At 45.4% G+C, this 110,989-nt stretch overlaps 1 protein-coding gene across 1 annotated transcript; it reads left to right on the forward strand.

Moving 5' to 3' along the window:
* The first annotated feature begins 27,887 nt into the window (after positions 1–27,887).
* Positions 27,888–101,003, forward strand: PTGFRN (prostaglandin F2 receptor inhibitor). Its single transcript, XM_075174366.1, has 9 exons — positions 27,888–28,428; positions 59,960–60,325; positions 61,203–61,622; positions 65,096–65,479; positions 69,528–69,953; positions 76,961–77,380; positions 88,756–88,863; positions 95,796–96,101; positions 97,367–101,003. The coding sequence occupies exons 1-9, from the start codon at positions 27,888–27,890 to the stop codon at positions 97,531–97,533; spliced, it is 3,138 nt and encodes a 1,045-aa protein (XP_075030467.1). The 3' UTR covers positions 97,534–101,003.
* The last annotated feature ends 9,986 nt before the right edge of the window (positions 101,004–110,989 follow it).

The following is a 110,989-nucleotide window of genomic DNA, read 5'->3' on the forward strand; positions in this document are numbered from 1 at the left end:
GTGAGGATGTGTGGTTCGATAGATGATTAGGAAGAAAGTAGGGATGTTCTTAGCAGCCTTTTGGCCAAAACCCGGGAGAATGAAAGGCTGAAATTAGGCAGGGAAGTAACCTCTGCTGTGAAGAGCTCTCTCAGCTTATGCCTGCAAAGTTGGCTTTCTTTTGAGCACATTTTGATTGCTTTAAAGTCATGTACTGTGCATGCATGGTACTTTTTGGCGTGACTAAGCTCTCAAAGTGAGCAGCTGAACAAGGCTTTGCAGTCTGCGCGAGTGGCTGATTTCCCTGCACAGCAACAAGTCTGGTTAAATGCATCGTGGGCTGTGCAAAATGCGTGGCAGAGTCTGCCCCCCTGCAAAGCTTGGAGAGGGGCAGAAGACCCTGTTCCACAGCTCCTTAGTGCTTGTTAGAGGCAAAGAGCATGCTGCTGAAATGGCTGGCAGGACAGCCAGGGAAGGTGACCTCCCCTACGGCTTTAGGAGCTCTGCAGCTGCTAGTGGTCCTTGAGGACGACTTCTCCTAGACCTTTCAGGGAAAATGAGGTGGACGAGAGATATGAAAGCCGAAGCACTGGGAGATGGTAAAGCATGTGGGATATCCTGCTCTTTGGGCAAACAGACATGATGTCCACAGCTACTTCTGGTAGGCAGCAGCGCTTCAGAGACCTGCAGAACAAAAATGCTATTTTCCTTCTGTTATTCTTTAAAGAAAAAAAATAAAACAAGCCTTTCCTTCCTCACGAACGAGGGAAAACTGTAGAAACAGACACCGAGGGGGAATGGCTGCCTTCTCTGGGATGGGAGGCAGGATTTCCAGCCAGGGCGGGTGGGGAGGCAGCCGTAGGGTGCAAGCGACTCACCCGAGCCATGGCGTGCTGCTGGGCTGAGGCTGCACCCAGGCGCCTTGCTCTGACGCTGCCCATCTCGCCCACGCTGCCTCCCCTCACCCCGCAGGGCTGCAGCGCCTGAGCCGCCCCCGTCTCTCTCTGTGCAAGCGCTGGTGCGTCAGCGTCTGCCACAGGCATTAAATCCATCAGCCCTCGAGCACCCCACGGGCTGCCGGCTGCCGGCCCCCCGTAGACAGCAGTTTCGTGCACGTGGCCATCACCAGCCCCCCAGGCAAGGGGGGGAGGGACTCAAGCCCAACAAACGGGGGTTTCTGGGTGCGGCAAGGGGGGACAAGCAGAAACGGGGATGAGGCCAGAGGGGAGCAGCAAGAAACAAACCTGTCCTGCTCTTGGGCTGTACGCAGAGGCGTGCCGGTGTGTGGAGTGGAGGTGGGTGCCCTGCCGGTGCCCCCCCAAGAGCCAGGGTGGGCTGCTTCACCACTGTGGACCACTTGACCACTGTTTCCCTCCATAGCCCACTGCTTCCTCCCCCATGGGAAGGGGAGCAGCATCCTCAGAGGGTTGGGTAGCACCTCGAGACCTTCAGGAGCTCAGTTTGGAGGCCCCTGTCGCGCGCTGAAGTCCTGGTCTGGCTGGAGGACAGGACTGGTAACAGGAGCTGGCGGTGCCGTGTCTGGCATCCCGTGGGATGGGAAGCTTGGTCTGAACCAAAGGGGCCATTTAGCGTTGTGAATTATTGAGTGCTTTGCAACGTGGAAGAGCCGAGTGAGCCAGCTGAGGTTGGGCAAGCTGCGCTCCACTTTCAGAAACGCTGGCTGACTGGGGGCTAAAACACCCCTCCAGCCCAGCAAAGCCGCGGTGCGCAGGCTGGAGCCCCCCGCAGCGAGGTGGGGACGTGGGGGCCGACGGGAGGCGATGCCGCGGGTCTTGCTGGTGGCAGGCCGGGAGATGGGAGCGAGGGAGGTGGGGATGCACTCTCCCTCTGGGGATGGGGAGAGCAGGCTGGGCAGTGAGCTGTGAGCCCGCTGCTGGTGCTTAATATTTATTAGCGACTTGGAAAAGCAGGGGAAGCAGTGAAGCAGCAAGTTTTGCAGATGGCATGAAATTATTTAGGTTAGAGAAGACTGTGCAGGCACCAGAAGGACTTACCCAAGGTAGGCAAAGGGGCAGGCGAACCTCGCTGCTGACAAACACATTGGGGAAGGCTGCCTCTGCGCCGCCACCGCCTCGCTGGGTTCTCAATCGAATGCAGCCGCCTGGGTGACGGCGGGGGGAGGCTGGGTGCCACTGCACACAGTTCAGTGGGAACATCTGCTCAGTCTGCAGCAGCCGTCTCAGAAGAGAACAAAATGGCTGGCTATATAAAGAACAGGGTAAAAAAAAACCCATTCTGAAAATACCACCTTTCTGCTGTCTAAGCAGAGCAGGTGAATTATGGGCTGGAGTCATCCTCTTGTTGCACGAGTAACGTAGATGAAGAACGGAGAGCAAAAATGGGCAAAGAGAATGGGCAGTGAAACTGAAAATAGCGACTGTCTTGTTCCCACTTGTATGAGGAGGATTGTGGTGAGGTGTTTGAAACATAAAGACAAATCAGTTTATTCTCCTAAATAACCCACAAACAAAGAGACATCCATTGGCACTGACGGACAAAATGGCTAATGTGGGCAACGGGATGGACACTTTTAAGCAGTGCATCATCAGCCTGGGGGATGAGATGGCGCAAGATGCATTGTGCACGCCAAGAGTCCAGCGTGATTCAGGGTAGAACTGGGCATGCAGGTGAATCACAAAGACATTCACGTTTCGTGTCGGGGTTAGGAGTTGGCATGGCAGGTTCCGGGGTGCAGCTCCTAAGAGTTGCCCTCGAGGCTCCCTGCAGCTTTTCCCTGAGGCACGCTAGCGGCCACAGTGCGAAGGTGATGCTGCGCTGGGAGGGCAGGTGAGTGGCCCCCGCAGCGGCGCGAGGCCATCAGCCAGCGTGTGGGAGCCATGACCACCTCTGACTTCTTCACAAAAGAGGACTGAGGTGGTGGGCAGTGTCGCCAACATAGCTGGGGGAAAGAGGCAGAGAAGATTGGGGTTTACATCCAAACGCCTGCTAATCCTCGCCTCTCCACCTACCCATCGGCACCCAGGAGGTTCAGTCTTCTCCCTGCAGCAGGGTGGCAGCATTTCTTTGCGTGGGGCTTTCCCTGCCTGGTGCAGCCGACTGCAGGATAAACCAAAGGTTGGGCCTTGGCACTAATAGAGAAAAACATGAGTTTGAAATAGCTCGTCTCGGAGATGCATATATTCATAACACTGAAAAGGAGCTGTTTATCACCTAGGATCTTAAAGCAGTGGGGCTGTAAACAGCATCTGGTCCCTTGCACAGGTCTCTTTCGCTCCTCTAGAGCAAGGCAAGGGGAGTCATCGCTCATCACGGGCGCTCGCTGCCCGCTTTGTAAAATTCTTCTAGAGTGGTTAAATCACTCAAGCAAGACAAGCCTTCACCTCCGATACGGTTAGGAAATGTGACCTAGTTAAGCCCAGCCGTTTTTGAGTGCGATGAAATGGAAGCGACTTGCGCTTGCTGACATTTGACACCAGAAATAGGGCATTTGCTGCTCTCCCATCCAGCGGAGCCACTGAGCCTGCCATGTGTGTGCGGGTGGGTTGGTGGGTGCACGAGGCAGCACTGCCACAGCAACCCCGTCCCAACCCTCCTTATCTGCTGCCGCCCTGATGGGCGCCAGGGACCCCTACAGCCCCGGCCATCCCCGCTCTGTGCCTCACTCTCCTCCATGAAATCCAATTAAAGGGTGAAATGAATTTCGGAGTCACTGCTAGGGGCTGGGAAATGTCCGTGCACGGGGGAAAAAAGGCCTGTCTGCTGGTGCCGGAGCAGCAGAGAACTGGCTCTGGTCTCGTTTGAAACCCAGCCCCACTGAAAAGCTGCTGCCGCGGCTGCAAGGGAGCTATAAAGGTACCTTGCAATAACGTTATCACTTTGATGGATGCTGTAAAGGCTTTGAATGCCTTTTTTTTTTTTTTTCCTTTTACACTGTGGCCTTGTACCTTGCAGCCTCCCTTGCTGTAATGTGCCGGTTTCTTTTGTAACTCAAATCCTCCCCCCTCCTCTCTCCCTATCTCTTTTAATGGGCAGAGTACCTTCGTTCGCTGCCCCTTTCGTGGAGGAAAAAAGAAATGCTCTACCATTGGAGGACAAAAAGCCTTTCTCCTCTCCTCTTGCTGCTCCCGGGGCAGGTTTATGCCTCTCCAACACTGATTAGTGCAGAGGTGACCAGAAAGGAGCTCCAGTGCAGGCTGCTCAAGTGCCTGGAGCTCTTCTCTCAGAGCGTGACTGGCCTTGTGGGGACTGCGGGCTCTTCGTGCCTCTGGAGGAGAAAGAAACTTCTTGGTGCTGAAAGTCATTGGTTTTAGCATTTTGTTCCCCAGAAATAGTTTCCCTTTTGACAGTGTTACGCTTGGGGCAGTCCACTCGAATGCACTGCTGATGTCTTGGACCCTCCATGGGGCTGGCATGAGAGCTTGGGAGTGCACCACGGTGATGTGACCTCGATTTGCCATTTTAGGAGTGCTGTGCAAACAGCTGGACTGGCTGATGCAATGGTTCCTTTCCCAGAAGGATCCCCTCCATCCTCCCTCACTTCTCAGCAGCTTTCCTCCATCCCTCCCTCCCCGGTGCTTTCCCCCTGCGCGCCCTCAGGCTGTGGAGCTCACTGCTGCCAGTTAGGATGGAGGCCAAAAGCACAGACGGGTTCGCAAAGCAATTAGGTTCAGAGGAGAAAAGGTCCCTGAAGGCTATTAAAGTTGCAGGCGCAGCCCCTGGCTCAAGGAGTTGCTACGCCGTGGACTGCCAGAGGCTGGGAGGGTCCTCTGGGGAAAGTCACACTCTATGCCTGTCCTGGCCTTTCTGCACTTTTTCCTTAAACTTCTGCTCCTGGCCATTGCTGCAGACGGCGTACCAAGCTGGACGCCCACCAGTCTGGTGAAGCGTGGTCATTCTTGCGTCCTGCTCTCCTGCAGTTTTCTGATTTTGTTCACCCTCCTTCTGTCTCGCCAGTTGTTTCCCTGCTAGGATGACTTCTCTTTCCCACTCTGCTCTGGCCCTCTTTTCGCCTTATACGATTTGTTTCAACGTTCAGCCCTTGCTTGGCTTCGGCTGTGGGTGACTCATTCTCCGCGCTTTGCCTCCGTCCCACCTCTTGGCTGTCTCTTGGACATCTGCTCTGCGCTGCATCATTCAAATGTAGCCTGCCTGAAAACGAAGCCCTGCCGTGTCCCCTGACACAGCCCCTTTACAGCAAAAAACCTGCCTTCCCTGGAGAGCTGAGGCTTCTCCAAGGGCACAGTGGGCTCTCCAGTGGATAGCATCGACAACAAGGCATTGGTCCTCTCCTCCTATCCCCAGCCTAAAGGTAACTCTAACTATCCCCCAGTCAGCCTGGAGTCACAAGAGCAGTAGAGGGACGGAGCAGCACAAGCTCCCGCTGTGTTCATTGGGCTATCCCTGGGTACTCAGTTATGGAGATTTTCAAGGCTCGTTGGGTGCAAGGAGCCACGCACGGCCAGCTACCTGCTTGCACTGCTGCCCCATGGCTCCCTCCCTGCTCCTGCACCCACGTCCTGAACGAGCCTTGCTCAGCGCGCTCTGCCTGCCTCTCTCTTCATCGCCCGCCCTGCTGCGGGGCAGCACAGCTTCTCTGATGAATTCCCTTCTGATGGGAGGAGAGGGAGGGAGAGAGCTGCTTTGTGCTACCCGAGGCCCTGCTGAGAAGAAGGGCTGCCCCATCCCTGTTTTTTTCACAAACCAGGTCCCCTGGAGACCCCAGTTCCTCAGGGGCACCAAGCACAGGGAGCTCACTGCAGGAGGGTGCATTTGTTCCCGTAAGGATGGAGTAAGAGTATCATTTCTTTTAGTCTTACTTCCAAGTTTGCTTCCATGCAGGGCTTTGGAGTAAGATGTCAGCAAGAGTGTAAAATCTAACAAAAGTAGAAGGTTGAGTTTCAGGCCAGTATCATTAGACTAGACAAAACTTGATGAATGTGTTTTCTTTCTTCCCTCCTCTCCTTAAATGAATTCAGACCAGGCCAATGTTTCCTTCTTGCTGAGGGATTTCTGAGGTTCTGACTCCATGGAAAGTTTGACTGGCGTGGGTGCGTGGCCAATTTTTGAAGACAGCATTTGTTGAGGGTTTGCTCAGTGCTTGGAGTATAAAACTGAACTAAACATATACATTCTGTTGCTGTGCTAAGAGTAAGGGCTTTATTGTGTGTACTGTCCAAACACACAGGAAAGACTCTGCTGCTGCGAACCCAAACCAACCGGCCAAATTAAATACAAAGATATGCACTTAAGAAACTCCCGTGCAGATTTGCAGTTGAATAACATCTGTGCTGGGAAGAGGCAAAACCCAGGTGCATTTCCGAGTGAAGACTTCCACAGCTTCTTAATGTCAACAGTAAGAAGTCATTTTATAGGTGTTTTTCACTTTGAAGCGTCTCCAAATGCTTTGTAGATCTGTGTGTATGTATGATCATTTGCCCAGCAATGAAGGTGAGGCTCTGGGGTGGGATGCAGCAGCCATTCTGTGTTTATCTACAGTGCCCTTGGGCGCCTTCTCCTCCTTTCAGAGCCCTGCAGTGCAAACGCAGTGTTGTTAGTGCTCTCTGGCTTCCTTCTCTAACCTCCTTTCCCTGCATTTCTCTAGGCGTTCTTCATATCCCTCCTTGCACCCCTTGCTCCCACTTTTGCCCTTCTGTGCTGTGTTTCTTGTGCCTGGACAGCCCTCCCTGCTCTGGCCTGTGCATGCCTCTTCCTTGGCAGTTCTCCGCAAAACCGTCCTCCTGAAGCACTCCCCCCTTCCTTCCTCTCCTCCAGACTCCTCCGCGCTTGAACTCTTAACTTTCAGTTGAATTTGCATGCCATGCCTGTTTCAGCTTGCGTGCCGCCTGGGACAGCAAAGATGTTTTATCTGCAGTGACAAATTGCTGCATAAAGTTACAGTGCTACATGAAGAGAACAACCACCCTAACGGTATTACAACCTGATGGCCGTGATACGCCGGGGAGAAGAAGGTTAAAGAAAACAAAGGTCACTGCTGATATACTAAGGTCTGAAAGCAAAGAAACGTGCTTAAAAGTTTTCCTTATCTAATGCCTTGGATTTAGACACTTTGTGAGATCATCTGTTGATTCCCAGAGTCTCCTGTTATAGGCAGAGGAAGGACAAACTTCATTGCACCTCGGGGGGGGCCAGAGCGTACTGATCTTAAGAGCCATCTAGGAAATCTCCATGGGGCTGAGGATGAGGTTCCCAGCTTTCAGTTATAGCAATGGTACAATTGAAATTGTCTCAAGTGAGGACTCCAATGCCATGTGCCTAACCTCACCCAGCCCCTACCACCTGATCCTCTGCCACACCTGTTCACCTTAATTTTTGCTTCTGGACTGGGCTTCTTTGAGATTTCAGATGACTTTACGAGAGTGAGCGTTGCATGGAGTGCTGGGCAGTGGGCAGGCAAGCTGCCCTCGGCTGCTGCTCATCATCTACCTGGCACTTGCAAATCACAGTTTTCCACCCTTCTCCACGCCTTTGTCCCAAGCTTCATCTCTAGCTCTTCAACACAGAGAGTCATTTATGATGTGTAGCACCTTGCACTGCAGGAGTGAGGTTTCTACGTGCAACAGCAGTAACGGTCGGATAATAAGTGATCTCCCTCCACCCTGGGCAGGAGCAGAGCTGATCTCAGTGCAGCAATGGAGCCTTTGGCCCATTCCCCCATAGATGTGGCGGATAGTCTGACTCATGTGGCATGCGTCCATTAGAAACAGGCTTGGGATTGTCCTCACCAATTTCCACAACAAAATGGTCCGGAAAGTAGCCAGGGGACAGTACCAGGCCCTCGGCTGTGAGTTCTTCTAGTCAGCAAAACAAGGAAAAGTAGATAGCTTTGACAGCTCAAAGGTAACTGAATACCATTGGTGTGAAATCTTAGGTTGTTGAATGAGATAGACACGTGAGGACGGTGAAAATAGGACTGAAAGGGACCTTCTGCACCATATTGCCCAATGCCCTGCTGTTTGGGGTAGCTACGGTATCTGTAAAGAACAGTCCCACCTCTGCGTTAAAACAAGTTGGGATTTTTGCCCCGATAAAGCCTCCTGGAAGGCAATCCCAGAAATGCACATCTTGGACTTCTTATAATTTCCAACTGAAATGTATTCCTGGCAAATTTATAGGCACTTGTTCTTGTGCCAGTGCTGCCCTTTCACTCAAATAGCTCTTCTCTCTTCCTGGTACTTCCCTCCGGGGTATTTGAAAGCAACAAATATATCTCTTCCCAGCCTGCATTTTGCTAGACTCAAGAAACCAAGCTCATTTAGTCTCTTCTTGCAGAAGAAAGCTCTCTCGTCCCCTGGTCATCCTAAGAGAGAAAGGCGCAGAAAAGGCAATTTTAAATTAATTCATCTTTTATATGGACATACAATATTCTGTACTTCTGCGATGGCATTAAAATCTTGCTAGTTCTATTAAAAATCCCTCATTTGACATGTCTTAGGTTCACATTTGTCTTTCTCACATCTGCATGCTATTGCCAGCTTACAGTCATTTGATCGGCTAGTGCGCTCAGGTCTTCCTCCTCCTCTGTCACTTCCAACTGATGAGCTCCCAGCTGGTAGCAGAAATTCTCGTTATTACTCCCTCAGGGCACGACCTCACATTTTGTACTATTAAATTTGATTCCATCTCTATTGCTTCTGTCCCTTTTTCGTAGGAAAACTGCTCTGATTAGTCACCGTATAATGCCTTAGAGACCTAAAGACATATTCACTATATTTTTATTTTTAGAAACTGTTTGCTGTTTCAGTATTTTCATTCAGTGAATGATGCTGATGTCTCTCTGTATTACCACATCTTTCTAACAGAAACTCTAGGCTGATGTGGAGAAAGGCAGGGGAAAATTGCCTCCCAGATGAAATATATGGCAAGAACAGGTATATTTCCAAACTGTTTCAAGGAAATAATTTTTTAAGTTATTTGTCACTCTGCTGCACGAAATGATCAGACACCCTGTCCAATCAATGGCAAACCAGAAACGTACAGGTATGAAAATGTTCTGTTTTACCTAAATATTTTTTCCAAAGTGATCCACCGTTGCTGTGAGTGAATTTACTGTGTCTCACACAGTAAGCTGGGACGCAGCTCTCGTCTGCAGAGCTGTCACAGTGATGGCTCCCAGCGCTTTGGTTTTTAACAATTAAAAGTATTTTTATGATGTTCAAAGTACTTCAGAAACAACTGGCTGTATTGCTTAATTGTTGCGCTCAATTACTGTGGCAGTGGGCAGCTTATGAAGATCTGCGTTGGTGATGAGAATTCATTTATTCTAACCTCTCTTTCTCAGTTACGAATAATGCTATATGGAGATGCTTTTAACCAGGGAAGGTCTGATGTAATTCAAAACAACCCCCATGTCCTTAAGATGCTGTAGCAGCTCTGAAGAGTGTCTGACACTGCTGGTGCCTTGTAAGGAGACACCTTTGCGTGCTGAGGAAAATTGCCACCGCAAGAGCCATTTTGTCAGGAAACAGCTGGGGAGAAGTGCACACCACAGTACTGCAGAATTTTATTTCCCATGTCTCAATTGTCTGGTATACATTTGTGAGGTGTTTCATGGGGCTGTGAGCTCTTTACTGGCTTTGTAGGTGTTTGAGCAGCACCTAAAGCAATGGGACTTCCTGCCCTGAGGGGACCTCTGCGAAGTCCGTCTCTGCAAATGGGCAGCGGGGTTACTTTGCCTGCTTGTAAACCAGAAAAGGCCGATGCACGTAGGGAGCTGTAGTACTGACATGCTATTAAAATCAAAGGTGGTTTCAATTTCTTCTCACATATGCAATGGGGCACATCCCAGAGGCACATGACAATTTGCCATGGTGGTCTTCAGATGGACAAAATTCATCTCTCATGAAAGAACCAAATTTTCTTTCCACACTGTGTTCTGCATATGCTCTGAGGATCCCCTCTGTGTTGGGATGCCATGGGGATGGGGTGTCTGAGGGGAGGACGCTCGCTGTGTGCCCGTGACACGGGTGTTGGTGGCATCTCAATGCCCTGCTCAAAGCATCAGGGGGGCAGGATCTCTGTGCACCCTTTCAAGCTGTGCATCATGGGTTTTTGCTGGCAAAGACTGTATTTCCTGCCTCGTCCAGACATGCTAACGAGGCACCGGTGACATCTGACAGGGCCTACCTCCGGAGATGTGAAAAAAAACATAGCAGAGGGAGAGGGAAGGCGAAGCATCATTTTGAAAGCACGAGAACTTCTGAAACATTAATCTGGTGAATAACTCCCTGCCAACAGAATTTCACTAAACCATTGAATCATGTTGCAGATGGCATCGTCTTCCAAAGTGTTAGCAAAACACAGGGCTCAACCTTCAGTGGCCATGCATCGCTATTTCTGATCCAGCACAACACCAAGCCTGTAAAAGACAGAGCTTGTAATAACTGCAGCTCAGGAGAAAAAAAACCAAACCTGTTTGAGATCTGAATAGCTGGCTCGCAGAAGGAGAATTGCCCATTTTGCTCAGTGCAGCAGTGAAGATGGACTCACAGGATAAAGAGCACCACATGCTCTGATAGACTGTGAGATCCGCTTTGATGCCCTTTTATAAGTGTAAAATCCTGACTGGCATTTCTGAGTGGAAGGCGAAGGTGCTAGGCTTGATAAAGCAGGACCAGTCATGACACAAGCGGAAGGAGGAGGAAGAGATTGCATGTCAGCCGGGAGCCTCCATTTATGTTATTTCATGGCTGCAGGAAGAATTTAGGCTTGAAACATTGTTTTAAATACTAAAACCAGTGCGACCTGATGCCAGGATGGATAAATAGTAGTGCTCTTGGGCATGTCATCTCTGGTACCAGAAGCTACACCTGTATGATCTCAGTCTGAGGTCTTTTTGGCACCTGAATTTAGGTGCCCATCCTGGCCATGTCTCAGCTTTTCAGTAAGAAGAGATTAATGGTCCCCACCTCCCTACACCTGATTTCCATGCAGGAGGACACGCTGGCTCCAGGTGAGAGCTGTGGTTGCTCTGAGTGGGTGCTCATCCGCATGGCCAGGACCCAGAGGAGAGCCATGGCACACATCCGAGGCACTCTCCAGGCAGCTCTAAAATATGAGCACCTCTCCTGGGGGCCTGGTGTCTGGCAGCCTGATCTCAGCTGGAGTTTCACAGGAAGCAGAGCTGAGATTTCCATCACCCTGGTTTCCCAAGGAGTGACATGTCTCCCGAGGACACCAGTACCTGTCTCCTGGGCTTTACCCTGGCATCTGGCCCAGAGCTACCACTGGGAAGTCTTTACAAAAGATAGCCAGCTTCTGTTAGACATTTTTCGCACACACGCCCCGGCACAACGATGCTACAAGGACAATGCTAAAGATTGCGAAAGCAAGCCCTTCACAAGCAGGAAGGCAATGGAGGAGAGCCAGAATAATGGTTGCCTTGTGCAATCTTATTTTGGGCTCTATGAGCGTTTAACTCGCCTGCTATTTTAGCCCCTGGAGCCCTGCCTCTCTTAGTGCACAGACACAGCTGTGGATGGGCTGAACAGCAAAACATGAGGACGGAGGAGGCTATTGCCAGTTGACCTACACTCCTCTCGCTGGAGAAGCTGGAAGGCGTGTAGAGATTGAGGTGGAGGCTGAAGGAAGAGACTGTCTCATTGGCAAGACACCTGAGTGTCTTGGTTTCGGCTGGGACACTGAGTGCTGTCCCAGAGAGCTGGACTTTCCCCCTGCCTCCACTGCCACGTGCCTGTGGGATATCACGGACATCACTTCAACCAGGCGTTCGCAGGTATTCACTGCCTCTGTGTGCTCTTGTTTCCCAGTGCTCGACTTGAAATCCTGGGGGTGCTGATCTCCGCGGTGACGGAGATCAGTGAGAGCCCTGCTCTGAACCTTGAATGCTATGCTAACGTGCTGGTCTCTGGGTAGGCAGACCCTAGGCAGCTCAAAGAGGGTATCAGAAATGACCGCCTCTTCCCATCAGGTGGTGAGCTGGTGATAATAAATGCAGGAGTTGCCGTAAGCACTTCAGCATTATAATGGTGTTACAGAAGAACCTAAGAGGAAATTAATAGGGCCAGAGTTACCGGATTTGAATAGCATGTAGTACAAAAGGCTGAGGAATCCATCAGCCCGAGGCAAGACCTCTCACAGAAGATGTCAGCCCAGCCAGTTAAAGTCAGGCAGCGTTAGAAACTGAATATAATGCCAACCTGCATAACAGACACTGCTACCACCTATCACAGTCATGAGATTTCATAAAGAAAAGCCCATCTTGGTGGCTTCCAGAAGGATTTCCTTTAGCAGACAGCTGGGCACCTGGGCTGATTAAACACAGATACAAGTTTGAGCAACCAGAACAGCCTATCATGTTTTACTGTACCCAGGCAGTTCTAGCTAAAAAAGATGCAGCAAACACATCCAGTCCCTTTTTAGCTCATCTCTGAATGTATACACACTGTGAGATAACTAACCATTTAGTCCCTGCAATGAACATGGGGCAGCACAGGACCCATTAGCAGTCCTTCCATGGGAATGGGCGCCCTGCTCAGTCCCCAGGGGGGAATAGCATCTTGCAGCCTCTGCCACGAGACAGCAAGAGGCAGAATGCATAGATTTGCTGTCACCCCATCCCGCCGGCTGATGGAGAAAAGCAGAACAATGACACTTCCTCTTGGTTAGAAGACAGGAGCTGCCACGGTGCTTCCTCTTTTCAGGAGGACCTGAGAGCAGGACTCGGCCATGACTCTCTCCACGCTTGGCTCTGCACGCAGTACAGTTGTGATGCTTCATGGCTGGCCAGAGCCACAGGCACAGCCCCATCTCTCCCAGCAATACGTTCGTGAGGTTCTTATACCTTTTCCCTGGTTTGAAAATCAGCTGCTGCCAGTCTCAGTTAAGGCACTGCCAGCTAGAGCTGGGGCTACGCTTGTGATTTTGATCTGCGATTGCCTGGTGACTTGTTGAAAGCAGTAAGAGTCATCAGGGAAAGAGCTGGAGTGAAACCTTGCAGACACTGGGCTTGTAGGCAGGGAGCTCCTCAGACCTTGTTCCCCCCCACAGAAAGATTTTGTTTGACTCTCAGAGTGATCTGGGTCCCAGTTCCCTTCCTCAGGACCCCACTGCCTCCCTGACAAACGATGTCACGTCTCAGCAAGAGAGTGGCTTCTAGCACCAAGCTTTTTGAGATGTCCTACTTTACAGCCATGGCTCAAGCAACAGTGAGACAATCTAGTGAAAACAAGGGGACAGTGCAATTAAGTGAAGGAATGCCAAAGGCAGGGAAGGTTTAGATGTCTCTTCTTGTCAATCTTTGTAAAGCTGGGACTGAGGCAAGGCCATGATTCCTTAAATCACCCAGCACCTGGAAGCTACTGGCAGGCTCACAGCATGGGCAAAATGGGTATTTCTGTTACTGGTATTATTATCATCACCAGTCCTACTAACCAAGCAATGATAGAAAAATGCGTCATCCAAGGAACAGTGTCCACACTCCATTTCTACACAATATGGCTTTAATTACACTCAAAGGATCTAATGACAAATTAGGGCCTAGTCAGTGTGCTTTGAAGTCAACAAAAAGATCCCTGTTGACTTGAGTGGGCATCGGCTGAGCACCACAAGCTGCAGGAGGAAGACTGAATCACTGTGATCCCATACAAGACTCCTTTAAGGGATGGCTTTGCCTCTGTGAGAAGATCATTGGTGTCAGAGCCAGCAGAACTGAGAGCCCATGGCTGCCAAAATCAGGAGCACGGGTTTATCAAAAACCCCGTGCTGCGGTGTTCCTATTCGCTTCTGATCTGTGGAGGAGTTGCATGCCGGTCCATAACTCTCGCCACTTACCCACACACCATCCTGTCGCATTCCTAGGGAGTCACCCTTCTAAGACTACTATTTTCCTAGTTGTAAAATGGGACCAGGTCATCAGCTCAGGCAACAGCTCAGAATCTGGCCTCTTTTCTTTTTTTTTCCCCTTCATCTAGAAGAAATAGCAGTCCACACTAATTTTTAAAACTGGCAAAGCTATCAAATCAGATTCAATTAGGCTCTTTCCACCCCTTGCACAGGCCTGAAATAAAGCTTCTGTTATTGGAGCTTAGCTGACAATGCTTTTGTGCAAGAAAGGAAAGGCTCCAGTTAGTTTTTCTGTAACTGAAGCCATATGGCATTGAAACTTGTTGAACCAATAATGAAACATGTCTGTGTCACAGAGCAGTTTTGATTCCAAGACATACAACGGACTGTTTGCAAAGTCACGTTGCTGGTTAAAACTACATTTTTTCAAATCGACAAATAATTTAGGGACTCAGCTGCTTAGGAGGATATGGTCTAGCTGATTGCCTGAGAAAGTTTTAAAAAATCCCCAAACCGGCCTGAGGTTCTCTGTTGACTCGCTTTCATAATACATTTAACTACACTGTGGCAAATCTTGCCAGCCATTTAGGCAAGTTGCTTAAGACACGTCAAGAGACACGAAGAGTAAAAAGGGTTTCAACCTCCTAATTTCCCATCCAACCTTCCCAACACAGGCACAGTAGTTGCACTGAGAAGCAGGTGAGTTGCTAATGCAGATTAAGTTGTCCTTTGAGGAGCTACTGCAGTCAGTCCACCCAGTAACCCCTGAACAAAGAAATATTTCCGTGACACGTCAGTGTTTCCAGATTTGGAAAGGACATGACAACAAATGCCTAACTGAACTTGCACAGCAAGTGAACTGTGGTGGAGAAAAGAGTGTGCAGCCTCCAGAGGAGGGCATGGAATGTCGAAGGGGGTAAATAACCTACTTGCTCAATGGTAGCGTTTACTGTATTTTATTTAGGTGCTTGGCAGTGAAGGAGGAGGTTGGAGGACGTCAGAGGTGCTTCAGCAAAGCTTGCTGGTGACTAGAAGTTTCTTCACTTTCATGTAGCATGCTTGTAGCCACCTGAAGTCCATCTATATTACAACATGAGCTATTCCCCCTCATTTTGGTTCTTAGCCTCAGTGTCACATGGCTTTGTAATGCGAATGTAAAGTAGCATTTTGTGGGAACTCAAAAAGCTTTGGTAATTCTTTTCAAAAAGCTGAGCTTTTCTGAATTTCCTTTAGCGCTGGGCTAGGACTGCCCCGAGAATATCGCATTTCATAATCTCTTGGTTCCTACTGGCCCCAGGTATTAGACAAGCGTAAGACTCCCCCGCTTTCCGAGCGGGAGGAGCGCTGCGTGGTGGTGGGCTCCGGGCTGGCAGCTTGGGTTTCCTCCTCAGGGACTGTGGGAGCAGATGCCTGGAGCTCCGTTTTTCCTGGGTTTTCTTTCTTTCCTCTCTGATTCTGTGTTGGGTAATTAAGGCCTGAAAGGTTGCCTTAAGTGCAGCCTTGGGAATTATATTTTACTGCAGACAGTGTTCCCTGTTATCAGTTATTCTATTACAATAGGGCCTAAAAATCCAATGCACATATGATCCTTTCTCGGAAATGTTTAGTATCAAAACACATTAACCACGGAGGCAGACAAGAAGATGCCTATGATCACGGTGCACTGTGGCACTGTAAATGGAGGTAACTTGAGCCAGCGTGCACTGGAAAGAGGCAGTCACTGGTGGCAAATCGCTCAAATCCCAGTTTGGTGCCTCCAGCACAAAATTTGAGTCCTGAATCAAGGGAATGGAAACGCCACAGGGGACAAAATCGTTACTAACCAAAATAGCTGACATCATCCACGGTTGTATGGGAACCTGCCTGTCGGTAGGGGTATATATCAATTTCCTGGTGTGGATTTTCCATAGTAATTTATCACGCCGGCAAAAATAAAAACCCCAACAAAACCCAAACAAATGAAGTGAAAAAACAAAAGAGTGCAATGTCTCATAATAAGCACTCTCTGTTGTGGCAGCAGCTGCAGTTTCTCCTCTCAGATTTCTTTTCTGTTATTATTCAGAAAGAATCAGCAGCTGCTTAGGAAATATTCCAGAAAGATTCATTGAGAAGTTCCTGGTTGTTTTTCACATACTAATCTGACAGAAGTAACGTCTTCAAGGAAGGGACTCGTTCTCCTGTTTTTCGTCTGCTCCTCATAAATTAGTGGCTTCTGATAACGTGGTTATCTAAAAGGAAACAGCAGCAGGAAGAGTCCACAAATAACAGGTCCAGGTGATGGGAGACAAGTATGGTTTTTATGTCACAGAGGGGGTGTGGGAATTACTTAGGTTATTTTAACGGTCGCTTTCGCATCTCTTTAAAAACTTTTGCTCAACCAAACTGCTTTCCAAGTGGGTGTGTCTGGAGGGAACACCCATAAGAGGGATCATTTGGAAGAGACACAACAGAGGCTCCTCTAAAAGTAGCATACCTTCAGGACACGTTAACTCTGAAGTTATTTCGCTGCTGTCATTGTGCTCTGTGCTTTAGGGCTGGAGCGTGCCGCCATCAGAGTCCGGGCGGGGAAGGTGTTGGGGTGGAGCTCAGTGGGACGGTCCAGATCGGTGCCTCTGAACAGGCACTCCTATTGCTAAACTTTGCTGTTCTTTCTTGTGCGCCTTCTTTTAACTGGGATGCCTGCTCGACAAGAGCATTTCTCCCCATAATGAGGATGCCCAACGAGAGCTGATGCCTGATCAGAGTCAGGAAGCCGGCAACCGGCAGTTGTTAAACAGGTCAGAGGGGTAGAGGTGAGCAATCGTGTCAAGGCTCAGAGTTCCCCAAACCGTGGCTGGAAGCTCTCACCCTAAGCCTTTCTCCCGCCATTGGCCCCTGTGATTGTAAAATGAATCACATTCCCATTTCCAGGTCGCTGGTGCATGAGGGCACAATTCAAGCGTCATCTTTTGAACGATGTTTGCCCATCATTCAAAATCAAAGCCTGTTTGTCCTTCCCCTGTCCTTCTGTGTCACGGGCAGCCCTGCCTCTGAACGCACTCCGGGCAAATCCAAAGCTGCTGTTGGCATCCAGAAGTGAAGCTGTGGATCTTCACAGAGCCAATATGGAGCCTCCAAAGCTCTCAAGACCATGAATCTTGCTGCATGGGGAATTAAATGCAAAAGCTGCTTCCTCCTCTTTTGCTGTTACTAGCGGGTAGGGAGAAAAAAATTAAACCTGGGTAAAAGCAATTTGAATCTGTGATGGCCAGTGCTGTAAGACACTGTCCACTGAAGTATACAAGCTCTCAGGAATGTGGACGAGATAATTGGAGGTTAATAGAGCTTTTACTGCTGGCTGCCTGGCCAATTATTTTTATGGAAAAATCCTGACTCTTTCCCTTTACTGGAGTGAGTTCATGATCGTCTTTTAAGAAAGCTGTATTCTGAGAACACATACGCATTTGCATACGGATGGTGTTCTCTTGCAAAGTATTTGAATAAAAATAAAAGAAGAATGAAAACAGGAGTTTTCACTCAAGGGAAAAGTTAATGAACTCACTTCTCTTTCTTTCACTCTCTGATTAAATATTATGTTACCATTTTATCTTTGTGCATGAAGAGTAAAGCCCTATTCTGTATTTTGCCAGCTTCATTCATGAAGCTTTGTATTATTTTTGCTGCAATAAAAAATTAGAAATTACTCTCTCCACATGAGAAGCAGAATGGAGAAGAGAAGAGCAGTAATTCCCTGCAGTATGGAGGAAGGAGAAAGTGAAAGATGACACATTCTCTTTTGTTTGTTTGAATAGGCATGAGATGTGCTCCAACATGTGCTGACGGGAGCAGTCAGAGAAGACTGGCTACAGAAGCTCAACAAGAAATGCAAAAGGCATGACCTGCTATGTAAGATATCAGTGAGACCTTTCTTTCTGAAGAGTGTTTTTTTTCTTTAATGCTTATTATTTCTGAGAGCCCGTGGGCTCAGTAGCAGATTGTACTGATGTTTTAAAGTTGACTGCTTGATCACTCTAATTCAGATCCTGTGGATTGTCAGTGTTGGTAGCTAAGTGGATTTCAGTGGATTTTCAGATAGACCAGCTGAGCACCACTGGACTTCTCGTTCTGTAATGTTCAGGTAGCTCAGCTGAGCTGGTGTTTGTCACGTGTGGCACCACCTTCTTTTAGGTGGCGGCAGAAGCGTTGGCAGCATTCAGATAAATAAGTCCAGATTCGTACGCCAGAAGATGATTCCAGAATTGGCTTGGCATTTTATTAACACATCAGAAGGCTATTGCCATGAATTTGTCAGTCTCCGGATATACTAAATTTGCTAGGAGTCCCTGACTGAGACAGCACCAGAAAACTAGCTCTGTATGAAAGCAACTCCGTGGGGAGTGCCCATCACCTGCTAAATATGGCTGGTTTTCAAATGTTCTTGAGAATGAACATTGTTGCTTTTAATCCAGAAACGGATGCAGGGTTTTACAGAGGCTTAGTGCCTGAATGACTTGCAGTCTTGTTTGATCGGCTCTTGAGATGTAAGTAGAGGCAACAGAAGAGATATCCACATGCAAACCTTGTAAACCACACTGTTTTCTGGGGGAAAAAATGTAAATTCCAAATAAACAAGAATGAAAAGCAATCAAACGTGAGAATGGGGAAAGGAGATTTAACATTTAGAAGTGGACCCCTCCATCCAGGCATTTCATCTGTGCTGCTGTTACTGGCCCATTGCTCTAGGTAGTAGGAGCAAGGCTTCTAGCTGCCAGTCAACCATTTTCTTTTTGATAATTATTCACATTGCTGTAGAAACGGAAATTATCTCTATTTTCTCACTTCCCAATTGAAAACTGTAATTGCAGCTGCTCCCTCCTCCTTGTTTGGAAGTTTTGCATGCAGAGAGTCATCAGCCAGGCTTGCCTTAAATCAAATCTTCCCATGCAGCCTGGGTTATAATCTAGCGAGCACAGCAGCTGTCTAGTCTCAGCAAGGAGAAAAGCAACACATTTCTCCAGCCCCTGGCTAGGGAATTCCTGCTAAAAGAAAGGGGCTATGCCTTGTCTGGTGCCTTTACAAAAACGTAAAGGAGTCAGTTTCCTGAGGGCTTTCACAGATATTGCTAATCATCTTAAATTGAGACAGGGCTTCCAAAACCAGCATGTAAATCCCCGTAACACACCTTCGATTCTGTCTCCAAGGCTGTCCGGCTGCCCTGACCCTCCGTGACAAGCTCTGGAAATGCCGTGATACATCCTTTCGCACTAGTCCTTCCTCACTCTTCAAGCCCCCTCGCTCTTGGGTCATCTTGCTCACAGGAGATGCGGCTCCACAGCACTGCTGCCATGGTGGTGGGTGAAGAGCTGGTCTGAAAGCGCATGGGAAGTCTGAGTGGCAGGGAATGCACAGGCTTTCATCCCTTTCACCAACGGAGAATTTCCTCGGGGATACAAGAAAATAGACAGAGCCCCCTTGCAGACCTGCCCTGCCCAGTTTTGCTCACTCATCTGTGCAAAGGCTGGATTGGAGGTCTCTTTAAAACCATGCTAATAGTATTTATTCATGCTGTTTTTACCAAACCTTCTCATTCTGCTATAAGACATGCAATTCATGAATAATGGCAACTACTCCCCGTCACAGAAGTGTATTTTGAGGGACACAGTATATGCAGCCTTATTGGATATTTTCCAGTGACTTTATATGCAGACACTGCTTTCTCACAGAGAGCCAAAATCTGCCCTCTTCTGAAGTCTCTTGGGTCTAAATTAGTGAGACTTTTATATATTGTGATTTGAATCTGAATGTGTTTCCTTGCTTGCAGTCCCTGCGGTCACAGAATAGGCAAGGAGACTTTGTGCTGTAGTTTACCTTGGTTTTTTTCGGCTGTCCTGGTGAACCACATGGTCAGTGGACACATTCCCTGTGTTGCCAATACAGGAGCACCTTCTAAAAGTGAACATCCTCAAGGATGCAAGATTTGCAAAGGCACAGATGTGTGGAGCAGTGTCCTAGCAGACTGCAGGAGCCCCCAGCTGATGGTTCATCTGAAGGTCTGGGGTGAGATACAGCTTCTCTGAGAAGTTAGCATCTGAGTTGCTTCCCTGACCATTACCCAAGACTCAGAGAAGACATGCTGGATGAGCTGATGAGCCTTTTGTACTGCAGATACCCTCAAAACGCTGCAGGGTCAAGAGCAAAGTGCCAAACTAGAATCAATGAGGCCTTATGTAGACACTCAGGAATAACAAGGCAACCAGTGGATTTGCAGGCAGACTGTAACAGCTTGTTATCTGATGTCCCCTGGGCACAAACACTGAGACATCTGCAGTTTTTGACCCGTTTTTTTTTCTCTGCTGACTCAATAGCTAGTTAGCTTGTCATCTGATGTGAAAACAAAACAGAGGGAAGAAGACAGCAAATTGCAATAGGCAGGAGATGCTGGACTATTAGGGTGCCAAAAGGACCAGAAATAAAGTAAGTACACAGGTTGCTTTGCTCTCCTTTATTATTTGTGCATCAAGCTCTCCGAGTTTGTTTGTGGAACTCTGTTAAAAGCAGAGGTTTCAGTTTGCCAGTTGTCATTGAACTTTTATGTTGGTTTTATTTTGCATGTATTTTGCATCTCTAATCTCTTTGCTTGACACTGCAAGTTAGAAATGAACCTGAAAAACACACATTAAGACTTCACTGACTTTCCCCGATTTTCATCTGAGAACACAGAGCTCTCTTTGTATCATCTCCTCCAGTCCCATCAGATGGAGGGAAGATGCCCAGAAGACTTTCTGCATCGTCCTTTGGTCTGAGATCTCTGCTTCTTGGGATGCAGTGACTGCACTAGCTTGTATCATGCCTCTTTCCTCTTTCTAGGCTCTTGCTAATAAAGAGTGTGCCCAGATTGTCAGACGGGGTCATGATCAGCAGCCCCAGCCTAGTCTCTTAATTAACTCCTGTTAATGTAAATGCACTTGAAAAGATTCTTTTAGCCGCAGTGTTCAAGAAAATACAAGTCCTCTTGAAAAGATAGCGTGTGTCTTCTTTCATGGCTCGGTATAGTGACAACACTGTCTTGCTGTATGAGAAGGATTTGCCACATCCTATGGTGCTTGCTTTTTATCCCTGGATTATAGATTATTTTAAATCAACTCAGGATAATAGGTGACGGCTCAGTGTATATTATGTGTAGCATTTCAGTCTTGCATAGGCATAGACCTCCTGGCTTCTTGTTTTGGTAATTTCCATGTCTCAGACTAGCCTAAAGTTGAGGTTGGGTTATGCACCCTCATAGAAGTAGAAGGTAACAATATATGAGGTTCTGGGACCTTCCAGAGAAACGCACTGTTACTGCTTCTGATTTAATCTGATTTATCCTCATTGCGTGGATGTCCTACTCATTGCAATCAAGGAGAGAAAAAGACTTGAGCCTGTTTCTGATGTGGGAAGACAGCAGTCCGACAGGTAAAAAACACAAAGTAGAGCTAAGTTCAGATTGACCTTAGTGAAAAAAAGGCAAGCTCCCAAAATGGAGTGTATCTGGACTGTATCAAAAGTGAATTTGGAGCAGGGCGAGAGTTGTACCTGCTCATGTTATAAGCAGAGACTCTCCCCTCCCTTGTGACTTCAGTTTTGCCTAGGAGAATCCATATAAAAACAAAGGCCAACAGAAATGTTTCTATTGTTTTCCTTCTCTGTTTCTAATGAAAACTGTTCCTTTAAAACAGAGCAATATCCTCCCCTATGATTTTTGCAGTCACAATGCAGAAAGAGAAAAAACCTGAAAGCAAAATTGACTCCTTTTGATTTTTCCTAGTTCAAGAGATGAGACATGCCAGTGGGAAAGAGAACAAAAATCATGTCGAGTAAATCTGGATTTTAAACTGCCTCTAACGATCAACAGCAATCATACAAATATTTATTTCTGATTTTACAGTTTATTTGTGTTTAAGCTGACAGCAGATCTTTAATTTGGCATTCAGTCTTCATTTCATAAAAATATGTATTTTTTAGATTGGTTCTTTAATTATTACTTCTGTAGGAGTTCAGACAGCAAGTTGTTGGGGGATAATTTTGTCATATACTGCCTTAGCATGTACTTTCTGTTCACTAATTCCTTGGTTGCTGATGCTCAGTTTGGTACTAGAGATCAAATCCTATTTGCAGTGAAGTTGACAAGAAAATGTCCAATAGTTTGAATAGGGTGTTGATTTTATCCTTACTGTTCGTGCCATAGTGGAGGCTGCCATAACATCTAATGCCAAATCTTTAATACCTATCTAGTGCTTTGAAGTGCAGTCCCTCATATTGGATAGTAAGCGTTCACAATTTCAACCAAAAAGCAAGGGGGGGAACTGCAGCCCTGCTGCTGGAAGTGCAAAAGAGAGGCATGAAGTAGGAGGATGTCTCTCATTTACTGCATAACAGGTTAGATGATAACTTTTGCATGTGGTTTGCTCATGTGGCGTCAGTGACATGGATGCGCAACCCACAGCCACGGACAGGTCTCTGCAACCTGTTTTCTTTCCTAGTTATTATGGCTTTAACCTGTAGACCATCATGCAGGCAAGCATCTAGAGATATGCTGCTAAATCTATACGTATGCACGGAAATATCACGATGCATGGAGTTTTCTCCTCATGTGTTTAGTGCTCAAAAATTCCATCAAATTCAACAAGAACTCAGGATGTAATATAAAGCAGCTGTTTATGAGTGCTTAAGCAGTTAGGAACCAAACTTCAGGCAGCCAGATTTGAAAAATGTAGTCAGTCTTTAAATGATGTGCTCTATTGAAAGGAGTCTAGTCTAAAAAAGCTCATGAAGCATTTATGATGTAAAGAAACCTGTAGCACGCGGTGTGTGCTTCTTACTTTTCCTGGATTTCATTATGCCTTCCTGCCTCACAGAACAGCTGTAACATTAAACCCATTGAAATTTGTAAAGTGCTTAGAGATCCACTGAAGGGAGGCAGAAGAGGAGTAAAAGGTACTCAATTTTCATTGCTATTATATCAGGCAAGATAATTTCCAGAGTGTCTTCATAATAAATAAGAATAAATAACTGCAAATGTAGAATCTGTTCTGTGCTCATTAATAGGTATTTTTTGGGCTGTGGTTGAGGAAAATTTTAAGGAGAAGATGAGTGTAGATTTGAAGATTTGAATTCATATTTCAATACCTTTCTTGGGGCCATGGGTTGAAGCATTAGGGTGCGCTTTACTAGTGCATGAACACTATCCAGGTCTACTGGCATTTGAATAATAGTGGCAAATAGTTTGTTTGACCATTTTCTCCTGTCAAATTTCAACTCGATTTTCAAATAAATCATTCACCAATATTTTTTCCTCATGATTTGGTTAGCTCAATAGCCACCTGAACAATATGCATCAAATAAATTACTCACTTTTTCCCCATCAATCTGCAAATAATTTATTCACAAATACTTTTTACATGAGGCAGCCAGCTCTAGCCAGGACAAATCAAGGTAATTTCCTACTCTTTTGATCAAATGCCAGTAGGACTTTATCTTGGACAGCTCAATAGAGACAGGTTTTAATGCATAATACATAATGGGTAAGCTGAGTTTTTCACAGTTCTTTGTGAGCTTTCTGCTATGGCCCATATTTCTGTTCAACTACTGAGAAAGGAATGACAGGGGGGCATATATTTTCCATCCAGGTATGCTCAGAAGCATTTCACAAAACCGACCGTACAGCTTTGAGGGCATAGGGCTCACGTCAGCTACAGCCATGGTGGGGCAGCCCCTTGGCTGGAACATGCAAGCTGTTTAATAGAGCAAGGCGAAATTTAACAAGAGTTGAGGAGAGGAAGTGAAGACGAGTATTGTGCCCGCTCCGAAACACAAAGGGAACCTAGAGGCAGAATGAAATCAAGCAACGTGGAATTTGGCCAGCACACTGGGGATAACATCCCTAGCTCTTGAGAAAAGGGTCTTTAATGAGCAGCGAGGCCACGAGACGGCATATCCCCATGTAGATGTCTCCAGGACAACGTTCGCGCTGTGGTTCCCTTTCCCCAGGTTTCTCATGCAAGCAGTTTGGAAGCTGCTGACAGTCCCCTTCCAGCCATTAGTGGCTGTCGTATTGCTGACGGAGCAGTTGAGCATGGCCTTATCTTCCTGTCTGCCTATCCCTCTCTTTTCTTGTGGAGAGCTTATGGCTGCCACACACCATGTAGCTAAGGCAATGGGACCAAAAGATTTCTCCCCTGCTTAAGGTTTGCAGCCAGCAACCTGCATGGCACGTGAGCAGCACTTTTGCAGCCCCTGCCACTAAACAGGGTGCTGGGTCCTTGTCAGGGTGGGTCCTTCTGCTGTGGGTCGGAGGTGTATGGGACTTCTGAATGCTGTTTACCCTTGCACTCCACGCTGCATGCGGGCCTGCTACGCAGTTGAGTCGCCTTTGTCCTCTGCTGCTCAGGCAACATGGTGGGGAGAACAAGAGTTGTTTAGCCATGTTTGTCACAAGAGAAATTTTGCAAGAGCTAGCAAGTATATGTTGGAGGAGTGGCGCAAATAGGGAGTGGTTGCATGTGGGTTTCTTTAGGATAAGCATGTGTTCATGTTCATGCACATATGTGCATGCATATTATTTAATATAACCCTTCAATCTTGATCCTTCCCTGAGATTCTGTCGCCTAATCTAGTTACCCCAGAATGAGAGATGCCTTCAGCCTATGCATTATGCAGAAACCTAGGTATGAAGAAATACAGGCAAACATTTCTGCAGCATCATCAATAAATGAATTAGATGTGGTATCTACCAACAACAACAACATGCTAAACTCTGAAAGTCAAATGGGGTGCTTTCCTGAGAAACAAACAACTGACCACATATTTACTCTGCATCTCATAAATAAACATGGAGAAAGCACAAAAACAGAGGAAGATATTTGTCTCGACTTTATACTCGGAGAAAGCTTTTGACTCAGTCTGGCTCTCATAGCTGAACTATACAAAATGGAATTGGCAGTGGGGAAAAATGACATAATCACATACATGTAACAATCCACTGAAAGTAGGACACGCAAAAAAGAGAAGAAAACAGGCTTTGAAGGAGAAGGTAGACTAACACAGCGGTCAGCTTCAGGCCTGCTCTTTCTGTCATCTATGCTGGAGATTTATCAGCCTCAGAGAAACGGTTCTCAAATTGACTGAGGGATCTCAAACACCTTTAAATTGTCACAACATTACGAAACGTATTTTAACACACCCTGCTGCAAGGCCATGTAGTGAGGAAGGAAAAACATCAGTGATGAATGGCAGGATAAAGACGCTCTCTTGAAAAGCACAGATGCAGAAAGAGACTTGAGAATTCCACATGGGTAATGGACTCCACAAGCTTTTTGCGCGGTGTAGGCAGTTAATGGTCTAATTCCATTTTTAGATATGTGAGAAGGGGAAAACCAAACAACGACTGAGAAATGATTTTTACTCTGCGCACAGCATGTGTGTATAGACCACAATGACATTGTATCAAGGGTGGGTGCCTGCGAGTCAAAAAGCACTTGGAAACATTGGAGGGTCCGAAAAACGCTGCAATGGCTGAAACTGAATCTTACCATGTGAGGCTTCAAAGAAAACAATCTATTCAGTTTAGCAAGGAGAGGTGATAGGAGCACGATGTATAGTTACTTATCCATGAAAACGGGATGGGTGTGCAGTATTGTAGACAAAGACATAACAAGTTCTGATGTCTCAAAGTTGGACAAATTCAACCTTGAAAGAAGCAATTTCCTAGCAGCAAGGATAATTAAACATTGGAATAAATTAGTAGGTGGAGTAAGGCACTTGTCGTTACTTGGAGTCTTTTAAGACAAGATGTGTTGTCTTTCAAACTCACTTTGATCCAGTTGCTGGGAAAAAAATCTATGGCTTGTGTATATGGGTCAGATTAATGGGTTACAGTGGCCCCTTCTGTCTGGAAGTCTGACTATATGAGAGGGAAAGTGGTTCTTAGTAAATATGAAGTAGAAGAGTGAGATGACGCTTGTTGAGAATACCACGCACCACAGCTCAGGATAGCAGGGGTTTACCTGTTCTTCTCACCAGTGTAACTAACAGTGCGTAGTAGCGGTGAAGTAGGTGCTGGTATCTGGCAGTTACAGTAAGGGCAACAGGGAGTTCCAAACTGGACAGTCATAAGGAAAATCTTTCCAAGGACATAATGAAAATGAAGTCACTGCTGTAACTTTTCAGCACTCTCATTCAGGTCCCGAATCGGTGATCCTCAAGTAGCAACAGAGCACAGGAAATAGGAAGCACAGAGCAAATGGGGACTGGGGCTCCTGCAAAATCAGTGGCCTTTGCATCCATGGTGCTGCAAGGCTTAAGAGGCACAAGGGGATATATTTTTAGGACTAGAGTTTGATGAAGGATCAGCAGTTTAACCAGTGTGACGGAAGCTGACCAGTAGGGGTGAGAGATCTTCTAACCTGTTTCCTGAATTTGATGTAAAGAACATGTCTTGGTTTACAGAAGTGATGTTTTCCAAGTGAAGGAAAAATGTGTTTGAATGCTGGCCAAAGGAGATAGAGCAGAATGATCGGAAAAAGGCAGCGAGAACAGGCATATGAGGGCATGGTAACCATAGATGAAGACAGTCTTGTTTTGTTTGGGCAGCCCTTTCTCAGTCACGCTTGTGGATTCAGCCCCATTTGCAGTTTGGGAGCTCGGAGAACTTCAGTATGGACAGGACTAAGCGTCCCCCAGGCGTCTCGCTGCTGCAGCTCTGCAAAGAGATCTACTGTATACAGGAGCTCAGGTAATTGTGGTTGGAGGGTGAAAGTTCTCATCAGTTTTAGGAGAGTCTTGTTTCATTCTTATCAGGCAACACCCTCTCTCCTGTAAAGCATTACAGAATGAATAACAAAGTCAAACCTAAAATCCAGTCTGATAACCATGCTCGGTTACAAACACAGTGCGCACTTTCTGCTAGTGGGAACAAACAACCTCGCCCATGCCAAGGCATGCTCAAGACCAAGGTATGCTGGAGACGCTAGAATAAAGCCTAAACCAGCCATTTTGTGCGGGAGTAGCAGCCCAAAACCACGCATAGGCTCTGGAGATTCCCCACACAGAGAAACGCGTAACTCGGATCTGGCTCCACCACACAGCAGAAAATCAGGTAGCCTGAAGGGAGCCGGGGCAGCAAACAGCAAAATGCACACAAGGAGAGCACCAATTTTGCAGTTAATGTGGCAAGGGGATTGAAAGAGCAAGTTACTGTGCAAGTTACTAGAGAGCAGGCCAGCGCCTCAATTCTTTGTTTTTACAAACAAACAGGAAATTAAATCCCCGAGCAAACAAAAATCTCTGTGAGCAGGCTGGGAAGAAAGGCGGCGAGCGGTGGCATGAACGCCGTGCGGCAGGAGCCCCTCATTAAGCAGGAACGCAGGCAAGGGAAAAGAAACCCAGTCCCAAAACAGGGCAGCGCTGCTTGAGGGGCGGCTGCCTGGCACCCGTGGGGAGGAGCCGCCCTGCCACGCACCGCCTGGGGCAGAGGGCGGCCGTGCTCCCCGGCCGGGCGCTGCCCCTGCTTTCCCTCTCCTGACCCAGGCCGGGACTGCTCCGGGGAGCGGCCAGGAGCACAGACAGGCCCACTGCTGCCGTGTGTGCCCGTGGAAGGGCAGGGGACACGAGTGGGCCCAGCCGGCAGTGTTTTTTGAGACTATACCTGCATGGATGGGGACATGAGTGGACCCTGCAGCCAGGGCTGTGTGACCAGGTGCGAGGGAGCCTCCGTGCCTGGGGGGTGTGCGTGGACCAGCAGGCAGCCCCCGGCTGGGGTTTGTGCGTGGGGACAGAGGTGGGTGGTGGTTCTATGTGCGGGGGCCCTGCGCTGGAGGTGTGTCTGTGAAGAAAGGGGGCATCAGCCGCCCCCCACGCTGGGGGTACCCGCGTGTGCGAGGACAGCGGACACGAGCAGACCCTACCCCACAGCGGCGGGGCCGGGGGGGGCCCCGCAGCCGGGGCAGGACGGGGCAGGAGCAGCGCCATGGCGGCCCCGCGCGCCCGCAGGGCCCAACGGCCGTTCCGCGAGGGCCGGCCGCCCCGCGCCGGGGACCTTGCCCGGGCACCGGGGCTTTCCCGGGCCACATGTGCGGGGCGGCCCCGGGATGCCGGGAGCGGCAAGAGCAGCACCGCCCTCAGCGCGGCCCGCGCTTGGCGAGGCGCTCCCCGCCCCGCGGCTGGCGGCGGACGGGCCGGTGGTGCCCGCCCTCCTCCTCTTTAAGGGGGTGGGGGCCGGGCCGGGCCGGACCCCCGCACCGCCCCCGCTACCTGCGGGCGGGGGCGCGCGAGGGCGGGCGCTGGGGAAAGTTTGTCTCTGTGGTTGGCTGCGCCGCGCGGCGCGGCCGGTCGGGGCGGGCGGGCGGCTCCGTGTGCTCGCAGGGCAGCGGGAGGCGAGCGGCCGGCCGAGGAGCGCGCTGCCGCCGGTCCCCGGGCGAGGCGAGCGTGTGCGCCGGCGATCCCCCTCGCGTAGGGAGAGGCACCCGCGCAGCCCTGCCAGCATGGGGCGCCGCGGGGAGAGGGCGTCCTGCCTGCCTCTCCTGCTCCTCATCCTCCTGCTGCTGCTCGGTGAGCCCGGGGAGTGCGCGACCGGGGGCAGCGGGGAGGGTGGCCGGGGGGGCGGGCCGGGCTCGGCCACCTCGCCTGCAGGTAGCGAGGGAGGGCCGGGCCCGTGGGCGCGGGCCCCTCGGCGGGGGGGAACCGCCCGCCGTGCCGTGTCCGCCTGAGGCGCAGCGGAGCCCAGCCGGGGCGCTGCCTTCCGAGGGGCGGCGGGGGGCCGGGCAGCGCCGCCTGCCCGCCGGGCCGTGCCGTCCCCCGGCTGGCCGGGCCGTCGCCGCCTTCGCCCTCTCCCAGCCCGCCCGCGGGCGTTAACGGCTGGCGCAGCCCTAACGGCTCCGCAGTCCCCCCGGCCCCCGCTGCTCCCTCCAAGGGCCGGGGCGCGGATTGCTGCCGGGTATGGCCCCGAAACTTTAAGGGGCCTCCTCAGAGTAGAGATGGGGCGTGGGGGGTGCTGCTTGGCGTGAGAGGTGTTCCCACAGGCGGCCGGGGTCCCGCGGCGGGGGTAACGTGACAGGGTAGCCGGAGTTGCTCTTACACGACCTGGTGCGTGGGCTGTGGCCGCCCTAAGGTAAGGGCAGTGAAATTTCACCTCGCAGAGCGCGAAGCGACTCGTTTCAGGGCCGAGGGGGTGATCCTTCTCCTGCCTGTCCCAGGAGGGAGACTGCCGGAGGGGCCCCCGCAGCCTGCGTGCCGGCAGCAGAAACCCGGCTTCTGCGGGCACACGGGTGTTGGGGGGGAGGTATACTTCTGCGCCCTCCCCTCCTGGCTCTGGGGGTTTGCTGCCTCTGCCGTGAAGTTCTCCTGCTAAGAGATAACAAATAATTGTGTAGGTGATGTTTTATGCCGTGTTCACATAATTGTGTAGCTGTCGTTAGCTTCACGTGTGGCATTGTTCCTTACCGGTGTCATGCCAGGCAGGCGGCGCGCAGAAATAAAGACACTAGCAAGAACTACACAAAAGGATGGGTGGTGGGTTTTGGTTTTTTTCCTTTTTTTTTTCCTTCAACATTGGACTTATAGCATTGTTGCTAACAGCGTTACTGAAGTAACAGTGAGTTTAACTAGAGAACAAGATGATTGTTCAGGTAAGACAGTTATGCGTAGTATTTAAGCGGTTCTGTGTCAGCTCTGTGCAGTCAGAAGTACTTCAAGTGCTGATGAGCAAGCATGCCCCACAAATTACTATATGCGGTTCTTGATTCAGAACACTTGACTAATTGCAGGTAGTAAGTGGGAGCCTTTTCCAGATTTGGGGTGGAAAGAGTGAGTAACTAAACAGTGCCCCAACCCCACACTGCAATGCTCTTCTTTAAACAAAACTCTTATTTTCTGACTTAGTTTGTGCTTGTACTTTTGACATTGCTATGACTAATTCTTTTTTTAAAGTCTGCCAGAGCACTTTCCTCATGGTTTGGCTGTTCAATCTTTCATAGCCAGGCCTGCAGAGCAGATAGTTGCAGTTGAAAAGTCAGCTTCCTAAACCTGGGCTTGTCCCAGTCTCTTTTCTGAGGCTGCTTGCAGGCAGTGAGGCGATTGGGGCAGAAAGGTGTCTATCTACAAGTCAAGATCCTGCCACACAAAGGTGTCCACTGTGCTTTCTCTTACTTGCAGCTGAGGTTAGTAATCTTGTTTATCTTTACAATATAGGCATTCTGCCAGCAGGGGAAACAGTGAAGAACTGGAGAGAACACCTTTAGCATTGTTCTTTAGAAACAGGGAATAAAAGTTTTCAAGAGAATGGTTTAGTAGGACAAGTGGAAAATCAGGACTCTCAGATACTCAAGGTCATGCAGCAAGAAGTGAAAACTGTTAAGGATGATGTGCAACAGGAAAGTTGTTTCCTTCTTAATTCCAGACAAAATAATTAGAAGAACTTAAAATGTGCATGCACAGATATCTGGCTACTGTTCATGATACGGTTTGTCTGGATGTGCTGAGTTGCCTTTTGGGGATTTTTTTTTTTTTTAATTGGAATGGTGCTGTTAAAATTGAAAGTGCTTTTGTGTGCAGGAAAAAAACACCCTGAACTTTTCAGTCTTACTTGTGGTGTGTGTTGCAGTGCGGCTATCTTCTGGTACTATTACTTCGAAGCTTCTGTGAGATATTCCAAATGTTAAGAGGTTGGGAAGGTAGTGTTCCTCTCACTAGGAAAAGTATGCGTCTGCGAACATGTGTTTTCTAGCAGCTCTTTAATAGAGAGACAGGTTGGAGCTTTTTGTTAACTAATGTGCTGCAAGTATTGAGGAATTCCTGTATGAGGGAGGTGGAGGGAAGGAGTTGAAGCATAGAAGAGTTCATCCCTTGCGTGTATTTAGGCTTGATTGTTTGTTCAGATCTTTACGAAATAACCCAGCAAAAGGATGCAAATGGCTGAAGTATTTGGCTGTGGCAAATAAGAATGTGTTCTCATCCTTTCTCCTGGATCCAGTACAGTTATAATCTGTTTGGTAAGGAGATTGGGGATCCTGAAATTACGGCTTGATCTAGTCTCTCTCTTCTCTTCCTTCCTTTGGTGTGGTTAGATCCTGAGAAGAGAGGGCATCATGAGAGTGTTTTGCACTGCTATTGCCTGTTTTATGTGTGATTTCATTCTGCAGTCAATCTGCCTAATCAACCTGCGAAATACTCTGGAAATCCTTCCTAGGACAAGACATCCAAAAAACAAAACAGATATCTGGTGATTACCAGGGTTCAGGCTGTAAACAGTAAGCCTTGCAGCTCCTGGATTTTTTTTCCCCCCCCTGGTTCTTGTTTGAGATTCAAGGTAAGAATTTCAGTGTATCTGAAAAAAGCTGATTTTTGTTTAAGTGCTATGGGGCTTGAGGATCCCCCAGTAGATCCTGGGGGAAAACTATTGATGGTGGGTTTCCCAGAGATGGCCTTTTTCTTACTACCATTTAGACCTCTGTGACACTCGCTGTCCACTATGATGAAAGTCAGTTCTAGCATGCCAGATCCCCAGGAGCCTTGTGCATACATGAATAGAGTTGTTTCCTACAACTCGTATCTGAAATTCTTTATTTTTTTTCTTTTCTTTTCCTAAGAAGCTACAACAATTAGTCATTTGAATCAAGGTTTAATTCAAGCTCTGCAATAGAAGGCTTTTGGTAATTAGTGTAAGTTATTGTGATCATGAACTTCAAGGAAAAGCATGCTTTAATCTTTCCCTGCATTTGCAGCTAAAGTGAAAGCATTAGAAAATGGGAGAGCCTCGAGGTTTAGGGCAGGGAGACGATGTAAGGATGATTGCCCACGGAGCATTCAAGGTATGTTAGAGTGGAATCTGCTTCCTGTTCCCTTGCTGGTGCCTGCTCACCTGCCGGCAAGCTCAGGGCTGGTGCTGGTGGCCTTTGCCTGCCTGCTGTTGGAAGAAGGCAAGCTCAGATAGATCCTCACTGGTATTCGGAGAAGGAGCTGACAGCTAGGCCTGCCTATCTCTGTTGTAGCTTTAGAGGAGGTTAAAAAGGGTCCCAAAAGGGAAATACCAACAAGCCTGTCCTGCTCTTAGCAGCTGCAGACTGCTAAGGTAATAGCACGTACGTAGCATTGGAACTGGGTTCGTGAGGCGCTGAAGGGCAGGTGGTATTGCTGAGGAAGAAGCGCTTTCTGTGTGGTTTTGCCATGCCGATGTATTTTCTTAGCATGTAGGCTGTGAGAAGATGTGGGAATCAAAGGGCGAGCAGCGTAGCAAGTGTTTTTTCCTTTACATCCTGTGTTCTTTTGGGTTGGCAAATGATAGCTTAGTCACCTTTTCTGGCTCTCTTGTGTTTTTGTAGGTTCCTGTCCGGGGCTCCTTTTTAGGGAGTCTGGGTGCTTTTTCTGAAATTCTTCGACCTTGTTCTCCAGGTTTCTCGATTGCTACATTTCAACATAGCAACAGCTTGCTCTCTTTAGGTAGCCTCTGTTGTATTTGGCTCTAATCCCTGAACTGAGGTATAAACCTGCCTGAACAAGGTTTGAAGTAAGCAGTAGGGGTCATTTAAAAATGCAGCCACATTCTTGATTAGAGGGGAATGTACTTAAGAAATAATATATATCCATCCGTCTAGCTATATAAACAAATGTTCAGGGACATTTGAGATTTCAGCTTTCACATCTAATAAATTTATGGGTTGATTTGTTTTTGTGTGGTGGTTGGTTCCCCCCCCAAGTCTCCATAATCCTTGTCAAACACGTACCTGGAAAACAGAGCTGTATATTTTTTTAGTAGGAAAATGGTTAAATATCTCAGTAAGATACTTTTAGAAAGTGAACATTTCAATTGTCTGTGTTTAGATGTCTTTCACCGATATTTTTTTTTGTGTGGAGTTCTGTGTTTTAGAAGGAAGGGAAATGGACACATTATCTGAAAATACGAATTCTTTATGATAATGTGTAGAAGTGAATCACTTGAAAGTTAAGTTGGAAAGAACTTGAGGAAAACATTACTAACATGAGCTGGGTCAAAGTAGGGGTTATGTGAGTGTCTATCAAGGTCTCTAGTAGTTTCGAAAGAAAGATATTAGGTGGAGTATGAAGTAAGAATCTATATCATAATACAAAGAAAAATATCTTTTTAACACTTTGCTTTTGACTTTTATTGGAGATGTTGTAGTTACTTCCCAGGCCCCTGCTAGACGTCCTGCTTTGTTAGAAGATCTGCAGTAGTCAGTGATAAAGTTTGTTTTCTAGAGACCTGTAAGGTGAAATTGTCTAGGGATACCAATGTCTCAATTTCTGTCCAAGAATAATAAGCAGTTTCCTGCATGACCCTAGTTCCTAACCTGAACAAGGTACCCCAAAACTGGATCGAACAAGACAGGGAGAGACTGTAACATAAGCAGTTTTTGTCTGGGTTGTTAGCATCTCCTGCCCTAAAGAAGGAATGAGCTTGTATCAATGAGATAGTAAGTTCTTCAATTATCCAGCTTTTTGTCAGTTGATTCTTTTGAAAACCTCAAATTGTAGCTTTCTTCCAAGGCTTGAATTCCTGCTGAGAAGGGCTTTAAAAAATAATGAGCTAAACTTTTAATACACCTTATGCATTAGGGTTTGCAAGGGGCAAAGGTATAAAATCAGTTTCAGACCAAGCTGCTTTTGGGATAGGATGGTCTGAAAAATAGACTGCTCAGATGCCAAAAGCCTTGAATAATGTCCTTCCAGATCATCAGCATATCTAAAATAAGATAAGAAGCAGGACAGAAATTATGGAACTTAAAAAAGTTTCTTAGTTTTTTGAGTTTCATATCAGAAACTGGCTTATTCGTTTACATGTGAGCTTTCATAATTATAAAGCATAACTGATTTCTTCTAACTGAGACAGAAGAAAGGATGGTCTTTTTTTTTTTCTCTGGAGTTGGAAGAGGTTTCAAAGCTGGGTTTCCAATGGAAATCATTATCAACTTTAACTATGGCATTCTGACTAAGTTTAAATTGAACTAGATAGAAGGTATAACCAGTGTTGCTAAATGCCTTTGTTGAGTCTTGTGAAGTTACAAAGCAGTATGGTAATGCTGGTAGATTTGAGTCGATGTAATTGCCATGGGGACTGCTTGAAACTTGTGGAAGTGTTGCAGTCAGTGCTCCTTTTCATTACACTAGATGAGGTGAGTTGCAGGGAAAGTCTTATGTGACAGGGTCTGAAGAAGCAGCCTGGAGAACACTATCTTTTGTATGCAGCAGTAGCAAAATATTGCTGCAGAAATATGAAGAATTGCTGAAGCAAGCTGAAGTATTTGACTACTGATAATCTCTATGGCCAGACAGAATTTGGCTGGATGCTCTGAAGGATCTGAACTGTTAGCTGAGCTATTGGAAGAATAGGTAAGTGAGTAAGACACCGAGTCCTGGATAGGATTTCCTTTAAAAAGGGATCTGAGGATGTTTTTTTGGAATTAATTGGCTTGTGAACTTCAGGAATGAGAACTAATTGAAGACTGAAGCTCCCAGGCAAGCGGTCACAGCTGCTGATAGGCAGGGCCACCAGCAATGCCTGTAGTGTATCTACTTGATACTTTTTGTTATGAGGATCATCTCTTAAATTGTTTATTATTCTGCAAGACTTTAGGCATTCATGCTGAAATTTTCTGGGCTGGGTGTCTACCACAGGTTGACTTTTTTCCCTAGGAAATTTAACCCCCCACCCCTCAAAAAAAGCTCTAATATTTCCAACAGTTACACTTGGGGAGGGAGCAGGGAAAACAACTTTTTTTTCTTTTTAATTCTTGCATGTTCTGGCCAATTTTCCCTCCTCACTCTTGAACAAATAATAACCTCAGCTGCTAAGCTGAGAAGTTCTAGCACCTCCATGGTTTAGAGCAAGAGCTGGAAATTTGGCTGGAGAGTTAACTTTGCATCAAGAATGTGGCTTTTGCTGTTCTTATGAAAAATGTCCAAATTTGGCCACATTATAAGACTTGGAAAAGCATCAGTTTGTAAATGCTCGGTAGGGAATTAGTCTCAGGTCCCTAGAGAAAGCACTTTGTCATTGCTTTTAAGGTGTCAAAGGATTACAGCTGGAATTGGGGACGGAGAATTGGAAGCCTCCTTTTTATTCCAGTTTCAGACTTCCGTAAATGTGTTGTGAAGTCCTTTTTTTTTTTTTTTTTCCTTCTCCTTTTTTTCCTCTCTCCCCCTTCTGCCAAATTGGCCGATGTTGGAGCAACGTGCTGGTCTGTGTGGATCACTGATCATATCTGCTGTGAGAGTCTGCTGCTTGTAGCACACAAAGTGTATATATATCATCTTGCTTATATGTGGCTTTAAAAAAAAAAATCAATGTAAACTTTTTGTGGTTTTTAACTTTTGTTCTCTGGCTTCAGTTCTTCTCTCAGGCTTTTTCCCAGGTGTCCCCCATTGTCCTTTACTTCATGCTGGCTGTAAAACCACTCCTGCTGCTATAGTTGCTCTCAAAAAAACAAAAGTGAAGGACTTATGCCACTCTGTTTAACAGGCTTGATTAGTCTGGACTTGCCTTTCTGCCGACTTTCTTAAAGATGTGGTTTAGCTATGCTGCTTAGTGCTTGCTTCATGGCTGCGATTTGCATGCTTTCATTGTTTTTGCGTCACTCTCTTCTTGCCATATCAGTAGCCATTAGAAAGAGTTTGGTGGAACCATTACTGGGGGTCATGTTGGTTAGCAAGAGTCCAGTTCTGACAAAAGCTAGCTCTGCTTAGGTTTGCCAGTCTTAAAAAGAATAACTGCCAATGTAAAGGACTTTGTTTTCGTGCATATTCCACTGTTAGCTCCAACTGCAGAGATTTAGCATCGTGTTTCAGTCAGTCTTTGATGCAATGTGGCTGTGGGGAATCTTTGAGCAGGCTGTAATGGCATTGTTCTCCTACACACATTAAAATGATTGTTGCAAGAGAGGCATCCACGGGGCTCTCTGCCAGCTTCTTATTGATGTGTTCAGTTTCATCTATTGACACACTACCCTTCATTATTACACAGTGAATCCTGTGGCAGTGGAATTTGCTGTTAAATCTGCTCTGCAAAAGAGAATTGGCAGGAGCTGCTTTAAAAGCAGTGTGACCCCTGCGTTTGCAAAGAATAGCTTTTAAATTCTAAACAGATGCTGAACTAATAGAGGACGCTTCCTAAATTTTCAGGGTACCAAACATAATCATTTTGAGAAAAATTCAGAATTCACATAATTTGTGAAACATGTTGAAGATTTTGATTTTTGGATGCACAGGAATTGCTACATCCTGAATTCTTATGGCTGCATTTTGATAACGAGTTCTGACAGATACGTAGTTCAAACAGATAACAAAGGAAACTATGTTGGCTTCTCTGACTAGTTGTAAGGCATTCAGTTAACTACGTTTAGCTACTGCTGAGGTTCTTCTGTCATGTGCGTTAGAATTTCTGTGCTAAAAATTGTGTTCTTTTTTCCAGAAACGTGTATCTAATCAGTACATGTATTCATTTGTGCTTGAATACAGCAAGTCATACTGAGGTGAAAATAGGCAATTATTTGTTAATGGAAACTGTTAGAATAAGCAGCGAGGTGTTAGTCTTTCCGTCTGTGCTCTAATCCTCTTCCGAGTGCTAGAGGGTGGGAGAGGTGATGCATCTTCCTTTGCCTTTTGCCATTGCCACAAACTGTTTTGTGCTTTCAGAGCACCACCTGCAATATTTACCCAGATGTAACAACCTCCACCATCTCCCAAAAGAAGCATTATGTTCTTTAGAAGCCCAGTGAGACATACTGTGTATTGGGAGGTGGTGTCAGTGAATGGAACTTATGTCTATGTAAAGAGCCTTTATGTTGTATGTACAGTGTGCTTGTTCATATTGAGTTCATATGGAGATTTAAATTAATGCGGAGTAATAAGTCTATTGCATCAACCTTGTTTCCCTTTGATCTCAGGGTTTGGTTCTAGACAAGGCATGCTATACCTCTTGGCTTAGAGAGCTTAAGTGCTTGGAGCAGGCTTCATCAGTGAGAAAATAAAGAACATGACAGCTTATCAGAGGCAAAATCACTCTGATTATCTGGAGGTGGGAGGTAGCAAGGTAAGCCTGGGTCTTTCATGTCTATCACAAAGCAGGGTTGAATGGATACTAAAGCTATTGACTAAGCCCTGGTTGCTGGCAACTGTATTGATAGGCACCTCTCAATAGTTGCACAGCTTCTGACATCGTTAGGTTTGTGGGTTTATTTATTTATTAAAAAAAAAAACCCAAAACCAAAAGGTTGAGAAAATAGCGTATATAGCATATATAGCCAGGAGTCAACGGGTACAGAAGTGTGGCTGCTGCTAGAAATTAGAGGTGGGGGAAGGAAGGTGAGGGGAGAGTACTGCTGCAGGACCCTCTTCCCAGAGAGAAAGGAAAATGGGGGAATAGCTTGTTTAAAATGGAAGAATGAGTTAAAGGTGTGTCTGCGTGAGATGGTGGTGTTGGGGCAGTTATCACCAAAAAACAGCCTTGGTAAAAAACACAAGTTTCTCAAAGCCCTGCAAGCAAATCTTGAAATACCCTAGTTTTCTAAGCAAAGTTTTCTGCTTACCACTGGCAGGTAAATGGAAGATCTGATTGTAGACTCCTGCAGAGTTTAAAACAAGGACTGAAGTGTGAAGCACATGGCTGCAGGGAATGCTGTGGCATTTGAATTGATGCTGGTGTCTGCCTTTTGAGTCTGAAAGAGAGGGGCGAGGGGGAGGCTGCAGTACTGTGAATAGAGTTACTGGGTGAGGATGTACTTCCAACATAGCTGAAGAACAAATGAGGCTTCAGATGATACCCTTGTTCCTGCTCATGACCAGAGGGCGCAGGGAGTGTGTCTGTTCCAGACTTTGCCCTCATAAACCTGTAAGTATCAACAAAGATAGGCCAAAGCTACTTAGAAAGGAGCTGTTAAAGGTGATTTAAAGTATTTCTCACTGATCCTCCTCTTGGTGTGAGCAGTCAGCATTTGGTTTGTATGTATATAGAGAGATTTTTCTCCCTGTCTGAAGCTGTAGAGGCACACTTAACCTCTTTGTGCATCTGGGCAAAGGCTGGTAACCTACAGGTAGATGCAGGGCAGATGCACTGGGCATTTCTGTACCCAGACTTGTCAGGTGGGTCCTTTCCTTGCTTTAATAATTCCTACCCAGACTAAGAAACTAATCCCCTTACAGTGCTTTCATGGAACATGCATATGCCATCAAAGTTGCTTGCTGGCTTCTCTTTCTTCTGTATTTTCTTTTGTCGCACTTCTGGTATTGGTGCATTGGGGTGAGAACTCGCTTTGCATATGTGGATTTGGCCAAAGTCCAGCATGAATACCATTCTCACATGAGTGACAGTCTGGCGTCAGCAGTAATCCCTTAGTGTCAGGGTTTCCTTGTTGCTGTAGGATCTTGCAAGACTTTGGTCAGGTGACTGTCGTAAGTACACAGACGTTTTTTGGAATTAAAGCCCTGCAACTGAGGTTTCCACCTCAGAGAAACTGCTAACATGAGACATCCTGTGACTGCCACTTGGAATGAAACAATGTGTTCAGAGAAGCTGTTTGCTGGGGAGATGATCAGTTACAGAGCTACAGGGTGAGCCTTGAAGAAAAGCAGGCTGTGCATGGGGGTGGGAAGATGTTTGGAGGTTTTGGCAGGGAGGAGGCAAGGGTCCAAGCTGCAGATTCTTTGAATGGCATAGTGCTGAAGAGCACTTACTTCATGCTGATGATTTTTTCATCTTGGTCTGGTGGCGTAAGGTCTTTTTTGACCTTGGGCGCACAGGAGGGGGGGTAAAAAGAAAAAATGGTGCCTGGGGTACCTGGGTGTGAGGAAAGGGGGCTGTGGGCTCATAGAAGATCTAGCAATGACACATGCTGGACCTCATAAGGACCCTTTCTTAGGACCTGTGTGCATTAAACGTATTGAAGGCCTGTTGAGAAGACTGATTGTAGGTTAGGTATTCTTTCCCCCTACCTCCTTGCTTAGGTGTTCAACTCTTATGTTGACAGGGTTAATGTGATGGACAGCTTTGGGTTTGAAGCCTTGTTCTGATTGTCGGAGGACAAAGGTACCTGATATAAGGGCCCATGTTGTGAATTGGTGGTGGAAGACAGCTAGTCTCAAGGAGTTTGGTAATGTGAAGCTAGAGTTTTCTGCTTTTGAATGTGCAGGTATGAATCCAGCCTTGTGTCTACCTTTTGCTGGGCCTGTGTAAAATGAATTACTGGTTTTGCTTCAATTGAGTGAACATATGTCTTCTGGCCTGAGCAAAATAGCAGCAGATACTGGGTGGCGTTCTAGACAACAGGGTCGCTCCCTGAACAAGGCTGAGTGAGCTCGGTACCCAGTTTCTGATACAAAACAGTCAGGTGTGTGTTGGCTGTGGCTAACACATGCACAAGGAGGCTGTCAAGGAGACAGCCCTGTTTGCCCTGTTTTTGACTGTTTTGTTTGCGTGGGTGAGTGAAGAACTTCGGTCTTCAAAGTTATTTGAGTGCTTCTCAGTACTATTTAACATCACCACTTCCCTCTGCACCTCCCCATCAATTGTTTTTACAAGCATTATAAATTTGAAAGGCTCATGAATTGATGATTGCTTTCAATACATACAGCCAAGGAGATTTTTAAGTTGTGGTAATTAATGCCCTACCTTTAAGACCTCTGTGTAGTCCTGGATGTATGCCACCAGATTATGACAGGAAATATCCTGATGATTATTCCTTTCTGTTTAGCAAGACCCCTAAATTCCTCACAGGTAATTGTACATACCCATTCTTTTGTAATTTGATATAAAATTTGATTTGGCTACCTGTGTTCTTGTTCTGCTGTGGTGTTCTTTGGAGACGGCAGGTTCATACATTGAGTGTAGCTTGGATGGTTGGTGGGAGCTCGTGGGGATCTGTGGCTCTGCTTCAGTAGCCTCTGCCGCAGGAGCTTGAGACTGTCTCGTAGCTAGCCTGCCTGTACTGAGGTCGTTCTCCTTTTTCTTGAAAAAGATGGCATGCATGCTTTTTATCGAAATAGATAAAGGGCAGTGAATACCTGCTGGGAAACTTGAATAGCACTCATTTAGACAGAATTCTGCTTATCTGGTGGTCTATATTGTTGGCATTTTTAGGAGAGTGAAATCTCTCTCTTGCCCTCTTTCAGAACATCTGTTTCTGTGCATGAAGTCATCTTTTGCCTGACTTTTTTCCTCCATTTGAATCCACTTCTACCTAAACAGTCTCCTCTGCAGCATCAGAAGTATGAATGCCAGTAAGGATTTTGTCAGGTCATCTTGGGTGTTTTGTTCTGCAGGAAAGTCACTATGGGTAGAAGCACTGGAGTGTATACTTCTGATAGGGCAGAACCATGAGAGGCTGTGGGACTTGAGCTGAGCTGAGTTTGAGCTCATTGATGCAGGATGATAGCGAAGGTATAACTGTGCATGTGAAACTTTACAGAGGTTCCTCACTGCATCTGTCTCAGAAGAAGGACCTGTATGCCATCTCTTGTGACTGTACCAGCTGGTCTAATGAGAGGTCTCTAAAGAATATTGCTTTAGACCACTGGGGTTACATAAATACTGCTACTCGATAATACAGTTATTCTGTGACTTGAAGTTATAATTCTGATGATGATTTCTGCCACATGCATGCAGAATTATGCATTGCATGGAACTCCTGTCACGAGTCCCAAGTAATAATAAACCTAGAGTTTAAAACCAAGTAAGCTCTAAAAATGAAATAGTTGGCAGGACATTCTTTGAATTTATGGTGATAGTCATACAGAAATTCCACTGCCCATCTCTGGAATCTCCCCCCGCCCCAGCATCATCTAAATGTTTTTTATGTTGAGATAGAAACTAATTGGAATGAGTTAGTGTTTTCTTTCCCTGTCCTTTGACATTTCTGGCATTTAAGGAGGAAATAGGGACAAACACTTAACTGGGTGATATCCAGGCTTAGCAAGAGCTTGTGAAGTTAGACTGAGGAAGTCTGTCCTTTTTTCTTCCCTTTTACAGAGACAAGTTAAGGAGCCTCATTTTAAGCTTTTGCTGCAGGATGTTTCTTGTAACTTCAGTACTGTCTCATGGTCTTAGTCTGGATTTGATGTCTGCAATTCAACATTCAACTGTTGCGCATTTCCACAAAAATATATAAACGCTGAAACAGTCCACAACAGCGATGCTAAATGTGTTATTAGCTTGCAGTGTTGACGTTCAAGGACGCAGCTTTTACCTCTGCTGTAGTTTCAGGCTCTCTGCAGATAACTTATAGCCTTGGCTTACAATACATCTGTTTGGGTGGGTTTCACTCAAAGTTTGGACTAAACAGTGTATAAATATGTACCCTTCCTGTAGAAAATAGGATATTCTGTTTATAATCTCAGGTGAGTTCTGCTGCTTAACAGATGATCATTTCAGTGATAACCAGTTGACTGACCATGCCTGTGACTCTTCCCTAGCAGTCAGCTATGTACATACCCTTTTATAAAGCACTTACCAGCTAGGAATGAGAAGTGGTTTTGATGATTTACAACACCATGCCCGAGAGCTTTCTTTTTCCAGAGGTTTTGTAATCTGAATAACGTGATGTGCATACAGCTTTATTAGAATTGTAAACTCCCATAATGATTAGAAGGAAAGAATACATCCGCCAGGCGGATTAATGAAGATGGTTCTTTTCATCAGTAGAGATATTTTTTTTCAAGAGGATCCCAGAGAATTCTGGGAGATCTCACTGATTGTACTGAGCAACTGTAGGTGATGGACAGGTAGTGAATTTCTTGCATTGAACTGCTAATAGATGAAAGTACAGCAGTGTGAACGGGGCAGGCAAAAATACCAATACCTTAAACAAAACTGCCCAGGGAAGATAATTACTCAAGTGTTAAACTGATTCATTTTTTTTTTAAAAACACCAGTTCTCTTTGGCAAAGAGAATCTCCTTTTACAATAAAGGCAAAGAGTGCCTATACCCTATGATTCTATGATTTTCAGTCGAGGGGACAGACTGGACTTCTGTACATTAAGACTTCCTAGCAATCCCTTGTCCAAGGCTTGCTTATTCCTTGTGAAAGGGACAAAGATCTTGAAATAATCTGTGTTTTGTCTGGGGAAAGGCAAAACTTGATCTAGTTGAGTGTTTTGTACCCTGCATTTTGACTCTTGGTAGGCTTAGGCTATAAAACTACAAACAGTGGAGGCATTTGTAGGCTGCTTTTGCGTTGCATTATGACGGGTGCTCTTCTGCTTGAATTCTTTGAAATGTCTTAATTTGATGTTGTGCATTTAACTGGTTTAAGCTCCTGGGAAATGCTCTTCAGATCATTAATCTCTAAAAACTTGTTCTTATTTCTGAAAAATTAAGTGGGGAGGCAGGGGGTGAGGTGAGAGGAAAATTGTAGACTTAACTAGAGCTCTGTAAATGCTGTATGTACCTTCTATTTAGGTCTTCACTAGCAGCAGGAGTGCCTTCTAGGTACTTTGTTACTTTCTTATAACAGTAATAATACTGATTGCTCTCTAATAATAAACAAACTTTGTTACAGGGTAGTGCTGCTAACATGATTTATGACTGCCATACCAACAAGAGAGCTAAACCCAGTTGATTTTGTGATGTAGTAAAGTAAAAAGTGAGCAGGGAGTATAAATAGTACTTTGAAGCTTTAAAGTACAAATTTACAAACAATGAAGAAATTAAAAGAGAAATAAACAGTTTTGTTGTATTTATGTATGAAGGGCTTGTCAGTCTTGTTACGGTTTTTAAATTGTTGTGTATTGCTGACATTGGGCATGGCTAGATGCAGAGCTGGGAGGAGGAACCTGTATTTTTAAACCATCCATTGAGAAGTCTGACTACATGTTTACTGGGTCTCTCTCTGAGTGTTAATGAAGGCATAACTCCTTTTGCCCACTGGGGCTTAGATATAACAGTGACTTTTTCAAGCAATGCTATCTTTTCAGATGTTGTCATGAAGCATGAGAGCAAGCGGAATTTCCTGATGTTGCGCAGCATTCAGTGCCTTTCTTGCTTATCCTTTTTTTTTTGTTAATGTTTGTGAGATCAGGCTTTCAGTTCGTTTTTTTGCAGCCTGAGTTCAAGGCCTAAGTGCCAGATGAACACCTCTTGGGTATAGGTTGGTGTGGTTCAAATGTATTTCACATTTCTGTCTTCTTCCTGTTTTCTTAAGTATGGGTCCATGTTTTGTGTTTGCATTCTGAAGGAGGTGTCAGTTCATATCGTCTCTGGTGCTAAGGCTGGGTGAACAGGTCTCCTTGACTTAATATGGCTTCCAGGATATGTTCTGATAAAGGGATCAGGGCTTGCTGTGCACATTGGACAGCAGTGTTTTGTTCTCTGGCTTTCTGGGCCTAATCAAAAGTACCTCTGGGGGAATGTTAGCTCTCCCTGTGCATTGAGTACACCTCCTTTGTTACCCGAGGGCTGTTTGCCCTTAAGTGAAGGGGGCAGTTCAGGGAGACACCTGTTAGCTAGAAATCTCAAAGGTGCTTAAAAGGTACTGCTAAGAATCTTCTCTCATAGTTTAAAAGTGTGGACTGCTAATTCCAGTGTCTGTGGCCAAGTCCATCTACAGTTTTTCAGGTGAATTTTAACACCCTTGACTTTCTAAATTGGTGGTGTACTTTCCACTTCTGTTCTTATGCTGCTCTATATTGTATGCTGTTGGACAGCTGCTGTGTTTGCACCAGACATAATTTCTTTTCAGTTGGTGTTAAAATTGTTTCTTTGTGTTAATACAGTGGCTGGTAGAGACTTCTGAGACTTAGTCTGCAGTGCACTATTGCTTTTGCAGTAGGTATCTGGAACTTGCAATGTTGTCTTTAGTTCTTATGCTACACACAGGTACCAGTTCAGGATCCAGAAAATGGATGGCATGCTCTCTGTTGGGATGAAGTTAGACTGTAGAATCTTTTGTTCTGTTGAACAATGTACTATGGGACATAACTGTTCTTCCCAACGTAGTGAATGTGAGGATGCCTAGGGTGAATGCAATCTCCTGTCTGTTTCAATGTAAGCTGATTATAAGTGTTAGTTCCTAAATAATTTCAGGATATCCAAGTTTCACCCAAATATTAACAGCTACTTATGTTGTACGTAGGTCTTACTAAATAGTGTAACCTAGAACAGCTCTGCAAGGAGACTGGAGCAGAAAAGAAACAATTAAGCATTTTCCCTCTGGATGTCTTTCAAAAACTGTATTCTCCTCCTCCTGCTATTTTAATGTCATTTTGGTTCTCTACCCGCCTTTCTCTCTTGTTTCATGCTCAAAAGGATTCCCTCTTTTCTGATTTTTAAGAGTTACTTGAAAATTCTGTGTTCTTTCATTCCTTTTTTTTGTCTCCCTCCTCACTGCTAGGCACAGCCTAATCACCAGCCTGAGCGGCACTGAGAAGCAGCAGTAGTAAAAGGGTACTTCCTCCAAGCTCCTACTTCCTACAGCTGTAGAAAGAGAGGGAAAGCTGACACCAAAGATCCATTCAGCCTCATGTCTTGCCTCTGACAGTGGCCAAGAGCAGATGCCTAGGGAAGAGTGAGCACACTGTTACTGTCCTAGTGTATCGTCTCATGATCATCCGTAGCTTGGAGACTTCCGAAATTAGAGGTGGTATCCTCATGTTTAACCTTGGATATTCCTTCCAAGAGTTTGCTGGCTTATGGGTGTTGCATTTGGCTACCTCTGAAGTTTTGTCTTCTGAAATGTTCTGGGTGATGGAGCATATTAGCTGAGCTCTGACTGTGTATTAACTTTCCCTGTTTTTTTTATCACCTGTGGTGTTGACCTTCCTATACAGAGCATGCCAATGACAGCAGCAAAGTAAATACTTCTGAGATACATTTCTTAAAATGTTTCCTGTTATTCCCACTTTTAAGATGTGTATTTAGGCATGCTTATCTGAATCACCTAATGGCTAACTGCCAAACTTTACTGAGACTCCAAGCAGTAATATGTTGTGATGCAGTCTTTTATTACGTGGCTACACATGGGTTTTCTCAAATGTCTAATGACATAAAATTCTCCCCAAAAGCTTAAATGTGCGTGACCTTCTGTAGTGCTATGTGTTACTGTGTATACCAGGGAGGCTATTCAGTATTGGTTGTAGAGGTAAGAGTAGATACTACTGCAAATGCTGCGAGTTAATCAAAACAGGTAACAGTGGAAACTTGCTGACATATAATCTAAAGGGAGAAAAGACTTTCAATTTATGATGGGGCACATGAGAAGACTGCTGGACTTCTTCAGCCAGGTACTGAATTGATGAACCTTGCTATTCTGCTACTGGAGATAACAAAATACCTGCATTGAATACAGGGCAAGGTTTTCAGAGGTGGTGGAAGGCTTGTGAGCCTGAAACTTTACAAAGAGTCTTGGTTCCCCAGAAGGTTAGTGCTCAGGGTTTTTTGAAAATTGAACCTCTTCATTTCTTGAAGTAGCTAACTTTGGTCACAAGAGTGGAATGTTTTCTTTTTTTCTGCTTGCTCTAGAAGGTGCAAGTACAAAGGAGTTTGTTTTTCTCCAGAACTGGGGTAATTGGGAGTGGAGTTGTACCAGGTGCGTGTCTTGCATGAGGTAGTTCAGCTCTCCGCTGGTTTCTGAATCTCTCGGGTGTTGCCCACATGCACATACTTGCCCACCCGTTTTGTCCAATAAAATTAATCTTCTAGTATATTAAACAGCAGCTGCATACAATGCCATTTCCTTTCACGTGTAAGAACACCTTTCTAGAGGTAGAATTCAGGGGCACGGACAGCTGATTACACAGCTAATTTGCCTTCAAGCTCTCTTCTTGCATGCTCTTTTTAAAAGTTTTGGCTGTTAAATTTGTTGAGCAGGGATAAGCAACGCTGAAGTGTGGGTGGATTTCATATCCTAGCCATACATTTGTTCATGGCGTAGCTCACATTTGTGATTTAGGGAAGAGTTCCCATTTCCACACTGAAGTTAAATGTGAACAGCCCTTCAAGTATCCTTTAGGAGCACGCAGGCTGCATCTTCATTACTATTTTAGTTGGGGCAAGGATTGAATATCTGAGGTGAATCTCCTCACTGTCCCACGTTCTGCACATTGCCTTTTACTGGGAAGCAATCTGAGTGTGCAATTAGGATTCCTTTGTATGTAACTGAACCAGAAGTGTCACTCTAGGAGCGTATCTGCTGTGCTTCAGGTGCCCTTGGGTCTTTGGCCTATGGCACTGAACCTGGTCCAATGCAACCCCCCCAAACATGCATAGTGTGATTCTTGGGACCTCAGCACCAACTGGTCTCTACAGCCTTTTCTCCTTTCGGACTATGCCAGGTGCTTTTAAAGTAGACAGTTGTGCTAGTCTTAAATTTCTATGTGATGGGGGATAAGCTTTTTTGCTTTTTAAATATTAGTGAAGTAAATAAGCAGGCCATCTTGAGTTCCATCTACTGATCTAATACCTTATTCTCAATTTTCAGGAGTCTTAATGCAACCAACCATATTGATTAGAATGTTGTTTGTGAAGCTTTTTCCTGTGTTTCCAGAACTGTCTCTGTTGGTATTTGTCTCTTTCAAATAATGAAGAGTGCTGTGGCATGCCTGTTTTTAAAGCCAGCTGTTTTGCAGACCCATCTGGGGGTAATTTTATTTAACGGTCTGTGGGGGGGGTTACACAGACCCTCTTAAAGACCTTGTCCGGAATCCCTGTGTGCCTTCTATATGTTGTTTTATGTCCCTGACCTCTCATCTTTTTCTTATCTGGACCTCTTTCTTCCTCTTGCCCCCTCCAAACCGCTGACCCTCTCCTTTGCAAGAGGGAAACAATACTGTAATGAAAAATGTCTCTTGCTGAAACGGGTTATTTCATGTGTCTGCTTTTTTTATGCCAGAGGCCAGACTAGCTGCCTTTTGTGGGGCAAGAGAGTTTCTCATCATCAGTGCCATAGCAAATAATAAAAGCTCAGCAGCAACAAGTACTGTAAATACCTTGCAGCCCTGTTCTCAATTACAGAATTAGTTATGTAAATCTCATATTAAAGGAGGAAGAGCCCTGATGTCTCTTAAATTGTACTCTGCGTGTGCACGCATGCGTACAATTCCTTTTTGTCTAGGAGAAAAATATCTGTGCTCCTAACATGCAGGCTCCATAGAGATTAGCATACTAAACAGTATTGCTCTGCATGACCTGAAATTGGCTTTCGAGTGCTAATTGGATCTATGGGCTTTGAGAGAAGGGGTTGGAAAACATTGGTCTCTGGTTTTCCAGGTTGCAGACAGCAGTATGGATATGGTGGTGGTGTAGGTGCCCAAATGAAGTCCTCAGGGGGGCTCCTGAGCTAGGGGGGCACCAGTTGATAGAACACAAGCTCTGCTTTGCATTTGCTTATGTCTTCTGTCTTCTTTGCCTAGATACAGTGAAATGAGTACTAAGCCTGAAATCAGGAATGCCTGTGATCTATTCCTAACTGCTTCTGCTGTACTGCATGAGTTTGGTCTAGTTGGTTAATCTGTCCAAGTACATCTTCTACAGCAAAAGAGCTGGCAATAGCTGGAGATTATTTATGGTGAAGATGGGACCTTTAGATAATTAAATTACAGACGAAAGGATTACTCTATAAACACTGAGATACATCCCTCTACTGGCTCCTATGGCTGCAAATCAGTTGTCAAGTGTGGAGCCAAGGTGGGCCAGTGCCATATGTTGCCTTGTTCAGCAGTTCCAGCAGCCTTGCTGCCCAGCCACCTCCTTCTATAATCTCTTACAACAGCAGATGCAAACAGAGTGAAGCTGCCCTTCAGGATCCCAACCAGAGAGTCTGAGAGCCTAACATATGTGTTGGGTTGTTTGGCGTTGTGGCTGCTGACTTCTGTAATAGTGCTTTGCTCTGTTGCTGTTTTTGCTGAAGCCTACACGATGCCTTTGCTCATCCAGTGGAATGCTTGCTGGGAAACTAGTCTCTCTGTACTGAGGTTTGAAATGATCCCCAAAAACAATTTTTGGGGAAGTGGAGATTAAGATTAGTAACATCTGGATTATGAAATCATGTGGCTTTTTTAATCTCATCTTCCGATCCCCTTTAGACTTCACTTGGCTTTAGACAGGACTTTGTCTGGTATGGATGGGGTATTGGGTTAAGTGGGAGTGGGACAAGTGCCACCAAATTTAAGCAGGTAAAAAAAAACCCCAAAAACCAACAACAAAAAAAAAACCCCACAAACCCTCCCAAAACCCCTTGCAAACCCAAACACCAAAAAAAAAAAACCCAACCAAAAAACCCCACCAAAAACCAAAGCAAAAAAAGCACCCAAAAAACCAACACCACCCGAAAAAAAACCCTAAACAGCTGTTGATGTTTGTTTTTTTTTGTTTTGCTTTTTGTTTTTAGTACAAGTGTCAATGAAAAGTAAAAGACTTTATATTGGATTCAGCACTGCTTATATTTGAAAGCATTTTGAGTGTTTTTTTGATATTACCTAACATTAAAAATAACTTGGAAAACAAATGATTACTTCACACCAATAAAAATCAATACCTTCTGCTCTGGGAGGAAAAGGGGATGATAATAATGGAAATTATTTTTGGGAGAGGGGAGGAGAGGAGTGTTCCAGGATTTCCTTTTTTAAATGTATAACTTGTGAAATTACAGATTTGTGAAACACATGGATATTGCTATATGTACATCTTTTAAAAAGTCTTTTGACAAAAATACTTTTTTGTAGCTTTCCAGCTTTCTCACCTCTGCTAGGTGCGATGTCCTGCTTAAAATCATGCTGGTTGAAAAATTAGTATTTTTTTATTGGTATTAGCTTTTATAGTTTAACATGATCTTGCCTGGGATTTGGATTTTTTGTCTTGTCTTGGATTTTCACACTCAGTGTATGATTTTAACGTATATGCAGATTTAGAAATGATCTATTCTAGTCTGATTGTTTTCTCCAGTTAAATCGAAAGAAAGTTCAGTTTAATCCTAGTGGTGTGCTGCATTCCACATAGAGCAAAGAAAATGGTTGGTCTCTGCCCAGAGGAAATTGCAGTATAGAGCAAAAGGATTTGGACTGCTCTGCTCAGTTTGAACTGCTTTGGGAAAGATTTAAGATAAGTGCAAGATAATGATGTTGCAGAACAGCACTGATTTTAATTCTGTATATTCCAGTTTGAGGAGTTTTTCTAAATATTGGTAAATGTATGCACTGCTCTTGAGTTGGAATAAGTATTACAGTTTTTAACCTGTGTCCTTCCTCCCCACTAAAGAAAATGCGAAGATACTTTAGATACAGCATTTCTGCAAATATTTGCAGCCCTGCTTCCAACTGTGCTAGCTCTTCAGCTTTGAGTTACGGGCTTTACTGCTTTGTCAACTGTTTTCCTTAGAATGTAACATATTGAACCTCTCCTCTGGCAAACAAATTGCTTCTGAGGCAGTACAACAGAAAATCACCTGTTTTGTGTGGCAGTCTAAATACTGCTTCCAGAGTCCCTGGACTTTTTGGGTCAGATGTCACCAGGTAACCTAAATGGGCTGCTCTGGCAAGAGTAGGGTAAAAATGGAGTTCTGCAAGACTATTTGGAGGAAAGCAAATGAAGGTCGTTAGCAGGGACAGGTATTTCAGGTGAGACCCAGGAAGAAGCAGCATGTTGACTCTTGCATTTCATTGTTTGTTTTTTTTTCTCCTTCCCCTTTTGCTCCCAGCTGCATTTTAGAGACTTATCAAAAGTAGTTCTTTAGATACAGGCTTTTATCTTCAACTGTCAGTCAGTGGAAGGGAAAGGAAATAGAGATCATACGTGATGGAGTTGTTTGACACCCAGGGGAATCTAAAACACGATCTTTAGTATTATCTCTGCCTGTTAGACGTTAGTTCTCTTTGGACAAGTGTTGCCACCATTCTCTGCCTCCCAAGGGCAGCTCTATTTGACAAACTAGCCTTCTGCTTTGCACAGCTGGGAAAGGTTTATATGGCTTCTCCTTTCCTCTCTACCTGCTGTATGCCTTGCTTTACCTTCCCATGACTGGGAAGCAGTGGTGCACAGTGGGATCTGTGCTGGCAGCAGCTGGCGATAGTGTTTTAAACTCTAATTAGTACTGCATATGCAACCTGGTTTCTGCCTTATGAGCTTCCACTGTAGTTTACTGCTCTCTTCTCCTTGTATTGTAGCTGGAAGAATCCGCAGAAGCACTTACGGCAAATGCCGTGGCTCATTTTGGCAGAGAATTGAAATGGTTTGTGTGCTTGGGTGAAAGAGATGCCAGCCAGCTGGTCTTCAAAAGGATAGAGCTGAATAGGTGAACAGTGCTTTATTCCCGATAGCTCAAGAGATAACAAGAGAGGCAATTCTGCCTGTTGCAGTTGTCTTAGCAGAGAGACACAGCAGAGGTAGCAGGCTTTCCTTCTTGTGAGACAGTTCAGTGAAGTTTTTCCAAAAAAGATCTTTTTGGGCAGTGGTCAGACGATCCGCTGACTATCTGCAGTGATAGAGTGTATTTTATATAGTGAAGTGTTGTTCTCTTACTGTCCCTGTCTTTTTAGATAACAAGGCCTTCTGACTGCTGTTTCCAGATCTGAACTTGCCAATTACTATCCATTTATCCACAGTAACATCATCCAGACACTTGTGTTGGGTAGAACAGATCAGGTTCAACTCACTGGATGTTCACCTGGCCCATTGTGTTGGTGTGTTTTGTGTATTTAGAGTAAGAGTGGTGGGGTTTTTTTTGTTGGTGGGGTTTTTTTTTTAAAGGAGTGGTGGAGAAGCATGGAAAAATCTATTTAGTTTTTCTGCTGAGCTCAGGTGGTTGTCTCCATAGGCTCTAACTATAAACAGCAGTGGGAGACAAGTTTTTTAGAGAGCTTCTCTCCATTGATGACAGGTAGAGCTTAGGTAACTAGCCGTATAAGGCAGCAAACATCTAATAGCTATGCAGAAGGACTCCTGGAAATGGAAAGATGCATCATAGCATAACTTAACTGCTTGACTAATCTGGTGGCCTTCTATGATGGGGTGACTGCATTGGTGGATAAAGAAAGAGCAACTGATGTGATCTACCTTGACTTCTGTAAGGCCTTTGGCACAGTCCCACACAACATCCTTGTCACTAAATTGGAGAGATACGGGTTTGATGGATGGACTATTCGATGAATAAGGAATTGGCTGGATGGCTGCATCTAAAGAGTTGCAGTCTGCATCTAAAGAGTTGCATAATTCAAGAGGATGAAGTTAATGACCTGCTACGCCACCTGGACGTTCACAAGTCTATGGGGCCGGATGGGATCCACGCGAGGGTACTGAGGGAGCTGGCGGAGGAGCTTGCCGAGCCACTCTCCATCATTTACCAGCAGTCCTGGTTAACTGGGGAGGTCCCGGACGACTGGAGGCTCGCCAATGTGACTCCCATCTACAAGAAGGGCTGGAGGGAGGATCCGGGGAACTACAGGCCAGTCAGCCTGACCTCGGTGCCGGGGAAGATCATGGAGCGGTTGGTTTTGAGGGTGCTCACGAGCCATGTCCGGAACAACCAGGGGATCAGGCCCAGCCAGCACGGGTTCATGGAAGGCAGGTCCTGCTTGACCAACCTGATCTCCTTCTATGACCAGGTGACCCACCTAGTGGATGAGGGAAAGGCAGTGGATGTGGTCTGCTTGGACTTCAGTAAGGCCTTTGACACTGTCTCCCACAGCATTCTCGTAGAGAAGCTGGTGGCTCACGGCCTAGACAGGTGCACTCTTCGCTGGGTAAAAAACTGGCTGGACGGCCAAGCCCAGAGAGTTGTGGTCAACGGAGTTAAATCCAGTTGGCGGCCGGTCACGAGCGGTGTTCCCCAGGGCTCAGTACTGGGGCTGGTCTTGTTCAATATCTTTATCAACGATCTGGACGAGGGGATCGAGTGCTCCCTCAGTAAGTTTGCAGATGACACCAAGTTGGGCGGGAGTGTTGATCTGCTCGAGGGTGGGAAGGCTCTGCAGAGGGACCTGGACAGGCTGGATCGATGGGCCGAGGCCAACTGTATGAGGTTCAACAAGGCCAAGTGCCGGGTCCTGCACTTCGGCCACAACAACCCCAGGCAACGCTACAGGCTTGGGGAAGAGTGGCTGGAAAGCTGCCCGGAGGAAAAGGACCTGGGGGTGCTGGTTGACAGCCGGCTGAACATGAGCCGGCAGTGTGCTCAGGTGGCCAAGGCCAACAGCATCCTGGCCTGTATCAGAAATAGTGTGGCCAGCAGGAGTAGGGAGGTGATCGTGCCCCTGTACTCGGCACTGGTGAGGCCGCACCTCGAATCCTGTGTTCAGTTTTGGGCCCCTCACTACAAGAAGGACATGGAGGTGCTGGAGCGTGTCCAGAGGAGGGCAACGAAGCTGGTGAAGGGCCTGGAGCACAAGTCTTATGAGGAGCGGCTGAGGGAACTGGGGTTGTTTAGCCTGGAGAAGAGGAGGCTGAGGGGAGACCTCATCGCGCTCTACAACTACCTGAAAGGAGGTTGTAGCGAGGTGGGTGTTGGTCTCTTCTCCCAAGTAACTAGCGATAGGACAAGAGGAAATGGCCTCAAGTTGCACCAAGGGAGGTTTAGATTGAACATTAGGAGAAATTTCTTTCCTGAAAGAGTGGTCAGGCCTTGGAACAGGCTGCCCAGGGAAGTGGTGGAGTCACCATCCCTGGAGGTATTTAAAAGACGTGTAGATGAGGCGCTTAGGGACATGGTTTAGTGGACATGGTGGTGTTGGGTTGACGGTTGGACACGATGATCTTAGAGGTCTTTTCCAACCTGTATGATTCTATGATTCTATGATTCTAAAGAGTTGCAGTCAACAGCTCAGTGTCCACATGGAGATGAGTAAAAGTGATGTCTCTCAAGGATCTGTATTAAGACTGGTACTGTTCAATATCTTCATTAATGACATAGACAGTGGGATTGAATGCACCCTCAGCAAGTTTGTGGGCAACAGCAAGCTGAGTGGGGCAGTTGATAGCTAGAGGGATGGGGTGCCATCCAGAGGGACCCTGACAGGCTTGAGAAGTGGGCCCATGTGAACCTCATGAGGTTCAACAAGGCCAAGTGCAAGGTCCTACACCTGGGTCGGGGCAATCCCCAATATCAGTACAGGCTGGAGGATGAAGGGATTGAGAACAGCCCTGCAGAGAAGGTCTGGAGATACCAGTGGATGAAAAATTGGACATGAACTGGCAATGTGCGCTTACAGCCCAGAAAGCCAACTGTATCCTGGGCTGCATCAAAAGCAGCGTGGCCAGCAGGTTGAGGGAGGGGATTCTGCCCCTCTACTCCGCTCTGGTGAGACCCCACCTGGAGTACTGTGTGCAGCTCTGGGGCCCCCAGCACAAGAAAGACATGGACCTGTTAGAGCGGGTCCAGAGGAGGGCTGGAACACCTCTCCTATGGATAAAGGCTGAAAGAGTTGGGGTTATTCATCCTGGAGAAGAGAAGGCTCCAGGGAGACCATATTATGGCCTTTCAAACTTAAGGCCTCTCTCCGTCTTTGTTATACGCCCCCTTTTTTACCAAGGCCTGTAGTGACAGGACAATGGGCAATGGTTTTAAACTGAAAAGAGGGTAGGTTTAGATTGATCATAAGGAAGAAGCTCTTTATGATGAGGGTGGTGAGGCACTGGGACAGGTTGCCTAGAGTTGTGGATGCCCCATCACTGGAAGTGTTCAAGATCAGATTGGCTGGAGCTTAGAGCAGCCTGATCTAGTGGAAGATGTCCCTGCCCATAGCAGGGGGTTGGAACTAGATGATCTTTAAAGGTCCTTTCCAACCCAAACCATTCTGTGGTTCTGTGGTAACTAAGAACTGTATCCTAGTGAAAGCCTTGCGGTTTGCTTAGGTGCATTTGAAATCCCTTTTTTTGGGGGTGGTGCATGAGGGGGGTGAATGGGGAAGACAGCAGGTCATTACTGTGCTGCAAAATACGTTGTTTTAATCCTTTCATGTGAATCTTAATCCACATGGTATAGATGGAATCCAACTGGGAACGTACTTGCTTTTTCACCCAGTGCTGGAGATGTGGCTTTTCTGAGATATCTCAGAACGCATGGAGATTAGAGCAATCCAGCAGCCTTGCAGTTTGATAGCATTTCTGAGGCTTCACTTAAGATGCAGTATGCGTTTCTTCATCCTGATAGAGATAATGGGGTTTAAGCAATTACACCCAGGCTAATTCCTTTTGATAAGAGCTCTACATTATCTAAAAAAAGAATCCTAGCCGCCTGGGAAAGAACAATGTAAATGTCTCTCTCATGGGCTCTTTCATTTGCTCTTCTCTGATATCTTCAGATAATATGCTGCAGATCTTTCAAGCCATAAAAATCTATCAGTCTTTTTTTAGGTAGGGAGTATTGCAGTCAGGGAGGTGTAACAGTACTGTTGGCTTGCAAGGTGTGGAGGCAGCCCTGCATGCTTCAGATGATTCTGGGCTGCTATGGTGACTACAGCTTCGACATAAGGGATCAAATTTGGTCTCTTTTAAAGGAGCCCCTTGTTGCCTCTCTGCGCAGGCTGTCTGGTTGTAAGGTGCGGGTTGCTTCTGCTGATTAGGGTGATCTAAATATTGTAATTTGGAAAGAGTAGCAAAAGCCTACCGCATTATTTAGCATAGATTCCAACCCCTTACTGTGTGTTTGTCTGCACTGGAAAGAAGAGTATGATGTTGTGTGTTAAGCAGGAATGGTAAGAGGTCTCACTTATTTAGAATTTTTTTTTCTTTTCTTTTTGAGACCAGTAAAGAAATTTCAATAGTTAGCTGCATTTCTGGTACTTAAAGAAATTGCTTTTATTCTGCTTAATCTCTCTGAGTTTTCCTCTCATACATAAGTGTTTCCTCTCTCATATACAATGTAGGATAGAAAATTTAATTGATTGCATTTAAAAAGGGGAGGAAATCCCAAAGCAATGTGCTGTTTGTGTAAATGTGCCACTTCTAGGAAAATCATGTTATATATTTAAAAAAAAAAAAAATTCCATTAACAGTATTGAAAGGTTTTTAAACATTGTAGGCATGTTTGTTATAACTTGTTCTTTCTCTCCCAGGTAGTCACAGATGACATTCTTGATGTGTAGCTGTCTGATAATTGGAGCTGGGAGGAGAGGCAAGGGGAAAAGGGGAAGATTGTAATCTCCCATGCTGCTATGCTTTGGTTCCTCTTTCCCAGAGAAGAGCCTGTGAATGTGTGGCATGCTGTCTGTCCCTTCACCTGCCCGATGGCTAGGGAAAGTCGCTGAATGCCTCCCAGTGGGAGCCTGATCTGTCCTCTTTCAAAATGGAGGAAGAGGATTTGTGTGGACGTGTCTCTTTGGTGGGACAAAAAAGATGCAAAAATCAAATCTTTTTTTTCTGTCTCCATTTTGTAAAATGGCTTCGTGCATCACAAACACTGTAGTTAAGCAGTGCAGTACAGAAGTGGGAGATTTGGGATTTTGCTAGAAATAGGAGGCAGAGTGCACAGCTTTAATGGTGGGGAATCCATTGCTTATTCTCCGGTGTGGCACAAGGAGGGTTGTCCCTGCTCAACCCCCTCATTTACACAGTGCTGCAGCAAAGTGGTGCCTGGATTGAAAATAAATGGAGGAGTTCAGGGAGGGAAAATCGTTACCGCCATTTGCAAAGTTGGCCGCAGTATTTTTTTTCCTGTCATAAACTGTTGTGAATTTGAAAGGGCTGCTGTATTTCCTTCGCAGATGTGGTAATGTTGGCAAATGAAACAAACTTTTGTTTGGAAAGCTCTTTTGAGATTAAAGGCATCAGCAAAGTAGTCGCTGTGTCTCCCGTGACTGCCTTGGTTGAGGAGCTGGACTGTGTGTTCTAAGTCTTTCTGATGCAGAGACTCGAGTGCTTAGTCTGAACCAATTTACTCATTCTTCAGCTTTTACTTGTTTGGCTTTAATTGGCTTCCTGCTGCATGTCACATTGCATTTTCCTTTGGCTGGCGGACGTAGAGAGTCGCCCTCCTCCTCTGGGCTGCTAAGAGAACATGTTTTCTTATTAGATAGAGCTGTCTAGCGCAGGCTGGAGGAAGCATCTTGTGTAAGAGAGTACTGAAGCAGAAGTGTGTTCTTTGCAGTAATACCTTCTCAGCCTTGTGGGCGACTCCACAGATTACTTCTCACCTTGTCTTTCATAAATGATAGTAGATGCAAAACCTGTGTGAAGATGAAGCTCCTAGAAGACTTTCCTCATCTATAGCAATGTCCCTAATGCAAGAGGAAATCCTCAGCAGCCCTTTCTTTGAGGAGTTGTGTAGCTTGCTGAGAGTTTAAACAGACCACCTGTTCTCTAGATCCTCCACAGTTTTGCTGCCTTGTTTTCTTGGTGATCCTAAAAATGACAGGTCGCTATTTAATATACTCTGATTGACTTCACAACCTATCTCTTCAGTCATCTGCTTTCCTTTGTTCTCCTCTTTGAAAGAATTTCATTTAGTGACAGCAATGAGGTGGTGCATCTAGGTGATGGGACGAATTAATGTAAGTACTTCATGGACCATTGCTAGGGAACAAACACTAGCTCAAAACTGCCTAGGCTATGTCTGGGCTATCTTGCCTCTGTATTAGTAATATGACAGGCCTCAGTTTATTATTCTACCTTGAGCCACACTTTGCCCATGTTCCTGGTGGAATATTTCGTGTGCTCCCTTGGGAGAATCCTCTAATCAAAGTGCTTGACAAACAGCCATGAAGGCTCTTTTTGGGTGTTTTCTGGCCCAGCCCTGCAAAAGCACCAGTGTTGCCTGGTAGTCACCTGTCTAATGAGCCCTAAGAACAAGTCCCATTCCTTGTGTTTGTGTGCTGGCCTCCTTACAGGGGCTCCCATACCTTTTGTTTTGGAAAACAGTTCCTTGCAATTTCATCTGGTGGTCTGGTAACTGTGTAAAAATAAAGTTTTGTATTCAGACAATTAATCTTGTGCTCAGGCAGGTTTGATGTCCAGCATTGCAGTTTATGATACAGAGCCAATTATTGAGTTCCTACTAAATATACATCTTTGGTGGTCTCAGTGATACTGAAAAATACTGAATTGTCAAAGTTCTGTTGTCTTCTGTCACTAGTGTATACACTGTTCTGTCCTGCTCTGTTTCTACAGTTAAATGGGATTCAAGTGAATTCATTAAGAACATGTCACCTTATATTAACAGTGAAATATATTAGGTGTCATGAAAAATGAATGTTTCCAACAAATTTATGGAGTTTGAAGCTCTTGTATCATGAAAGCTAGCTTCGATTGCTCTGGGAAGATGGAGGGAGCATATGCGAGTAACACAGGGCACTGCAAGAATAAAATATTTGTAAAAGCTCCTTGTTTATCTGCCAGAGCAAAATGGAGCTCACTTCTTGCCAAGATCAGTGTCTGTAGCTCTGTGCCTTCCGCTACAGCTACATGAAATGTTAATCCCTAGTGCACAGCAAAGAACATAACACCTTGTTTAGCAGCTAGGGATACTCTTGCTGTTGACTGCTGCAGGACAAAAGGCAGAATCCTGAATTCACAGCTTGCTAGATACTGAGCCTCCTGGGTCACCTAGAAATGCAGATCACCCTTGGAGTGTTTGCTCTGTACACACCCTTCCTTACCTGTGGGCAGGGCACAGCAGATGCTCTGCAGTAAGTTCTCATTCTCTTACCTCGCGGTGCTGTCTCTGTGTGGTCCTGCCTTGAGAGAATCCTAATTTATCTTAGCAGTAACAAATGTTATTGTTTGTAAAGTATAATTACAACTGTTACAGGCTATCCCTCTTCTCTCCTGCAGCCTGTTCCACTGCCCTCCTTCCAACTTTGTGTTAAACTGGAATTGCTTGTGGGACTGTGCTGTGAGGAGGGGGATAGTCATTGCTTTGCAGCAATAGGGTACAACTCCGAACAGATCCATTGAGCAGTCCCTGTGCCCCTATCTTTCTGTTTGGCCTGCCTTCTCTTATGAAGGTGCTAATCACCCCCTACCTTCATTTAGTGTCAAGGGTCTTTAGTGACCTTGGAAGAAGAGAAACTGAGCTGTTGGTGCTAATCTCAAACACAAATGTGCAGCCCTTGCCACATTAGTCATGCCTTTGTCACCTCTAGATTGGATTAGTGGAGTGCGCGGTATGTGGGTCTACAGCTGAAGACATGCAGAACAGCATTGTCTGCTTGTTTTAGTGTCACAGGAGAGTGTTTTCTAGAGACATGTCAGCATTTGAGGAGTGCCCTCAATCAGGATCCTGAGCTGACTTCTCACAGTGGTCCACTGGAAGCTGGTTTGGCCGTCAGGCAGTGCTTTAAAGCTTACCTGCTGCTGTTACTGCTTTCTGTAAGAGGGTAAGTTGAAGGATTGAATGGGGCTGCAACTTAAGACCTTGTAAGGCAATATATTGGAGCCCTGCAGCTTGCTTTACTTTTTGTTGGTTATTTTTCTGTATCAATGATTTTATTATATGGTGCTTGTGTTTAGAGAGATGTCCTTAAACACATCTGGTTGTGGAACAATACATTGGCAGTGGAGGTTTTTCTCCCGCATTCTCATGTGAATGGTGCAGAGAAGTCCAGCTTCCTTATTAGGACTAGTCAATCACTTGATCAGGTACATAATAACCATCTTCTGGGAGGGATATAAGGGGTAAGAGATTAACCCCAGTCTGCATTACAAATAAGTTTAATGATGTACTAATGTTGAATACAGAAGGTCATGGCAATGAAGAAATTGGACTATTATGACTGAGCCTGTACACGTGAACAGCCTGCAAAGCAAAGAGCATGCTGGGGGTTATGAACCGAGGAGGTAAAGACAGTGTCAGTCCTTGGTTCAATTGTTTGCTGAACTCTAACTGGGGATAAAAATACGCTTTTTCTCTTGTAGTTATGCTCAGTATGTACAGCTGCTTGTGTAGTTCTTAAATGCCTACAGAAATCTTGGTTCTTTAACACGTCCTTCTCCATGCTGCTCTGCAGGGGACAAGCTGCACATTATAACAGGTTCCCCAGTGGGTGGTTTATCTCCACGAGACTAACTTCTGTGCCCACACCTGGATACCTATTGGCATGGTGGTTCTGAACCAGCGAGTGGGGTCTTAATCTACAGCAAGAAGACATACAGAGTGATAGGAGGGGGAGGCTTAGCAAATATATTGGTGTTCACGTCACTAGCTGATGGCTTTCCCAACGTAGCTGGTGAATTAGAGCAGTTGTGGGTTGCTGGACTTTGTGTGTTGGGGGGTTGTTTGTTTAAATTTGGCTTTGCCTCTGTGGTATCTCAGATCAACCTTTTGGTCCAACTGCTTTTGATGTTGTTATGGTCATCTACTTGGTTTTAGCAAGATCTGTCCTTCAGTGTTCTGGCTTCTGTTCTGCCTGGCTGCTAAAATACTTTGCTGTGGATATGGAGCTGGTGAGATGCAGTAGGATGTTCAGGTTTGGAGACTGAGTTTAGACAGTACCCCTCTCTTCCTGAAAAGATTTCTCTGGTTGGAACTATGAATTAAAGCAGTTTGCTCTTTTGGGAAGTAAGAACCTGCCAAAATCCATGTGCAGCTGCTGGGGTTATTCTCTGGGCTACAGAGCCAAATCAACCAGAAGAATCTCCTGCTGCATCTTTGCCAGGTCCTCTGGCTAGTTTAAGTGGTTCAGACTTTTGCCTGGAGCATAACATACTGCTTTGCCAGCCTTCTGCACAGAACTGCTGCTGCTGTTCTATTCTTCTAGTGAGACAGTCCCAGAAAACAGGGTCTCAACACTGTGTGTTCCTCTGCTCTGGAGGGAGCCTGCTCTGCTTATGCTCCCATGTTCTGGGACTTCCACCAAAGAGGAAATGTTTGCTAGAAACAGGTGTGGTTGCAGAAATCTGTTCAAGCAAACTGTGTCTGTTGAAATCAGTTCTTCCTTTTAAATGAATTAGGAAGGCAAGGAAGCTCACCTGTGTTAGAGAAGCCGTGACCCTTCAGGGCAGAAGTGACTATGCTCATTTTTGGAGAAAGTCGACTTGCCATTCTTATGGCAATTTTCTCTCCCTCAGTATTTCGTTACGTAATGTGTTACTAAATAAGCGATTGCCCACACTAAAAATGGTGTGTTTAGGGGCTCCTGCTCCAGTGAGATTAAATGTTAATGGGAAGTATTGCTCTTACTAGTTCTAGCTTTCTGCAGAGTGGGGTGCCCTATTCTATTTCATAGGGTTTTTTGGTCAAAGTCTATCCTGGTAATTCCTTTGTTAACTCTGTGTTCTCTCTCTCTCTTTATTCTCCTGCCTAGCTTTCTGCAGAGGACGTGTTGTGAGGGTGCCCAAAGGTCCTCTTATTCGAGTTGTGGGCACGGAGGTGGTGATCCCTTGCAGCGTTAGTGACTACGATGGACCCAGTGAACAGAACTTTGACTGGGAGTTCTCCCGGGACACTGACTTTGTGCGGATAGTGAGTACCTGGGATTCTACATTCACGTCTGAGGAGTACCAAAAACGTGTGGGCCACGGGGATATCAAACTGATACGGAGCAGCAACGATGCTGTGGAACTTGTCATTAGAAACATCCAGCCAACTGACCAAGGGAGGTACAAATGCTCCACGCCCAGCACTGATGCCACCGTTCAGGGAAATTATGATGCAGAGGTCCAAGTGAAAGGTATTTCTGAAGAGTGAGGTGTGCTCTAAATTTGTTTTTGATATTGATTATAGATGTACCCTTAAGAATGTTGAATTTCTACTGCTTATGAGCATTGTGATTTTTTTTTTAATTTTTCTTCTCCCTGTTCCTGTTTAATTCTAAAGCCAAAATCGAAAATTGGGAAGTATGATAGCAAAGGCAAGTGAGGTGAAGAAGTGAAGAGAGGCTGTTTACTATAAACACCACTTTCCTTTTTTCTGTCTAGTAAATATGTAAATAAAAATGGGAAAACTAAACAGTGGGTTTCCTGAAGATGTCTGCAAATATTTTATGTCCCTAAGCCTCTGGGTAGAGAGGCTAACTTCAGGTAAAAAACACAGCCTGTCTTCTCTCTTTTATTTATAGTGTCATTTAGGGATCTTTCTATATGAAGGAAGTCATCTTCCTTTTCCCTTTTAGCATGCTGATACTGCAGTCATGCCCTAGCTTTGTCCTTTCATTTAGGGTTCTTCAGTAATAACTTGGGAGACTATTTTTTTCAAGTGTCTTATCTTTTACTCCCATGAAAATCAAGATGGTTCTGGATGGGAATAGTCAGAATGATGATGTTTGGATGAGAAACTAAAGCAAGGGGAAGGATAAATGAATTTGAATGCTTGTCTTGGCTTGTTTAAAGTGGAGCACTTCCTTTAATGGATTTTTCAGCTGAATTTCCTTGTTCCTGGAATATAGTTATGTGTGGAAGAAGGAATGATTGGCCAGGTGTTGCTCTGTGGTAGTTTTACTGTCTCATATCTGAGCAGGTCAGTGTGGGTGTTCTCTCCTTGCTTCCGTTTTATGATGCTTGTGTCTTTTGGTCTGTCTTTTTTTTTTTCTTTTTTTTTTTTTTAAATAGCGATTTCCGATGGCTTATCGGTGAGTGGTTCAAAAGCACGTTCCTCAATGTCCCTCAGGCTGTCTGAGGGTGACTCCTTCAAGTTGCGCTGCTCAGCAATTACCATCTCACCGGAGCACACTCACCTGCATGTGACTTGGCAGATCAAAAGTGGATCAACGTGGTGGGACATCCTATCTTTGACTCATGAGGGCAAATTCCAGCCAGGCCCTGGCTATGAAGAGCGCTACCGTAATGGAGATATCCGCTTGGACACAGGAGCGAATGACACGTATCAGTTATCCGTATCCCAGGCCTCGTCGGTGGATGGGGGTGCCTACAGGTGTCTCGTGAGCGAGTGGGTGAGAGGAGCAGATAGCTCATGGCAGAAGATTCAGGAGAAGAGCGTGGATATAGCAAGTGTGGCGATCCAACAGACTGGTGAGTGTTACTGGTGGGCTGGGGTCACGGCTCATAGCTACAGCAGTGCTGTGTCCAAACTGTGGTACTCTGAGAGCAGAAATTGGGTAAGCTGAACTAAATGAGGATACATTCCAGGAGAACCTAGAGGGCTGTTTGGATAGCTGGCCTATTTACATCTGAGTCGATAGAAAATGCTTAGCATAATTTTTCTAGCTTTTATTTTGGGGAAAAAGGGGATGATGGCATGGAAGGATTGACTGGAACATCTTAGATGCCTAGACCTAGATTTTATCTCATCCTTAGTTCACTTCAAATTGCTTCTGTTTTTTATATTTCTTAACTAAATATTGTATTTAATCCCTGAGCATCCCAAACCTTCCCTTTGCTCTATCATTAACGTAGGGTTGTCCCATAGCACTAAACAACTGCACTTCCCCTGTAAAGGCGGCTTGTGATTCAGTGACAGATGTGAAGCTTTTCTGTACGTTGTTTATTAAAATGGTGTACAAAGATCAAGAGAAAGGAGGAAGGCAGTGATAATTTAACACGACAAATTATCCAGTGATTTTTATTACTGACACTGGATCACTGGTCTGATTGCTCCACTGTATTGGCAGGGGTCTACGACAGTAACGGTTCTGTTAAATGCATCATTGCATGCTTGACTAAGGAGACAAAATACATATAGTGCTGTGCTGAGGATATCCAGATATCCCTGCTCATATAGATTTCAGGAGTAGTTGCACTAAGCACTTAATTGTGTTAGCATTACCACTGCTAGTTGGAGGAGGGAAAGCAGGACGCTTCTTGTCACTCAACAGGTGGAAAAACAGGCAATGATGGTCCCTCAGAAATGTGAGATTATAACGATATTGTAGAAGTGTTCAGACAGTAAGGGTATCTTTTCATTTTTGTAATCCTTTAATCACTATAGGGAAATCACTGTAGGGAGAACCCAGAACTGCTGGGTTTTTTGGCTAGCTCGTTTGGATGTAGTTTTAGTGTCCTGGTGGTACTTAGCCTGTGAAATTTGACAGGATCAATCTGCCTCCTCTTTTTCAGGGTGTCTGTTACACAGTAAAGTTTGCAGGTGCTCTCTGCTGAGGCAGGGCTTACTTAATTAACAGCTGTAATTCTCTATTTTGTTGCATTTTTAGTGTTTGGTTTAAGTAGGTGGGGTTTAATCAGTGGCTGAAAATAGGGTGAGGATGGTCAGGACCAGTAGTAGTGCAGTTTTTAATGTAGTTTGGGTGTGTGGTTTTGTTAGTGGTTTTTTTTTGTTTGTTTCTTTGTTTAGGGTTGTTTTGCCTTCATTTTTAGCTCAGTCATTGGCAGCACTGGCACTTTGTCAGGGGAATGAAGGCTTTTTTTAAAGTTACGCTAAATGGGATAAGTTATTCTCCAGCAAAATGTTGTGGAAATTTTTACGCACACGTCCTGTAGTAAGACTTGAAGAGCATCTTGTGCTGACATCTGAAACCTCTGCACTTGCATGCTAAAATGAACTTGAGTTGTAAATGGTATGCCTAGTTGTTGCACTTCCCTCATTCTTACCTGCTGTAAACTGTGGAGTTGAATTTGTAGAAACAAAATTAAAAAAAAAAAAAAAAGATGAATTATCATATCTAATGAAAAAAGTCACGCACAAGTTACTTGTGTAATGTGTGTGGGTTTTTTTCTGTTGTTGCTCTTCCATCTACTTGCCCATCATTTTCATCTCCTAAAATCATGACATCTTTGGGCCTCAACTTTGGGCCCAACTTTGTTGTCTTACGTCTTTTTTTAATAGTGCCTTGCACAACAGGTATATAACCCTAAGTGAGGCCTTCAGACAGGTCTGTAACCAAAAAAGGAACATTGAGAATATACATATGGGTAAACTCTCTTAGAGTCCCTCTGTATGCATATACTGCCAGATTCTGAATGCCTATCACTATTTCATGAAGACAAAAGTGTTCCTTGGAGCAATGCTGCTCTTAACCTTGCAGATGAGTCTTATTTTGTTTTCTGGTATTAGTCTGTTAAATTAACTAGGCTTTCCTACTGATTCCAATCCTGTGATAAGACAGTGAGGGAAGTCCCAATGAGATACTCGTCAGACAGTCGGCTTTGCTTTACCACTCGCGTGGGGCTTGCTACCCTCTGTTCAGTTTGGCTGCTCTGTGCTATCAAGTGATGAGTGGCGAGATCAGTATTGCTTGGTTTTATTGGCAATAGTTGTGTCTGCTCAGTTTGGCTCTGGCCTTTATATGTTGTCTCTCATTCCCGATGATAATCCTAGAAAGCTTTTACAGATGGGTACCTATTATGTAGTAGAACATGGTTTTACATAGAAGTCACTAATCTGCACCGGAGACATAGCTGCCTGTTTAAGGCAGGAATCTGTATTTTTGGTCATGATCTTGGCCGTAGATCTGCTGCGAAGAGCCACTGCTGTAGCAGCCCTGTCTACTGGCCTCAGTTGAGACTTCAAGAGCAGCTGCATTACACACTGTGGGAATGGTGCTGCACTGAGATCCAAATCTAATCTTTAGGCAATGTAGAATGAGGGAATGAGCAAGTGAAGACATGTGGTGGCCAGATAACTTGGTGAATGATTTGCACTGAAGTTTACAAACAACACACACAGCGCCCGTGGTTCACTTCTCACCAGTAACTAAGGCCAGCTTTTCTACTCCTGGTCTTGACACTTTCATCCTATGGCTTTCTTTTAACAAAGCTGTGGCCAGCCTGGTAACCTACAGAGTGCAGAAGGTCCCGTTTGAATGCTGGCTATGACCATATATGCTATGTATGTTAAAAATATTCACTGGCCAGTGGAGGAGTTTGTTAAATGTGTTTGAAGCAGCTATTGGCATTGTTTTAAAGTCCCCAGCGTGTGTTGGTCAGAGCAGTGAGTGGAGGAGTCAGCAGTATAAGGAGTTACTGCTGCCTTCTGTTTGCTTCCATTTCAGGTTTCTGCAACATAACCTGAGGTCAGTCAGGACCCTAACTTGGCTGTGGCTGCTTCTCATCTAAATCTGTTCTGTTATAGGAGCTCAAAACCATTTCAGCAGAAACCAAGTTGAGTTTTAATGTAGTTCCTAGTGATTTCAGTGGACACTTTCTCTTCTGAGAGATAGTCCCAAAACACCTTGACCCTCCTGTGAGAATGGAAAATCCTGTACTCGTTTTCCTGCTGTGTGAAGGTGACGTGTGGTCTGAGACTGGGACAAAGCCTTCATGGACCAGTTGCTGTTGAGTTATAAAAACCCTGTTCTCCCTCCCTTTGTCCCCCTGCCCTCATCACGCATCCCTTGCTTGACTGATAATGTGTACTTCCCTTGTAATAGATCATGCAGCTCAATATCCAACAGGCTTTTGAAGGTAGGGCTACTGAGCTGCTTCAGAAGCTTCTGTAATATAATATGAAGTCCTGGATAACTTACAGTGGATTCTTTTTAAAAAAAAAAATTTTTTTTTGTTTGAATTTTTGTCTCTTCATTTCTAAGCTCTAGATGTGGTTATCTCAACAAGCAATGTGTCTGTGACTGAAAGAGACTCCCTGGATCTTACATGCAACATCACAACAGACAGGAGTGGTATCTTCCAAGCGGAGTTGATGTGGTATTTTTCTGTGTCACCTGATGATACCTTGTCAGATGCTCAGGTTTTGCTAAGCATGGACCGTAACTCTGTTGTCAGTGATTCAACTCTCATCAGCCTGAGCCATATAGATAGGAACTCTTACCGCCTGTTGGTGCGTGATGTGGATGTGGAAGACTCTGGCTACTACTTCTGCCAAGCAGCTGTCTGGGTACCACTGCACAACGGGAGCTGGCATAAGGTGGTGGAGAGGACATCTGCACCAGTCAGTGTGGTGGTGACAGCATTAGGTGAGTGATTCTGTTTTCAGACTTCATGGGTAATGTACCACTCATTCCTTGGTCCCATCAGAAAAGGGAGGGGACTTTGCAGAATCTCTTCTGTGCAAGTTTCTCTCTTGTTTGCATCTGTTGTCTATATGTAGGATATCTCTCCCTCACATATAAAAATCCTGATCTATCCTATGGGGTTTTGTGTTTGTACATTATAGGGTTTTAGGATCTCTTACCCCACGTCCCACCCATGCACTCCACTTTCTAGTGTCATTGAACAATCTGCATTTGTGAAATAGAACTTAAAAGCCTGCCTTGTTTTCCAGGGTCTGAAGCTGCCTCTGTTGTCATGTTGTCCCCTTTCACCTCCCTCGTACTATTAGCAGGGCTCTGATCCAGCAACAGGCATTCTCTCTGAGCTCTGAACACAGTGATAGTAGATGCTTCCCCTGATTTTTGAGTCATATACCATAAAAATTATTTGTAATGGAAACTTCATAATGAACACTAATAGCTTTCAAAGTTGTTGGGTTTTTGTTTTGTTGTCTTAATCACTAGAGAGACACCACATCCTACTGATGGGTTTAGAATGGAACATGACTTTGTGCTGGTTTATTCTCCTCCCTCAACACACAAGTCCATTTTATGAGACTATGTCACATAGCTGTTGAGTAGTGTGACTGAGTGAGAGAGACCTGGCTTGTGGCTAACTTAATGCTAGCAGTGTTGATTAGCATAGTGGCCACTAAAACAGATTTTCCTGCAGTATTTAACATCCCACTCAGTCTGGTGCATTCTTAATCATTCAATCCTAGAGATGAGTGGATTTTTTGCCTTTTGGACAAGCAAAGGATTATTTGTGCACTCGAAGTTATGGCCTCCATATGTTACTTCAGCATTTCTGCGGGCAAATTCTTTTAATTCACCAGTGAGGGGAAAAAAATCTACTTAAACTTGACGATCTCTTTATTCTCTCCTTCCTTTATCCCCCAGTTGTTTTTGGTGGTTTTCCTTTCTTACAGCTCTAATATGTCAATGTCCACATTTTTTTGCAAGGGGCTGGTTAGAAGCAGCTGTGTTTAGCAGTTGTTCATTTAGGACTTGTTGACTGAATGAGGAACAGAAGCTGTAGGTAAGAGATTCAACAGGCTTATCTGATCTACCTGGCCTATAAGAGCAGGCTGACGCTATCTTTCCCTACACCCCTTTCCCAGGACGAGTCTGTTTGGGAGATCCACTGTCTCATACGCATGCTGCAGATTGTAAAGCTTTTGCTTTGCATTATCGCAGCTGAACTCTTAAGCTTTGGAGATCTCTCTTTATGCAAATATCCTTAGAAGTAAAGTTACTTGGGAGAAATACTAAAAATGAAACTCCAGCAAAACTTCTAAAAAGCCTGTCATTTTAGGCATAGGTCTACATATGTCAGCCTACCCATCCTGTCTCCTAGTTTAATCTTCGGGAGAGAACAGCTTCAATTTAGAAGCAATGAAACTCAGGATGGTGTTGCAGGATGCTATAGGTAAGGTATCTGCACCTGCTAAAATTCACAAAATATTGGTTGTGTTGGAAGCATGAATGAACCTAGATGTGAGCTGGGGGAGAACTGGCAGAGCTGTAGTACTTGGTGTTCGTTCCCAGCTTTGACCGGATGCAAGTATCCGGGCCTAAACACTCTCAAAGTACCTCTTCAGAGCCTCTTGTCATCAGAAACTGGTGGTAATGTCCAGTTAAAAGGCAGAGCTCCTCCAACATAAAAGTACTGAATAAGACCAGCATATAGAGAGCCCGCACTGAAGCCTGGTTTTCAGAAATAAATAGCTGTGTCACAAGGTTAAATCCCAGTGACAATGACTTCAAATTTTGCATTTTAGCATTGTACAGAGCAGTTGAGCCGTGGCTGTTTCCAAGTATACTTGTAATGTGTGCTAGAAGTGTGCAAGTGATGAATGTCTTAATTTCCTGTCCTCATTCAGCCATTCAAATTGCACATTCAACTTGTGAGCGTTCCCTCTTTCCCCCGCTTGTGTGCATGTGCATGCATGCACACGTGTTCACGTGAGCACAGGTGCCCTGCATGCTCATGTACTCTCTCGTAGTGCCCATACCTGTAGGACTATTCCTTACTCTTTCCACTCCAATTTGGCTTTATTTGGGAACAGGAGAGAATAAAATCTGCTCTTCAGCAGATGCTTGGTTGCTAGGGCAAGGGAAAGTAGAATAAATTTTCAGCATTTGAGGTTTTCAACTGCATTCAGAATTCACCAACTCCTCCTCCTTAAGGGAAGTTAAGAACTGTTGGAGTATTAAGTCATTGAACTGTCAGTGAGGCTGTTCTTTGACAGCTGACCGAGTGGAGGAATGAGGTTTATCCAGCCAGCTTTTATTCTTTCTAAATCCTCTGTTTGAGTGTCTGTCAGGGTGAAGCGCCTATCTGGAGCGGTGCTGTCGAAGCCAAAACTCTCTCCTTAGCAGTCCTTCCCCAGCCCGCAAATAAAACAAACCTGAAGTGATTTTCTAAGAATTCGAGTTTCTTGCAGCTTTTTCCTTGTGTTCCTGTCTAGAGAAGAGTTTCTGCTTTCGTAGTCTTTGTTGCTGTGAAAATACTAATTCGTCTTGAATGCCCTCTTTTTTGGGGGGGAAGGGGAGGCGAGGGGGAATGATAAGAAAATTGCAGAGCGTGAGCAATATATCATGAGGCCCTGGGGGAAGACTGGTCTTTTGTGAATGAGACAGGAGGAGTAGCGTAGCTGTAGGATCTATGGGGACTTACACCAAAAGTGGATTTTGGCCACCGTTAATAATTTATGCCTTGGTTGCAGCAGAGGAATTCTGTGCATTTTCTTTTTATTTTGCCTTACTTATACCGAAAACGCACAGAAATCTGCACTTACGTCTACTGGTAGTAGGTACTACGGACTTATGTAAATAGTACTTTTATGCTTATGTGTTACCTAACACTGCAGAAACTCACCATCAGTATCACTATGTACTCTAGTGTCTGGTGTGTATTAATGCCCTTGTTCTTGCTAGATGCAAGGACACTGCATGCATAACACTTAATGGTGAGAGATCTTTCTGCAAGCTGACATAGCAGCCAGCTTGCTTGATACAATTGTTTTTATCCTTTGCATCTGAAGTCCAAAAGTGCATGTGCATACACAGTTTGCGCAGCAGTTCTATTAAGATGCTTTATTATCTTGGCTCATTGGTGAGCTAAGCCTAAGTTTAGCCTTGGATTGCCTTCTCTGTCCCAATTATAGCTTTTGTTAATTGTTTCTAGGAGGGCAAAATGCCAAATAAAACATAAAGCAAGAAATAAATATAGAGTGCTGAATACACTTACGATGTAAAAGCCACGTGATGAGTATTGGCCGAACAGTTGGAAAGCTAGTCTTTTTTCTGAGTTATAGTAGACAGCAAGACAGAAAAATATTCCAATACTAGTAAATAAATATGTATTTCCTTTGTGGTGTGAGGTTCTTGCTGTAATCTTTTTTCTTTACTATCTCTGTAGTCTGAGAGAAAATAGTCATGCGGCTGCCTTATCACTTTTAGGCTTTGGACAGCCAGCTCTTTCAGATTTAAATACAACAGCCCCATTTTTAACCCATGAATTTCAGGCACTTCTTTTCAAGCTTGAGGTATTCCAGCCTCATAGCTGTACAGCACGTACTTCTCTATTCAGACTGTGAAGCTCTTCTGATCTATGCATCTTTGACTTTTAACCTATTTAGTATTATTATGCTGCCCACTGAAATTCACTAATAATTTAGTATTATTATGCTATTGTGCTGCCTGTGGCCAGTGCCAATGGTGCTATCCATGCCCCATGGTTTTGGTGGGTGGGTGAAGTGTTTGGTTTTTGGGTTGTTCTTTAACATTCTTAAACTGTATTGTAGAGACATGATAGCGTGGTTAAATGTGGAAAAGGCATTTCAGGATGGGAAATGACCTCTTATCCTGGAGAGAAATTGGGGAAATAGGATGTCTCTGGTCAGTCCAAAGCTAGAGAATAACCAGTTGTAGCTTCTAACCTCTTTGTTCCGGGTTTCCTCTCCTGCAGAGCCAGACTATGAGGTGTTTCTGAATGCCTCTAAAACACCCAAGTTTTCAGATGACCCCACAGAGCTCAATTGCAGGATCACAAATGCACAGGACACGGAAGCAAACATCCGCTTCACAGTTTCCTGGTACTACAGGCAGCGCTTGCGCAGTGACGATGTGGTGACAGAGGAACTCCTGGCCACGATGGACGCAGACTGGACTCTGCTGCTTGGGGACAGGAGCAGAGAGCGGACTCAGAACGGGGAAATAATCTTCTCTAAAAAAGCTGTTGACACCTTCAGTTTACGAATTCAGTGGACTTCAGAAAGTGACAGAGGGGATTATTTCTGTGTCATCTCTGCGTGGAGTAGGCACCGCAACAACAGCTGGGTAAAGAGCAAAGATGTGCCTTCTGCATCTGTCAGCATTTTCTGGGCTACACAAGGTAGGAACCTTGCACCTATTCGCTGAAAGACCTGGATAGCTGAGATAGTGTTCTCTTGAGTAGGCCCGTCAGCCAGAAGGCTTGCTAATGGGCTTTGGGAATGGGGCTCTGTGTTATGAAGAGGAAAAAACACCATTACCTTGTGTAAAGGCTTCATATTTGTGGAAGGAAGTAACTGCTTGAAGAGCACTCAGCAGTTTTATGCAGCAGTTTGGAGTGGAAGTGCAAAGCAGAGATGTGTAAATCAAACTGCTGAGACTTCCAGGAGCCGGGCTGTCATTGTGGCAGGGGTGGCATCCAGCAGTGATGCTGGGGTCGTTGCCCCATTTCATGACTCGGAGTATTTTGGTCTCCCTAGGATGCATCTTGCTGCTAGCAACAGGGTTGTCTTGAGGTGAAAAGAGGAATGTCACTCACTTTGTCTTCTCTGTCTGCCAGTTTGAGAGGTTTTTTTCCCTCTCTCCTACAAGCCCAGGTTTAGAAGGCACTTCTGAGGAAGTTCATGGGCATAGTACTACCAGAGTATCAAAAAGTAAGTGGGTGGCAGAGCAAAGTCATTCAGTGATTTGCTTGGATCTGGGCCTTTTTTAGGCAGAAGTGAACTAGCTCTGGTCAGTATTTAAACTGACTCTGGGAGCATTTCTTAGAAGCTAAATAGAGTTACTTAAATCGCTTAATGCTGGTTTAAAATGGATGTCCTGTAGAATGATACTGTTTTAGCTTAGATGTGAGGTCATGCAAGAGGGCCTGTTGGATAGGGACTGACCAAGGATAATTTAGGTTGTAATGTCTTTGGCAAAAGTCTGTGCTTAGCTAAGCTGCGTTTATCCTGATAGATTTGTTTAACAGTGTAGCTCAGGCAGCCACAGGCAGAGAACTATATTTGAGACAAGTTATTTGAAATCAGTTTAAAGTTGTTTAGGGATAATCCCTAAACAGTGAATTGGAGAGCTTCTGCTGTGATTCTGCTTCAGTGGAGAGAGTAATGGTGGGCTGCTTGCTCAGTACTCCCTTCATCCCCAGACCAAGCGTGGTCCATGAAAAGGTCATTTTTTTCACTGAAGTTGGCTTCTCCAGCAGGAGTGAGATCTCTCATTAATGCTGAATGCTGGTCACAATTAGTTCAGTTGTTATGCCACAACACGGAGTGTGTGTGTATGTGCATGCATGCGTAATGGATCATCGCCTTCGGAGCAGCTAGAGAGACCAGCTGGAGTTGAAAAGTCTCAGCCTGTGTTGACATTTCTGAGGGAAAACAAACCGTGACAGGTGTGAACATTCCCTTGTTTCTGGTTTTATTCCAAAAACTCTGCTAATTTTGCAATGCAAATGTAAATGTTATAGTCCCCATGCTGAAAAGTACATTTTGTTGGCAAAACTTGGAGTTGGGGGATTTATGATGTGAAAGTGAGCTCTCCTACAAACGTCTTCTCCTCCTGAAAAAGCATATTATATGTATATAAGGGGGGGGGGCAATATATAGGTTTGATTTCCCCTTCTTTCCTTCCACGCCTCGCGTGCCCTCCCCGCCATGCTCTTTCAGCAGTCTAGCCCCAGATGCCTTTCTCTGTGTGCCCTGTCCCCTGCCCGTATCCTATTCGCATGAGCTCCAGACTCTAGCTGTAAGCCCAGTGCTGTAGCCAGCAACTATGAAAGAGTTAATCTGCTGCTGCCTCTGCTCTCTGACTGTTGTTTTGACAAGTATCTCTGGTGATTTGAGTCTCTAGCTGCTCCCAGTGCTTACAAAAGTGAGCAGCCAGGGCTCCCACGTGTTTGCCTAAGGAGAGAATAGAAATTTGCCTCTTCCTTGGATAATTTGTGCCTACATAGAGGCTTTTTTCCCCAACCATTTCATTACTTGCATCGTCTCTGTTAACTTTAGAGCGGTGCTCAGGGGGGAGGACTTTGGGAAAATCCCCCTTTGGAAAAGGTTGTTCTGAGTTTTTGAGAAAGGAGAGATGGCTTTATGTTGCGTCTGTGGGTCAGTCAGCACAGGGGTGTGTTCAGGATAAGGAAGCCTTTGCTTGAAATGTAAACATCATGTGAAGATGTCAAAGTCCTTTTTGTGTGTGTTGTATAATAATTTGTATGTTTGCCCATTTTAACTTGAGGTTTTTTATCTTCTTTTTCTATTTTGTTCTGTTGGGACCAATAATGCTCACATGTCTTCCTGCTTGCTCAGCTTTGCAAATGCAGCCTATCGCTATCATAGATCACTGTTGTTTTTGACATGGTCTGCCCGATTTATTTCTTCCCCTCTTTCTTCTACCCAGTCCCCTGGCAAGGTGACAAAGAAAGCGTCTTTATCTCATCGCAGGAATGAAAAGCATCAATTATATTGTTATTTTTTGCTTATTTAGAGTATAAATTGCAATTGGTAAAAAGGGGTAAAGGAAGGGAGGAAGCCTTTTTTGACTGGCTCTGTAGATGATTTTCAACCCAGAAAGAAGTTTGATAGCTTGAAAGATAACTTTATTTATTAATTTGAGTGTGAGTACTGCCTATATTTAAAACACAGTTGCTGTTTGCAGTGGAATGCAGAATTGGTGCTTGTTTCCTAAACCAGTGTTGTCAACTTTGGATCTGCATAGAATTCTTTGCTGCAAAAGAGAACATCATCTTTTAGTTGAAATTCCAAATCCCAAATGTACTATTATTTGGGGTTTTTGTTAATACTTCTGTCTTGAATTTACAAAATAATTGTATTTAACATAATGTTACTTGTCCTGAATGCTTGCCCAGGCCCTCCCATCACATTTAATTGGGAACAAGGGCATCTTAATCTTTCAGAAAGTCCTTTGAATAGAGAAGAGGTGATATTTCTGCCACCCGCTTGTCTTTACCATTGCTGGTGTATAATAGACACTGCATAGTACAGACATGCAGTTCCTCTTGAGCCAAGAAATTTCCGTACATATGGCACCAAGCTGCCAGGTGTACGTGCCAGTTTGGGTGTAGGAACAAGAAAGTCCATTAAGGTAGGTGTACAAGCCCCAGTCAGGGGTGGCTGGGCTCCTTGTGCCCATGGCTGTGTGAGGGTGAAGTGTTTATACTCTTTGCTTGGCAGGGGAGCAGGCCGGTCAGGGTGGTCTAGTTGTGTGTGTGTGCGTGCAGCAGTGGGGACAGCCGTTGCATTGTATGTACACATATCAGGCTGTGGTGCGGGCCTTAGTGTGCCTGCTATATTTTCAGGGCTCTTGGTATCAGAGCTGCTGGGGCTACGATTGTACCTCAGGGTGTTGTATAGTCTCCTTCTCCTACGAAGGCAAAGCTGTCATTACCTTAATGTCTGTTGCATTCCCTGTACTTGCAATCTAGCTAGTGCACTGGGGGATGAGGCAGCCTTTATGAATATTGAGATGGTGTTACTTGAGGCTGCTGACGAGACGTTAGGCTCTGAGGTTACTGTTAGCCGTGGTCATTGTGCTGCTTTTCTGACCAGAGTCAGTGGAGTGCAGGGAAGGTGTTTGCTGTTTCCTGAAGTCTCCTTGCCCTTATAGCTGTTAGGCTTCTCTAGCAATTTGACTGGCTTAGATTAGGTGAAAACTTTTTTTGGTCACTACCCAGGAAGTACTTTTGAATCTGAGCACGTACTTTGTGGTAGAGAGCAAGAGAATTATAGTATGGCTTAACCACTTGGAATGGCCAGTGGTGAAAGACAGAGGCATGCACTGCCAGGCTCCAAAGTACAGTTTATTACTCAAATTTTATCTGAGTCATTTGGCTAGGATTTCTTCTGCTGCTAGCCCTTTGTCTTGGAGTAGCGCCCAAACTGGTTATAAGCTTTGAGTATGGTTTACTTGGGATCTCTTCCCCTACTGCTTTCCAGCATAAACTCTGCTGATTGCAGCCTCCTGTATGTGACTGACCAGGGCGTGTTTTATTGTGCTTCTCATTCATGGAGCTTTACAAGAAGGAGGTGAGACTCTGCATGGGATTGCAGGTGTGTGTGTGGAGGGGCAAGCATGCAGGGTAGTGGTCAAGATACAGACATTGCCTCCTTGGCAATTCTTGGAAGATTAGAAATGAGATCTTAGGATGCGGTTCTTGGAAGAAAACGTTCTTTGACCTCTCTGGCCCATCTTATGCTATAAGATCTGATGAGTAGTTTGTTAACATAGGAAACATGAAGGAACTTTCCTTTCCCACTTAACTTTTCTTGCAGATTACTGTCATTTCTAACCTAAGTGCCAAATCTTTGGTTTCTCCTCTTTCCCAGAATGTGCACTGTTACACGCAGAGACGACTACATGCTTTTCTAGGTGGGGGTGATGGAGTGCTAATTACATTTCGTCTGCTGCTACTGAAGGAGAACAATTTTGGCACAGAACCATGCTGTTAAGAATGGCAATCTAGGCTTTTCTAGTTGATAGGATATGGGGCTTCCGTGTTTTGTTTTACTTTACTACATACGCAGGTCTCTAATATGTTGCAGATTCAGTAATGTTCCTTTGATCTTTTTTTACTTTCTTGCAAACAAGAAACATTCAGCACCTGTATGTGCTGTTTTTTGTGTCCCCTTCTCTATTCTGGTCTGCATTTATTATGGTCTCACATAAGCGGAGATGCCTCTGCCTTCTGTATTCATCCAACATAAAGAATTTTGGGTTTGTAAAAGGTAGAAAAATCCTTTGAAAGGCCTTTCGTAAGAATATATCTCCCTGTTCAGCATCCGAATTTCTAACCCTTTTGAATTCTACCACTGTTCTCCAGCTGCATCTCTGGGCCGCAGACGTTCTCTTCCACAAACTCTACGGATGGCATTTCTGCTGCTGTCCCATGCTACCATCACTCCTTTCTCCTTTTTTTTTTAAGCAAAAATAATTGGTAAAAGCAGCATTTTCTGTTGCCCTTAAATGGAAAGTCAGGAAAGGATGTCTAGGAACAAAGTTTGCTCTGTCCTTACAGGGGACAAGACATTCCCTGTGGTTCAGGGAATAGTTGAAGTAAGGCATTTAGAGTCCAGATAGTGGGGAGAGTTGTCTCTTCTCAGCTACATCTGTACTGCTCTGATCATGTGAAGGTATTTGTCTTAAGTACATGTATGAGATACTAAATGCAAGATTTCTTTTTCGGTGTCTAGGACCCAGTGCTCTGACATGAAGATCAACAGCACAAAGAACGTTTACATCAGGAGGGATTTTTGCCCAGAGCCTCCTCACAAGGCCTAGAAAGCAGCAAAATGTGGCAGAGAAGTACGGCCAGCTGGTTGTGCTTCTGCTTTTCAGGCAAAAATATAATTGTCTACTAGATTCCCAAAATACGTGGCAAGCTGGTCTGTGCTGGGCTCCTAAATGCTGTAGCCTTGTGAAGAGGGTGATATCAGAATCTCATGGACACAGAATGAGGAAAAAATGGATTTGAAGTCTAGAATCAGATGCAACATGAGTTCTCACACAAGGGAGCAGAGAATGACTCTGTGTGTGCAACTCCAATTGTGATTGTACCAAATGTGCAACTCTTGTATTCCCAGTTGCTTAGCGGGTGGAAGTGTGTTGGGGGTCGGTGTGGAGTATCAAGTAATTCTGTGCTCAGCTAGACCACTAGAAGCAGCTCAGCCTTCCCCGCTCCTGCTGTTTCTTTATATAGCTTTGGACTGTGATCTGCTTTATGCAGTACTGATTTAAAGTTGTCATACCGAGTTTCTCATCCTGTGGGCTGTGTTTACTCATTGTGAAAACTGCTGCTTGAAGGCAAAACATTGCAAAATGTAATCCTGACAGTATCTTGTTGCTCTTGTAGGGAGGGCATAAATATTACTGCATTTAGTTCAGTTTTGGGGAATGCGTAACAATCTCACCATTTCTTATTTCCCTTTTCCTGAGAAGTTTCACCTTGCATAAAGGTGATCTGTGTAGTTTTTTGGGTTTTTTTAACGTGTCTACACCCTTTTTTTTATAAGGAGGGGAGGGAGAATACGCTGCAGCAAGGTAAGTCCAGAAAGTCGGACTGGCTGAATTCTTGCAATACTGCTACTTTGGGAAGTAGCTGTAAGCTTGTGTGTTCTGCCCCAGCACCCTTTCCTTAAGAAGAACCTGAATGTGTGGGATGTCTCTTCATCACAGTGCCAGGAAACTAGCAACTCCCTTTCCTTTTATCTGGTTCTGATTTCAGTCATTCCTCATTTTCTCAATTTCTTATTGTGAGGTTGTATTTCTTGTGTCTTGGGGCTGTGCTCCTAGATGTATAATTTTCCCAAACCCTGTAATTAAGGGATTCTGGGGATTGAGGAGCTGGCAGACTTGGAGAATGCTGAAGAAAGGAAAGGAAACTTAGTAAGTGTTGCTGGCATTCTTGATGCCAAATGGGCTGTTGGGAAACATCAAGGCTTCTGGTAGGCTTGTACTCAGGTGAATGCATGAGAAGCAAGGGAAAAGAACACACGTGGAGGCAGAGGTATACTGAACTCTTTTAACACAGAGGTGTGTGTATGGGGGTGCTGGGGATGGAGACTTCTTGTGTTACCACCAACTTTTTTGTCATGCAATTTCAACTGGTCTTGGGAGTTCAGCTGAATGTATCTGGACTGCTGTAACGGTGGGTTTTCAAGGGAAATAAAAGAAGCTCCTCTAAGTGCTGCCAATTCAGTTAGTGGCAGCTTTGGTCACTAGTCATGAGTACTTCAGCAGTGTCCTTGTACCCTGTCACTGAGGATGCTCTTCCAGATCCAGTATAAAACTGGGACTCTGAGTCTTGTCTAACTAATATCTTCACTCCTGAATAAAAAAGTCCTGGAGGTCCTGTCACGCTGTGACCTGTGTATTGCGTTGTCTGTTCAGTATTTGGTGAATCCTTGCATCTTGACTCAAACTGTTGTGTACTGGTGTGTGTGCACTGTTGAGTAGCATTCTGGGATGTCCATATGTGTTTAAATAAATGTGCTGGGATTTGTCTCTCCAAAAAAAGTACTTTGCTTATTTGTAATCTTCTAGATTGAGATGTGCTGCAGAAATATCTGCACCTATTTATTAATCCCTCTCTTGCTGCTTATTTCCTTCCCTCTTCAGATTACACGCTTACAGTGGAGGCGGTGAAATTGAAGCCTTTCTTTGTAGCAGGCCACACCTTTGAGATGACATGCAAGGTATCTTCGAAAAACATCAAGACACCACGCTATTCTGTCCTCATTACAGCTGAGAAGCCACTAACGGATCAGTCAAATCCCAATGGAACCACTCGCATAATCTCCTTGAACCAGGATTCAGTAGTGCGGCTGGAAGACTGGACTGACCAGACTCGTGTGGATGGCGTGGTTCTGGAGAAGGTCCAGGAGAATGAGTTCCGCTACAGGATGTATCAGACCCAGATTTCTGATGCTGGGCTGTATCGCTGTGTGGTGACTGCCTGGTCTCCAGGTGGTGGTGGCATGTGGCGTGAAGCAGTGAATGGCTTATCCAACCCTATCCAGATAGACTTCCAGATGTCAGGTTGGTATAGAATCTGGCAGCTGTGTGTGTAAGCCAGAAAGGGAGAGAGTTCTTTGATGGTCTCCCAGTGGTTTCCCTGTCTCTGGGAAATACCTACTCTTTCGAACATGGAAGGGGTCTCCAAATGGTATGATGACTGAGAGCTTTGCTTGTCTCCTTTGGTGGTACTAGTGTCCTTTGTGCTACTGATTTTTTACAGAAATATGTTTAATGAATTGGCTGTAATCATAACCCCTGGGTTTTTCTTTACTAATGCGGCTTTTATGGTTCTGCAGGCCCAGAGTTGGTTCTCAGTATGGAATAACTGCTGCCACATTTGCCAGCTTTATCACTAGGTTGCTGTTAAGTAGTGGCTGCTCTGGAAGAACATTAATATAAACTAGATTTCTGTTCCAAAAGAGACTTGATTAGCATTAAATTGCCTGAGCACACCTTTCTGTTGATATAATTGCAGAAAGTGGTCAGGTCAAGGCAATCGTAACATTTCAGCCATCTCAGCAAGTGTATCCTGCCACTGGAAGACCTTAGAGGCCTCTTGTGGCTGGATGACAAAGCTCCACAAATTAGGATGAATTTCAGTATCAGAAGTGCATCCTGTTCCCTACGTCCTTGCTGAAATTCTCAGCTTCAGCTGTAACATAGCCTGCCTGTTGAGATTTTTCTAGAGAAGCGTGCCTGTCCTGGTATATTTTTGGGAGGGAAGCAGAGGGGGACAGGGTTGTTTGGGTCATCAGAGATGCGTGTTAACACTGACTTCCTATTATGCTGTGTGGGTGGGAAGTACCACAGAGTTGCTTTCATAATGGTGGTGCACTTAGGAGTGAGGGGCTCATCTCATTATTTGGGTCACCACGCTGGTGACTTCTTGAGCAGTTTTGAAGAGCTCTCGCTGTAGCCCAAAGGTGCATCCTGTGTTGGAGCTCTCTAGTTAGCTGCTTTTCTCAAACTTTCTGCACTCCCCCATTCCTATTCACAAGCACAGCTTGGGAGAAGATCTCTCCTCATATCCCTTTTTCTTCATGTGAGTTATTCTGCTTGTAATAGTGGGGCTGTAGGGTTTTTAGAAGATGTCTGTGACTAGGCAAAAACAGCCTGACTTCTGGTTGCATCCATAACTAAGGTAATCGTTCTCTACGAGGTGATTTCTAAAAACTGAACTTCCTTATACTAAGCACACTGGGAAAAGGACAAGGGTTGAGCATAGGGGGACGGCCTTGCAATGAGGACATCACTTTGTAAGAAACTTTGAAATGTAGCATCCTGATACAAACCATAATGAAGATGCAGCCTGACCTAAGAGAGAGGACATTGAGTCAGCTCAGTGCTTCTCCCTTCAGTTCAATTTCTGGTTGGCTTTTTGTTTAGTTTTATGATAAGTTACTGTTCTGAAAATAATCTGTTAGTTGCCTATGTTCCAAATGCCTCTTACAGCAGCATTGTCATAGCTAAACATTGCTGTAGATTTGTTGCCTTCTCAAGACGGTTTAATGTGTAGTTTTAGCCTTATTACTCTTGATATCTGGGTCAGACACAGTGGGAGAGCAGCATTTGCAAAGGGGTGATGCAAGAAACCAGCAAGAATGAAATCTATCCCACACTCCTCCCCTCCAACCTCTTACATGGAGGCTTTCCTGCAAAAAGTGGTGGTTGGTGACTCTCCCAACATTGCTCACATTATGTCACTTTGAACTCCTGTCCAAAAAGTTTGGCGGCATGCTATTAATATCCATGGTTCAGAGGGAAACCTGTGAGCTATGCAAGGGAGGAAAGTGTGCGTGTTGCAGTCTTGACTTCTTTTTGCTGTCACTCTCTACTCCCAGCCTCTTCACCCAGATAGGATTTCTGGCACATAGAGTGAAGAAAGAGAGGCAGCCTGTAGCACTGCTCTGGGAATGTGTGAATTCCAGTAGCAAGGCTGCAGCAGGGGGAGGGATGGTCCTGAAGCCCTGTCAGCCTTTCATTCTTTACAAAAGAATGAAGAGAGAAATGAGATCCCAGGCACAATTTACTGGAGAGCTATTTCCCAAAATAATCTTGGCATGTAGCAAAATCTGGCTTGAAATACCTTCCTTTCTTCAATTGGTGGCTGAACTTTGTGTCCTTCAGTTGTTACTCGGATATCCTTGCTGGACATTCATCTTTGGGCACGATGAGGACATGTGATGAGCACAGTTAGAATGGACTAACTATGGAATTATTATTTGGAAAATTATTTGGAATCAGGTATACAAGACCGAAGAAGTTTAGTTTGCTGAGGTGTATTGTCTTTGATGCAAACTGTGGCTGACTCAGGGAGCTGGAGGTAAATGGCAAAGTTGTGGAGCAGCTATGAAAGCACAGCTCAGATATCATGACCTTGTCTTGCATCCTGTGGTACAGGCAGCTGTCAAACTTGTTCTTCAGAAAAAGAAGCTGGTGCCAGATTTTCCCTAATGGGAGTGGTGAAAGGCAGAACTGCTGAGGTAGCTAGTGGTTTCTAGGGCGAATGAGAGGCTCCCCAAAATTGGAGGGAAGATACTAACAGGAAAAGGTCAGAAAAAGCAGAGGGTCATGCAGCTCTCCGGGTGTTGTGGTTTAACGTGGCAGGCAGCCAAACACCCACACAGCTGCTTGCTCACTCCTCCTGCCCACAGTGGGATGGGGGAGAGAATTGGGGGGAAAAAAAGTGAAATTTGAGGATTGAGATAAAGACAGTTTAATAGAACAGAAAAGGAAGGGAAAATAATAATAATGATGATGATGATGATGATGATAGAATATACAAAATGAGTGATGTACAATGCAGTTGTTCACCACCTGCTGGCTGATGCTCAGCCAGTCCCTGAGCAGTGATTGCTGCTTCCCGGACCACGCCTCCTAGTTTATATACTGAGCATGACATCATATTCCATGGTATGGAATACCCCATTGGCCAGTTGGGTCAGCTGTCCTGGTTATGCTCCCTCCCAGCTTCTTGTGCACATGGCAGAGCATGAGAAGCTGAAAAGTCCTTGACTAGTAAGTGCTACTTAGCAACAACTAAAACATTAGTGTGTTTTCAACATTATTCTCATACTAAATCCAGAACACAGCACTATACCAGCTACTAGGAAGAAAATTAACTCTATCCCAGCTAAAACCAGGACACCAGGTAACTGTAAAAGCTGGGGAGTACTGCTCTGCTAAATCCTGAGTTAAATTGGTGATGAGTAGCTTATGAGCATGTTTGTCCCTGATAGTGCAATTAACTCATTAATAGTTTTTCCTGACTTTTGGAGTTCTCAAAGTGTAACAGAAAGGCATTTTAACTGTGACTGTTGGGGGGATATAATAAGGCAGTACAGCTTCGAAAAATAGAAGGTATTCCAGTCTCCTCCCTACTTTAAAGGCTTGGACTTTCACAGCATTCTTCAGCTTGTGCTATGAGGGATGAAGTGGGGAGGTGATCAATACAGAAGCAGCATTTTCAGCAGAAGGAAGCCTTTAAAGGGTTTTACATGAAGCTTTTAGTCACAGGAGGAATTCCTTTCTCAGTTATTTCTATTGATTCCTTTTTGATAGGGGGTGGGGAGGTTTGCTAGGATTGGAAATCCTTTCTTCCAGTTTGACTCTCTCCCAGATCTCTGAGTTGAGTGATGTTTCAAGGAGGGGTTTTTAGTGTGCATATGCATTGTGCAATGTGATCTATCTGAACGGCAGGAGGCCTGTAAGCTTTTTATATATGAGCTGGGGACTGCGCACATGAAACTTCAGTGTTTCCTGCCACAATAGGCTTGAAATGTGGCAGTGCTCCGAAATGTTTTTCCATGAACATCTGTGGAAAATGTCTTGCTCAGATTCTTTCCGTTCAAGGCAGAACTTGCTGGCTGCAAACAGAGACCTCCTCTCTTCTTTCTCCACTTGCTGTTGCAGAGGGACGTATTTATTCCATTTGGTTAATGATCTGAAATGTTAATGTAAAGGCATTTGTTTGAAACTTCCTGAACTAAAAAATGAAATGTGGATTTTATCCACTGAATTATATAAACTGGAAGTCAGGGGATAGTGGTGGTAAGGAGGAGCCTAGTAGGTCATTAGTTTTCAAATATTCAGTCAATGGCAGATTGTTCTCTGCTGGATATATTTAAGACCAGAGAGGATCTTGCAGATCCTCTGGTCTGGCCTTATGAATAACATGGATCACTAGACTTATTTCATAAAATGAATGCTTGCTGTTCGTCCAGTAGCTGTAAGCAAACTAAGCTTATTTGCAGGGCAGGGGAAGCTGTCCTGTGTGAAGACTTTCATATTCTTCAGTGCTTCTTTTTTGTTTTCCCAGTCTAGAATAGAAGTTCTGCCATCTCTTTTTCAAAGGTTGCCCTGCAATGCAAGGGACAAGAGCAGCTGCCAGTGCTAGTCTTGAAATTTTCTCTTAATTTCATTGCACCGTTTCTGCTGAAACTCAAATGCATCCTCTCTCCTCCTGAGCTATTGGATGATGTATGTGTACATAGCCTTTCTTTCCGCCTGGAACACACCTGTCTTCTGTTCCTTGCTATTCTTCTGAAGCCAGTGTATCAAGACAGCTTCTTGTAAGACTTGTGATCCTACCCACCCAACCGGAAATCTCTCACTTGTCTTCTGGTAACCTGGAGGTGTTGCTCCAGTGGCAATGCCTTTGCACTGCAAGGGCTGAGCAGCGGATGAGAGAGGCTGTCGTCTTTTTGTGCTCCCCTTTGCCTGCAGCCTTAGCTGAGCTGGCCAGCAAAGGTGGGAGGCAAATCGCTGGGAACTTGCTTGAGACCAGAGTGCTTACCTGATGCAGGTCTGTGTACTGGTACCTGGTTCAAATGGCTCCAGCTGGCCTGCAGCTGTTTTTTTTTAATGCTGAGGCACCTGGTCTCTGTGAATCCCCCTGGTTTATCCTGGCATCATAAATTCTTCTTTGGCATTCGTCCTTTAATTTTCTATTGCTTTTACCCTGAACCCGGCAACCCGGGTTAGTGTTTAGAGTGTCTTTGCCCACTATACACTCACAGGGATTTCCACAGAAGTGACTTATTTTCCTTTCACTTGAGATAAGTAGGGAGAAGGAAGCTTTTAATCTTGTATTGAGAAGTATGTTATGAGAGAGAACCATTTGGAGCTTGGCTGTGCTCTGAGCTGGCTTCCCCCTGTGCCATTCAGCAGAAGGCAGAAAGCTCTGGAGAGGCAAAAATAAAAGAGAACTTTAAGGGAAGCGTCTCGATGAAATCTTCAACTCTGGATTACATCTGCATGTGAGCTCATTGCACAGCAATGTATTATCATTCGCTTTGGGAGAAGCTGAGATAAACCGAGAGTTGCTGAAATATGAGCTGAGTATTGATGTTGAACTTGCAATTAAAATGAAGTGATGCCCTGCAATGACCCCGAGAGATACTCAGTTTCAAGAAAGGAGAATAGAAAGATTCTTAAAGGAAAGAAACCTTAATCATGGAAATGAATGAAGAGCAATACAGCAGAAAGTCTTTGGCAAGAAAGGCTGGTATTTTCCAGCCACTGTTAATGGGCAGGAACGTGCTTTGTCATTGTGTGCCTTTGTGCCTGTGTGCGTTAATTTGTAGCTGGAAGTAGAAACCACAGACTAAACTACTGTGGGCTTCTTCCAGTAACAGCTATTATGAGTCTTGGGGTAAAACTTGTTAGGGAACAGCTCCATGAAGAAGCAGGGAGAGGGCAGGGGGCTGGAATAGTGCGGGTCAAGGAGCTCACTATCTGGAGAAAGACAGGTCATGGGATTCTCAGTTCAAGAGTGAATGATTTAGTGCCAGGGCAGATATGAGTAATATTTTGGAAGCCAGAGAACTTGTGGGTTGCATCAGTTTTTTTCCCCGTTGTGGTCCGTGGTGCTGGCTGATTGCAAGTAGGGAAGCTGCATGCAGTGATTGTGGCCTCCCTGCTGGGTAATGGACTGGGCACAGGCTTCTTGGGTGGAACAGCCTGCTCTGGAACTCCGTTGTCAGTCAGGTTACTTGACCTTTCTCTGCTCTACTTTACTTGTCTGGAAAATAAAGGTAACTCATGTCTGTGGGGAGACTATACCTTATTTTTGCAGAGAAATACTGGCTAAAATGATATAGAAAAGGCCAAAATGTCACCTAGGACCTAGGTAATTAGGATCTCTTCTGTTGTAAATCTAGATGTTAACTGGTTTTTGGTTATTCTCCCTCCTTTTCCCCTTCTTTTTGTTACAGATTTAAGGTGTTTGGATTACTGAGCAGGGAAGAAAAGCAGGGAGAATGGGGTGACATCAGGTAAATAGGGCTCAGGATTTTTTATTTTTCTCCAATATGTAAATCCTTAAGCTGAATAAATTAACTCAATAAACTTTAACTCCTCCTTTCCACCCTGCAGCCTGTTCAGTGTGAATCTGATTGAGCACAAAGTAATGAACCAAATTTGGTGCAGCTTATAAACATTTTTTTCCTTTCCTTTACATATGTGGAAGAATTTGCAATACACTTTTTAGCTGAAAACTGTATCACTATAGGATTTCGATCCTGGAGTTTCCTTCCTAGGTTGCATCAACAGTTTGAGCTCTGAGAGATCTGCCGTAAAAGGGGACATTCAGAAGAAATTACACCAAACAGGTCCTGATCCTGGAACCTGGTTTCTCTTTAAGCACTTCTAGATTTGTACTAGTAAACTTCTAACCTCAGTTTCTTCAGTTTCTGTTTAAAATTATATAGTGTTTTTCAAGCGTTCAGAAGTCAAGAAATGCTCTGAAAACTCTTTTTATTCCTGCCTTTACTGCAGATTCTTTTTAATATAAATTTGTTATTATTTTAATAAAGAAGAAAATTTCTTTTAGGGGTTGTATCTAAGCTTACATATGGCCTTACTATAGTGAGGAACAGAGATTTTGGCTTAGTTTAAATCAAAGGCCTCAGCAGAAGATGGCAATTTAGGGGAAGGTTGATGCTTAGCTCTTATAATTGGGAATGCTGGTTTGTTTTGTAAATCTGTGCTCGTTAGTTTCCAAATCAGCTAAGGGCATGACACCTATCTTCAAACCTGAAGTTATTGAAGTCCAATTATTTCTCAACTTTCAAACTCCTGAGCAGCTTTCCTACACTTAACTTTGCTTTGTTCTTGATGAGCTTTACACGTTGTGCTCGACTTGTCAACCCTGCAATTGAAACTAAATTCTGGTTTGTTTATTCTCCTGAGTGACCAGTAGGTGCCAATAACAGTATTTCAAACTGTTAAATAGAGGTGGCAGGGTGAGCAAAGCCACATCATCTCTTATCTGTAGAGTTGTATTTTTCTCAGTGTTAATGTAGCATGAACTCAGATCTCGTCGAAGTAGAGTTCACGTCACCTCCCCAACCCTTCCTGTGACACTGCAAGTGCTTGAGCGTGGCGATGCTGAGACCCTGATAGTCGGTGTCATCAGTGTCTACTGGGAGTTGCCTGTTACCACATGTCTGCATCTGTAAGCTTGGAGTTGAGTTTGGTGGTGGGGTTTTTTTTGTGTGATGGTTTTTTTTTGTCTTGGAGGGTAAAAACTTAACAAAAGCACTTGGGTTTTGTGTGCCAAGCCCTGCTTGGTGGAGTCTAGATCCAGGGCCTCTTGAATAATGTGGTGTGATGGTAATGGGGGAAAAAAAAACCCAACAGGATCCACACCTTGTAGAAGGTTTTTGTGGCACATTTGTGACCTCTTGGGAGGTTCTTGGGAGCCTTGAAAATGTGTCTGGAAACATCCCGTGTTTGCTCTGGTGCTTTTTTTTGCTCAGGTGCTTTTCTGGAGCCTGCAGTAAAGCAGATGTCCAGTTTGAAAAGGCGATGGTTTTGCTTGTAACCCACTAACAAACACTGGTTTGCTGCTGCTTTTGTTTGAGATTGGCATGCAGCTCATTCCTGCTTCTCTCATCCTTTTGCTAGACAGGTTCAGCTGAAGCCCAAGGAAATTGCTTAGGCTGGAGACATAAATCGGGCAAGTTATAATCAGGTTAAGAGCACTGGTCAGTTGGGTTTTTTAGAATAAAACCAAACAAAAACAAGACCAGAACCCTTCTATAGAGAAAGGCGGCACACAGGTGACTTTTAATGAGGGATTAGAGCTGTGTTGTCAGCTTCTGTGAGTCTTTCCCAGGCTGTGTGGTGACTACAACTCTGACTCAAATGTACCTTATGGTGGAGGGTAGGGGATTAAACGGTCTTTGTGGTCCAGCTCAGGGTTAATGGGTCTCTGTTGAAAACAGCTTCCTGCCTTTCCAGATTTTAAGGGGAGGAGAAGATGCTTTATTCTGTCCTTTCATGCCTGAGGGCAGCCTGAGGCCCAGGGCATGGGGCATGTGGGCAGGTAGCCTGAGATATTTCCAAAGAAGAAAGATGCTCCTCCTAGGAGGTTGCAACCACACAGTTTTCAAGACTGAACTGAGAAGCTTTCACTGTAATGAAGCTTGCTTAGGTTTAAAAAAAATAAAAAATAATTGTTTTCCCTCTTCAGCTGAAGAGGGAAGAGCACAACCCCTGACACATCTCTCAACTCTGTTGAAATCCAGTTCTTCTAACGCAGGGCAATGATTTCTCCCTGGAGGTACAGATGGTAGTTTGCAGGAGATGTACCCTGGTAGGGAAATAACCAAAGAGAAATAACTGTTTGTGGCTTACAAAGGGGAAGTACGATCATGAAATGACAGAGCAGCTGCTGCCTAGCAGCCTTACTGCCCAGGAAGCTTTGACTCTTCATGTGGGAGGCAGGGTAGAGATGTGCTTGCTGACCCAGAACTGAAGAGTATGTAGGGAGTGCTGCATTACCATGATACACGGCCTTTCCTGGCTGAGTGACCACACAAGCTTAGCTTTTACCCTCGTGATATTCAATGGCCAGGAGTGCTCAGACTCCAGTCTGCGTTAGTGGTTTGTTGGCATGCCAGGGTTTGAAGCCAGTGTCTGTTGAACGCAGTAGATGCCTGGACTTTCAACCTAGAAATAAGGCCTGAAAAGTCCTGTCTATATGTACCCTCTGTCTTTCCTTGTTTACCCTGCCAGGGCAGGGGTAAGGCAGCCCATCCTTAGGCTGACAAAGTTGGGATCATGCAGTTCATCTCCCTTGCTCAATCCCTGCCAGTATCTAGCCAGGACAGAGCCTGTTTGCTGGAGTAGAGCATGTCCCATATTCCTGACATGATGTTACCTCACTCGCTGCTGGGACTTAGGATAGACCCCAAGCTCCAGACAGTACCAGGATTATTATGGTGCGGTTTTGCCTTTGATCAGTGCAGCAGAGGGTATATGCTGGGAATGCAGGGATGTTCTTGGCAGATTTTGACAGTCTCTTTGTTTCTGTTGTTGTGACAGTTCACACACAGCTTGAGACTTTTCTGGTTACGGTTGGCTGGAGTGCCCTGGTCCATGCTACCTTTAGTCCCCTAATACCTTGAACTTCTGTCTGCACAACTCCAAAGAAAATGATGGAAAATGTCTTGTTTTATCTGAAGACAAATAATCAAATTGGCTGCAAGGGGAATATGGTTGGGGGTGTGTATGTGAATATCAGGAAACAAACTGAATTCACACCGAAAGAGTTTGGATAGAGGCTGAGGAAGCAATCAGATTAATCTCTCTCCATTTCCCCAGAGAAGGATCTCATCGTGCTGAGCTTAAGTCAGGGCTGCAGCCTGCTCATGAAGTCACTACCTGAACAGCTGAGCTTCAAAGCGTTCTGGGTCTCTTATTTCCTTAAATATGTTCTAGCATACGCATGTAGGAGTCTCGGCTGGTAGTCCACATGTAACCTCTATTGCATCTCTACACCCTTTTATCCTTACTTACAATCTTAATTTTTAATAGAGAGGACTTCTAGTATCCAAATGGATACAGACCTCTGGGATTATATGTCTACATACTGCCCTTGTGTACAAAGTACAACTGCTTCTGGGGCAGAGAAGAGAGCTGTAAGAAATTTATGGTATAACAAAGAGCAGCACATTGTGCCCAGTGGAAATTGTGGGGGGAATTTTGGAAGCCACAGAAGTAATTATTGCATCGTAATTGGAATTCATTTCTTAGTGTGCTGTGTAATCTCTGCTGACCAAAACAAGCCAGGCCCTTGTAGTCTAGAATGATTTCACCAAAAATGACAGCTCTAGCTTCATGGCACATCTATGTTTCTTTCCAGAACCTCAGTTTGGAAGTGGTGCGGTAAGTGTGTGCAGTGTGGTGAGTTATCAGCATAGCTTTCCACAGAAACCTATTGGGAGGGCAAGGGACAAGTGGATTGTCTTGGATGATTTCCTTAAATGTTCTCCATCAAAAGCATTGTTTGCCACTCATCTTCAGTGCATTTGGAATCTGCAGTTCCTGTACTGAAACAGTAGCATGTAAGAATGGAGGAGGGCAAATCTTTCAGCCGCTTTTCTTTCCTCCCAAACCACCTTTCTATGCTTGTTGTTGCTGCTGCTGCTGTCCCAGAGGTAGCTGAGCCTGGTAATGATAGCCGCTAATGGAGTCCAGGGAGAGTAAAAAGTGTTACTTCTTAATCTGAGTCCCAAGTTCTTTCTTGGGTTCCCTGGCTCCTTTCCCCAAAGCCATCCCAGAGGCCACCATTAGCATCAGCTTTCCTCCTACTCATCTCCTTCGCCTTGTTTAGTAGAGAAATCACTAAAGGTATTTTGACACATTCTTCAGTTTCTGCCCTGTGAAATAGAGGATACTAGCAATGTTGGTATATATGAGGAGTTGTGGTTTTGTTATTTTTGCACCAGAGATGTAGTTGTCAAAATTTGGGGAAGCTTTTTTTTTTAACTTATGTACCTCAGAAGTCAAACACCACATGTTGTCATGGTGTCTGAGCATTTCATAACAGTCTAATGGTTTTCATCAATATCATCACCACTTTGCAACTGAAGGAGTTACTGTACACTTGGGCTTTGAGACATCTTCTGCAGAAGAAGCTATCTGTGGCAGAGCCTGAAGGAAAGCCCAGAGAAAAGTGTTATCAGATGCACTTCTTGTATTGTCTGTGTTTCAGTTCCAATCTGTATTGTTAAAATACTGGTTTGCTCTAACTTGAATTCCTGTTGACAACCTCAGCCAAAAGGATCCATGCTGGATTAGCCTGAAGACATGAACTCTCATGTTCTTAGAGGATTCGCCAGTGGAAGACCGGCTCCTTTTGTGCAGGACAGTAGAAGGCAGACTTGGACAGCAGCCTCTGTGTTGGGTGACAGGTCTGGCAGTTTGGGTACTTCATCTTAGTGCAGGAATTAATGGCTAAAAATGGATAACTATTTTGTGAAAACTTACATGATTGCTTCAGAGCTCTATCTCCACAAGCTAGCAGAGAATACTTCAAAAACATGCAAGAAAGGTTTTGGACACTGAAGAAAAGCCTGTCATGAATAACTGTGGTTACTCTTTTCTAGGTCCTGTGTTTAATGCCTCGGTGCATTCTGACAACCCAACGATTTACCAGGGTGAACTGGCAGATTTGCTGTGTATTGTCACAACGGAAGGAATGGCACTTGAGCCAGGTATTTTGGCAAAATTATTTTACTTGTAACTCATTTGCCTTCACCAGGCAGAATAATACCAGCAGTTACAACCCTATGTCCTTTGAGTGAGGGTGGAGAATTGAGAATCAGCACTGAAAATCCTTTAGAACTAGATAAATACAGGAGAGCATGTTTGCTTTTCGCAGCCCAATTTAAAACAAGGTTTTTTGTTTCACATTCTGAGGGGAGGGGAAAAAAGTGTTCTTACTGCTAAATCCCCCTGTGCTGTCTGTACCAACTGACCCCACTGCTGGCAATCTCAGCCTGCAACCACTAGATGGGCCATGAAAACTATTCCTGTTTCCTTTAATTGGAAAGGAGGTCTATTAGCAAAACCTGTTAGGAAAAAATGGTCATCTGTAAACAAATCTTAAAGTCAGCTGGCCAGTCAGCTTCACACTTCAGAGTGAATTTAAGGCTTAATGTAAATCTAAAAATCACAATAATTGACTACTGCAGCCTGAATGCCAAAAATGAATGTTTATTGCTGATGCCTTCAGAGGTGAACCTCCTTTTTTTGTGTGGAAGAAGAAACAAACACAGTACCTAATTGATGTGAAAAGGATAGCAGACACTTTAAAGGCAAATTTTTATGAAGAGCTGAAAAGTTTAGAGAATTGCTCAAAACCTAGCTGCTTGCCAAGCATTGCCTGAGCTGCTTTTCATCAAAATGCTGTGAAAATAACTCTGGTTGTTATACCCAATATTTGGGTTTGGAGTGAGTTTAGGTTTTTTTTAAGTAATTCTCTATATATGTGAATAAAAATTTATTTAAAATAAATCTATAAATATCTAAATATAAATGTATATACCTAAATATAAAGATGTCGTGATTCATGCGAAACCTAGAAATCTATGCGTAAGCCACTACAAAAGAGGCGCCGTGCAGAAAATGTTACTTATAATGTAGTAGCTGATGAGATGAAGTACCAAGCTTAGTAAAGGCCCATCACTTTGAAATTCCAAGATGTCTGTTCTACATTAAATCTGAGTGTAGCAGGGAAGCAATTTGCTAGATTACAGTTTTGTGCTGCGTGTGAAAAGACGATAGAAGTCTGTAGATTGTATTATTGAAATGCTTAGTAGGGAGGAAAAGTGGAGTAAATTTTATTGCTGTGAATCAAAAGATTCACAGCCTGGGATATTGGACACAGTAAGCAGCGACTTATGCCTGTAGGTATACCTCAGTCTGTCCTGCGGTTTCTGCTCAGCAGGAAGCCTCTTCTAAGTTGAGATGTGCCCATGCTCTAACAGGTATTGTTGTGAAGCAGTACCCAAAGCAGCTGGCTGCCTTTGCAAAGCAATAATTGCTGGCAGGGAGCAGCTGCTGCTTCTGCTGGTGTTGGACAGCTAAAATAAGCTTGGGGTTGCCTTGTGAAAGAGGCCTCAGCATCCCTGACTCACTTAAAACTTGAAAAGAGGCCACTTAGTAACAGTGGGGCTCTCCTGTCAGTGCTCTGCTGCAGTTGGGTTCATGATGTTTTTTTGTGTGTTTGGTAGCTTGAGACTGGGGGAAGCACTGACAAGATAAGGATAATCAAAGGGATCGAAGTAAAAAGGTGTCCTCATCAGCACAGTTAAGTTTTAACTGGGCAACTTCATAAGGGTTCATGGATGTCTGTTGAATTGATAGATCATGTCTGGAGTTGGAAATGATGCTGTTTCCAGCAGTCATGAGCAGCCAGTGCAGAGTTTTAAATGTCAGCACTGTAATCTGCTCCATAGCTGGGTAATGTCATCTTGAACATGACAGATCTCTGCCTCTGTGAGGTGGGGTTTTTTTTTGTTTGGGTTTTTTTTTGTTTGGGGGTTTTTTGGGTTTTGTTTGTTGGTTTGGTTTTTGTTTGTTTGGTTTTGGTTTTTGTTGTTGTTTTCTGGGGGCTTTTTTGTTTGGGTTTTTTTGGGGTGGTTTTTTTGTGGTTTTTTTTTTGTTTTTTAGTCTGTAATGGGGCAGAGGAGGCACAGGCAACAGATACACCTAGAATGGAGTAAAGTGTGGCATTGTGGCAGGTTTTGAGGGAACCCTTCAGTCCATGCTCTGAGCCTCCAGTTGCTGAATGATCAGGATTTGGGGCCTAACCAGCCATGCTGTGTGGAGAAACCCCATCTGGGCCTTTCATATGGGCCTGAGAAGCTGGCCCCTCTCCAGTCCTTGCTGGTCCTCTGGATGGACCTCTGGGTCCTCTTCCCAGCAGAAGAGCTACAGGGAAAAGCTGGAATCTATGGAACAGCTGTAGGGTGTGCAGACTTCCCTTGTCAGTCTGCCGCCTTGGCCTTGCGAGGTAGAGGGGACTAGAGCAGTGGGATAATGGAGCAGGTTAGGTGAAGAAGGGCCTTAAGGGCTCATATGATAACAAACAGATGTAGTTCCTCAGTAGTAACCTTATCCCCCTGTATCCCATCTCTGATCTGTCTCTATGCTGAGTCTGTATCACAATTTAATTCACAACTGGAATGGAGAACTTGCTTTTCAAATGTGTGCTAAACATTAGACAGACTGTGAAAATAACAAGGCTGTCTCATCCCAGTGGGGAAATGAGGCATGTTGTTAGGGAAAGCCTGCACCAGGTAATCAGATAAACAGAGCAAAAATTGCCAGCATCTCCTAGAAGAAAATAGACGACAGCAGACATGGTCTTTCCATTTGGGAATGTGATGAGGAAGGAGAGCAGAGCAATTGCATTTGACTCTCTTCTGAGGGGCATGATGGCTTTCAAAGGCCGTCTACTCTTCTGGTGTCAGACCTGCTGCAGGGCTGTGTTTTGGGCCCTCTTGTGAGCAAAGAAGGATCAGGAAATTTCATAGGATGTCTTGTTAAATGCGCATCCAAAACACTTTGAACACACTTGGTATGCCAGCCAGCTCTGCTCTTGTACACATAGGCACTCAACTTTGCAAGCATGCATGTGGATTAGTATGTATGCTTCGAATCAGAGAACTAAAGTACTTCCAAGGAGCTGAGGAGAAGTTAAATGACCAATGATCTTTGTCAGTGCCCTTCTTTGTTACAGTTAGAGCGATCCATTTATTTCTAGACGTGTTACTTATGTGTTGGACCCTTGTCTGGTAGAGGCAATTCACAATACTCCGTGTGTGTGTCTGTGTGTACCCACCCTGTGGGAAATTTTCAAAAGGGTGGAAAAGGTTTTGGCATGACTGCTGCGTGCTTTAATTTCCTCTGCTTCTTTGAGACCCTGCTGAAATGGAGTGTGTATTACTAAGCTCAGTACATGGCAGCAACTGCTCCATCTAAAGAAGTGCTCCTTTGGCTTGGCAGCTGTGGTTGGTGTTTTGAATTGATATGAGGGGAGTATGTGTGTGTCGGGGGGAATAGCAGTTCTTCTGTGCCCTGAAGATATAAAAGCTGCTTCTGATATTTCTGTTGAATACACATTTTCACAAATGATCTCTCTAGACTTCCCAGATCACCCCTTCTCGGGCTATGTGCTTAGGGATTTAAAAGTATTACTTACTGTGCCTGAAAGAAGATGGTTTTTTATCTGCTCCAGACAGACCCGGTAGGCACTCTGGAGAATTTAACAAAACCAGCTTGTTTACCTCTTGTATGGCTTGAAGTAGTTTGCTCAGCTCTCTAGGAAGCCCTATTCAACCTCATTTAAATGTAGTAAACAAAAAGGGTCTCAAAATTGTGATTCAGCGCTGTAACAAGATGCTGAGAGAGCTCCATTCTAAGCAGTGGAAGTGTATGGTTCCTAAGAGCTGGTCTAGAAATAGGATTCCCTGTTTTGAGGAGTGATTGGCCAGGGAAGCACCTAAGACCCAGACAGCTTAGTCTCATGTCTGTCAAACTGAAATGTGCATAAAGATGTGCTTTACATGTTGATTATCCTCACTCACTGAGGAGGGAAGGAAGCATAGCACCATTATTACTCTGCTCACAGAGCTCTGAAGCATCTAGCTCCCAGTACTTTGTGTTCCTTTATGACAGCAGCTGAGTTGCATGACCTGGGGGCATTGGGGTCCTTGGTGGCCTTCTGAGCTTGGCACTGGGATGTTATGCTTTCCTCTAATGTGGGGCACCTTGTCCAGGTGTCCCACACTACTTACAACATTGTGAAGCACGGAAGGAACTGGTGGAAGAAACCTTTGTAGTGTTAAGTGTGAGTGTGGTTCTTGTGGTTGGGTTTGTTTTTTGTAGACTGGGGACAAAAATTGTGAGTGTGACTTGTCATCTGTAATGCAAGGTGTGTGTGGAATGGTACAGATGCTTTTGGGAAGCCTAGTGTGACCTGTTTTATGTCAGTAAAACTACATATTTATTAGCACTTGGGAGCCACTAGGTGTGTTCATCACTGATCTTTAGAAAGCACCTGATTTATGTCCTGGTTTTGCTAAATTTTCCTGTGTTTTTATTGCATGAAAACCAGAGATATATAGAAACGAATCAGATAACTTTGCTGTATTAAGCTATTTCAAGGAGGATGGTGACAAAGAGTAGTCAGAGCCAAATCCTCCCTCTGACTGTCTGTAGTGAGTCACTAATTGCACACTGTGTATACTGACTAATAAAGTATGTTGACATAATACTGTTGTCCCATGTTGTAATTACAGAAGATAGATTCAGCTATTTCAAAATGACAGCAAGTGCCTGCACTCATCTTTGTACATGGAGGGAAGGGAACCTCAAATTAACTGAGACAGAAAAGAAGGAATTCTTCAAAGGTAGCAAGTTGCCTGGGAATCTGAAGGCTAGAATATTTTTTTTTGTATCTAAATTTATTGTTTAGACCTTTTTTAGCAAGTGCAATGGTGTGTTCAGTGTAGTTGAACTTAGCCTGGAAGGTGTCCGTATGCTCCTACAGTACCTGGAAACACAAGAGCTGATGGCAGTCTTGATGATCTTTGGAAGGAATTGGTCGTTCCCAACGTGACTGCCTGTGGACCGCTGCTATTACCGTATTTGGCATAAACAGGCAGCAGAGACAAAGAGTGGTTTATAGAAGCAGAGCTCTCTCCAGTAGAGGCCCTGTTTCCCACAGACAGTTGGATGAGTACACAAAGCAGAGGCCAAAGTTTGGTCCCGTTAACTGAACATGTGTTTATGGTAATTTTTATTAACTTTGCTTTCAAGGGAAGCAGTGCGAGTGCTATGCCAAGTAACTAATAGTAGGATGTGTAGTATGATAGGCAAGAGTGATTGTCGTGAGGGCTTCTGGTCCATATGACCTGTGCTGACCCCCGTGTAGGACTGGGAAACCTACTCCTGCTGTAGGGCTGCAAAACAGGCAAGGTACTCTCTTGAGGTTCTGTGCTGTCACCCGGAGCAGCTGGCCGTGGCAGGCAGGGCAGAAAACTGGCTGGTGTCTCAAAACAGCTTGATCAGCCAGTGTCTCTGGTAGTAACATCTGCTTTGTCATCTTTTTGTTTCCTTTTTGAAGATGTGTGTAAAACCAGTGCACCTTACAGGGGAGTTAATTATACCCCAAACAGTGAGTGGTTGTTGTCTGCAGTAACGGGGAGTGTTCCACCTGGCCAGCTGATGCTATACTTCAAGTAGCAGAGCTGAGGATGTCCTTTACTTCAGTTTACTTTAAAATATTATTGTAAGGTTCCCTTCCTTCCTGAAGCGTTAGGTTGCCTGATAGAGGCTTAAAAATTGTCTTCACTTATATCTGCAAAGAATTTGAGTACAGCAGCAGGTTTAGGGCTTTAATTTTTCCATTAGCCTGGAGATCAAATGTGGAAGTTTAGAGATGAACAAACTCAATTAGACGAAAGATGAGTTTTAAATTTCAGGTTGCTAGTACTGTATTTTTCAGAGATCTCAATACTAGCAAATGGAGATTTGATACATCGCCAAAATCATTGGGACTGTCTTAGGTGTGAAAAGGTTAAGCCCGATGCACACATTCTACCAGTACCCAAAACTCAGGACAGAAATAGTAACCTCTGTTTCCAGTTTGGGCTCACCAGTTTGCTCATGTGCCAGGAAGGAAAACAAGTGAGCAGGCTTTCCTGTCTATGCTCTAGGTCATGCCAGGTTTCAGACTCTGACAGGTGTTGCTGGGCTCATGTTAGCAAAGAATAGCAGTGATTTTTAAAGTAGGTACTCAGCTACATCAGCCTAATAGGGTTAAGACTGAGATCTGCTAATGGGATCAATAGGATCTTGCATGAACATAGAAAGAGCTAGATGTGTTGATGAACTCTGACTGCCTGTCAGCTATGTTAAATGTTAAAGGTGTTGTAAATGCGTTTTATAGACTATCTCCTTGGGTGGTAAAACTTCTACAAGGCGTGATGCCTGATGATGCGTGACAGTTACCCACAACTCTGGAGAAAATGTATAAAAGCATCATGGTCAGGCTTTGCTCCTGAATGCTTTGTATATTTGTAGCTAATTTTTTGTGCTCTGTGTGGAATCTCTGTATTCATTCAGGCAGACGAAATGTAAGGCAAGGGTCTTCAGGAAGAGTCTTCTGACTTCTGGTTGTGTAGGCCCTGCATGAAGATAGTGATGGCAAATCAGTCTCTGCTAGCAAATACCTAGCACTTCCAATCCCTTTTCAATGTAGGTTCAGCATAGTTATAGAACTTATTATGACACTAGGCCTGCTTGGTGAAAACTTAGATCAGAGATCAAATATAAATTTTAGAATGGCAGGCAGGAAAGCAAGAAATCTGCTCTTTGTCGTCCCTGTAGTAAGTCACCCTTTCTGTGCAGCTACATTCTTTGTACCAGTGCGTTTCATTGCAGTTCACAGCTTGAATCCTCCTAGAAAGGACGTGTGCAGGGCACTCTTTTTTTCTTTCTTTTCTTTTTTTCTTCCACTGTCAGACCAGTGTTGGCTATGCTGCTTGCAGATTAACCTTTCTGCTGAGAATTGGCACTATGAATACTCTTCGGAGCTTACCAACATGTCCAAATTCTTCTTTGTCCACAAATGCAGATGATATGTCCTTTGATGTCTCCTGGTTTGCTGTGCGCTCCTTTGCGTTGGACAGAGAGCCCATCTTGCTGGCCTCGCTGGACCGGAAAGGGATTGTCACGCAGAGCAGGAGAAACGGGAGCAGTGATCTCAGCCTGGAGAGAATCAGCCCGCTGGAATTCCGGCTCCGCGTGCATGGCTGTGAGGACCATGACTTTGGGAACCACTACTGCGTAGTGACCCCGTGGGTGCGATCTGCCACTGGTGTATGGCAGCGGGAACCTGACATCAAAGCCAAACCCATCTTTCTATCTGTGAAAATGGATGGTAAGAGATTGCAATGTGTTATGCAATATTTTTTTTTAAACACCTTGTTATGTGTTTCTGTGACAAATATTCCCCATGGCTATTTTTAAAGGTGCCTTTGATAATCTCATTAGATTTTGTTACCCTTTTCTATTGTTTACAACTTCTGATTCCAGATTCTGTAGACTAGGTAGGCCTGAACAGATCATACTCATAAGGCTGGAGTGTTCTCTTTCCTGACAATCTCTTAGTGATGTTTTGCATAGCTGGGGCATTTTTCAGTCAAGGCAGAGCATTGTCTCCAAGCGTTAACCCTTCTGCTGCCTGCAGGAGGAAGCCTTGGTTTGCAGATGGGGGGTGCTGAAGTAGTCGCGTTGTGGTTAATATCAAAGCTGAGAACAGAAAGTCTGACTCTGACTCCTTCCTCCCTCTCCTAACCACAAGACATGCTGTTTCCTGCACTTAATGCCTTGTCTGCTTTCCAACCTGAGTTGCAAGTGTTGCTAGACTTCATGAGAAGCAAATTGCACACTAGATGCTGCAATCAGCATATAGCTAATGAGGAAGATTAATGCAGGAGGGGTTTTGAATTAGTTGCTTTCTTCTCAATATTTCCAGGAAGGATCATATTGGGAAGTTTCATGAACTTGAAAGGCATGAGAAGGTTTTATTCTCCCTGCTGTGCAGATAACTATTATAACTGTACTTGCCAGACTCCTTACAGTTCTTGACCCTGCCTTTTAACTGAGCAGTAGGTGCCTACAAATCAAATTTCTTGTTTGGGTACCAACTTTGGAGGTGGATTAGACAGGGTTGCCAAGTGACAGTGAATATACTGTACGAGTAGTTCTAATCAAGCAAAGCGTAAAGGAGTCCGCTCCTTGCCATTTGGAAACATAATACAAAGAGTGCAGCCACAGTCTGCCTCTGATGAGGAAACTTTGCAAGGCTTTTGTTTGGAGGAATAGGTAATGGAATACCTCTTGGAACTAGCTTTGCTTTGTTGTCTCACTCCAAGGTTCCTCCGGTGCTTCCAGCCTCCCTGAGGCTTTGAAATGGTGGAGGAAGAATTAGGCTGAAGAGGTAAGGGAGTCCAGTAAGAGACTAATTTTCCAAACCTCAAAAGACAGAAATCAAGAAGGAAAATTAGTGTAATTTCCTTCTGAAATAATTAATCTGCCCATGACTGAATAACGTGGGATTTTCTCCTTTTTTTAGGAAAGAACAAATAAAGGGGTTCTCTGAATTTCTTAGTGATATCTAATGACTTTCCCTTCCTCTTTCAGTTCTGAACGCTTTCAAGTATCCCCTGTTGATTGGCATTGGTCTGGCCACTGTGATTGGACTCTTATCCTGCCTCATTGGCTACTGCAGCTCCCGTTGGTGCTGCAAGAAGGAAGTGCAGGAAACAAGACGAGAGCGTCGCCGGCTAATGTCGATGGAGATGGACTGAGCATGGGAGCCAGACACACTTGCATTTCGGGAGAGACTCACAGGGCTCTTGGACTGTGCTGAGACACTTGCTCACAGGCCCAGACAAGACAGTGCGTTTCCTCTCTGATTTCAGCCTGGACCTCAAGCTTCTCCTTGTTACACGTCATGTCCTGAGAGCATTCAGGCCATATTTAGCAACTCGGAGTTCTTCTTTTCCTGCAGCACTTTCTGCATAGGGATCATGTCCTTCTAATGTGCAAACTGTTGAGCCTTCTTTCAGCAGGGCCCTGTGACAAAATTCACTAAGGGGTTTTTTGTTTTTGTTTGGTGGTTCCACCCCGCCCCGGCCTCTTGGTTTTGAAAAGGTGTCCCTGTATGAAAGCATGATGGGCAGGGCGATGGGTGGGAAAGGGACTGGTAGAAGTGTTAGACTCTCATTGTATTAACCAATCTACTTTTCCCTCTCTACCCCCATCACACCATCCTGTTCCCTTTCTCTGTCCACCTTGGTATCTCATAGATTTCTCTGTGTTGGATTGAAGGCTGGAGAAGGTTCCTCTGCTGGTGCCTCATGGGACTGTTCCAGCAAAGAATTGGTTTATGGTTGTCAGCATGCCTTCTCTTCCCTGGCTTTCAAAGGGTTTGCAGTTAACCCCAAAATATAACTTGCCTGGAGGTCTTTGAGATGCTTTTTTTTAAACTTTTTTAAAATTTTATTTTCAGTGCTCAAAGCTCTTAGCTGTGGTGAATAGGGGCTAACTTGGCAACCCTGAAGAGTTAATCCTCAGACAAGCATTTGTTGAATGTCTGCTTACGGCCACCTTCTCCCCCACCCTTCCACCTTGTTTTTTCCCCACTACAGCTGCTCACATTGTGCCTGAGACCCTGTTCTGCTTGTGGCAGGGAGGCACGTGGTGTCTATGGACAAGGCTCAGTCTTCTGCTGGCCTTGGCAGAGAGGTGGGAGACCTTGCCCCACTGGTGATGGTGCAACTTATGGCGGGGGGGGAAGAGATGGATCTTTGTCTGCAGTTGACCAACTGATCATGTTTAGAGAAGACTTGTAAACTATGTATTACCAAATGCACAGACCAGACTCCAGTGCTGCTTCTGCCAGTCACTCAGTGGTAACCCTTGAACCTGTGAGCAGAGTCTGAGATCTGCAGTAGCTGAAGTGCAGCTCAGGGTAGGAGTAGGAGAAAGCCCAAGAGAGCAGCAAGAATCATTCAGGTTCCAGCGATCCTGGTCTTGTGCATGGGCCTGCAGCAAGGCTTTCCCCATGGGTTTGAGACCTATTTCTAGGTGCTAAAATATAGAAGTCCTGCTTTGGTCTTCCACATACACTGACCTGGCTCCTGAGTGGGAGCAGCGCCTTTTCCAGGCAGTTCTGTCTTCCCAGCACACCTGGTGTTTTAAGCAATAAAAGTCAGAATAAAGATACTGTGTATAAACGAACAAGGAAGTAGGACTGTGCTGCAACTTGACATCACAGCCAGGGTTTGGCCCGCATCAAGAAGGGTGAGAAATGTAGAGTTGAGGCCAGGGCTCAATCCTTTCCAGATTTTTTTTTTAAGATAAAAGAAAAGATGCTAAAGGAGTGCATCCATGGAAGGTAGTGGCTGTGTTGTGCTGTTGCCAATCTAGACATTCGTTATGTATTCGGTCTGCTTCACTAATAGCTCATCCCACTGCACGTTCCAAGGGAGCTGCAGGTCTGGTATCTGTGCTATGAAGACTTCATTTCCCATTAGTGTTTGTGGAACCTTGCACTCAACACTGTCACTATTTCAAGATCAGGTTTTTTTTGCGGTAAGTTTTCTTTGTGTGAGGTTTTTTTTTCCTGTCTTGCATTGTGACCTTTGTTCTGAGGCTGACATGAGGGTTTTTTCTAGAAGGTTGTTCTGCTTCCCGTATACGAACATGTATGTATACATATGTATGCATAGAGATGTCCAATGATTTTTGGAAGCTGAAGGTGAGACATCTTCAAAATGGACCGATTTGCAGAGTTGGGTCTTGCAACTTGTTACTTGACTCTCTAAGACATTTCATGTAGTGTTCCAAAACTGGGACACCCAAAACCTATAAACCTCTCTGGAAGACTTTGGCCTGAATATTCATAACAACTTTTCTTTCTGGCCTGATGTTTTCCTTTCTGGAAGAGCTCTGAAAAGGCCTATGTTGCAGGCAGACGTAGCTGCCTCTGCTGAGGAAGAGAGCAGAAGCAGTCTCTAGCTTCTGCTGTGAAAGCCCAGAAATCTGTAGCGATGCTTTCCACAGGAAGGGAGTTGAGGAAGGGATTCACTCAGATATTACTTTGACTGCAAGAATTTTTCTTCCTCTCCTATCTGTCTGCTGTAGTGAAATATTGCTTTTTCCTTGGATGTTATGAAACACCATTCTGATGTTTGGGATGCTGGCTGTCCTTCCCATACTGATCTAGCAGCTTCTTTCCTGCATTTACATCCGCTTTCTTCACGGAAGGCCTGTGGCATTGGGGCATCTTGGGAGGGGGTGGTAGTGGTGGTGAAGTTCGAAGCACAGCATCAGTCACTTTCTGTCCTTGCAGACTGAATCCTTGTTTATGTGCTCTTGGTTAAGTTTTAGGGAGAGAGGATCATGACTGTAATGCAATAATTAGGGAGTGAACGAGCAGGGAACCACCAGCTCTTCCCAAGCGCACAACATAGCACACTTTCTCCCTGCTGGAAAAAACTCAGGGTTATTTTGGCCAGAGCTCCCTGCTCTAGTGAAAGGTCCCCATGTCCTTAGCTAATACTGACCTTCCTTCATGGCCCATAACAAACCATCTTTGTCATTCCAAGTGAAGCAAGTTCGCTGCTGGCTTGTACTGCTCCAGCCCCTTGGAAGGCAATGCTGCATCCCCTTCCACCCTGTATTTGCTGTAGTTGGAAGGCTAGAAGCTGAGGGGCTAGACTTACCCCCAGGTTTTCTTCTACTTGTGCCAATTTTGTATTATCCCCTTTTTTTAAAATAGAGTGGGAATCTTGTCTCTAATGAAAAATAAAAAAAAACTAGGTCACTTTTCATGTTTTTTATTATTATTATTTCCTGTGTGACTGGGGTTTGTGTGAGTGGAGGTGTGTGTGCATCTGGTTGTGTGTTAAACCTGCAGAGTATCAGGAGAGTAAGCTGCCTGAGATGCAGTGCAAGCATCCATATCCTCCCTGCTGCAACCTGTGGTATTGTCAAAGTATCCTAAGGGCTCACGTTGATCTTCCTCTGTTCACATTGCCACATCTCCTGGTTAAGCTGGTAAATTCCTCAAGGCACTTGGAATTTCGATCCAGGACAAGCTTGAACATCAAATAACAGAAGGGCAAGATGTTTTCTTTCTTTTGTTTTATTTCAAAGTTATAAAATAAAGTGTTTGGCACAATTCTGGAATGCAGGTACAGAATAGTTCTAACAATGCTGTGTAAAATGTTTCTTTTTATGTTTAAAATAAAAGCGAGCCTTTTTGATTATGTCTCTGCTATGGGTCTGGATGTTTGAGCTATGGGCAGTTCTTTCCTTGTACCTTGCATGTATGCAGACGGTATTGTTGAGGCAAGGGTATCAAATGTAAACCTTACAGTCCTGTTTCCAGGACTGCTTACCCTGTAAAATAAGCATGAGCCCTATTTTACAGTAAGTTTTTACAGTAAGTTTTAAATATTTGCCTACATTTCTGTGATGAATTGGGGAATGTAATTGTTTTCTGAGTCTGTCCTCTTTCTACCCTGCTGGAAGTCAACCTTTTTGTTGGGGGAGTTTCCTTTTGATTACCTAGGGCCAGGAGTCACAGTTAGGAGTGTGTGTTCAATATCTGCTATAAAACCTGGGCATTAGATGTTGCGTCGTCTTTGAACCCTTCCCGAGGCTTCTCATTTCCAAGGTACCAGGAGGAAAATCAGTAGTGTTGGAAGTAAACTTCCTTCTTACCTTGTTAATGGCTGAATTTAGGATTTCTTCCCCCCAGCAACCATGTAAGGACACCATGATAGTACAACAAGGAGGTGACTTGCTTTCTGACAAGAAGTTCCTTGAGGCAGAAGTGGTTTTGGGAGGCCAAGACAGGCTTTGGCAAGGTCGGTTTGTGTTCAAACTGGTGCATGCTCTGTCGGAGATGGCTGCAGTGCAGGCCAGTTGACGGCAAAGTATGTACCTTTGGCTTCTTTCCAGGTGGTGGTGTTGCAGATGGCATGGAAAGATATCCTCTGTAGAGCGTGCTTACAGGAAGCTGGGAGGTGGCACCACACTGTAAGTTCTTAAGGAATGACAGAGACTATCAGCTGAGATAGAGAAATATCATAAATGGTTTCTGATCCCTCAGCAGAGCCTTTGGCAGCTGCAGATGTTTAACATATACATGCCCATAAGTAATGAGAGGCATGCTTGTGGGACAGGAGCTGTTGGCTTCTAGCTGTGCAGGTTACAGCTTACTGGTAAATTTGGATTAGCTTTATAAAATCCTCTTGCCTTCCTCACCTCCTGGGATGACCTGGATCTTAATACAGTTCTTGAAAGCGTGCTAGGATTTTATCATAAAAAAGAAAATAAAGCCAAAGCTTGAAGTCTGGAGGTGAAGGGGGATACTTCCAAGTAACTGCCTGAGTGTTGCAGTAAATGAGGGGAGTTACCAAGTCTCCAGCATCACCTTGTATCTGCCATGGGTTCAACTGAGCTACCTGCCTATAGAGGTACCTAGCTGCCTAGTGTCATAGAGACAGCCTGAAAAGCACTTTTGTGCCAGAGCCTGGGTGTTTAGTTGCTTCTGTAGCACGGGGCTCAAGCAACATGCTTGCTCGTTCCACAGCAGAACCCAGGCCAGTCCTAAAACCTGCAGTGGCTGAAGCTGACTGGAGCCGAGTAGGATGCATGAGAAGACCTGCCTCTTCTTTGTTATGTGAAGGTGAAGCTGGTCATGCAAATCTTCCAAGGAAATGTATGGCTTTTGCCGTTTCAGTAGAACTTTCTACATTTCTATGATTGCAGGGGGCTGAGGTCTGCACAGCAGGTATCAGGAGAGATGGTGTTTCAAGAGCGAGCCTCAGCAACTGATCCAAGCTGTGGAACAGGTTACCTGAAGGAAAAGCCACCGCTCATTCTTGTGCGAGGTAAATACACCTTAAATACAGCACGTAGCCTCCTATCGGACAGCCCTTTGCCAGGGATGTCCTTCCGTTACTGAGGAAAATGGCATTAGGCCATAGCCAGCAGATGATTGATACTGAGAGCTCCAGGGGAATGCTTGGGTTATTGAGGATTCCGTGTTCAGTGGCTTTCCAGGTCCCTCAGGAGAGCTGCCACAAAGAAAAAGCTGTTCTCCTCTCCCTGGCAGCTGAGTTGCATTCCACGAAGTACTAGAAGTGTAAGTGCACGTCTGCTTCCACCTCTGCCAACGGGGTAGAAAGGCAGGACTTGCCAAAGCAGACTTGCTGAAAGCAAGTTAGTATTATATCGTGCTTGTTCATGTGGGATTTTATAAACTCCAGCATGTACTGGGCCTTAGACTAGACCACAGATTTAGTCTGAGTGCACCTCTGCTGGCTTTAGAAGTGAATAATGAAGCTTCAGATAGATTGACATGAAGTTCTATTTTTTGTTGGCAACTTAACCTGGCTCATGCCCTCTGGTTCCTTGTTTGTATGATCCTGCCAATGATTTGGCATACTGAACAGACAGCAAGGAGTCTCAAAGATACCTAGTTCCCAAAAGTTTCTTAAAGGGTGGGGCTAGAGAGAAGGGAGGATGCTTCCAGAGTTCCTCCAGCAGAGCTAGCAATATGAACCTGCGAGTTACCGGGTATCCAAGAAGCCACAGAGATGCCTGAGAGGACAGGATCGGTGTTGCCTTTGTGGCTCTTGTTGTCCCTGTGCTGACTTCAGCTCTAAAAAGGTCCTGGACGTGGTGTGCAGTGGCTGGGATGCTGGGGCTATGGTAAACAAGGAAAATATCTGTGCTGCTTAGCATCTGCCTGGATATATGAAAGCTGTATGTGGCTACAGCCAAATGCAGGTTCTGAATGCAAGTACAGTAGTACTAACCTCCCCTTTGGTGTTCAGGTACATCCTCTTTCTTTCTGCCCCGAACCTTGTTTGCTCATTTCCTCCGTGTTTTGTTCCCTCTGCCTCCCCTCTTTCATTTCCCGTTCTTTCCTTCAGGAATCTCTTCTTGCTTTTGCCATCTAGACCGATGTTTGCCTCTGCATCTCTAAAGAACCATGCTCTTCTGTGTTCATCTCTCTGAGGGAGAGCGGGGGTGTGTGGGCTGTCAAGCATAGCCTCTTCCCCTAGCTCAGAAATGCCCGTCTCTGATGTTTCAGGGAGAGCCTTTCAGAAGCTGAGCTCTGAGGGCCCAGCCTGGCAGCAGTATACATTTTCTTTAGAAATTGGATGTTTAGGTCCTTTTGAAGCTGATGGCTTTTCCTGCAGCCTTTCAGGTGCATGCTGAGGTGTCCTCGCCTGGTGCCATTACCTTTTCTTTCTTTCGTCCTTTCTGTCTCCCACAATCCCCTGCATTCATCCAGAAAGGTCTTTTGTAGGTTGCTATTCATTAACTTCCCCTTCCTCGACCTGATTGTGTACAGTGTTAACAGGAGGCTCTCAGGACCCTTGGGCGTAGCATTGCTGTGTTTAAACCCTCCCTTACCTTGTGTGAGTGGTGGCAGCAGCGTGTCATCTGAGCGTCACCTCTTCCCAACTTGACTGAGACCCACGTTTAGGTGGTGAGAGATGTTCTCCAAGTCTCTGGGAGGAGCAGGGGCGGTGCTGCAGGTTCTCTTAGGTGGAAGGTGTCAGGCAAAAGTAAAGATAACTGCTGCTGTGCTGCAGCACAGGGTGCATCCTTTATCAAGCCCTTCAGTGGCAACACTGAAGGAGGAGTTGCTTTCACACGGAGACTGACAATCTGAGCACAAAGAAGCGAGATCTAGTTTGTACATTTGCAACTCTTCCTGACGTCTCTGTTTAATCAAAGCTGTGCATCCCTCAGGCTTTCCCTGGAGTTCACTGCAGCTCCTGCCTTTTGTTTGAAGGAAACTTGTTTGGCTTAGTGTAAATATAACTTAGCCTTTCTGTGACTGCAGCCAAGACATCCTCCTTTAGTGCAAATGGAGGATACCAGCAGCAACAGCATCAGTATTGCCTACACCGTGTTCTGCTCTTGGGATGCTTGTGTGGCAGAGGGCAACATGGGGGGGTGTTTCCAGAATGCTCTACCCAAACGATGCCGAGGAGGGTGAAAAGGTGGCATATAGGAACAGAACATCTAGTGCATGGCCAAGTACAGCTGTCTGGTAGCTAAACACATCCAGACCACTAAACAGCATGTTAATGCTACACTTGAGTCAAGGTCCCGCTCTGGCAATCCCTCAGGCCCCAAGGTGAATTTCTTTGGACACCTGTGTATGTGTACTTGGAGAGAAGCTTCATATTCACAGATGAAGGATGCTTTAGGCACTTCAAGAGGAACTGAAGTTGGCAGTTCTGGGATTTTAAAAAGGGCCGCTCTGGCTCTGCCAGAAACTGCTGCTTTTCCCATGATCTCAGAGGAATGGGAAAGAGGGAGTTGTTTCGGGTAGATGAGTGAAGGCTTTGATGCTAGGTGAGCTGTAAGTGTAGTTCTGCCATTGCTACCTTGCTTTATCACTTCAGGAGGATAGCTATGTGTCAATCCTGTGTTCTTTTTAGTGCCGGGGTGGCCGCACTCTGCCTGTGTGGACAAAGCCTTAGTGTCCTGGGTGGTAAGGATGGGACTTTTTGTCTGTGTAGGTGGCAGGGTTTCCCTGGGTAGCCCTTGTGCTGCTCTGTGGGACCTATAGCCTCTCCCTTTTCAGCCCCAGCCCCGCAGTTGCCTGCCTACGGCTCCCAGATGCTGTGCTCACCGCAGCTGACTCGGGGCAGGGAAAAATCCATGTGCTTTGAATCACACGCTGCCGTCAGAGGGAGGCACGTGCTTCCTGAAGGGCCTTGGAGACCCTCTGCCTACCTCTAGGGCTGGGAAGCATGTATTTTGTGCATCTTCTACTCAGGCCTGTTAGGAGAGCAGCTCCCTATTGCAGCCACTGGTGCAGTGGGTTTTGGCAGCTGGAGTTGTCATTTTTCCCAGCTTAGATGTATTTAACAATTGGCTGCAGCAATGGCTGTTTAATTCCCTTGCTAACATTACCAGGGCAGCTATTTAATTTTTTTTTTTTTAAACCCTCTTGCTTCTGGAAATCCTGTAATCGAATCCAAGCTCTGTCAATCTAATTAGTTTTGAAGCGCAGCTTCTCTATAACTTAGAGACCTAAATAAGCAGTTTAATATTAAAACCTAGCTTCTCTCCCAACACGTAATACTGTTCTGTATTCCTCCACAGAAGTTCCTGCTGAACAACAGCCCGCTGCGATTGTTCTCCCTCTTTCCCTCTCTTAACCTCCCTCCTTTCTTCCCTGGCCTCTGCCCTTGCTGTGTCCATCGGGAACCGAAACGACCAGGCGCAACCCTCTGCTGCTCTGCTTCAAATGGTCTTTCATGATGCTGCTTGCTTAAAAGATGCTGATGCTGCTTCGAATGCCAGCGTGGAGAGGTCCGGGGGCGGCGCGTAGCAGCTCCTGGTGCTGCGCAGGAGCCAGAATGGGCAGGGGGCTGCGCTTGCAGACTGCACGGTGACGTGATCAGGCCCCGTGTGTGCTGCGGCGGGGGATCGCCGAGATTTACGGAGGGCAGGCTGCACCGCCTTGGAGTCAAGCCCCACAGCCAGAGGAGCATGGCCCGATGCTGCGCAGGAAGAGGCAGCTGCTGAGCAATGCCTCTTTGCCGAGGTGCCGCACGTGCTGGCTCATTCCTGGGGTGCTGCGAGGAGCTGGCAGGGAGGAGATGAATTAGCTGCCTTGGTGCAGCATCCCTCCTGGTCCCCAGCGGTACGTTGTGCCCCTGAGCTTTTTGCCACCTGCAGCGAAGGTGAGGTGTCCAGGAGATTTATGTCAGAAATGCACTGGCCCAAAGTACAAAGGCTGATGGAGCTATGGCTATAAAGGAGTGAGGCTTTTCAGCCCTTTCGTGTGGGTAGAAGATTTTTCTTTTTTTAAAGAGCTAAAGAGCACTCTTTATTAGGATAAGATATATGAGGCATGTGGTTCAGGCTGTACTTAGGTCCCGTTGGCAGAGCAGGTTCAGAACAAGTGTGTTTGCCTGCTGCTGCACCAGTGAAGCAGGAATAACCCATCCCACTTTCCCACTTCCCTGAAGGACTTTGGTGTCTCTGTAGTGCCCTGGCCATTTTTTTTCTTGTTTGACTTTTTACAGTAGAAATGGTGGTGCGAATGAGAGCAAACACCAGTTCACCAAAAAAGGGCTGTGGGCATTCTCCTCCTAGGCCAGCCGTACTGAGAGCGGCCAGAGTCCTAGAAAACTGCAGTTGCACAGGTGGTCGGGTGTTTCTCTGCTTCCCAGCCTGTTCTGCTCTTAGATTTCAATTGCTTTTTTTTTTTTTAATGATTTGTTTCAGTTCCTGTACCAATGATACTGTGTGTTTTTGGTGCAAAACAATCGCAACAGCTTTTCTGTGCTGCTGTGGGTTTTGCTTATGAAGACCCTGTCCTTGCCGTGCCCCATTGGAGCCATGTCCCACGAGGGCCCAGGACACGCAGGATTTGAGTAACAGAAGCAGTCCTCCCCACCGCCATAAGAAAAGGTCGCTATTTTCTTCACCTTTGCTAGGCTTCCCCCTGTTTTCGTGGCTGTCTGGTTTCCCTGGGACTGGCGGGTGGTTTGATTTGGCAGCACATCAGCGGGGAGATCTTTATTCACCAAGATCTCGCTCGGGTCCAACAGTCCAAGGTGAAAGCCCACGTAGCTGCGAGGCGAGCTCCCAGCAAAGCGAGCCTGGCTCCGGCAGGAGCTGGAGGATTTGGGCATTTGTGCTCTGTCAGGAGGTTTCTGCCCACGAGAGTGTGCCCGGGGGATCGCAGCTGAGCTGGCCGGCCTTGGGGAAGCCAGGCAGCCGCCCGGCTCCCGCTCCGTAATTGGGGGAAGCAACCGTCGCCTTTGATGTCTGAGCCGGGCTGAGAAAACCTGACGGCAGACTTCAAAGTCTGTTGCACTAGCTCCCCTGATTATCTGTAAGCTTTTGGCATGTCCCCCAAGACTGCCAGATTATCCCGGCTAATGCTGTGCTTTTCCCCGCATCCCCCCACCCTGCCTGGCACCAGCCCCTCGCTTTTGAGGCTGCAACCTCCATCCCTCCCTGCCTCCCTCTCCTCCTGCCCCTCCCCGGTCACTGTGAGGATGTGGCAATGGCATTTCTGGTCGGGCGACATGTCTCCTGAGATCTGTGAAGCAAAGGCAGAGGAGAGCTTGCCCATAGCCTGCACCCCTGGGCTGTATTCCCCCTCCCCATTTGATCGCAAGAGCAGCCTGAAATGCAGGGAGCTCTTTGCCGCTGCCCTTTGCAAGGCACCGAGGTGTTTATAGCCAAGCAGGCACCGCGTGCCTTTTCCCCGAAAAAGCCTTTGGGGAACAGAGCTCCCATCCATGCTGCTCCAGGGAAGGTCATGCAAGGAAGAGAAGGCTGTGTTGTCTTTGCCGCCTTCGGCCTCTCTTCTGGGACCTCTTTGCTGCCTCACGTTAGTCTCTAGCTCCCTCGCCACCTGCGCCTCAGTGCTCAGGGAGCCCCAGGGTGCTCGATTCTGCGAGTAGAGATGCGGAGGGCAGGTCACTGCTGAGGGCTGGCTCGGATGGGCGTGAGGAGATGGCAGAGCCATGGGGCTGAGCAGAGGCCCCAGGGCTCACACTCCTCCCAGAGCAGCTGGCTTTCACCTGGGATGTTGCACAGCGATGCCAAAAGCTCATGGGGGAACTCTCCCTTTTAAGAGCTGGGTTTTTTTTTTCTCCTAGAGGGGAAGCAACCTCAGCAGTGGCTGAAAACCCTTCCTGTGCAAAGCCGGATTTGGCCAAGACGTGGTTTGAGGTCTGGATTTCTTTGGAAGCTGAGGTTTTTTGCTGTTTTTCAGGAGGCAGGGTAGACTCTGTCCTCCGCTGCAATAGGTGGAAGCCAGCAAAGAGAGGGGTGGCTGTGGGCAGAGGAGACTAGCATTGTCTGCTGCTGAACCCCAGGCACCCATGGGGTGAGGAGGCTCACGGGGAGCCATATAGCTGGGCAGGGGATCTGGGCTGCAGCCTCTCCCTTATGCTTGCCTAATTGCTTTTGGGTCTCAGCAGTCTGTTCCCTCTGAAAACCAACACTGACCATGGGGTCACTTCCTTCATTCTCAACGGCCTCCTCCGTAGCATTTCTACCCTGCCTTACCCCCATCCCTCCCCAGGCTCCTTGCAGTGCACAGGGGGAGCATCTGGTCAGCAGTTGTCTGTCCACGAGGTTTCAAAGTCCCCGTGGACGTTGCAGGCTTGCTGCTGTGCTCTTTTAGGTAGAGTCTAACTATACCCTGCAGTGGACTTGGTAATGCTTTCCATGCTGTATTTTTTGGTGGCATTTTTCTGGAAAGCTTTGGCCCAAAGTGACTGAGTAGCATCCAAAAAGGGTGCCTGCAAAGGGATCCAGGGAGGCAGAAGGAGGGAGAATGGGTACGGAGGCATGCAATTAAAGATGGTCATCACCTGTGTGAAAGCCAAAGCCAGTGCTGTGGGCAACCTGACCTCTGGTCTTGTGCTCTGAAGTGGGAGATGGTGGTACCCTGCTGGGGTGTGCTGAGAGGTGGCTCTGCTGCTCAGGTGCTGGCGGTGTTCAGGCTGTGCTGAGGGCTGGGGGTCAATAGCATTTAAGCCCCGTGGCCCTGGTGCAGCCCTTCAGCTCACCAGGCGAGGTGCACAGGCACACACGCTGCCTAGCTTGGAGGAGCCGAGTCCTCTGCTCACTGTGGGTGCAGGCAGGGACCCTCTGTGCTATCCCCTTGCTTCCTGTCATGTGTCTTCCCCAGGAAAACAGGGCAAGGGGATCTTTTCTCCCTGTGGGTCTGGCTTCACTGATGTGGTTTCTAATGGCAATGCTGTCTTTGTAAAGGATTCTTTGATCCTCTTCCTTTACCCTGCCTTGTGTGGTTAATAGCCCTGCTGTATGTCTGGTTGCACTGATTTCCCAGGGAGGAAGAGAATAAGTTTTAGACTGCGCAGTCCAAGGAAGAGGGAGCTGTTGGTTTTGTCCACAGAGGACCATCATTGCCGGTGATAGGGCTGGGCCAGGCAATCCTGTTCTCCCCGGTTTCTCTATTGCAAATGTAAACAGCAACTCATGCATCATTAGAGTTGCAAGCTTGGAGTTAAACTGTCCCCGTGTGTGCGTTTATCTGCACACTGACTGTTGGAAACTCACTGAGGTTGAACTCCAAGTTTCCTTTCTGTTTACTCTGTTTCTGTAGCAGAGATGCTTTTCCCTCCTCCAGAGTGGCAGGCGGGTTGGCTTACTGCCAGCAGGATCATCCCCGGGGCACTGCTGGCAGCAGGTTGCTCTTGGAAAGCAAACCTCTTTATCCCTTGCCTCCAAGATGGGAGGGTTGCATCCTGCAGCAGGGAACGGAAGCCTACCACGCAGTTAGGGCTATGTGCGTGGCCATGTCCTATGGGACATGGGTCTTCCTCACCAACAGGCGTGCTGGGGCACTCCACCACTTGCCAGCCTCTGCTGTATCTGCTCATCTCCTGTGAGGAGCCAGCGCATGGGTTTCAGTTTTGTGTTGCACCCTCTTCCCCCAAAACAGGTGCTGGTCCTTTGCTCCGTTTCATTGCAAGAAGAGTGGGTGGCAGGGGACAGGTGAGATCCTGCGGGAACCTCTCTGCCTGCTGTGACAGCCGTCCCCCAGGCCTGGATTTGGCTTTCGGGAGAGCTGCGTGGTGCTACGATAGCTGCATGCACAAGCTGACGAGGAGTCGGCTAATTGAGGTACGAGCCTTGCAGCGAGGAGTCTCTGCCTCCATCTCCTGGCCCTGCAGGCTGTCATATGAATCAGTTTATTAAACGGGGAAAGGAGGGACCTCGTGTTTATTTTGGTTCATTACATGAATCTCGTTCCCTCTAGGAGTCCTGTGGGATCAAGCAAAAGGACTTGTTTTACGGTTGGTTTTTGCTTGTGAATCCCTGAGCTAATTTAGTCATTCAGTCGATGCCCCGGCAGCATGGTGAGAGCAGCATGGCTCAGGGGTTAATGCTTTGTGCTGCCACCTCTTCTGGGAAAAAAGGAAGGAAAAATTAAAAAAAAAAAAACAACACCAAAACAAAACAGCCCCCCCCTTCCCCCCCCCCAAAAAAAAAAAAAAGCCCAAACAAATCCTTCAGAGAGTGTCTCTGGTTTGAGCCCCTTGCTAGTGTTTGGCTGGGTGCCCAAGAGGCTGGGTTTCCCGTGCCTGGGATGTGCCCCTGTCAGCCTCCCACCACGTCCCTGGCACCTGCCGGCAGGAGCAGCAGCATGGCCCAGGCCACGCAGTGCCGACGGCGCGATGCCACGCGGCAGCTGATGCAACCGCAGCGCTTGCCTCT

This window comes from Calonectris borealis, chromosome 1 (genome assembly GCF_964195595.1).
Source record: "Calonectris borealis chromosome 1, bCalBor7.hap1.2, whole genome shotgun sequence".
NCBI classification, from domain to species: Eukaryota; Metazoa; Chordata; class Aves; order Procellariiformes; family Procellariidae; genus Calonectris; species Calonectris borealis.

Excerpts from the sequence above, each read along its gene's own strand:
- PTGFRN (XM_075174366.1), top strand. The coding sequence starts at position 27,888 with ATGCCGGGAGCGGCAAGAGCAGCACCGCCCTCAGCGCGGCCCGCGCTT. Across the intron at positions 60,326-61,202 it reads TGCAGAGGTCCAAGTGAAAG|CGATTTCCGATGGCTTATCG; the intron begins GTATTTCTGAAG and ends TTTTTTAAATAG. Across the intron at positions 96,102-97,366 it reads TCTATCTGTGAAAATGGATG|TTCTGAACGCTTTCAAGTAT; the intron begins GTAAGAGATTGC and ends TTCCTCTTTCAG.